The sequence below is a fragment of the Juglans microcarpa x Juglans regia genome, chromosome 8S (assembly GCF_004785595.1).
Source record: "Juglans microcarpa x Juglans regia isolate MS1-56 chromosome 8S, Jm3101_v1.0, whole genome shotgun sequence".
Taxonomy (NCBI): domain Eukaryota; kingdom Viridiplantae; phylum Streptophyta; class Magnoliopsida; order Fagales; family Juglandaceae; genus Juglans; species Juglans microcarpa x Juglans regia.
This window is the reverse complement of record NC_054609.1, coordinates 18,007,428-18,151,606: the sequence shown is the minus strand read 5'-3', so window position 1 is coordinate 18,151,606 and position 144,179 is coordinate 18,007,428. Positions and strand designations below refer to the sequence as shown.

At 35.2% G+C, this 144,179-nt stretch overlaps 6 protein-coding genes, 1 long non-coding RNA gene and 1 pseudogene across 9 annotated transcripts; 4 read left to right on the top strand and 4 right to left on the bottom strand.

Moving 5' to 3' along the window:
- Positions 1-9,580: 9,580 nt before the first annotated feature.
- Positions 9,581-25,421, bottom strand: LOC121244290 (annotated as a pseudogene).
- Positions 25,422-44,529: 19,108 nt separating this feature from the next.
- LOC121244967 (beta-amyrin 28-monooxygenase-like) lies at positions 44,530-47,814 on the bottom strand. Its single transcript, XM_041143225.1, has 4 exons — positions 47,211-47,814; positions 46,614-47,032; positions 45,451-45,638; positions 44,530-45,171 (listed from the first exon to the last, which is right to left on the bottom strand). Exons 1-4 carry the CDS (start codon positions 47,744-47,746, stop codon positions 44,872-44,874), a joined length of 1,443 nt encoding a protein of 480 aa, XP_040999159.1. The 5' UTR covers positions 47,747-47,814; the 3' UTR covers positions 44,530-44,871.
- A 20,477-nt stretch (positions 47,815-68,291) lies between these two features.
- LOC121244845 (lupeol synthase-like) lies at positions 68,292-78,429 on the top strand. The gene is given in 20 exon segments (XM_041143066.1): positions 68,292-68,455; positions 71,359-71,578; positions 73,633-73,818; positions 74,283-74,372; positions 74,481-74,661; positions 74,664-74,677; positions 75,087-75,171; positions 75,272-75,438; positions 75,658-75,846; positions 75,944-76,057; positions 76,218-76,337; positions 76,420-76,542; positions 76,651-76,749; positions 76,851-76,907; positions 77,040-77,086; positions 77,184-77,327; positions 77,443-77,620; positions 77,714-77,794; positions 77,890-77,973; positions 78,207-78,429. Coding segments are annotated over 19 exon segments (2,265 nt in total). The 5' UTR covers positions 68,292-68,455; positions 71,359-71,383; the 3' UTR covers positions 78,318-78,429.
- Positions 78,430-91,534: 13,105 nt separating this feature from the next.
- LOC121244847 lies at positions 91,535-92,803 on the top strand. Its single transcript, XR_005936498.1, has 2 exons — positions 91,535-91,603; positions 92,502-92,803. It is a non-coding gene; the product is annotated as an uncharacterized LOC121244847 (long non-coding RNA).
- A 4,025-nt stretch (positions 92,804-96,828) lies between these two features.
- Positions 96,829-106,466, top strand: LOC121244846 (lupeol synthase-like). Of its 3 annotated transcripts, none has more exons than XM_041143069.1 (19): positions 96,829-97,030; positions 98,022-98,217; positions 99,844-100,029; positions 100,128-100,217; positions 100,539-100,736; positions 101,788-101,872; positions 102,000-102,166; positions 102,647-102,835; positions 102,954-103,067; positions 103,260-103,379; positions 103,651-103,773; positions 103,881-103,979; positions 104,257-104,313; positions 104,417-104,463; positions 104,574-104,717; positions 105,169-105,346; positions 105,479-105,559; positions 105,826-105,909; positions 106,066-106,466. In XM_041143069.1, exons 2-19 carry the CDS (start codon positions 98,023-98,025, stop codon positions 106,174-106,176), a joined length of 2,268 nt encoding a protein of 755 aa, XP_040999003.1. In that variant the 5' UTR covers positions 96,829-97,030; position 98,022; the 3' UTR covers positions 106,177-106,466. The 3 variants fall into 3 exon arrangements, with proteins under 3 accessions (XP_040999003.1, XP_040999002.1, XP_040999001.1); XM_041143068.1 differs by having other exon boundaries at positions 98,009-98,217; XM_041143067.1 differs by having other exon boundaries at positions 97,990-98,217.
- A 1,358-nt stretch (positions 106,467-107,824) lies between these two features.
- LOC121244359 (prefoldin subunit 1) lies at positions 107,825-113,082 on the bottom strand. The gene is made up of 6 exons (XM_041142404.1): positions 112,927-113,082; positions 112,748-112,801; positions 110,069-110,174; positions 109,779-109,785; positions 108,700-108,784; positions 107,825-108,151 (listed from the first exon to the last, which is right to left on the bottom strand). The coding sequence occupies exons 1-6, from the start codon at positions 112,948-112,950 to the stop codon at positions 108,038-108,040; spliced, it is 390 nt and encodes a 129-aa protein (XP_040998338.1). The 5' UTR covers positions 112,951-113,082; the 3' UTR covers positions 107,825-108,037.
- A 1,108-nt stretch (positions 113,083-114,190) lies between these two features.
- Positions 114,191-121,073, top strand: LOC121244358 (probable serine/threonine-protein kinase PBL17). The gene is made up of 6 exons (XM_041142403.1): positions 114,191-114,715; positions 115,670-115,980; positions 118,953-119,088; positions 119,168-119,304; positions 119,814-119,937; positions 120,134-121,073. The coding sequence occupies exons 1-6, from the start codon at positions 114,622-114,624 to the stop codon at positions 120,658-120,660; spliced, it is 1,329 nt and encodes a 442-aa protein (XP_040998337.1). The 5' UTR covers positions 114,191-114,621; the 3' UTR covers positions 120,661-121,073.
- Positions 121,074-128,231: 7,158 nt separating this feature from the next.
- LOC121244685 (26S proteasome regulatory subunit RPN13-like) lies at positions 128,232-140,876 on the bottom strand. Its single transcript, XM_041142858.1, has 13 exons — positions 140,822-140,876; positions 140,573-140,665; positions 140,330-140,389; positions 139,029-139,067; positions 138,862-138,936; positions 138,692-138,758; positions 131,559-131,643; positions 130,581-130,699; positions 130,462-130,485; positions 129,320-129,414; positions 129,165-129,242; positions 129,012-129,066; positions 128,232-128,474 (listed from the first exon to the last, which is right to left on the bottom strand). Exons 1-13 carry the CDS (start codon positions 140,858-140,860, stop codon positions 128,332-128,334), a joined length of 972 nt encoding a protein of 323 aa, XP_040998792.1. The 5' UTR covers positions 140,861-140,876; the 3' UTR covers positions 128,232-128,331.
- Positions 140,877-144,179: the final 3,303 nt, after the last annotated feature.

The following is a 144,179-nucleotide window of genomic DNA, read 5'->3' as shown; positions in this document are numbered from 1 at the left end:
TACTCATGTATTGAATATTAATACAGCCGGATTCATTTAATTTCTGAAAGTATCATTTCAAATTAATTATAAGACATATTTTGAATTAAAAATTGCAAAAAATGACAAAGAAATTAACTCTTTGTTTAATCTCCATCCCGCTTTAATAAGGGTAAGAAGTTTTATAAAGTGAGAACTGATATTTTTAAATTTATCTATTTTTTATAAAAGAAGTACGTGGAAATTGTACATTCCAAGATTGTATATCGTATTACGTGGCTAAATTTAATTTTCATCAAGTTTGGCACCTAAGATGTTCCAAATATTTTTTAACATTTCTCAACTTTTTTTTGAAACTTCATTCCCAATAACATTACTCATCAAATACAAAAAAGTTTTCTATTCCGGATTTTTAGCTTTTCATTTAATCATTATCTAATTATTACTAAAATATAAAAATCGATATAAATTTTACAAGTTTCAAAAGAAAAATAATGTTAAAAAATTATATTCAAATAATTTTTTAAAATTTAGCTATCAACTTTCACAAATCCAAAACAACACTTATTCTAGAAAATACTTTTATTTAAACTTTTCTCTCTCATTTTCTAAAACTTAATTTCAAACAAATTCTCATATATTTCCAAAAACTTTAATTTTGGATTCAAACATATATGTTTGAATGTTTAGCTAGGTATGACCATTTTTTTGCCTTTGCCATTATTCTGTTCACGAGTCAATGAATATTTATGCCAATGAATTAATGAATGAAACTTAGTCAAAATTAGCTGGCTATTTCTGATTTTTTAGTCAAACTTTGAAAATGTATTTTTTAGTCAAAATAGCATATATACGTACGGCTATTTTGAAAAATAAATTTAAGTTTGTTAAAGTACTTTGTCAAATTTGAGAAGCCTGCTCTAGCAAAGTTAAACTTACCCTAGCTATTATTTTTTTGTTGCTGCCAAAAGAATTAAAAAAAAAAAAGAATTTCACTTATTTTCATACCTTAAAGAAAAATAAACTTACCCTAAAAATAAACTTACCCTTAAACTTGCATGTTTGGCAGCTAATTAAGGTGTTTCAAAACATGATACCAAAATGACATATTACTTGTTTTTCTTTGCTTCTTTTAATCTTTTGGTTTTTCTTGATGATCTACAAATTCAAATCACAAGTTAGTAATATGAATCAATGATTGATTATAATAAGATATTTTAAAGTTTTTTTTTCTATTTTTATTTACCATTTTTTTTAATTATCGGTACATTTTATGACCATTTGAATGGATTTTATTATTCTTTTTAGGAACAGACAAATTTCTCAAATATACCTATGGTACTAAATAACAGGTACGAAAAGATGAGTTTTAAAAAAATTACCATTTTAAACAAAAACTAAGTATTTTAAAATATGACGTTGGTAATAAATGAACTTTTAAGAGTCGGACGGTTGAGAAAACAAATATCTGTTTGGATTCAGAAAGTGTTTTATCTCATCTTATCATTATAACTTTATTAAATTTTTACACAAAATATATAAACAATTCAACTTTTTCAAATCCTAATTCAATTTTTTCAAATCCCAAAACAATAATAACATTAAAAAATAATATTCTAACAATAATTTTTTCAACTTTTATTTTTCATCTAAAACCATTTCCTTTCATCTCTAAATCCAAACCAACCGTATTAAAATATATATATATATATATATTATATATATTATATATTATATATTGCTAGAAGAAAGGAAAAAAATGGTACTGTATATATATGGTGTTTTAAAAACGTGGAAGTTAAAATTGAAAAATGATGGCCTGTTTTTGCTAAATACGCAAAATCCAAATAAATACGCATAGAAAAATGTTTAATTTGCATAAAAATTTTATACAAGAAAACTTACATGACTCTAACATAGTTATAAAATTATTCTCCTCACTTCTTTATATTTCTCACAATCATATTATTTTTTAAAGACATGGAAAGTACGTAACAACTAATATTTGAACTGTATAAAACAATAGATAAACTGATGTAGAGTTTATCTCATTAACTTTTTCCCTCTCATTTAATGTTTTTGAAATAATTAATGATTTTACAGTTATGAATTATGGGGTTTGACATTTTGAATTAAAAATTGCAAAAAATGCAAAGAAATTAACTCTTTGTTTAATCTTCATCCCACCTTAATAAGGGTATGAAGTTTTAAATTTATCCATTTTTTTTAAAGGAAATATGAGGGAACTGTATATTCCAAGATTGTATATCGCATTACTTGGCTAATTTTGATTTCGTTCATGTTTGGCACCTACGATGTTCCAAATTTTTTTTAACATTTCTCAACTTTTTTTTTGAAACTTCATTCCCAAAAACATTACTCATCAAATACAAAAAAGTTTTCTATTTCGGATTTTTAGCTTTTTATATAATCATTACCTAATTATTACTCAAATACAAAAGTCAATACAAATTTTACAAGTTGAAAAAAAAATAATGTTAAAACAAAGCTTCGTGTTCGGACGCTCATCTTATATGCATGTAACGTTTGAATGTTTTAACATGTACATTCAAACGTTATTTAATTCCCACAACATTCGAACATTGGTTGCATGTACGTTTAAACGTATACGAAATGAATTTTATATATATATATTATATTTATATGTAAATATTATATATTGTATATTTTCTTAAATATAGTAATATAGTAAATTAATATATATTATATATTATTTTAATAATCTATAATATATAATATATATACCATGGCAACTATTTTATATTATAATCTATAATTAATATATATATATATATATATATATACATATGTACACACACTATAGCACGACTAACAAAGTATAGATTATAGTTCGTCCTTCCTTGAGACGTGAGGTTTTTCTCTCTTCATAGAGGAGAGTCTCTTAGGCTGGGGATCCTCGTCTGAAGAGGTGAAGATGGCTGAAGAATTAACAAAGCGTTGGGAAGGCTTCAGACTTCCAGAGAAGGAGAGTGCAGAATTCAAGGTGGAGTCATCCACCTTCAACAAGGCTAAGGAAAGAGGACGATCATGCTTATTTGCCATGATCATTGCAGACAAACTTGTTAACCGAGAAGCATTCAAGATGACTATGTCAAAGATCTGGAACACATTAGGATGGATAGACTTCTCTGATATGGGGGAGAACAAGTTTTTGATAGAGTTTCAAAAGGAAGAGGATAGACAGAAGATCATCCAAGGGAGGCCTTGGTCATTCGATAGATGGTTGGTGTGCCTCCAGGAGTTTGAGGGTGATGTATCTCTGGATGACACTCCTTTCAACAAGGAAGTTTTCTGGTTGCAAGTTCATAACATGCCTCTAGCATGCATGACAAAAGAAGTTGGATTGTAGGTTGGGAAATGTGCAGGGAAAGTTTTAGATATCATTACTGATCAATTGGGGATTGGATGGGGGAAGTTCATGAGAATTAAAATAGAAGTGGATCTCACAAATGCCTTAGCTAGAGGTACTTTTTTAAATTTTGCTGGTAAACAAGTTTGGTTGCAGTTTAAGTATGAGAGGTTACCAACTTTCTGCTTTAAGTGTGGTGTTATTAAACATGTTAAAAAGCTTTGCCAGATTTTGACTGCTGCCAATAGTGATGAAATAGATGCACAACAGTATGGGCCATGGCTGCGTGCTGCTACAGTTTCTCATAATAAAAACAGTCAAAAGAGGTATGGTGGTGGAGGAGATGGAGCAGAGAAGTTCCCTGGAAATTCATGGCAGAAAGGGCAGTGGGGAGCTGAAGATGCCCCAAAAGGAAAGGCCTCTATGCAAGAGCACTTTCATGAAGTTAATAAGGAGAGTAGTACTCTTATGGCAAGTGATGTTATTTTGTCAGAGGAGCATAATGTGGAGGAGGGGGAGGAAATTAAGAGAGGACACGAGGCAGAAATGGGAGGGCTGGGAAAGGAAACTACTTCCAAGATTGAGGAGTTACCTATTAATAGCGAGGTCAATCTTGCCAAATCAGAAGCAGCTACTGAAAAGGAAAGTGTCAAAATCTTGGCAACAGCTTCTCTTCGAGATCAGCAGAAGATTAAAGATGGTGCCACATCAGCTGTTTCCACATTGGCATCACAAATTAATGATCTAGATCAGTTTCTGACAGATCAGGCCCTCATTTTGGAACAATAAAAAAAAACGAGTTACTTGGAAAAAAAGATCTAAAGACAGATTCTTTTATGAGCATGCTTTTGGGAATAAGAATCAAATGGGTAAAGGTGATGAAAGAAAAAGGAAAATTGGAGATGCAAAAGATGAGATCTTTGATCTTAATGGTCTCAAGAAACAAAAGTCAGAAGAATTGGAGGATATGGAAACTAATGTTATTGATTTGGTGGAGGCTGTTGTTCAGCCCCACCAACAACAATGAGTTGCTTAAGTTGGAACTGCCGGGGGCTTGGGAACCCCCAGACAGTTAGAGAACTTCATCTTTTGGTGAAGACTAAGGTCCCAAATTTTGTTTTCTTGATGGAGACAAAATGTAGAAGAAACAAGATTGAGAGAATTAAGAAGTTACTTAACATGGAAAACATTTTTATAGTAGACTGTAGAGGTTTGAGTGGAGGTTTGGCATTCTTATGGAAGGAAGAAATGGATGCAGTCTTGGAATCCTATACTCAGCATCACATCTCTTTAAAAGTTAAGAATTCATTGGATGGGAAGACATGGATTTTAACTGGGTTCTATGGTGATCCCATTAATGCCAAGAGGCAGGGCAGCTGGCAGCTGGTCAGAAGGTTGAAGCCAGCTAATGACTTGGGGTGGCTCTGTGTTGGGGACTTTAATAAGATTGTCACTACTAATGAGAAATTTGGAGGAATGTTAAGACCATATAGACAGAAGGAAAGTTTCAGAAAGGCTTTGGAGGAATGTGAACTAAGTGACATGGGCTTTGTGGGGAACAAGTATAACTGGTCTAACAATCGATATAGAGATAAGTTCACTAAAGAGAGGCTAGACAGAGGCTTATGCAATGCAATTTGGGTTGGTTGGAATCCTAGAGCAATGGTCCTTTCTCTAACTGCTCTTACTTTTGACCATTGTCCAATTCTTATCTCTAAGGATAAATCCCAGTAGGATGTCAGTAATCATACCAAGCCTTTCAGGTATGAGGTGAGTTGGGCCCAAAGAGAAGCTTGTAACAAGTTGATCGCTGAAGAATGGTCAAGGCCAAGACTAGCTTCTAATAAGTTAAATTCTGTTACTGAAGGACTGAAGAGATGTCAGGTTAAGCTGCAACAGTGGAGCAAACAAGCAATGAGTGGCATTAAGAAGGAAGTAAAGCACAAACTGACTCAAATCAATGTTCTACAGAAATGCAATCAGGGACATATGAATGACAAAATAGAAGTTCTGAAGAGAGAAGTTGATAGACTGTTGGAAGAGGAGAACCTTAAATGGAAGCAGAGGGCAAAGCAGAAATGGCTTAAAGAGGGTGATAGGAATACCAAGTACTTTCACCAATGTGCTTCTCAGAGGAGGAAAGTTAATAGAGTCAGCAAATGTCTTGATGACACTAGTCAGGAAATAACCAATGAAGCTGCAATTTGCCAGCAGTTTCAAGATTTCTTCCCTGATCTTTTCAATACATCTTGTCCTCAGAACATTGATGGATGCTTGGCTACTACTAGACCCAAGGTAACGGAGGAGATGAATCAAGAATTGAAGAGGCCATACAATGCCCAAGAGATTGAGGAAGCTTTGTTCCAAATGGATGGCTTGAGCTCACCTGGACCTTATGGCTATCCAGCAGCATTCTTTCAGCAACAGTGGAGTATATTGGGGAGGCAGGTCAGTGAATCAGTCCTTTTTGTGCTTAATTCAAAAGGCAGCATGGATGATATTAATTACACTTTTATTGCCCTCATTCCTAAAAAGAAGAATAGTTCTAAAGTTGCTGATTTCAGGCCAATATCTCTTTGTAATGTCTTATATAAGCTTATCTCCAAAGTCATAGCTAACAGATTGAAAAAGATTTTACCTAGCATTGTTTTTCAGTACCAATCAGCTTTTATCCCTAGAAGGCTTATCTCGGATAATGTAATTGTTGCTTTTGAGGCTTTGCATATTATGAACTGTAAAATGTCAGGAAGAGAAGGATATATGGCTCTAAAGCTTGATATGAGCAAAGCCTATGATAGAGTTGAATGACCCTTTCTCAGATCTGCCCTTTGTAAAATGGGATTTGACTCTTCATAGTTTGAATTGGTGATAAGGTGTGTTGAATCAATGTCATATTCTATTTTAGTTAATGGAGTCCCTCAAAGTAGTTTCAGACCTTTAAGAGGCATAAGGCAAGGTGATCCACTATCACTTTACCTTTTCATATTGTGTGCTGAAATTTTAAGTTCTATGATCAGTAGAGGGGAAGAGGCAGCAATCATCATAGGTGTGCCTTTTGCTAGGGGCAGAATCAGGCTTTCTCACTTATTTTTTGCAGATGATAGCTTGTTATTTTGCAAGGCTAATGCAATAGAATGGGGCAATCTTTATAACATCCTGAATATTTATGAGGAAGCCTTGGGTCAAAGGTTGAATCTAGACAAAACCTTTATCTAGTTCAGCAGGAAAACTGCAAAGGAAACACAAGAATTTATCCTTAACATTGCAGGTGTGAGGTCCACTTTGGCTTATGAAAAGTATCTTGGTTTACCAACTGTAGTTGGGAAAGCAAGAGAAAAATCTTTTAGGGGCATTCTTGATAAAGTCAGAATGAGGGTCAGCAATCAAAAGGTCAAATCTTTGTCTCAGGCGGGAAAGGAAATTTTCATCAAGGCTGTTGTGCAATCTCTTCCCACATATAGCATGTCTATATTTAAGCTTCCTGCAAAGCTCCTTCGAAATATCAATAGTATAATGCACAACTTCTGGTGGGGATAGAAAGAGGTAGAAAGGAAGATACATTGGATAGCATGGAGCAAGATGGGAAGATCTAAGGAAGAAGGAGGAATGGGCTTTCGAGACTTGGAAGGATTTAATCTTGCATTGCTTGCAAAACAAGGATGGTGGTTGATTCAATACCCTTCCTCCTTGGTTTCGCAAGTTTTACAGGCCAAGTATTTTCAGGCATCTTCTTTCTTGAGAGCTAGACTAGGATAGAAACCTTCATATATATGGAGAAGTATTTTACAAGCAAGACCATTGCTTGGATAAATGGCTTCCAAAAGCAATTCCATCAGCAATTCACAGCCCAGTTACTCAATTTGATGCTAATGCCAAAGTTCAGGAACTTATAAAGCCAGATGAGAAGAGATGGGACATGGAGCTTGTTGAGCAACTTTTTGACAAAGATGAAGCAGACATCTTTGCCCAAATACCTATAAGCTCATCTTCTAGCTCTGTTAAGATGATATGGAAAGGAACTTCTTTAGGCATATTCACAGTCAGAAGTGTATATAATATGCATCAAGAGATGAGTCAAGCTATCAAAGGACAAGCCTCGAGTAGTCATGATTTCAAGAAGACTTGGAAAATGCTTTGGCATCTACAAGTCACTCCAGGCGACAAAGTATTTATATAGAGGGCTTGTTTAAATGCACTGCCAACTCAATCTAATCTTTTTAAGAGAAAGATTTTGGATCATCCAAAGTACACCATCTGTAATCTTGAAGAAGAGACAGCAACACATGTTTTATGGGAATGTGAATCAGCAAGGGATGTTTGGAGTCAATGCTCAAAGAGTTTACAAAAAAGCTATTTCTCACAGATGAATATGCTAGAGATTTTCGAGGCTATTGCAGGAACTATGGACACAGATTGTCTTCAGGAATTTGCCATGGTAGCAAAGCAGATTTGGTGGAGGAGGAATGATTTTATTTTTAACCAAGTGTTCAGACATCCAAATGCAGTTGTCAGTGCAACCTATCAGAATTTGGAAATGTTGAAAGATCTAGAGATGCAGAGAAGTGCTTCTCCAAGACCTAGTAACAACAACATTACTGAATGGTAGGCTCCTCCCATGCACTTTCACAAGTTGAATTGGGATGCAGCAGTGGACAGAACAAGAGCTAGAATGGGGATTGGCATAGTAGTCAGAAACTGTGAAGGGAAAATAGTTGTTGCAATGAGAAGGAGCCAATGCATGTTTCCTTTTTCTTCTCTAGCTGAAGCATATGGGGCACTGCAAGCAGTTTGTTTTGCACTGGATTTGGGCATTACCAAGGTTATTGTTGAAGGGGACTCTTTACAAACAGTCGAAGCTTTGAAAAAAGAAGAGGATCAACTGACCTATTTTGGCATGTTTGTTTCTGAAGCCAAGATGAAACTTAGGAGTTTTGTTAATTGGAATGTTACTCATGTTAAAAGGAGTGGCAATGTGGTAGCTCATGTTTTGGCAAAAGATGCCTTAGTCAATTCTGATGTAATGATTACTATGGAGGAAATTCCTTCATGTATTTCAGATTTGATATAATGGTATAAGTTTTAAAGCTTTCTTTCAAAAAAAAAAAAAAAAAAGTATAGATTACAGTTTACTTATATGCTATATACTATACTAACTTTATCGATCACTAGCTATATAAATAGATTACTATACTAATTATATATAGATTATTATACTAAAAGTATAGATTACTATATAGACCACTATAGTGTGTGTGTATATATATATATTACTAAGTATACGCTTACAAAGATGTATGCAATACTTCTTTCTTTCTTCTCATGTACAGTTGCCTTAATTAGCATGATTTAGGTTATGAGCATCGCATTAAAAGTTTGCATTGAGAAATAGGGCAATTGCAAATTAGTGCATCGACAATTAACCCATTGTATTGTACAATCTAGCTAGCTTCTTTGTTGACAAGACCAGAGAGAAGTTCTCTCTCTCTAAAAAGAAAAATTCTACTTATTATCTCTTACATCGTATACTAACATGTGATTTATCATTTTATTTAAAAACACATATAATGATGTATAAATTATATATATTTAAATAGAAAGATAAAAATGATAAATTATATAATGGTGTGTCGTGTATATATAGATGGTAAATAACATTTCTCCTCTGAAAAATCACCACTATATACCGACAAGCCACCTTAGGGAGAAACGGAGGTTGCAGCTTCCTCAAGCAACGAAGATAGTTTGTAGGGGTCGTGGCGGGTGCACTGCTTCTCATTTAAAGATATAAATATAACATTTGAATCTCATTGCATTAGATATTAGGTTGACAATATTCACGAACAATATTAATTAATGTAGTGAAATATAATCATTAAATATATCTTTCTTGCAGAAAGTATTAAGTAATTAAGAAAACCTTCACCCAAATCGATATATATAGCGCCTAAAGGCCGCACATAGTACTGCAGGTACTAATATTTAAAATTTTAAATATTTATTTATTTTAAATATTTTCTCTAAAAATAGTTTTCTCTAGTAATTTTCTCTAGTAATTTACAATGTTCTCATATCTTTTAATATTTACAATATCTCTCCATCTTCAATATCATCATCATCCGAAAAGTGATATAATATATCAAACAAATATCATCAATAGTGATGGAATCTGAAAATAGTTTTAATAAAAAGAACACCGTGTCAAAGTCGCATTTAATATTTTAGATTACTACATCCACTCAACTTTCTTCGGCAATTATGCCGGTAATAGAACTCGGTTTGGGTATCCCCAAGAGCCCATAAGGGAAAAATGTCTCTAAATGCTGCGTAATTTAGTCCACCATACCTATAAAACACTCCTATAATTTCCTGCACGTTGGCGTATTAAATATAACATCCATTAGGAAAGATAAAACAAAGTAAATATAAGTGCTGAATGTCAAATAAAACATGAAATTAGTGTTAGTACCTGTAGAGGAAAGTCACCATCTTTAGTTTGGGAATCGATCAATACCCTTACTCCACGATGAATTGGAGTTGGATCTGTCTCGGCCTGAATTTAAATAATTAAAAAATATTCACAATCTATGTGAAGTTGTACAGAATTGTACAAAAAAGTAAAAAGAAAACAAATCAATGAAGAGATGTATTCTGGATTGAAAAAATTCTTTTTCATTTCGATACTTATCTCTGTACAAAATGACTCTATTTATACACTTGAAATTGATCAATAATACTTATCAACTATTGACATCTGGCTTAACTAATTTAATTGTCAAGCCTTCTGTTTGGCTATTTGAGACTTTAACTCTAATTCATCTATTAGATTCTGGATATTCTAACACCCCCCTCAAGATGAGAATGAATATTTATCATTTCCATCTTGCTAATAAGATGATGAAAGTTGAGACACCCGAAAGGTTTGGTTAGTATATCTGTCAATTGATACTTGGAAGGAATGTGGATGATTTTTATCAAACCCTCTTGCAATTTCTCTCTAACTAGATGACAATCTAGCTGTATATGTTTTGTTCTTTCATGATGTACTAGGTTGGAAGCAATTTCTGAAGCAGGTTTGCTATCTGTGCATAGTAATGCAGCTTGAGAATGCTTTACCTTCAAATCAGCCAACAAATAAAACAACCATTGAAGCTCACAGGTTGTAGTGGCTAAAGCTCTATATTCAGCTTCTGCCAAGGACCTACTTACAGTAGGTTGCTTCTTTGATTTCCAAGATACAAGAGAATTTCTAATAAAAACTGTAAAACCAGTAACACGTCTTCTAGTGTCAATACATCCACCCCAATCACTATCGGAATATGCCTTTAAATGCAAATCAAATGAAGCCTTTAGGAATAAGCCTTGACCTGGTGTTGCCTTAATGTATCAAAGGACTCTCTCTGCAGCTTGTAAGTGCATAGTGTGAGGATTAGACATAAACTGACTGAGAGCTTGTACTGCATATGCTAAGTCTGGTCTTGTGATTGTTAGATAAAGAAGTCTGCCAATGAGTCTCCTATAGGATGCAGGATCAGATAATAAAGGACTTGGATCATTAGTAGTGAGTTTCAGATTTGATTCCATAGGGAAGCCAACTAGTTTAGAGCCAGAGAAACCACTGTCTTCCAACACATGTAGAGCATACTTCCGTTGGCATAAAGCAATACCTTTGGCTGATCTTGCTACTTCAATGCCTAAAAATATTTTAGCTCACCCAAATCTTTTATAGTAAAAGATTCATGAAGAAACCTTTTCACAGTAGTTATTTCTTCAAGATTATTGGAAGCTATTATAACATCATCAACATATATTAATAAAGCCATAAAACTTGTTGATGTTTGTCTGATAAAAAGGCTTGAATATGACTTTGCTTGGCTGAAACCAAAAATTTAGTAAAGATGAAGACAGCTTTGAGAACCACTGCCTTGAAGCTTGTTTCAGACCATATAAACTCTTTTTGAGTTTACAAACCCGAGGGTCATTTGGAGTTGAAAATCCTGGTGGCAATTGCATATAAACCTCCTCATTTAAGTCTCCATGCAAGAAGACATTATTTACATCAAGCTGATGTAAATGCCATTGTTTAACTGCTGCAATAGCAAGAAGAACTCTAACTGTTGTCATCTTTGCAACAGGAGAATATGTGTCAAAAAAATCAAGCCCCTCTTGTTGACTATAGCCCTTGGCTACTAGTCTAGCTTTGTACCATTCAACACTTCCATCTGCCTTAAATTTCACTCTATATACCCACTTACAACCTATAGCAGTTTTTTTTGGAGGCAAAATTGCAAGATCCCAAGTTTTATTATGTTCAAGAGCTTTAATTTCATCAGTCATGACAGTTTGCCAATGAGGAATTGAGCTGGCTTGTTTGTAAGTTTTGGGTTCAAAAGTGGATGAAATAGCAGTAATGAAAGCTTTGTATTTAGATGACAATTTGGAATCAGATAAGAAGGAGAATATAGAATGAGGCTTACCAAATAAAGAATAGTTTGAAGGTGCTTGAGTTGCTAAAGAAATCTTAGTCATATTACCACAATAGTAATTCTGCAAGTATTTAAGTAAATGCTTAGTTCTTTCAAACCTTCTAAGACTATTAGTATTATTGTTTACAGCAATTGGATTTTCAGGAATTGAAGATTCCTGAACAGAAGTTGTAAAATGTGAATTTGTAGAAACAGAAGTTATAGAAACTGTCTTGTCTGGAATGCAGAAGATTGGTTCATATATTTGGGGAAAATCTAGAAAAACAAAAGGTGTATGAGTTTTATCTGGAATAGAGGGAAATGTAGATTCATGAAAAACTACATTTCGAGATACAAAAGTTTTGAGAGTGGCTAAGTCAAGTACTTTGTACACTTTTATGTTTGGTGGATAACCAAGAAAAAGACATTTTGTGGCTCTTGGTTGAAATTTGCCTCGGTTGCTTGTGATTGTACTAGCAAAACATAAACAAGCAAAGACTTTGAAGTAGTTGTAGTTTGGTGGCTTTTGAAATAAAAGATGGTATGGTGTTTGATTATTTAGAATGGATGATGGAGTACGACTTATCAGATGTGTGGCTGCTAATACACAATCTGTCCAATATGATAAAGGTAGTTTTGACTGAAACATGAGAGATCTAGCTACATTCAATAGGTGTTGCTGTTTTCTTTCAACCCTTCCATTTTGTTCAGGTGTTTCAACACATGATAATTGATGAATAATGCCATGCTCTTGATAGAAAGCAGGCATATTAAAATTTTGGCCATTATCTGATCTAAGAGTTTGAATATTAGTGTTGAAATGAGTATGAACATAAGCTAGAAAGTTGGTAAGAATTGCTCGAGTTTCTATTTTGGTTTTCATTAAAAATAACCAAGTGAATCTTGTGTAATCATCAACAATAGTAAGAAAGAATCTATAACTAGAATATGAAGGAATAGAAAAGGGTCCCCAAATATCGATGTGAACCAATTGAAAGGCTTTATTTGATTGATTGTTTGATACAGGAAAGGGTAGCTTTTTCTGTTTAGCTAATGGGTAAATCTCACAGACATTATTGTGAGTAGCCTTTACAGAAGAATCAGAACTATTTATGAGTTGTATTTTTGTATTTGGAATATGGCCTAAACGAAAATGCCATAGATCAGAATTAACAGTACAAGATTCAACTAAAGAACTAGAAGGTAAACCAATTGAACTTGAAAGCATTTCATTATTTGCTTGAGCAGATGGTTTTTGAAGATGGTATAGACCAGATTGAACTTCAGCAAGCCCAATCATCCTCCATTTGCTGAGGTCCTGCAGGATACATTTGGATTGAAGAAAAAATAATCCAATTGAATTGTCATTAGTTAATCTCGATGCAGAAACAAGATTGATGTTGAAGGATGGAACATAAAGAGCATTGTGTAAAATGATATCAAGAGAAAATTTGACAAATCCAGTGAAGATAATTGGAACTGTTTGGACATTTGGTAAATGAACCTTGGAAGGTGTTTTAGGCAAAACAATTGAATCGAATAGAAGAGGAGAACAGATCATATGATCTGTTGCTCCTGTATCAAGAATCCAAGTGAATTGATTCTTTGATAAAGAAACTGTATTACAAGAAAAGGAAATACCTGAAGTAGATGCAACATTAGCAGTTGCATTAGAATTTATGTTTGAGTTGGAAAGGTTATTTGCAAGAGTGCGCAGATTTTGTATTTGCTCTTCAAAGAAAATTATGTTGGGATTGCTTGAATTTTGTTCCAAAATAGTAGTATTATTTGCAGTGGGCAATTTTTGAAAATTCGTGGCTGCAATTGGTGTAGAATTGAATCTTTTTCCTCTTGGGCCCTTCCATCTAGGAGGATATCCAATTAACTGAAAACATTTATCAACAAGGTGACCCGAATAACCACAATGAGAGCAAATTGCATCAGACTTTCCTTTCTGCTTTGTGAATCAAGTGCTATTTGTTGAAACTGCTCTTGATGATTGTTCAACAACCATTGCTTGTGAATCAATGGAAATACCAATAGCATTAGTCAAAGACCTTTGGCTCTCTTCTTGTAAAAGTAAAGAAAACACTCTGCTCATTGATGGTAAAGGAGATTGAAGCAATAGTTAACTTCTGACTGCAGAATAAGAGTCATGAAGACCCACAAGAAACTCCATTACATAATCTGATTGTTGTCAATCTGTCAGATTCTTCAAAATATTACATGAACAATGATCAAGATTCCCACATCTGCAACTGGGAATTGGTCTGTAGCTGATGTATTCATCCCATAAAGCCTTGAATTCACTGAAATATTCAGTGACAGATTTCAAGTTTTGAGAGATAGAGCTTAAAGATTTCTCCAAAGAGAAAACCCTTGGTCCATCACTTCGAAGATATCTAACTCTTAGTTCTTCCCAGATATCAAAGGCATTTGTAAAATAAAGAAGACTACCACGGATTTCTTTGGCAATTGAATTCATGAGCCAAGATAGAACAAGATTGTTGGCTCTTTGCCAAGCAACACGAAGATTAAGGATCATTAGTTATAGGTTGAACCAAAGATCCATCAACAAAGGCAATTTTATTTTTCACTGTTAGAGCAATTGACATAGATTGACTCCATGCAATGTAATTCTCACCAGTGAATATCTCGGAAACCAGAAGTACACCAAGATTATCAGACGGATGCAAGTAGTAGCAGCTGGATGAATCATCAGAAAGATTCTGTACAGAGGCATTTGATGAAGGAGTGTGTGCCATAGAAGAGTTTTCCTCAAGATTATCAGACATTGTAAAGCAAGAAAGATCAAGAAAGCAGCGGAAAAGTGTTTATTCTCAATGATACCATGTGAAGTTGTATAGAAAAGTAAAAAGAAAACAGATCAATGACGAGATGTATTCTGGATTGAAAAAATTATCTTTCATTTCAATATTTATCTCTGTACAAAATGACTCTATTTATACACTTTAAATTGATCAATAATACTAATCAACTATTGACATCTGGCATAACTAATTTAACTATCAAGCCTTCTGTTTGGCTACTTGAGACTTTAACTCTAATTCATCTATTAGATTTTGGATATTCCAACAATCTACAAGACAAAGGGGTGTAATTAATATTGGTTTTTCCAAGAGCATGCGTAGTTGCCATAAAATATCAGTACCTCTCAAACTTCGAGTGATTCAATGTATACTTACATACTTCAAACTATGCTCACTGACATTTTTTTAAAAGAAAGAAATTCAAAATCTGAAAACTTTTTGTGCTGATTGTTAACGCCTAAAATCGGCACAACAGACATGAGGGAGAGAGAAATCTATTCCCGGCCCGCTAAGGTGGTTTGAGCCTCAATCAGTGTGGTGTGGAGCCCCCAATGGTGGTACAGTACGACTCTATGGTGTCTGTGCATACATTCTTGACAGTGAACAGTAAATAAATATTGAGAAAATAAAGAGAGATAGACATGGTACTAGGCCTACGTTCACAGGGGTTTGGGGAGGTTGGGAGGGTCCACTATAATAAGCTTGTTTTACAAATTTTCATGGTCTCTCATCCTCACTGTACAATAGATATCAGATGATTATCTTCTTATGGAGATCTTGTTGTGAGAGCTCCTATCGTGAGGTTGAATAAGCCTTCCAAGAGAAGTCTGGCCAAAAGTTCTTGAAGTCGTATCGTCCCCCCCTCTTACTTTATGTCCCATCCCCTTTCGTTTATGTCACTTCCCTCATTTTCCTCCTAACACCCTTCTCGCTTAGCCATTTTTCTCTTTCTTTCCTTTCTCTTTCTTCACTCTTGATGAGTCTTTCCCTTGGGTTGGGCCAAGAAAACACTATAGGCCTGGTATATTTTGTCACTTACACTGATAATATAATATATATATATATATATATATATATATATATACACACACAAACACACACACGAATAGCTAGGTCTTTATGGTGTGATATTTCCTGATCTTTCCACAAAGAATTTTACTTTTTTATGTAAATCTGGTCATCAATGAGAAAATTATAGCCTTAGTTATAACCTGTCTTGCGTCAATGAGTGTTAACACAGCCCATGCAGTTTGGACAACATTTTCTCACGGGTTGCCTAGCTTCTATATTCATCCATACCTGTTTCACATTAAATAAACTCAATTTCATGACCCTTTTTCGGGTATGGCTTGATCTGAAACAAATTGTTCATACCTTGTTGTGGCTTGATAGGAAACTCTCTCCCCATAGGCCAACATTTGGTAACTGCTTTGATATAAAAAACTCACAAGCTTTTCGTAATGCTGCACAGTTTTTGTAGTTTCTTCCGCAAGCAATCAATCCTGCTATAGCAAACCATGTACCATAGAGAAATATGATTTGGGAAAAACGTATGATTAATTACCATGAGGCCATCAGTTTCTTGCACATCTTGAATGTATTGAGCCGCCTTCGAAATGCTACTGTCTATCTCCATCCTTCGGTTCTTGGGATAGAGTTTCCTTAAGAGTGCAAGTTCTTGAAATGTTGACGATCGAAGTGCACTCTACATACCTATATATAAGGGCGAAAACTCTGATGTTAGGATGAAAATACGACAAATACTAAGGAAACATATAATTACTTTTTCTTCTTGTAGTGCAATTGTATAGATAAGTGATAGGTTTTTAATCTTAGGTTTAACATCTTTTGTAGGCCCAAGGCCTTGTTTGGCAACAGAGATGTTCTTATCTAATCTCAAAACTTCTCACATTTTTTTCCCAAACATCACTAAAACATAAACTACTTTTCAGTTCTAAATTTTCAAATTTTTAATCTAATCATTAGTACCTAATCAATCTCCAAACAAAAAAAATCTATAGAAATTTCCCAAACTTCAAAACAAAACACAAAAAATCATACAACTTTTTCAAATTTGAAACAAAAATAACATTAAAAAAATATAACCAAACAATTTTTTAACCTTATAATATTTTTACTCAAAATGTTCTCTCCCATTTCTCAAAATTAAAGCATCTTAACTCAAGCAATTTCATTACTATTTACAAAACTCTCACAATTTCTTATCTCATCTCACTACTCTTAAAAATAAAATTAGGCACCGTTCATTTTTTTTAAAAGAATTAAGGATAACTTTGAAAAATATTTCAACCTATGAAGCCTTTATAAAATCGTGCGCTTTACACAATTCTTGCCTATACTCCTCATTTAGATCACGAGTTAGAATAGCTTGAATAGCAAAAACAGCAACCCAAGTCTAACAACCCAAGCTTTGCATCACACAAGTCAGGCATCATTCCTTACATTTCGTGTAGAAGATAAAATCTTCAAATGTTGGGTTCAGGGTTGAGTACTATTGAGTAATGATTTAAGTATACAGTAATTGTAAAGGACTTGTTTTTCACTACCAACCACTCGAACGACCTGCAAAGTTAGAGAACTAATGTCAATATATAATATCTCAATAATATTTAAGAGAATTTTTGTTACCTTTGTGTACCATTTATAGAGATGCACAGGGAGTCTTTGGGAAGTCAATAACCATATGTTCCCTGCATTTATCTCTAATTATCCCTTAACAAAGGAGGAGGAGATAACTGCTCTAATGTATAGGAGTTATCCATCTTAGGATAACTGCCTTCATCTTTGCATAATCACTTTGCGAATGATGTTGCCCCTTGTTGATATCATGCTCCCGTGGGCCCTTGGGTTGTAGGCCTTGTAGGTCAAAATGGCAATATGGGTCTGCTTATAGGTCTGGTAGCAAGAAGACCCAAATATCCCCTCCAGTTATCTTGCTAATTTTCTTTGTGTCAACACATAGGAAATTCAATAGTTTCGCTCCTTATACGCCCATGTGATATTCCTACCCCACCGGCTTGCAATAGGTAATCAGTTAGCCAGATTTCGACCTTTCCTACCCCGTCTGAGGGTCCATGCGTGATAATGTATGGGCTTAAGTTCAAACCTATTCTTGAAAACGTAACCCATGTTAACCATAGACGTTCACGCTAATTTAACATCCTTTATTTGGAAGAAATGGAAATTGTCACCAACCTTTCGGATTTCCAAGAACCCTCATGATTACCCTTCCTAATCTTTCTTGATTCACTTACTATTGTCCGTACTCCTTCTTTTTGCACTTATTCTTCCTTCTATCTTTTCTTCTCCCTACTCGAGCCCTCTACTAGTGTCAACTTCAAGAACTTATTTTTCTCACAATGGCTAGCCATGGTTCTTCCCATACTCCTATCCATTCTTTCAACCCAACTCCGGCGAGGGGCTCTCCTTCCCATATCATTGAATCTTCCTTTAGTCGAATCACTGCCTCTTTTGAGGGTTTTTCTTGGCATTCCACCCTATCTGAGCGGGATTTGGTGAAGCTTAGGTCCACTTATCGAATCTCAGATTCGATGAAACTTTCCTTTCCTAGGGCGAGATGTACTGACGAAGAAGGGTTCACAGGCGATGTGGCCCTTACAATGAGTGCCTTGACGCATGGGTTGCAATTCCCTTTCTATCCATGACGTTTTGGATTTCTTGTGGTTAGCCCCCGCCCAGCTTCATGCGCACGCCTGTGTTCTTTTGTGTTTGTACGTAGGTTTTTGCATGGTTTTGGAGCCCTTGGGGGATACTTACCTAGATTTGACAGTGAAAGAATTTCTAGCATTCTACAGGGTGAAGCCATTGTCGGGCAACATTTGTAGTTTTCAATGCCAAGCAGTGGCAAAACAAATTATTTTTTGTTTCCGGTAGTAACTGGGAGTATCCCGTCAATGAGATGAATCTTCGAGACTACCCAGTCTGTGCTAATTGGGGAAGGGTTAAGCTTCTCTAGTAAGGGAAGACCTCCATGCCCGTTTGTTTGCACCGCGGGTTAGACTCGACACTGGTGGCTAACTGTTAGGGGTGGTGGGGTCATTTGACCTCCACGCCCATTTGTTTGTACTGTGAGTTAAATTCGACACTAGTGGCTAACTGTTGGGGGGTCGTGGGGTCTTTTGACTTCTACACCCGTTTGTTTGCACCGCGAGTTAGACTTGACACTGGCAGCTAACTGTTGGGGGTCGTGAAGTCTTTTGACCTACATGTCCATTTTTTTGCACTGCGAGTTAAACTCGACACTGGTGGCTAATTGCTAAGGGTTGAGGGGTCTTTTGATCTCCACGCTTGTTTGTTTGCACCTTGAGTTAGACTCGACACTGGCGGCTAACTGTTGGGGAGTCGTGAGGTCTTTTGACCTACATGTCCGTTTGTTTGCACTACGAGTTAGACTCGACACTGGTGGCTAATTGCTGGGGGTTGAGGGGCCTTTCAACCTCCACGCTCGTTTGTTTGCACCTTGAGTTAGACTCGATACTGGTGGCTAACTGCTAGGGGTTGTGGGATCTTTTGACCTCCACACTCATTTGTTTTGCATCGGGTGTTAAACTCGACACTGGTGGCTAAAAGCTCGGGGGTCGTGGGGTCTTTTGACCTCTACGTCCATTTGTTTGCACCGCTAGTTTGACTCGACACTGGTTGCTAACTGTTGGGCGTCTGAGGTCTTTTGACCTCCATGCCCATTTGTTTGCACCATGAGTTGGACTCGGCATTGGTGGCTAACTGTTGCGGGGTTGTGGGGTCTTTTGACCTCCACGCTCACTTGTTTGTGCTGCGAATTAGACTCGACACTGGTGGCCAATTGTTGGGGGGTCATAGGGTCTTTTCACCTCCACGCTCATTTGTTTTCACCACGAGTTAGACTCGATACTGGTGGCTAACTTGAATCTCCATCTGCTTTATTGATTTGTATTTTGTTAAAAACATACATTCTTGAAAAGTGAAAAATAAATTCTTTAAAATAACTTCCTAGGGATAAAACATTTTCAAGTATTCTACGTTCCATGGGTGTTGCAACTCATTTCCTTGACTGTCATTGAGGCGGTAGGAGCCTGGCTTGTTGCACGCTATGACTATGTAGGGGCCTTCCCATCGTGGGCCAAGCTTTCACTCGCCCTGGATTGTCATGCATCTCCCTAAGCACTAGGTCGCCAACTCTGAAAGATCTGGGCTTGACCCATTGGTTGAAGTAGTGCTCAGCCTTCCTTTTGTTGAGGATATTTTGGACTTCCGCCTCCTCTCTCACTTCCTCTAATAGATCGAGATGCTCTTCAAGCATTTCTTGTTGTCTACTGGGTTGAAGTGACTGGTTTGGGGTGTTCGCAAGCCAACTTCTACAGGGGCGACCGCTTCACTCCCGAAGGCCAAAGTGAAAGGCGTTTCCTTATTGGGGTTCTTCCACCCATTCTCCTTTCTTATCACTGAGTTTCTTTTTTAATATTCCCAGCAAGGATTTGTTCGCTGATTCTGCTTGTCTGTTTGCCTGTGGGTGCCTAGACAACGAGTATTTTACTTGGATGCCCAACTCTCGGGACTATTCTTTATAATAATATGAGTCGAATTGCTTCCTATTGTAGGAGATTATGTTGTTGGGGATGCCAAACCTACACACGATATTCTTCCACAGCAACTTAGTCACGACCTTCGCTGTGATAGTCGCGAGGGGCTGCTTTTACCCATTTCATGAAATAGTCTACTGCCATGATTATATGCTTTATCCCTCCTTCCCCTATGGGGAAGGGCCGACCAAGTCAACTTCCTATTGGGCAAAGGGCCACAAGGCAGTGATAGAGAGTAGTTTTTTCTGTGAATAGTGCGGGACTAGGGCGTTGATTTGGCATTGTGTATATTTCTTTGAGAAAGTCTTCGCATCTCTTAAGGCGTTGGGCCAATAGTATCCTGCCCTAAGAGCTTTCCTTGCCAAGGCCTTTTGCCCAAGTGGTTGCCACAGATGCCTTCGTGCATCTCCGCCAAGATATATCGTGCTTCCTTAGGTGAGATGCACCTTAGTAAGGGAGCCAAAAAACCCTTCTTATATAGGACTCCATCAATTTTGATGAACCGCACTGTTTTCCTTCTGATTTTCCTTGTTGCCTCCTTCCCTTGCAAAAGCTTGTCGGCTTCTAAGTATTCCATATCACTTTGGCCCACTCTAGCCCTGAGGGCCTACCTGATTCACATGGTTTCCAATTGCTGAAACTTCAATCACCTTCTTCTGTACTTCCCATGACATCTCTACATCCTCCTATACAGAGGCGGCCTTGGCCAGCCTATCGGTTATTGTGTTATTCGCCCTCGGGACCTATTCTAATTTGAAGTAAGCACACTGGTCGTGGATCACTAATACCTGGTTTAAGTACTTTTTAAAAATTTTCCCCTTTCATGGCATAGGCTCCAGTCACTTAGTTCACAAGTATCTAGGAGCCAGCTTTTGCTTCGACCTCATTGGCACTAAGAGTCTTGGCGATTGAAAGTTCTGTTATTAAGGCCTTGTACTCTGCTTTGTTGTTAGTAGTCTTGAAAGCGAGTGTGGTCATATAATAGTCTTCATGTCCTGTCTCCCCAATGATATAAATCCCGATACTTCCTCCCTTTTGGCAGGCTGACCCGTCGACAAATACCATCCAGGGTCGGGCAGTAGGTGCTACTTCAACATTTGCTGGAACATTGGTGAACTCAATGACAAAGTCTGCTAATGCTTGCCTTTTAACTGCACTTCTGAGCATGCAGTCAAGGTCGAATTCACTTAGCTCTATCGACCACGCGACTTGTCTTCTTAAGCTGTCCAGCTTCTACAGTATCTTCCCAAGGGGTGTTTCGTCAGTACCTTAATGGGGTTGGTTTGGAAGTACAGCTGCAACCTCCTGGCGACTGTTACTAGTGCAAATGCTAGCATTTCCATTCCCGGATACCTAGCCTCGTCGCCTTTCATCGCACGACTCGTGCAGCAGATTGGAGCCTATGTTATGCCTTCATCTTTGCAAAATACTGCTGAAACGGCGTGATGGAATACTGTGAAGTACACGTGCAGGATGTCCACCAGGTAGAGCTGTTTTAGTAGGGGAGGATTGGCCAGGTACTGCTTCAATTCCTCGAAGACTCGGTCGCAATCCTCATTCCATGGATGTGTCTTCCTCAAGACCCTAAAGAAACGTAAGCACTTGTCCGTGGACCTTGATACAAACCTATTTAAGGGGCTATCCTTCCCGCCAGTCGCTGGGCATCATTGATCCTCTGTGGCAGCGCCATGTTCAAGATGGCGTTAATCTTCTCAGTGTTCGCCTCAGTGCCTCGCTCTAACACTATAAATCCCAAAAACTTGCTCAAGTTGACCCTAAAAGGGCACTTAGTAGGGTTCAACTTCATTTTGTACTTGCATAGCACTGCAGAAGATTCTCTAAGGTCCACTAAGAGCTGCACCGGTTCCTCGCTCTTCACCAGCAAGTCGTCAACGTATACCTACATGGTCTTGCCAATCTGGCCCTTGAACATTTGATTTACTAACCTCTAATATGTGGCCCGAGCATTTTTCAACCCAAAGGGCATTACTCGGTAACGGTAAAGGCCTCTATCGGTGATGAATGTCGTCTCCTCCTCATTCGTCTTGTTCATTCGAATCTGACTGTACCCTAAATATGCATCCATGAAACTTAGAACTTTGTGCCCCGTGGTAGCATCTACAATGACATCAGTCCATGGAAGCGGAAACTGTCCTTTGGGTAGGCTTTATTTAAGTCGAGGAAGTCCACACATATTCTCCACTTCCCATTTGTTTTTTACCAGTACCATGTTGGAGAGTCATTTTGGATAGTAAGTCTCTTATAAACCCCGCTGCTAACAGACGGTCTATTTCTTTAGTTATGGTAGTGCAGTTCTCTGTACTAAAAGACTTTCTTTTTTGGCATACCTTTTTTGCCTCTAGGTTGACACATAAGTTGTGTTCTATGATTGCATTGTCGATTACCGTCATCCATTCCCTGCATTTATCTCTAATTATCCCTTAACAAAGGACAATGAGATAACTGCTCTAATTTATAGGGGTTATCCATCTCATGATAATTGCCTTCATCTTGGGGCGTTATCACCTTGCCAATGATGTTGCTCCCCTTGTTGATATCATGCTCCCCTGGGTCCTTGGGCTGTGGGCCTTGTAGGTCAAAATGGCGAACTAGACTTGCTTATGGGCCTGGTAGGAAGAGGACCCAAATATCCCTCTAGTAATGATTTAAGCCATCTTGATCTGCAACCCAATAGTAGTCTAGAAGTTTGGCTAAATGGAGCTTGTATGCCTCCGAATTTGGATCTTCAACCCAGCGGGCCATCATACACAACACCTTTTAAAAGAAAACAATTAACTTTAGAAAATTTATATAGTTCTTTCTTAACACATGCAACAAATATTTTGCTCTAGAAAATGTGTTTTCATATTGATTGAATTGAAATATATGTACGAATTAATATTTACCTTTTCAACGCATCCAATGCATAGATATCTGTTCATCTCTGTTCATCTCGTGCCTTCTCTCTCAACATTGAAAAGGGCCAATGCTTCAGAAGAGATTCGGTTAAATGGAGAAGAAAACCCCAAACCAAATCTTGTATCAGAGGATGTGAATAATACTGATCCTCCTATATTAGTTATCAATAGCACTTTGAATGAGTTTTTATAGTTGTTTATCGATGGATAACCTCGGTTATGGCGGAGGATTATCTTGTTACAGATGAAATAGAGACCTTTGAAAGTCTATGATCTAGCTAGGCAGATTTGACGCAAAAAGAAAAGGAAAGACAAAAAAGATTAAGATTATTGTCTATCGTACAAACCTTTGCAATTGTATTCCTGGCTTTATTCCAGTTAACTAGATTGTATGGCTCGTTGTATAACTCTTTTCTTAGTGAATGAACCAACTCAGTAGTGATTGGACCCACGAACCTCTTTCCATATAATAAGACATTGGCATGTAAACTAAGCGAGCTTGGCATGACATTTTGCCTGCATTTTTTGTACAATTAAGGTGCAATTTTTTTTAAAAAAAAAAAAAAAGAAAAGAAAAACGAAGAAAGAGACATTTAGTCACAAAAGTTAACCGAACTCTGTGGATAATGGATTACATCCCAACCATTCATACGTTCCTAGTACCTATATACACATGATGAGATCAGGTGGCATTATTTGAGTTTTCACTTGACCAAAAAAAAAAAAAAAAAAGACAATTAATAAACTTCCTGTAGATCATTACAAATGTAATTTTGGAAATACAAATGAAATCAAGATATTAGCATAATCATTTAAAGTACAACATGGAGATTAACTTTTTTCAATTACATGCTATTTATTATACTTTTAACCATCATCGATCCTCTCAATATTCTTGGATGTGACATTAAGAGTACGTTTAGTTACTAAATTCATCTCAATTCATCACTATAATTTTTTCAAATTCTAATACAAAATATAATAAATAATTTAACTTTTTCAAATCTTAAAATAATAATAATATTAAAAAATAATATTCTAATAATATTTTATTATCTCAACTCAGTTCAATATTCAAATGCAACACCTAAATTATTACCAGACAAGTGAAGCATTAAAAACAGTTTTTCAATCATTTAACATCTTATTACGGGATGGTAAGAGGACGATGAATAAAATGATTAACATTACTCTTTTTTATAACTCAAACTAGTTAGATGTGATACTTCTATATGGAGTACTCCATATATTTTTCGCTAATTTTTGTTTTCACTCTAATAATTTCTTTCCTTTCCACAAGTGCTTTAATTTCATGTGTCAGCGAGCTGATAGGACCATCATTCATGAAAAACTAATAATGATTTTCTAGTTACTAACGTATCTGATTTAGTAAATAGAGTTATATAGTTGGAACTTCAAACAAATGTTCATACCGAGACCCATGCAAAACTTTCCCCATGATGGCAACCCCACTAAACCACCATGATCAAGGATCCATTTTCGAGCTCTAGCCATGGCCCTATCTTCACCATCTTCAGGCCCCTCTCCAAGTATCATCAAGGCAATATAGTTCAAACTTGAGCTAAACATTGTGCTGTGACCAACTATATGGAAACTCCGTCCTCTATTTTCGTTCTGTCCAACAAACACAAACAAATATGGATATTTTCTTTCTCAGAATAAACTTCCTATCCATTTTTGTTGGCAAAAAACAAGTAAAGTTGAACGTGAGATCAAACCAGAAGATTATACAAGTATCGGATAATTTCGATCCTGTGATTTAATGATAAAATACGACTTAGATCCCCAGTAATGTTCACACAACGGCGACATTACCTGCACGCATGTGGTAATAACATCGATATCAAATTAAATTAAGAAAATATCTTAGTTAAGATATTATATATGTTTATGGAAATTATATATTTAATTATACTTGGTGAAAGTTGGGAAAAAGGAAAAAAAATAAAACAAAGATTAAATTAACCAACCTTGTATTAAAAATTTAAAATTAAGGGTTTGATCAGAACGTACGTACGTACCAAGGGTGGAATGTAAAACAAGGAGCCAGCGAATTCAGCAGGCCAGTGGCCATCATGTGCCTAAAGGGATGAAAGGGAGCTTAGTGCACTTCTGAGTGTAGATGTCACTGTCTCATCTGTTATTTCCTCAGTTTCTTGCAAGTTCACTGGTGGTAGAATTGGCCCACTTTGATTTTTCTTCCTAACTTGTGAGTTCATGTAAAAGTTAACTCATCACAATTGGACTTTTCAAAATTCCATCCAGAGCGCACAAATTTCGTATGATTCCAACATTTTTTTGAAGTAAAAAAAATAAGTAATGACATTTGGGTTTGACATCAAGATAAAGGTCCCCTCAAGTTCAAATATGAATTTGAAGAATTCAAGTAGAAGATAGATAGACATGTAAAGTAAATCTTACATACAATACTATTTAATATTGTCCATATAGAGATTTGATCATTACGAAATGAGCAATAAATGTTGTAGGACGACTTACTTTATATATTTATGTCTATCTCTGTTACACTCGAGATTATTAAAGAGTAAAACAAGAATTTGGAGGATTTCTTTTTTCTTTTAACAACCCAACTCTGAAAATTACCTCTCTTCCATGCCCATATCAACTCTTTTTTTTTTCATAGCTGTATCAAACTCTTCACTTTCAACCAAATCAACCGTGTTTCTACAAGGCAATATAATTCCTTTTTTTCCCCGTACTTGTATCAAATTCTTCTCTTTCGATCAAATCAAACCTGTTTCTACATAATCTGTTTTCAGCCAGAATACTCATCAAAACCTTTAACAATCACAAAGTCCTGGCTTGCAACTGGAGGTGGAAAGATCAGGCTTTTGCTAAAATGAAATCAATTGAGTTTATGACGCATATTGTGTAGAAGGCTAAAGGTATCTAATGGACCAGGTACTTGGATTGTCATATTCTGGGAGATAGCAGAAATGTAAAAGCAAGCTTCATCTCTAAGCTAGCCAGTCTAGCTCGACTCTCCCTCTGCAGGTTGCTGGTTGACTCAATATTCCATAGATATGATCACATGTCCAATACTATATATATGGTATTCTAGAGACTACATGACAGTGATTAAGGTTACGTTTGGATGTTGAGTTGAGTTCATTTCTTTGTGAATAGTAGTAAGTTGAGTTAGACCAATATATAACCATCACTTATATAACCATCACTTAAATTGTCCTCTTGGTACACGTAAACATTGCTAGAATCAGATGCATCTTCTTCTAGCAATGGGTCCGTTGGAACATCATATACATTTCTATTTATCACTTTTTGCACTGCATACCAACTACCACCCAAGCCTGTGTTTTGTAGGTAAAACACCTGTGAAGCTTGGCACACCAAAACAAAGGCTTGTCCTTATACCATGTTCTGCTCATGTTGACACTCAATAGATGCTCGCCCACACATATCCCTCGTACGTGATCGGAATTGTCAAACCACGAGCACTTGAATAAGTAGACATGATGATATCCCATGTAATGTAATGCGAATATGTCAGTTACAACGCCATAAAACTTGACACTTTCTCCTTGATGTTCGCCATTAACCAAAACACCTAAATTTTGAGTGCGACGATGTTGTTCATGGTGCCTTGTGTGAAACCGTATGCCATTCATGATACAACCCAAGGTTCAGGACCACATGATAGTGCATATAAATCTTTGGACACTTCATTAGGATTGTCCTTGTGAAGATTTTGGATCTTCTCAAGTGGAAAAAGGGAGAAGCTTAACCGTATGCAAAAAACCCAATAAATGTATAACTCAAAATGGGGACAAGTGTATGTACATACCACTTGAACCAAGTCGGGAATTCATATGCATGGCGATGATCAACATTATTTGTGTGGACTTCCTACACCTTGTTGTAGTGCTCATTGTATAGATACCAAAATGTGAGTACAGTTAGGAAAGTAATCAAACTAATAAGCAATACTAGAAGAGCCGGAGTTAGAACATAATAAGCACGATGATCATACTTACTTGACGTATTCTTCAATCTCTAGGTTGTTATTAAGCACATACCACTTAGCTGTCTTGAACAGATTATCATCTAGTCGATGATGTGTTGCCATACCCATGGGACGCACCTTTTGTTGGAACACATATAGTCCATCTTGTACATTAGCTTCTCCTCCATCATAGTTTCTTTCAAGTGGATTGAATCTAGTCTCAACTTCATTGAGGTACATGGAGCAAAAATTCAAGCATTCAACATGGATACTTGCTTCTGCTATTGAACCTTCTGGGCATACCTTATTCTTATCATACCTCTAGAATTTATCAAGATACCTCTCAAAAGGATACATCCACCTATATTGTACCGACCCAGCAAGCATGGCCTCACGGAGCAAATGGAAGGCTAAGTGAACGATTACATCGAAAAAACTGGGTGGGAACACCATCTCTAGTTTGCACAGAATAAGGGTGATATTAGCTTGTAGTCGCTCTAAGACATCAAGCTTGCATGTTCTAGTGCACAATTCCTTAAAGAATGTGCTTAGCTTAGTAAGTGACAATCGTACATCGTGTCGTAAGTGTCCTGCAATAGTCGCAGGAAGTAGTCTTTGCATGAAGATATGACAATCATGAGATTTCATTCCCGAGATCTTGCAATCAGTAAGACTAACACATTGAGATATATTCGAAGCAAAGCCGTCGGGAAATTTCACAGCATTCAACCATTTAAAGAAGCTTAACCTCTCTACTCCATGCAATGTAAAACAAGTAGGTTGCATGGTAATCCTATCTCCATCATATCTAAGTTGTAACTCCTTCCTAATCCCCAGATTTGAGAGGTCACGACGTGCATTAGGATGGTCCTTGGTTTTTCTTTGAATGTTCATCAAAGTTCCTAAGATATTATCGCATATGTTCTTCTCTATGTGCATCACATCCAGATTATGTCTAATGTTTAGACTGTCCCAATATGGCAATTGAAAAAAAATACTTCTTTTCGTCCAATTTAACTCATCAGTGGTTCGCTTTCTTTTCTTAAACGCTTTGCCAAGCGTTATATTTGAAATATTCTACAATTGATAGAGTATATCTTTTCCAGACAATGGTATAGGTATGGGCCGAAGATCATTATTGCCATTAAAAAGACTCTTTTTCTTTCTCCAAATCTGGTCAGGTGGCAAAAATCGACGATGACCCATATAACAATGCTTTCGACTATATGTCAACCACAAGCTATCCGTTTGTTGATTGCATGATGGACATGCCATTTTTCTTTTAGTGCTCCATCCAGAGAGGTTTCCATATGTAGAAAAGTCATTGATTATCCACAATAACGCAACATGCAATTGAAATGTATCGCCTACCATTGCATCATATGTATCTATACCATTTCCCATTAGATCCATGAGATCATCAATTAGCGATTGTAGATACACATCGATTTCATTTCCAGTTGATCTTGGTCCAGGAATAAGAAGTGACATGATGAAGAACAGATCTTTCATACAACACCACGGGGGCAAGTTGTAAGGAACAGGTATCACTGGCCAGATGCTATAAGGTTTAGCCAAATTGTTAAAGGAGTTGAAACCGTCGCTAGCAAGCCCAAGCCTGACATTTCTAGCATCTTCCCCAAACCAAGAATTTTGTTGATCAAATGTCTTCCACTCCTCAGAATCGGCTGGATGCCATAGGATACCGTCTTCATTGATGTGTTGTTTTCTATGCCATCTCATATCAGATGATGTTTTTTGTGACATAAACAACCGTTGTAACCTTGGTTTCAACGGGAAATATCACAGAACCTTTTGAGGAATAAGTCTTTTCTTGCTTCGGTCGTCTATGCAACGTGATTCGCCACATTTAGGGCATTCATTTTTACCTTTATTTTCCTTCCAGAATAACATGCAATCATTCCGACAAGCATGTATTTTGGTGTAATTGAAGCCCAGGCCTCGCTCCAAGTTTCGCGACTCCTGGTAGGAGTTGGGCAAGAGTGCATCAGGAAAAGTTGACTTAAGCAATGGAAGAACCATAACGAATGATTTCACACTCCAACCTCCTATTGTTTTTATGTGCAGCAACTTGACAGTAAAAGAAGTTTTGAATATTTCTTGCATCCTTCATAAAGAGGACGACGAGCATCTTCCAACAGCTGCTCAAATGACAAGGTTGAATGAGGGTCGTTTGAGATTGAGTGAGGGTCGTTCGAGGTGGAGGCACTAGCATCGAATGTGTCATTTGAATGGTGCATAAAATTTGAACTAGCCCGGATGTTGGCTAACATGACATCAATGTCATCAATAAATTCATCACCATCTTCTACATCATGCCTATCATCATCGTCACTGGAGATTAAAAAATTTCCTCTTCGCCATGAAATATCCAAGTCGTGTAGCTTGGATCAATGCCTGTAATGAACAGATGCCTCTCCACCTCAGTTATGGGTAGGAAAAAATTATTTGATCAGCCTTTACATAGACACCGTAATTGATAGAGCCCTACTACATGGTCTCGCGCCAACAAGATGAATTCTGAAACTCCTTTTGCATATTCCTTTAATTTAAATCTATCGGTGATATTCATTCAACTTTTGTCTATCTACGAAATAAATGAGACCATTCGATCACCATATAAAAAGATTAAAGTAGTGCATTCATCTTATTAGACCTAAATTATAATAGTAGATCAGTCAATTTTTATTGATGTTGTATCATTGATAAAAGTGTATGAATGTACATTGTGGTGAGATAAGGGATATTGCCGTAGAAAGTGCTATTACCTTCCATGACCCGTGGGTGGCTGATTTAGCATTGCCCACGGAAAATGTTACAATGTGGGTATCAAAACAGAAGATATATACAGTAGCCGTCATTTTAGACACGACATACAATACTTATCCACGGCCACAATTTCAAAATAACAATTATAAACCCAAGGAACCAAGTGAGTTGCTTTGGTTGGCTATGTAGTACCCAGAAATAATTTAAGTACCCATCGAGATAGGCCACTGCAGATATTTTGCTCAAAATAATAAAATCTCAAGACTAACATCAATACAGCAGTTGCAGTCAACAAATTGTATAAAGAAAGAACAATTGGAATTACCATTGTACCAACACTGCAAAATACAAAAAGTATTTATGAATTTACTAGCTTATATTGCAGGAAGAATTACTAATAAGAGTGTAACAGATTTTAGGGCAATTCTTACACCCATACTGTCAGCGAGAAACTATGCAATCAAGGACATAGTTAGATGTCATTCGCAATGCATACTATATTTTTAGCAAGTGACTAAACCAAAATGGATAGCTTATAGCATATGTCCAGTCAGAAATCAAATAGCAACATGGATTGACAAAACAATGAATACTTTGTACAGAAAATCCAAAAATCACCATACGGGTAATTATGGCATCATAGAATTCACTTTTGACTATGTAAGTAAAATATTTAAATAGAGTGGGAAGACAAATTAGAAAAAGAAATCAGATCCACATCACTGGTAATATAAGTTGATGGGTCACAAAATTCATAGTTTTACTAGCTAGTTCTGCTAATATGTATTCCTGCAATGGCTATATGACATGACTATAATTTTTCTTCACCAAATGGCAGAATGTTATGTATTGCAATATATGTTTCTAAATTTCTAATGTAAGCTACACTAGAAATCAAAGTATCTGTGTGCATGAAAGTGTTATTTATTTTGCACTTCCATGTGCAACTAACAAAAAAGAAGAGACGATATCTCTTTATTGTGTGTGGACAGGACATGCAAGAAAATACTTAACCCCTTGTTGAGAATAAATGATCTCGATCGTGTGGACAATAACACAACAAAGTACACAATAAAAGAATTGTAGGCGTCAATCAAATACTTATCCATGTCCACAATTTATATCTACCTATATATATATATATATATATATGATGTTGATTTGCATGCAGAAAGAGGGGAGACTAATTAGGAACAACACAGGAACTAGCCTAAAGGGATTGAAAAGGAAACCTATTGAAAGACCCCAATAATATTGCTATAGAAATTAGGAGACAGAAATCGCTATCCCAAAAATTTTGCAAAATGATGACCATGAAACATCATGATCTACCTTGTTGATTATATAAATTAATACACTTTATACCATATATATCAACAAGCAAATTATTGATAAGAAGGAAATAAAAATGATTGAAGCAGAGATCTTCCTACCTCGTAAAATAGAGATCGAGTAACAGAGGTGTCGCGCGTTCACTGGCAGAAATCTTTAGTAGGGACAAGGTGGAGCAGCCTAACGATGGAGGAGAGACCTGACCGTGATAGTAAGATAAAGACCCCACAAATCGATAAAAAGAAATCCAAAGACGGGGGAGATAGAAACTTACCGTGTCCGGCAGAGACCACTGGCGCCGCAGCAAGTGGATCAGCTTTTTTTCATCTGCGATATGAAATATTTTAGAGAGGAGAGAGAGAGAGAGAGAGAGTATTATGGTAGATTAGGGATGAAATGAAACGTGGATGGCCTTTCTCAGTGAATTCGTGTCCCATAATTTTTTTTGCCGCAATATTTTCTCGCCCCAATAGGTCATCTCAACAATAACATCACTTCTGTGCTGTGACTTTTTGTTACGGCGATCACATTGTAGATGCATATATTTTTGTTGCCGTGAATTACGGTCGCCACAATAACTCAAAATTAAATATAATGACTATTTTGCCGACAGCTTTTTTGCGTCGATAAATTTCAAAGTTGTAAAATCTTTTCGTTGCAACGTTTGGTCACCACAATAACTCAAAGTGTTATACTTGCCGTAAGTACTTTTTGTGGCGACAATATTTAGGCGCAAAAATTTCTTTTCCCTGCTAATTTCAACTTCGTCGAAGCCAATACACCCCAATGGTAAAACCCAACCATTTGCATTTGAAACCATGCTGCCGGAAATCTAAATAGCTGCAAAAAGTTAGATTTCTTGTAGTGACTTCTATATTATACTTGGTCTTGTATATTATACTTGGTATTGTATGTTAGGTTCACAAATCAATCTTCAAGAATAAAGCTGTTGGTTTTGTAAATTAGGTTGAGGAAAAAAATTAGTTGGAAAATAATAATTTAAGTAACTAAATTATTAATTAACATATGGTTAGTATAGTTGCAAAATATGAAAAACAAAATTATAAGTATCATTATTAAAAAAATAATAGTATATTATTATTTTTACTAATCCAATGAGGGGTTATGGCTTGGACAGTTTTGAGTTTATGGAAAACATGTACTTTAAAATAAATTTTGGAGATGACTTTTGTGGCGCCCCTGACCCCCACATACTGAAACTCAGGAATCGAGACGCTCAGATGATGACAACACGGTCACGCATCCCAACGATAAGTACCAAATGTGTGTACATGCAACAGTGAACAATGAACAAAGTAGCGGATAATTTAAGTAAGTCAACTAAGTACCAGAATTGTTTAATACAAATTTACATATGTAAAACGTTTAAAAAGAGTCATACAGTTACCCCGAAAAATATAATACAAAGTCCAAATACATAAATGAGTGATTCCATATCACTCCTCTGGCGAATCGAATCCTCAGGCTCAACCTCAGCATCACCTGCATCAAAATCTACGATAGCATAAAACGGTACCGCAAGTAAGTAATAATCCAAACAACTCACGAGAATAAAAATGCATTAATGCAACCAACAATTATGCATGCATATGATGAAATATACATTAGACCCAAAACAATATTTTTCCTGAAAATGAATATTTTCCAACACACGCCAAAATCCCATTTTTTACTCGAAATATTTCCATGAAAACATTTTTCCACCATTTTCTCAGAAAATGGCCAAAATCAATAATCCATCATTTTTCCAGAAAATGGCCCAATATTCATTTTAATCGTATACACCATGATCTCCCCTAGGGGTCATCCGCACACCCTGGCTCCTTTCCTCACACCACAAGTAATGACCGTGCGAGTGACTTCGTAATGAGCGATGTCTAATTTCGCGCCCAGCACGTTCGTGGCCAAGCATCCTCTAATTCACACCAACTGAGGGGTCACGGAGTCAGCACAAGAGCGTTACTATCCCGTTTGATCCCGTTGTCACCCAGCAACAACCTAGGGAACGTCACTCAGTATATTCCGCTCCTGAGTGACTAGAGAAGCTCCACCAAGATATTACCCCATCTCGGCTTGGGTCGTGATACACACGCACCCAAAAATCATATCTTACATGAAAAACCAGTTTTCTAATATACACATGAACATATATGCAATTATGCCAAAGTTTTCATTTACAAACATGAACAAGCGTGCAATTATGCAATGTACATCATACGACACAATATCTAACAACCAAAAAATCCCAACATAATCCAGTCACACAAACAATTCTATCCTCTAATCCAACTGACCCCCTTACTCCTCGGACTCAATCCGGCACAACCAAATAGTTCACAGAAAATATGAGTTAATGCAAAAATACATTATCAAAAGTTATTTGGAAAAATACTTACAATGCTATAATATAATTTTTGAAGGATCATGAAGGAGCTAGAAGTGGCGACACAACAATGTAACAGTGAAAAATGGACAAAGGTCGTGGGTCTCAAAAACTGAACTTTTGAACGGGGACAAACAAAAACTTGAGATTACTAGGAAATGACTTAAAGATGTTGGTGAAGCTAATGATGGTGGTGATTGGCCGTAGGTAGCAGCGTAGGCGGCGGTTGAAGTCCAAAAAGTTTAAATCGGATATGAAGATGGATAGACTTCACTGGTGGCGGATCGGGGCTGAGGATTGGTGGGTTAGGTAGTTTAGGGGTCACCGGTGATGTGGTGAAGAGGTAGTGGCCAATGGTGGTACGATCACGGCGCGAGAGGGGCTGAAAACAAAGGGGTGAGGTCGCCAGCCGATGAGGAGAAGAATGGGAGGGGCGGTGACAGTAATGCGTGGCGCTAGGGCGGACGAAACAAACGGACGGGAGAGAGGGAGGGTGTTGCGCGCGAGAAGAGTGAGAGAAATGAGGAAAAGAAATGATGGAAAAAGAAAAAGAAGAAAAAGAGAAAGGAAAAAAAAAAGAGGAAAAGAGATGAGGTCCAATTCTCACAACTTGAGTCATAAAATTGATCCAACGAAAAGAATTTCAAAACTGTAACTTGGATAAAATAATTTTAACGCAGTGACTAGTTAAAATAAAATAATAAAAACCCAACAATACAATAATTTTAAAGCCCACGACAAACTAATTTAAAATTAAAGAGCAATTTAAATGCAAAACGATAATTAATGTTAAGAAAGCATATCAAAATAATTTTTCACAAATTAAAAACCATAAAAAAATAAACCAATAAGAGATCCGATAAATTTAAAATAAGAGAACCAATTTTTTTAAAATTAATTAAAATAACCCTTCAACTGAAATACAGGGTGTCACATCCTCCCCCCTTAAATAAAATTTGGTCCTCGAAATTGGCAAGGTCAAACATTCAAGCCAGGACAGGAATAAGATTCGACTAAGAGTAGACTTAAGAAACATACCGCCAGGGTCAATCAAACAGATACGGATATTGCTCCCTCATGTCGACCTCTCTCTCCCAAGAGAAATCTTGAGCCAACGGATCACCCCATGACACTATCACCAAATATATCGTCTTGGACCTTAACCTTTGCTCTTTCCAATCCACAATCTGCATCGGGGCAACTTCATAAGTAAGGTCAGGCTTAAGTTGAATGCGTTCTAGGTTGACAAAACGTGGTTCTTGTTGTCCAAAACTCTTCTTCAATGACAACACATGGAATACTTAGTGAACTTCCCCAAAATAGTCCGGCAATGTAACTCTATAAGCATCAAGCCCAACCTTCTATGCAATCTAAAAAGGGTCAACGTACCTCGAACTAAGGTTTCCCTTACCAAAGCGCTTAACGTCTTTCATAGGAGAGACTTTGAGGTAAACCCAATCCCCTACCTCAAAGGATAAATCTCTTCTCCTCATATCTGCATAACTCTTCTGACGACTTTGTGCTTCCGCCATTTTAGTTCTTATAACCCGAACTTGATCTTTCATTTCTTGAATTATCTCAGGCCCAATTAATTTACTCTCGTCAATTTCATCCCAACACAAAGGTGATCTACATTTCCTTTCATAGAAAGTTTCATACGGGGCCATCTGACTAGAGGCATGAAAACTGTTATTATAAGCAAACTCTATTAGCGGCAAATGATTTTTCCAACTCCCCTGAAATTTCATGACACAAGCCCGCAACATATCCTCAAGAGTTTGAATAGTACACCTCGATTGACCGTCAGTATAAGGGTGATATGCAGTAATAAACTCCAATTTAGTGCCTAAAGCTGCCTGCAAACTCTTCCAAAAATGGGATGTGAACTATGGGTCTCGATCTGACACAATACTCTTGGGTACTCTATGCAAACACACTATCTCTTTGACATACAACCGAGTCAACTTTCCCAAAGAGTCAGTATTATTGATAGGCAAGAAATGGGCACTCTTGGTCAACCGATCGACAATCACCCAAACCGAGTTCTTTCCACTAGGGGTCATCGGCAAACCCACTACAAAATCCATAGAAATATCATCTCACTTCCACTCAGGAATAGGAAAAGGTTGAAGTTTACCAGCTGGTCTTTGATGCTCAGCATTAACTTGACGACACGTGTCACATTTCTCAATAAACATAGCGATATCTATCTTCATCCCTTCCCACTAGAAATTTCTCTTTAAATCATGGTACATCTTTGTGCTTTCAGGATGAATTGAATAAGGAGCCACATAAGCTTCTGTCAAAATTCACTCTTTAAATTCTGAATCTCGGGGAATCACTTTATGATCCCGAAACCGAAGATACCATCTTTATCCAAACTATAATGCAAGGGTCCTCTAGACTTCTTGACTCTCTTCCTGATGTCCAACAACTTTGGATCCCTTCCTTGGAGAGTCTTCAATTCTTCAAAATCAACTACTCGGACATCCAAAACTGAAGATAACAATTCTTTTTACTGCGAACTCTCAATAAGAAGTCTTCTTATCCCACAAAGGAGAGAGTCCAAACCTGATGACTCTGCCTCATCCACCAGTTGAGACTTCCTACTCAAAGCATCGACGACTAGATTTGCCTTTCCTAGATGATACTTGATCTCACATCAGTAGTCGCTAATCAACTCTAACCATCGCCTCTCTCTCATATTGAGATTTTTTTGAGAAAACAGATGCTTCAAGCTCTTATGGTCAGTGTAAACTTCACAGACTTCTCCATACAAATAATGTCGCCAAATCTTAAGTGCAAAAACTACAGCCACCAATTCCAAATCACGTGTGGGATAATTCCTCTTATGAATTTTCAACTGATGAGATACATAAGCAATAACTCATCCCTCCTGCATAAGAACGCATCCTAACCCCAACTTGGATGCTTTGCTAAAAACCACAAACGGCTTGTGTGGCTCCGAGAGTGCCGAAACAGGTGCTATTGTCAATCTCTTTTTCAACTCTTGGAAACTTCTCTCGCATCTATCTGACCAAACAAAGTCAATATTCTTCCTAGTCAAAGCAGTGAGAGGTTTGGATAATCGAGAAAATCCTTCCACAAATCTCCGATAATATCTGGCAAGTCCTAAGAAACTCCGAATCTCACGCATTGTTGAAGGGCGAGAACAGCTTCCACCTTGCTAGGAGCTACGACCACTCCCTCTCGGGAAATCACGTGTCCAAGAAACTTGACTTCTTCCAACTAAAATTCACATTTACTTAGCTTTGCATACAACTAATGTTCTCTTAACTTCCCAAGTGCCAGACGAAGGTGATAAGCATGCTCTTCCAAATCCAAAGAATAAATCAAAATGTCATTGATGAACAACACCACAAATGAATCCAAATAAGGTCGAAATACCCAATTCATCAAATCCATAAAGGCAGCAGGGGCATTAGCTAACCCAAAAGACATCACTTTCAACTCATAATGCCCATACCTCGTCCTAAAAGCAGTCTTGGACACATCCTTATCTCTTATCCTCAACTGGCAGTACCCCGATCTCAAGTCAATCTTCGAGAAAACAACTGCTCCTTGAAGCTGGTCAAACAAATCATTGATCCGTGGAAGAGAGTACTTATTCTTAATAGTCACCTTATTAAGTTCTCGATAGTCTATACACATCCTGAGAGTGCCGTCCTTCTTCTTAACAAATAAAACAGACGCTCCCCAAGGCAAAGTACTAGGTTAAATAAATCTCTTATCAACCAGTTCTTACAACTAAGTTATCAACTCTTTTAATTCAGCTGGTGCCATACGGTAGGGAGCCTTGTGCACAGGAGCCGCTCTAGGTTCCAAATCAATAACAAATTCCAACTCGCAAACTCGAGGCAACCTGGACAACTCATCCACGAACACGTCAAGAAATTCTTCCACAACTGAAATATTTACTAAAGACTTCTTCTCAGATGGCGTAGACATCACTTGAACCAAAAAGGAATATGCTCCACGAGCTATATCTCTCTTCGTTTGAATTGTAGATATAACTGCTGGTCTCGCTTTCAACTTGCTTCCCACAAATTCTAAGTAGTCTCCTTCCGAAAGTTGAAAACCAATTACCCGACTTCTACAATTAATGTTTGTAGAATACCGATGCAACCAATCTATTCCAAGGATAATGTCAAACCCAAACAACTTGAACATAATTAAATCTGCCTCAAGTGTCCTCCCACCAAAATCCAAAGGATAGCCTAAAGCAACTTTAGAGCACCACACAATCTTACCATTAGGGAGAGTCACTACTAAAGATTGTGATAAAGGCTTCGTGACTAGATTGCACATCCGTACAAAAGTGGCAGACATAAAAGACTGAGACGCCCCAAAGTCAAATAAAGTACAGGCATAAAAATCAAACAGACGAACTCTACCTGAGGCAAACACATACACCAATGAATTTCAAAAAATCAACCTACACCAAACATCAAATCCAAAGATTAAACTAAATGCATACTTGTAATCACCTCGGCATCCTTAGTCTCTAGAGCCTCGTAATCAACATTTTTGGGAGTCACAACATAAACCCGAGCTTGCACCAGCTGCCTCTGGTTATTTCTACCACCACATCGACCTCCTCGACCTCCCTGAGCTTGGTTAGGACACTCACGAGCAGAGTGCCCCGGCTGGCCACATTTGAAACACTGGATCCCCTCTGACCACAGTCGCCCTCGTGGGCTCTGTTACACCTATTACAGATTGGAGTTCGGCCTCCCACACGAACACCAGAGACTGCCTGCAATCGGGCCCCAGTCCTCTACACAAACTTGTGTGGCGACCCGGAACTACTTTCTTCACCAGCAAAACTCAGCCTCTTATGACCGGTAGGGAGCCTACTGCAAAACTATTTTCACACTCCGCAATAGTGGCCATATCAACCAACCTCTGAACATTTGAAATCTAGTGAAAAGCTACTTGTCTGTATATCTCATGTTGTAGACCCTCCTGAAAACGCTTGGCTCGCAACTCTTCAGTGGCAATGAGGTGGGTAGCAAACCGCCCGAGCTCCATAAAAATTCGAGCATATTGCTCAACAGTCATATCTCATTTGACCAAGTTATTGAATTCTCATGCCTTCTGTCGTCTCACAAAAACAGGGAAGAAACGGTTGTCAAACTCTTTCTTGAAGCGCTGCCAAGACACAGCTGCAAAAGATCCCAACTCCATCTCTAGGAGTTGCCGCTTAGTCTTCCACCAATTTGTCGCTTCGCCTTGCAACAGGTAGCTCCCATACAACACCATCTAGGCCTCCATGCAACCACAGACTTTGAATGTCCTTTTGAGGTCTTCAATCCAACTTCCAGCCCGAAGTGGATCCTCTTCACTACTAAAGGCAGGGGTCCTATGGGCTAGGAAGCGCTTGTAGGTGCACTCGGCTTGAACTGCACTATTCGGATCTCCTTGCGGTGGTCGAAAATTCTGTTGGAAGAACTTCGTCATCCGATTTAACGCCCTTGCCATGGCGTAATTCCCATCGCCTCTCGATAATTCATCCTCGGGTTCATTGGTTGGCCTTCTTGGTCTTACCATCTTCTTGTCATAGAGTAACCTTTAACCCCACTTAAAACTCCAGACAAAATCAAACACAACCAAAAGCAACACTAAAAATAAAATAAGGTAAAATAAAATAAAACAACATAAAATGAAATAGAAATAAATCCATAATATATCATACTTTAAATAATTTCAATTTACAACTTTAAAAATTACTGGTACCTCACCTAAGAGACATGTGGTTTTACCTAGAGTCGAGCTGCTCAGATACCACCTGTGGCGCCCCCGACACCCATGTACGGAAACTCAGGAATCGAGAGCTCGAATGATGACCGATCACGCATCCCAATGATAAGTGCCAAATGTGTATACATGCAACAGTGAATAATGAACAAAGCAGTGGATAATTTAAGTAAGTCAACTAAGTACCATAATTATTTAATACAAATTTACATAAGTAAAACATTTAAAAATAGTTACACAGTTATCCCGAAAAGTACAATACAAAGTCCAAATACATAAACGAGTAATCCCATATCACTACTCTGGCGGAGCCAAATCCTCAGGCTCAACCTTAGTATCATCTGCATCAAAATCTGCGATACTATAAAACAGTACCGCATGTAAGTAATAATCCAAACAACCCACAAGAATAAATATGCATTAATGCAACCAACACAATTATGCATGCATATGATGAAATATGCATTAGACCCAACATAACATTTTCCTTGAAAATGAATATTTTTCAAAGCAAGCCAAAATTCCATTTTTGGCCTGAAATATTTCCCTAAAAACATTTTCCCGCTATTTTCCTAAAAAATGGCCCAAATCAATAATCCACCGTTTTTCCAGAAAATGGCCCAATATCCATTTTAACCGTATGCACCATGATCTCCCCTAGAGATCATCCGCACACCCTGGCTCCCTTCGTCACACCACGAGTAATGACCGTGCGAGTGACTTCGTAACAAGCGATGCCCAGTTTCGCGCCCAGTGCGTTCGTAACCAAGCATCCTCTAACCCCCCCAGTTGAGGGGCCACGGAATTGGCACGAGAGCGTTACCATCCCGTTGTCCCCACGTGACAACCCAGGGGACGTCACTCAGTATATTCCACTCCCGAGTGACCAGAGGAGCTCCACTGAGATAATGTTCCATCTCGGCTTGGGGTTGTGATACACACGCACCCAAATACCATATCTCACATGAAAACTCAGTTTTCAAATATACACATGAACATGCATGTAATTATGCGAAAGTTTTCATTTACAAACATGAACATGCGTGCAATTATGTAATGTACCTAATACGACACAATATCCAACAACCAACAAATCCAAGCATAGTCCAGTCACACAAAAAACTCCATCCTCCATCCTCCAACCCAACCGAACTCCTTACTCCTCGGACTAAGTCCGGCACAACCAACCAATTTACAGAAAATATGAGTTAGTGCAAAAATACATTTAAATCTCAAAAGTTCTTTGGAAAAATACTTACAATGCTATAATATAATTTTCGAAGGATTACAAAGGTGCTAGAAGTGGCAACATAACAATGTAACAGTGAAAAATGAACAAAGGTCGTGGGTCTCAAAAACTCAACTTTTGAACGGGGACAAACGAAAACTTGAGATTACTAGGAAAGGGCTTAGGGATGTTAGTGAAATTAATAGTGGTGGTGGTGGTTGGTCATGGTAGCGGCATAGGTGGCTGTTGACGTCCAAAAAGCTCAAATCGAAAATGAAGATGGATGGGCTTCACCGGTGGCGGATCAGGGCTGAGGATGGGTGGGTTAGATATCTAAGGGGTCGCCGGTGATATGGTGAAGAGGTGGTGGCCAATGGTGGTGTGACGGCGGCGCGCGAGCTCAATGGGCGCCTCGGCTTAGAGCTGCGCGTAGGGGCTAACGGCGGCACGAGAGGGGCTGAAAACGAAAGGGTGAGGTCGCCGTCCGGTGGGGAGAAGCATGGGAGGGGCGGTGATAGTAATGGGCGGCGCACGGCGGCGCTAGGGCGGATGAAACAAACGGACGGGAGAGAGGGAGGGTATCGCGCACGAGAAGAGTGAGATAAATGAGGAAAAGAAATGAAGGAAAAAGAAAAAGAAGATAAGAAGAAAAAGAAAAAGAAAAAGGAAAAAAATGAGATTCAATTTTCACAACTTGGGTCACAAAATTGATCTAACGAAAAGAATTTCAAAACAGTAAGTTGGATAAAATAATTTTAACGCAGTGACTAGTTAAAATAAAATAATAAAAGCCCAACAATACAATAATTTTAAAGCCCACAACAAACTAATTTAAAATTAAAGAGCAATTTAAATGCAAAACAATAATTAATATTAAGAAAGCATATCAAAATAATTTTCATAAATTAAAAATCATAAAAAAATAAACCAACAAAAGATCCGATAAATTTAAAATAAGAGAACCAATTTTTTTAAATTAATTAAAATAACTCTTCAACTAAAATACATTAAAATACCGAGTATCACAACTTTTGATAAAGCCAATGCTAATGCTCTTAGGAGAGGCAAAACTTCTCGTTTTCATTCACTAACGGAGAGGGGGAGAGAGAGAGAGAGAGAGAGAGAGGAATCCATGGCACTCAAGCAAGAAACCTTCTCCAAATCAGTCTTTGAGTTTTAGGTTCTTGACCATCCCCATGTCGTGCTTAGCCCTCTTTCCAACCTGATCTGAGGTATTGTTATTTTTTCTTATAATTTTTTTTGTCCCGATTGGTTAGAAGTGTAAAGTGGTCAACATTTAACAAAATTATTGTAATTTGTTCCATGAAAGGACATGAAGGACCTCTTTGACCAGTGCGGAACTGTGAAGGACATTGAGGTTCTTATTCTTTCTTTCATTTTCATGCAAATTTGAATATTGCATTTTGATAATTCTGTAACTTTGAGTAATGGGTTTGAATCTTTTTTTAGTATGGATTGAAGATTTTGATTACTATAAAAATTTGAGTACTGGGTTTCGGTTACATGTATTGAAAATGCAGATAATAAAGTAAAAAATGGATAAAGCAGAACCAAGGGATTCTAGAAACCATTTTCGGTTGCCAATTTTAAGATTGAGTAATGGGTTTCGGTTACATGTATTGAAAATGCAGATAATAAAGCAAAACATGGATAAAGCAGAACCAAGGGATTCTAGAAACCATTTTCGGTTGCCAATTTTAAGATATTGAAGTTGCTAGTGAAAAACCAAGGGATCAAGAAATCGATAGAAATAAAGTCTATCTTTACATGTAATAATATTATATATAGTAGTTGTTCTTAAATCACTGTCATGTGATTTGAATTGTAATTTTTTATCTATTATATCAATAATGACCAATTATATTATATTTATTATTAATTTGTGTATTATATAGATTGTTTTTTTGTGGTGTATCTTATTACCGGCAGGTTTTTAAACATGATCGATATAAAATAAATTGCTATGGATTTTTATCTAAATAATGAGACGTTTCAAAAATGCAAATAACGTAAATATCGTGACGTTCATTTAAAGTTCAATATGTGCTTGCAAACGTCAGTGATTATTATTTGGTGGAGCTTACAAAAGGCCGAAAAAAATACCTAATTGCATTTATATAATGCGCCAGTAAGCTACTAAAGGTGGCATTTAGATAAATGCCATTAATTTATCCAGTGCGCCGGCAATGTATTAGTGCCGGCATTTAGATCAACCTCGTTGAGTACGACAACATCGTACTAGTGGTGGCATTTAAAAAAAAATCGAAAAAATAACTTTACACTGTATACAGAGAAATAAGATATGAGATTGGTTTCCAATATCACTGCCACGCATTTGGCTCCTTGAATGACTGATGAGGATGTTCATATAGAGCGCCACACGTATCATGTAAGATAATTTTTAAATATAGATAATATTTTCCATTCATTAATCCTCCGGCCATTTCCTTTTGCAGAATGGATAAATTAAGTTAAAACCTCAGTGTTCTAAAAGGTCTAAATTAAGAAATATGAAATCACTTATAGAGTATATATTAATATGTTCAGACATTTCTCAAGTGAAAATCCAATTAAGTAATTAAAATCTCAATTATATAGTATTGATTTAATTGGGATGCAGCCTTGAGTGAAGTCAAAGGCAGAGTAGGTTTTGGTCTAGTAGCCCGTAATCATGAGGATAGGGTGATTGGATTTCGAAAGCAAGCTTGATTGATCCTTTAGTAGCTGAAGTTCAAGGAGCCTTTAATGCTGCAGAGTTGGCTGCTGATATGGGACGTGGATCAGTAATCTTGGAGGGTGATTCAAGCCAAGTTGTTAAAGGCTTGGAGCAGCAACTGGACAGATGGGATAGAGTGGGCATGATCCTTAGTGACACTAAACTGAGACTATCATCTTTGTCTAGTTGGAGTGTTCGATCTGTTTGTTAAAAGAGATGGTAATGCGTTTGCTCATAATCTTGCAAAAGCTAACATCTCTAGAGTTAGAAAAGGATGTTTCTGCACTGGCTGTAAGTCCAGATTGTATGCAATTTGCAACTCTTTCTTGAGCTTTTAATAAAGAGTATTATTCCTTTCAAAAACAAAAAAAAAAAAAAAAAAAAAGTTTCACGCACAATCTCTTTGTAGAAAGGTAGATTACATCTTCAAAAAATAAATAAATAAATAACTTATTCTTCTTATAATAGGATCCACCTTTGTACAAAGATACTACGCATATATACCTTATGATCTATTTGGATCAACTTATACCTAACATTACTCATAATTAAAATCCCTGTATCACTAGGAACGGCCGGTAGCTAGCCCATATTGCACCCTGTAATAAAAATTACCCCAAATTATTCTAGAAAACTTCAAATCCCACACTGTTTAATGCATTATATGCCTGGCGTACGTGCTGCCCGCTGACAAGTTTCGAATCTTCTCAGAATTAATTAATTTATACTTTTTTTACTTTTATCAAATTAATTAGATTATCACATACTTTTAGTCAAGTAACTGGTTAAGACTTCTTCACACTGATCTATCCCAAATATTACTAATTGCTATTTGAAAAGAGAATGCGATCGAGATAGACATCATGTATGTGGACTATATATATATATATATATAACATTGAATGTTATTTGTAGAAAATGTGGAGCTCAATATCGAATATCGTGAATCCCCGAATTCATCATGTATTTATTTCTCTTGACTTTAAGAAATATTTTATCAAAGGTGATATGATGATCTTCTTGTACAGATTAAAGATATCAATACATGCAAAGTGGTACTCTTGGAAACATAAATAATATTTATTCTTTGATCTCTAGTGTACATTTTGTTATATATTGGAATAAGCTGTTACATATGCATTAAACACAACATGACATGAGGAACCCTCGACACAAGAAAGTAAAAAAAAAAAAAAAAAAAAAAGATGGACCTTGATATATAGAAACTTAAGAGATCAAGGAAAAGGTTTGGTGATGTATAGCTACATATATATATCGCTAGCAAGCTTCTCACACGTCATCATGATGATGAGGAGTTTAGGAAGAAAACAACCTAATAAATTAACAAAGATTTTGATCATGATCATCGAGTTCTTGATCACCCGACTCATGACTGACAGACAGACAGACTTGACTACTCAAGCTTTGTGAGGGAAAAGGCGAACGGGCAGACCCTTTGCAGGCATGGGCATGGGGTCAACTATAATTTTCTCGTCAGGAATCATTTTCTCCCACTTGAACCTTTTCACTAAGTGGTGCATGAAAACAAGTATTTCCAAACGGGCATATTCTTTTCCAGGGCACATTCTCGGTCCTCCACCAAATGGAACAAATGTGTAAGGAGCAGGTCCTTTTCCTTCAAATCTACTCGGGTCAAATTTCTGAGGTTCAGGGAAGTATTCAGCACTTTTATGCGTTGAGTTTGCACTCCAGTACAGCTGCGCGCACATCATGCACAATTAATATATATTAATGTATTATAAGATCAAAATCATTAACCAATTATTATAAGATAAATGATATTTGCAGTCGTGGAGTGCGCATATACTACGCAATTTTTTTGAAAAAATGAGTAAATAAGGACTTAAATGAAATAGTATATATATATTTTTTAAAAGCGATTGCACGGCACTTTCGCACTCTACCACTGTATATAGTATACTCTTATTATAAATATATATATATATATATATATTTTACATATTTTTAATTAATACCTTCCAGCCCTTTGGAATGGAGAAACCATTGAAGACGAAGTCAGTAAGGGCTTCCCGGAAAGCTCCTTGTAGGGGTGGAGCAAGTCTCAACACTTCACAAGCCACGTTCCATGAATATTTCATCTTTTGAAGATCATCCCAGTTCAATAACTCCCCTGGCGCCTTTGACTTGGCTATTTCCATTTGCTCTAAACAATTGAAACCGAAATCATTAATAATTAATATATATAAAGCTCCATAAATATATATATATATATATATATAATTGCAGTAAATTTTATATTTTGGCCGGCATAATGAAAAAAAAAAAAAAAAAAATCGTATTATTTAGGTGGCCCATCAAAATCATGTCCTTATTAGTATATATACATCCATGTCGTCCATGTGCTAAAGACATACAAATTATGCATGTGAACATGCATGATATTGCTTAAATTCAAAGAAAGCAGAAAGATTGTGTATAGCTCCAAAACTGGAGAGTTTGACTTTGGAGCAGGCCCGCGGTTGATCCAGTCAAGATATATATGCAAGTTAATTTAAATATTCTCATTTACAAAAAAATAATAAATTTTTTTCATTACCCAGTTAATAATTCCATATAATATAATAAATGATACTTGCAATTCTAGGTTGTGGAAGCACCGCGCGCCATATTTAAAAAGTGGGCAAATCTAAATCACCAACATAAAAAATTATTTTTTAATGTAAATCCCATTTTTTTTAAAATGAGTATGCGAGATTTGCATACTTTAGGACTGTATCTAACAATACACTTTTTTATTTTTTATTTTGTAGATTATGAGTCTACTATGTGAGTTTTGCGGCCAAGAAACTAATTAAATTCCCTATATTTATAATCAATCCATCTGAGTGAGATTGTTTGTTTTTTCCTTTTATGAAGATCATCACCAATCGAAAATTATAGAAAAGCAATTATAAAAGAGGAAAAAAAACGATCCCATAATTTATAATATGATGTAGACGTACCTACAATTTTTATAGGCATTAAACATGCAAAATTGAAGTTATGCAAATTGAGAAGACAATTAACAAACCGGAGTTTCCTCCGCGAGAGGTTCTATATATAATTATCCGGAGGTTCCGCCCTCCTTTATTAAAAATAATAATAATAATAACAAACCAGAAATGGAAAATATATTTACCGTTGTAAACTCCCTCATAAATATCAGGAAGCTCCGAAAGATACTTGACAATGAAAGTGCAGGCAGCACTGGCTGTGTCGTGTCCACCGATGAGCAAACCGAGAATTTTGTCGGCAATGTCGAGTTCACCCATATACTGTCCATTCTCGTCGCAGGTCAAAAGCATGTGAGACAATATGTCTTGTGTTGGAGTTGCTTTCCCCTCGGCCAAATCAACCTTTCTCTGCTTAATGATCTTATGGAGCTCCTTCCTAATGAAGTCTGAGGCTTTGATTGCGCGGTTGAATGGTGTCCCTGGCAAGTCAATGGGAACTGATATGAGCCCCGAAGCCAACACCTGGAATGGTTCGGAAAATTTTGCTATATGGTTGGGATCTTCAACACTGATGAACAAGCGGGAAGCCAACCAGAATGTATAGCTGTTGATGACAGGGATAACCAATACATCTATAAATACATATATCTGAGATAAAAGATCATTATCTTAATTTTACGAGATTTTTACGTCTAATATTGCAGTGTGAATGGTGTAAACTTACGAATGAATGCATGCAAAGATCACTAATTTTTTAAGAAATGGTAGTACGTAATTGGTACCTTTTTGCGAGAGGGAATACAACAACTTCCTTCTTGTTTTCCCAACCATCAGCAAAGTGTCTTGCAGCAATTGTGTCCATGATACCGACGTACCTTTGTAAAGCTTCGGGCTTGAGGAAACCGGGAAGCAGCTTTCTCATCTTCTTCGCCTCTTCTTTGGAGCTGGTTTGTGTAGAACTAGGGAACACTTTGTTGACTGAGTCAGGCCACCAAGAAATGACAAGCTTGTTCTCGTTGGAGAACAAGAACTTGTTACATGCTGCACCGGCGAAGACTGCAGCCGGCTGCCCAAGAAGGGAGGTTTTGAAAACTTCGGAGGAGAACTTGGTCATCCTATCAAAGATGAACTTCTCCGGGTGTCCTTTCCATCCAGTGGACAAGAACTCGAGGCTCTCACCGATCACCGGATAGCCAGTCTTGCCCGGGGGAAGGTTCGGCCCGGTGAATTGGGATCTGTGTTTGTAGAAGAGGACGAAGAGGGAGAGGGAGACTAGGGAAACGAAGAGGAGGAGAAGGGAGAGATAGAAATACTCCATGTTGTTTGTTGACAGTGTTGCTGTGTGTTGGGTGTGAAGAGGCTAGTGTTTGAGGGATTTGTGACAATGTTTATTGGCATTTTATAGCCAAATTGCTTTTGGTAATTGCAGAGAAATAGGATCTTTGAGTGGGTGAGAGTGACAATATCAAAGTCAAACAAAGATGGCCGATTACTCAATTGAATACTAGCTAGGTTGGCAAGATGCATGAGATGAAGTTTATGGGGATTAATATTTTATGGGTTAATTACACTTTGCTCTCCCGAATTTTTACTCAATTATTAGTTTCGAGAGTATATTATGAATTGAATAAAAGTTTGAGGGGTACATTTTATATACGGTTATTCATGTATGATTTATTGTTAACTAATAGCATATATTATTTTATATTTTATATAATTAATGATAATAAATTAGATAAAAATTACATTTTTATAGTAAATGTTATGCACGTAAGCAGCACGTGGAGGCATTTCCGTTACATTTGACACTGCTGGTAGACAGAAGGGAGGTATTGGTAAGTTTTGATAGTAAACAAGTCCACTTTGATGCAATTATTAATTTATTGTACATATTGTGAATAATTAAGTGAAAGTTCGAAAGAACAAAGTGTAATTAACCCACAAGGCAAGAACCCCATCATAATAGCAATTGTTTCCAATCTTTTAGCATGTTTGTTTCATTTCGTATATTTTGCATTTGGTTTAATTTTCAAATTAAGGATTGAGAGTAATATCAAAAGATGACACTTCCTTGCATACTTGCGATGATCTGCTTTCTCGAAATAAGATAGCACTATCAACGTAGAATCTGCCAATCCATAAATATATCATCCGACTCAAATTCCCTACATTTGAATGAAAGGTAATATCAACTAACTATCACGAGCTATTTCTCTCCCCAAAAATCTATCAATCAAAAACTATAAAACTAATGAGTTTTGTACTGTTTAAAGTTGACCTGATTTTGTAACACGGCAATGGTGCTTATATTTTTCCATGCATGTATGCAGCACTAGTTTTTTAGATATTTTTATATCATGGGGCGGGATATTTTTAATTAAGCAGCATCAGAGAAACTACTTGGAAATCATGACTAGAGATGGAGCTTGTGCATGGTCAAATAACGCAGCATTTTGTAAGCCGACCATTGGACAATAGTACTTACTCCATCTCATGTACACACCATGCACTTGGACTACTGTACACCCCAAAAGTTGACCATAATGCTAAAGGTTTGTAGCCTGATGGGCATAAATTCCCGGCCTCCAAAATAGAGGTCTTACGTTCGAATCCCCCTTCCCAAATATATATATCAACAAAAAAAAAAAAAAGATGACCATGATTAATAAGCTCAATTAAATTAAATTACTGAATTATCAGTACTAGCTTATAATTATCCTATTAATAACATAAAATACAACTAATTAATTTCAAAATTTGTCCTAATAGTTCGTGTACATCATGGTCAACCTTAAATTTTATATGTAATTAGTTAGATAAAACCAATTAAATACTTGCAATAATAATATATTCATTATATTGTTGCCTTCATTGTCAGTGGTTGGTAAAAGATTAAGAACTCTTTCTGGGACGTTTTAATTAAATTAATCACTTTTAGATCTAAAATTCCTTTTATATTCCAAAACCTGTCTCTTTAGAACTGATATGTACAGAATTGACAAATTTGAATCACTTCTGATATTTATATTCCGACTCTTGGCCTGGTTATAGACAACAACAGCATCCACCACCTAGCTACTTGGGAAGGAAATTGGTTAATTTACATCAATATCGATGTTTTTTTTTCTTTTAAGAAGAGATGACGGTATCTAAATTTTATTGATTGACCTTATTTGTGACAGAGGAAAATTACAGTTACAACAAGACATCTAGGAGATACAAATATCGATGGGTTTGAGTAGCAGTTATTGAAAGGAGAAATCATGAAAATAGAGAAGATAAAGACCCTTGTTTGGTGGGAAAACGCCATGAATCTTTTGGCCGGGCTAACTGCCCCAGTGGAATACGACTACTGATCAAGATGATAATGCCCCCAATGGAATGGGTCAGAGCTAGAACCCTAGCTTCACTCAATCCTTTTCAGACTAATTAAAATCAAATGATTTATCAATTAACCGTAATTATATATTGACAATGTCGATCAAGTGTTAATATCAAATAAATTATAGAGTAATGCTAGAGACCATCCTAGCTAGGTTGTGCAAGTGATCCTCCACGCACTTTCTTTAAAAGAAAATAAGGTCAATTATTAAAAATATTATTTTTTCATATGAATCTCAGATTTACTCACTTTTTTAAAAAACTAGTGAGCATAACTTACATATATATCTTGAGACTGTAAATATCATTTCTCTAAACCGAATGATTTATTCAATGCAATATTTGAGATAAACATGGAATTAAATATTGTTGATGTAAGGTTTATCCTGTCTGAAAGTCTTAACATAAGCATCAAATACTATAAGACTCATAAAATTAATCATGAGTCTATGATCTCCATTTAGAATTCAACCATTCAAATATATATATGTATATATATATATGTATATATATATGTATATATATATATTAATTGTTCCTAGAAAATAACTCTACCAGATATTAATTGATCCTAGAAAATTAGACGTTGGTGAAGAAACTATGAATCTTCGGCCAGCAAATGATGATGGTGAAATTAATTAGCTACATATATATAAAGTCAAAAGGCCCTAGTGTGCGAACAAGCTGATCAACTCGGCACGTACGTCCCTTTCTACTTTCAATATATATGAGATCTAGAATCCTGCATGTATGAACATTATCACTTTTTTCAATGATCTATAATTTCCAACTCACGTTGTACATGCACGGCGAAGATTTTCATGAGGTCTAAACTCTTAAAAATCAGTCCCATGCATGAAGAATTAAGTACGCGGCTTTATCGTCGCTTCTTGGGAATAATTTTAGTATGACTTTTTAAGGCCTCGATTGTTTGTTTCTAAGAAATTTCTCAACTCATTTCATCTCATTTAATCATTACAAATTTTTTAAATTTTCATACAAAATAAAATAAATAATTTAACTTTTTGATCAAATCTTAAAACAAAAATAATATTAAAAAAATATATTCGAATAATATTTTATTTAATTTTTAACTTTAATTTCAACAGTACATATCATCTCATCTGCAAAAACAAACGAGACTAAGAATAACGTGTCCAGAACGTATCTAAACTAGCTAGATAGACTTTATCAGTTACAACTAATCCAATGTAGTGTGCCGGCCTTGACAAGTAAGAAATCCCATACTGGAAACAAAATGTCAAGAAATATTCAAGTAATCCAATATAGTGTGCTAAATGAGGGTATATTTTCCATGACAAGCAATCGAACCTCCAAATAGACTAATTTATATCTATTGATTCTTGAGCTTCGATCGGACCAATTAAGCAAGCAAGCGCTTGTAATCAAAACCAGTTAATAATATAATAAGATCAGTGAGCTAGATTACTTATTATCTTAAGTTTTTCAGCTAGATCTCGTCGCAGTTGCCGACGTGATATTATATACAATTCATCTCGATCGACACGTGTGATCGAGATTAATACATGAATATAAGATGAAGATCAGCAATACCTATCTCTTGTATATAGTTATTATAATTAGTATATATGCATGTGATGATCATTAGTTTGGGTAAACCAAGAAAATAAATCCCGATTTCACACGCCATGCATGCACTGATATATAGTAAAACTTGATTTTTGCATGCACTTCTACAAGTAAGTTGTATTACTCTTGTATGATTCAGCTCCGACCATCTAAACAAATCTTGAGCAATCAACGGTATTGCCCAAAAGAGATCAAGATCGTGATAATTTGTGAGCATCACTATATATATATTGAAAACTTGATCTCAAAGATATATGGACAATGATATTCGGACCGAGGTTTTTAATCAAGAAAGTCGACTAACAAGTGCAAATGCACTTTTTTATTTATTATTTTTTTTTATTTCAACCACTTTTTATATATTTTTAAATATTTTTTTTAAAAAAATTCAATTCACTAATAATCATTTCCTTAACTATTAAATTAAAAAATAAATAAAAATCACAATCGATCAATTTCATCGGTCACCCAATTATAATTTGACATGATCACAAATCAAACTTACAGGCCGTGAATAGAATGTGGTGTACAATATTGTCGGTCAATTATTCTTTTACCATTCAACTTAATTATATGGTGTAAAAGAACAATTTAATTAGGTCTATACTAGCTAGGTTCTTTAATTGACTTCTATCAACTAGTACTTATTAATAATATCTGTGACAGTCATAGTACTCATGACAATTTCGTAATCTATTTACTATTTGAACTAAGAAGATCTTGTAGCTATCTATTTACTTTTGGATAGCGGGCCACATCAACATGATCAATAATATTTTATATACAACTTACCGAACTTATATATTGATTGATAATTATCTTGTACAAATTGCATGCATTACAATCAGTAAATTAACTACAATATAAGTAATTGAAAAGTAGAAGATCTCGTTATCATTGATCCCACAATCTAAATCATGTGATCATATATATATATATATATATATATATATATATATATATATATATATATATATATATATACACACACACAGAATAATAGATCGATGTGTTTCACATGCATGGGGTTCGTATCATACACAAAAGATATGAATAAGATAAACGAGCTAGCGGTTGAAACAGTGAATAAAAGCCTTCTTGTCAAATACAATAAATTTAGATTGGGAAATGATTTATATATTCAGTCATATAAGGGTATAAGAGTTTCACGCGCATTTCTTTTGAAAAATTAGGACAAATTATATCAGATTCACATAAAAAAAAAAAATCTATTTTTTAATTAGTAATGAACTCCACTATTTTTAAAAGGGCGTGCGCAAGATCACTTTTACACCCTAAAACTATATGTAACATTATTCATATTTTTCTTTAGACAAAAGCTTGGGAAATTAGTTGTAATTAATTAGAAGTATACTATAGGGAAGTCTTTATGCAAATTTAACCATTATTATAGTTGTATTAGCCAGGTTCATTACCTAGCAGAAATAAGAATTTTTTGCTTTACCAGTCAAACAGGATATATATATATATATATATATATATATATATATATATATGCCTTTGTTCACACGGATCAGAGTCTTGAAACCAAAGTAATTTGTTTACTTTTGAGAACAATTATTATTTCTAAAAACAATATGGTGACTTTTCCGCAGTTAGTGGTGCCGTGGAACTTTAATTCAAGTAGTAGGTGTAAACAATGACATGAGTTTAGGTTGGTTTAATATTAATTTATAATATTTTGATTTAAGCGTGCAAGTATTCACAAGATTTAAATGGACATCCAAAACGCATGCAATTCTCTACACTATATATACATATATATAATATAATATATATATACGTACATATTAGCTAAAATTTTACATAAAAATAGAAGTTGACGATCGATCATGAGGGAATATATATACAAGTATATATATATATATATATATATATATATATATATACATATAATTACCCAAATTAGCAAAATAAAATAGGGAACAAAAAATGGTTACAAAACGAGATCAATTCTTATCCATTTAGAACTTTTCAAACCTATAGTAATTACAAGACTTGCTCTCGTGGTGTTAAGAATATAAAATAAATATTTAAATCTATCTCTTTCTACCAGCTTAAGCCTTCAGGACAAGTAGTGATTTCTCATGATATCAGAGTAAAAATATTCTCTGACTCTACACTCTACCACATTTAATTAAATACAATATAGTCTATATATGTGTTGCATCCGTTTAAATTTTTAAGACAAGTAGTGATTTCACACATAAAATCTTGATCATCTTCATCTATACCCATCAAGAGTAGTTAAAATAATATATGTGTTTTGTAATTAGAGACTAAATTGCATATTATATGTCTAACCTTATAATTAGCTAATTAATTAAGAGATGCTAACACCTATATTTTTGCCACCTAGCTAAGTGTTACATACAATACAAAAACACTCTAAAACATTTTTTTTAGATGCATGTTACCACCGATTGATGCTCTCGAAACAGCCTCCTTTGATTTTGCAGATAAAATAAGATGAGATGAGTTAAAATAAAAGTTAAAAATTGAATAAAATATTAATTGTTAGAATATTTTTTTAATATTATTATGTTTTGGGACCTGAAAAAAGTTGAATTATTTATTTTATTTTGTATGAAAATTTGAAAAAGTTGTAATGATGAGATGAAATGAAATGTGGTGTGAAAACTCATCTTGAAATTCACAATTATCATATGCATTTAGCTTTTTTTAAGATAAATTAATAATGTTGTCCTAAAAAGTCTTAAGCAAATAATATATGACTTGGTCGATCAGGGTTTGGTGACATGTTCAATCAGTAATGCCATTGATGTTTATTAGATGATCAAAAGATGTCAGAAATATTGTGATATTAATATATAGTTGCTCTGACAATTTACATAAAATGCTTTGTTAATCCCAACATGGTCGACGTCTATATAGACGTAAACTTAATGAAATGCTGCTTTAATTGCCATGGTTGCAACTCATGTAGAGTAGCGCCATTTTTTTACTCGCATTAATTATGAATATTGAGAAAACGAATTCAGATTTTGCAGGTTTTTGGACCTGTTAAACTTCTATATAATATTACCTCCAAAAAAAAAAAAAAAAAAAACCATATATTCCGTGTGAAGACTTTGTACCAAAACCAGAAAAGCCTTAAGCATTTTCTTTTTGGGAGATATGCAGGGTTATAATAAGCTAACTTGTGTAAGTTATTTATATGTACAAGTTTATATTTTTCTTCCAATATTTTTTTATAAGGGGTAGGGGATATATATACAGAGAGAGAGAGAGAGAGAGATCAGAGAGAGAGAGAGAGAGAGAGAGAGAGAGAGAGAGAGGGGCTTAATCGTCAACTATCTTTTAAAAAGGAGGAGAAAATGCCATGATCAGATCAGATTAATGCAAGTCAAATACCCGACATTTTCTTTACAAGTTGATCAGTCCGTAACGGAGCTAGATGACCTGAAAAATCCGTAATCTCAAGGCCAGAAAATTGATCGAGATGTGAATTTCTAGGTAAATTGTAGGTTGGAAGAAATCATGTGTTGCATGCATACAAAATCATGATTAGATACATTGAGAATATTTGAAAGTTTGAAAAGAAAATTGTGTACCCACTTGTCTATATATATATATAATATATATATATATATATGTGTATATATATATTTATAGAAAAAATGATATTTATAATTTTGGGATGTACAAGTCTTGTGCACTCTTTTTAAAAAATGAGTAAATACGAGATCCACATAAAAAAATATAATTTTTTAATAATAGACCTTACTTTTTAAAAAAAATATATACAGTATTTACACATTCTAAAATTATATTTAACATTACTCATATTTATACAATGGCACCCAAGTACATACTATAGCTAATAGTTATAATTGATACAAACGTTTGAAATAGAGGTGCTATCTGCATGATGCGGGGCAGGGGGAAGGGTCCCCCCACCCTGCCCCCGCACCACACGGGGGAGGGGTTTTCAACCCCACCCGGTGCCGGGGGACGAGATCAAAAATGCCATCCGCCCCGTCCCAGTCTAAGCCAACCCATTAGATTTAAAAAATTATTTTTGAGTCTAAAAATATTTTTGGACTAAAATTATAATATAATTAAAATTTATAAATACAAAAAAAAATTAAACTCATTAGAAATATATTTTAGATTATCTTAATCTCCTAATCTAATATTTATATAAAAATTTAAGATAATATAATAATTATACTTAAATAATGTAAAATTTAATAAGCCTACCTGTGGAGAAATCACGCCCCCCACCGCCTCTGTTTCTTCTCCCTGCAGAGCGGTACGGACGGGAGAGCGGTAGTGGGGTACGGCCCACCCCTAGTTTGAAAGGACAAATTAAATGACTCTCGATAATTATTGGGAATTCCAACTTCTACGCACCCGAACCCCAGCTTCTAACTGTAATTGCACTCTTCTTTGATTAATTTTTTATTTTCAAGTCCTTTTTCACAAAAAGATTATACTCCTTGCTTAAGCAAAAAAAACTCTTCAAAATGTCAATCACTACAAATATAAATCAATCCTACTATAAAGACTATTATTTATAACGAGTTATTTGCAAGAATAATTAACTCATTTTAAAAGAAAATTATCATTTTCATAATAAATAATTGAACACATACAAATATTTTTCTTGTGAATTTCCAAAAACTTGATATATATATATATATATATATTAATTAATGCAACATATATTATATGATCCTCTCATTATCATGATACTTAATTATATTCAAAATAGATCTAATTAATTAATACTACTTCTATGAAAGATACCAATCATGACTAGGAAAATCTAAAAGCATACCCACTTTTTTTGCTTTTGTCAGTACTGTATAATTAAATTTAGGTGCCGTCCTAAGAACATAACAGGAATGGTTGGCAATTGACTAAATAAGCAGTACTTTGTGTCAGTATTGTTGGTATGAAACCGTGTGCCGCCACTACTACTCCATCCGGAGTAACGATAGTCTTACAATTTAACTACATTTTATTTACAACTTATCAATAAAATAACATTTTTAAAAATTTCAAACGCATCAAATCAAAATCTAAACTAAAATAAATATTTTAAAAATTATTATTTTATTAAAAAGTTGTAAAAAAATAATAAAAAAGTTGTTGTTTTATCATTTCTTCTCGATCAGACATACATAAGTAGTGAGACATTAATTGCTGCATGCATGGCAATATATCTAGTCATGATGTCCTGTTATCAAATGTATATGAAACAGTATCTTTTTTTAAAAGTATATATATATATATATATGTATTTTTAAAAATATATATTATAAAAAAAAAAACTCAAATATTTAAAAAAATACATAAAATATATGTATGCTGATCATGACCGCGTTGTAGTCCACATCTACATGCATAGTTTTTTTCTTAAAAACGATAAGAAGTAAGAGAGAATTTAAAAAGTCTACATGCATTAATTATATACGACAAGATTTACAAGTTTGAAAAATATGTTCCTGCAAGTACGTACGTACGTACGTAACATGATCTTCATGTTCATTGAAAAATGACCATTACGTCGATCGTCGTCTAGTTCCATGCATTAATTTGCTGAAAATGATGATGACATAAAAATTAAAGTTCTTAAAAAATTATTTAATTAAACACAAAATTAAAAAAGAAAACAATATTCAACTTTGTACTGCGCGCCGAATCACAATTTTATTATGTTTTAATTATATTTAATTTATATTTTGTTTTACTCCTTTGTTTGGTGAAGAACAAGTCGTTGAAAGCTAGTTTTTTGTTTTTTTTGTTTTTTGTTTTTATGAAAAAAAGGAGCAAATAATTGAAAAAAGAATTAATATTATTGACCAGTGATGGAACCTCGGCGCCATGGCCAAGTAAACGCCTGCAGTATTCCGCTGGCTATATATTCATAATAATTTCTATATATATACACTAATAATTTTTCATGGAATATTTCAAGCTGCATGGAAGTCGTTGTCTTCATGACTTGTCGACCTTGCGCAGTTGCAGTAATAATGGTTAGCTGGTCCATGTGGACTGCTTTAAACATTAATGGAAGCGGTGAATGCAGCACTCATAAATTAGTCAAAATCGTCCAGCACCGAAATCGTATACTTCCACATTAATATTGAAAACTTTGAGTGCAGACGTTCATTATTTCCAATTGCCAATTGTCATGGCTGGACCACATGATCGACTTAAAACAAAAAAACTGAATTTCATTGCACAAGTTGCAGTCCATCAATAAACAAATTTATTATTTTTTAATGAATTTCACATTTATACAAAGAGCGGTGCTACCGTCACCAAACTAGTGTCTCAAATAGAGTCACCGAATACTATATTTCAATTTTTCATTTTTTTTTTCTTTTTTTCATGTATTTTTTTAATCATCATAAACATTTTTTAAAAAAATAAAAATTCACAACATCATTAAAAAATACTTTCTTAATCATTAAAAAAAAAACTCATTAAGGACCCTATTTGTGTCCCAAATTCGGGACTCAAAGTATTTTTGTTATATATACAAAAGATTAGTACAAGATTTATCTATTTAAAATTTATATTTAGTATTACTATTTTGTGTATATTATATATATATATATATATATATATGTATGTATGAATAATCATGTTATGTATGATAAAGAATATCATCTAATGGTGATAAATTAATGTGCATGATATATATGATGACATCATGATAATTATGTGTGTATAAAATTTTCCTAGCTATATGTATATATGTCTGATCATTAATTTTCAGACAGTCCAGATCGCAAAAGAAAATTAATGAAGAAAGTTGTGAGAATTGCTTGTTTGTTTTCATATTTGACTCTCCGGTTTCATTGGCCAATTATGAATTGATAGGCAACGCCAGAAATATTTCTTTGTTCAGTAGTCATAAGTTTGTAGAACTAAAAATTTAGGTTTGGTCCTTAAAAATTATGTCGTCAACGTACATGATGTAATTATTTCTAGTAGCTATGACCCAAGTTTATAACCTTTTAAGATTTAATCGATGACTATATATATATATATATAGGAGTCTTATGTATATATTTTTTTATTTTAAAAATCTAACGCCACATTAATTTGTAAAAATTTATTCTTATATGATTTCTCTATTAACTAATTAATTAATTAGCATTTCAACTATATTTCAACTATGAAACTCACATATATAGGCCTATCCACAGACAAGGGATAATTAAGGTTATTGCCAAACAACCAACGAATAATGAATTATATCCTAATATGAGACCACTCACTTTCTTTCTCAAATTAAAGTAAGCATTTCTTTTTTAGAAAAATGCTTCTCAGCGCACACCAATTGACTAGAAAATTGATAGGAAAAAATATTGTTAATGTCTTAATTTGCACAACAGACCGGAAGGAAGGAAATAATTATCCCCAACCACGATGGTGATTCGGGCCTCAATAGGATGCTCTTCACGTTCATCCATAAAATAATAATAAATAAGCAAATAAAAGCCTATATCAATGAGTTATTTGGGGGCAAAATTCACTATGATTGATGATTTTACAATCTTTCTTGGTCTCACATATCACTCAACATAATAGAGAAATTTCGTCTAGGCGTAGAGAAGTCATTCCCAGCCTGTGGAGAGTCCGTCATTCATTTGTAAAGATCTCCTCCTTTTATAGAGACTTGTTTTCTTCCTTGGGGTATTAGAGTCCTCCAACTTTCTTGCCTTATCTCTTCCTTGCCATATTTCTTCCCTACCTTATCTCTTGGCTTTATATTTTCCCTTATTAATAGTACTGATAGCTTTTCAAAGGATTGGGCCCAATCAATTTAGTCCCTAACAGATGTCCGTGATTCTTAAGGTCGACTTATTTATCAAGACAATCGTGATGAAGGTAACCTATAACAAATACAGAAAAAGCAATTACGCGAACTAGTCCATAGTTTATCACTATTATGCAATGCAATGGTAATCTCCATGAGCAGTCTTCAAGAAGAATTTGTAAAATTCTTAGTCATGGCCTTTGAAGATGGGCTTCTATGAAGTTTCTTTGTGAGAACATTTACGTGATAACTAATTGTACTAATGATTGTATGTGACGATTAGTGAAGTGCGCATATTTCCATGCTCGGTGATTGGTTTTGATTTTTGGTGGCTTTAGTGGATTTTGCCCGTGCTGCGATTTTTTATTGGTGTTTAATGTTTCTATTTTGATATAGATGTAAGAGTTTGTTTGTAGGAACCCACGCTTAAGTGTTCAGGGAGCCCGTCAACTCCCTAGATCCACCTTAGGTAATTGTTGAGTCCGTCGACTCGTTCTCGAAGGATACCCATGTCAGGCGGCTGTAGAGCTCAGAAGCTCATTCCTAAAAGTAACCTGCGGGCGGCGGTTGTGACAAGTGGAGACAATTGGCTTGCGTTTGGTAGGAGGGTGCCTCAACCGAGTAACACTTGCAATAAGAGTGTAGCAGAAGGACGCCTCGACTATGGTTGTGGAGGTTCTGGGTAGAAGATGCCACAGTTGCACATCGTCACGAATTGTTCCAACTTGCATGGCTCATTGAACAACGATGGTGGCAAGGAATGACGTCCTAGTCGGCAACCATCACTCCGATGACGGAAGAAGTCGGCGAGTTAGATAACGACTCACGTTACCCTATCGGCTCACTGGAGCTCGTACAAAACCGTGCTTGGCAATGAGGAAACGACGAGGAACACTATGACACTGGGTGATAAGGGGACGACGAGGAACACTATGACAGCTACAGAAAAGGCTAGAGGTGCATAGCCGTGGGTGGCTCCACGAGCTCACAGTTGGGCTGGGCTGGTGAGCACGTTGTAGTATTAGCATCGGACAGCTCCTACAGCAAGCTTCTATGGTGGTGAGGGGTGTCATTGTGGTCAGGAACCACCATGCCGATGATAGAAGAAGCGAGTGGGGTGGGTGGTTGTTTCCCTCGAGGTGCTCGGCAACGTGCTCCCAGTACTCGGATGGTGCACAGTGTGCTATTGTGGTGAAGATCAGTGGCGAGGAACTCCGTTTTGGTTGGGGACCACTCTGCCACCAGTAGAACATATCGGTGGGCTAGGTGGTGGCCAGTGGCATCCTCTGCCTGCAGCACTATGCAAGGTTGTACTCTACCCATGCACATCATTTGCCTGCAATGTCGTGCTTAATACAATTGACTTCAAGCTTCGAGGAACCACCCAACTGGCGACAGAAATTGTTGGCAGTGTGGGTAGTGATTGGTGGTGGGCTTGTGAGATCATGGACGCCTGTGTTGGGGCCTCCAACCACTCGTCGATCTTTGCCTGCACTATGCTAGGCGTGCACAACGCACTGCTGTGGTGAGAGGTCGGTGGAAGGCTTTTCTGTCATGGTATCTCCACAATGCGGGATTGCCAATTGATTAGAAAATTGATAGGAAAAATATTGTTAATGTCTTAATTTGCACAACAAACCGGAAGTGAGGAAAGAATTATCTTCAACCACGATGGTGATTCGGGCTTCGATAGGGTGTTCTTCGCTTTTATTCATAAAATAATAATATATAAGCAAATAGAAATAAATGAAGAAAGACAGGGGGACTTACGTGGTTTGGCATAAAAGCCTACGTCCACGGATTGTTTGGGGGCAAAATCCACTATGATTGATATTTTACAATCTCTCAAAGCCTCATATATCGCTCAATACAATAGAGAAATTTCGTCTAAACATAGAGAAGTAATCCCCAGCCTATGGAGGGTCCGTCCTTCATTTATAGATATCTCCTCCTTTTATAGAGATCTGTTTTCTTCCTTGAAGTGATAGAGTCTAACTTCCTTGCCTAATCTCTTCCTTGTTTTATCTCTTGGTTTTATCTCTTCCCTTATTATTAGTGATTGGTTTTCAAATAGCTGGACCCAGTCAATTTAATCCCTAACAAATATCATCGTAAAAAAAAATATTAATTTTGTAAAAGCATCTTAATTATTAAACATTCTAACATTTTTTCAATGACAGAAAATTACTCACTAGTACTAACATAATGCCATATTGGATCCATTAATGGCTGTATCAAAAGGAGTGGCTCATGTTAGTGGATATGCATGTAACTTGCTCGGCCGGGTACTGTGAGTACGATGAATCTTTTGTGGAAAATGGACTGATGATTTTGTAAAGTGGTGCAGTAAAAGGTTTAATGGCCCATCTATATATGTGGTTGCAATATGATCTTATGCATTTATATGAAAATAACACGTGGCATTGGCCCATACAGGTTCATTACTTCAATTTTCTTCTTATTCCAATGAATTATTGGCTATCACAACCGAAAGATATAAGAGATCATGAAATCGATTTAGATCAAATATGAATTTTAAATAAATCAAAACATCATGTCTTTTTATTTACGATTATCAAATCAAGATTGACTGTCATCTTCGTCTTGTCTGATTATCTTTTCTCATCATATGCACACGAAGTATCAGAAAAAGAGAACTTTTACATAGAAGCCTTACATCAGTACTCTTCCACTTAATCAACACATGTGATTTGTTATTTTTGCTGGTATTCTGTCTTAATGTTTAAATATGTGTATATTTAAATAAAATTACAAATATGACAAATCACGTATTGATTATAGGCAAATGTGTGTGGTATAAAGTTTCCTTGTAGTATTTTTTTCATCAGGAAATTATTTATGTACTACTTCATTACTTGTGATCTTTTGTTTGACTTGAAGTATTTTTTTTTTTTTTAACATGCCATACGTGATCTAATTAATACGATACGTACTAACAAATTAATCCAATTTTTTGGCATGTTTCGAAGGAAGATCTAGAATATATAGATATAATCATGCATATAGAGATTTTCGACAAGTCTAGAAATTCAATGTGAAGAAAATGTCGATCTTAACGGCTTCTTGCAGCATGCATCATCCATTGATATAGAGAGAAGGTAGGCACCTGATCTTGGCCTATAAGATACCTAGCTAATTTTAGCGAAAATGCACCTCTACATATACTAAGAGGTGCATTATATACGCACAACTTTACACATAACATTATATATATTGAGTATCTGTCTTATTTTATTAGGTTTGTTTTTTTTAATTTGAGTTTCGAATTTCAAAATCTTCATTATTTTAATAGTTGACATGTCAGCATGTATAATTATGTACGTAAAGTTTTTAAGTATAACCATTTTCCATAGTAAAAATGCAAAAATGCTTTATTAATGAAAATCAATCAGATATATAGAAAAATGTTTGTTTAATTTGTGTCAATATATATTTCCTAAAAAATGTAATTAAGAAATATTAAATAAAATATACTGGCCGTGTGGATCAATTTAAGCTTATTTTCTACTAGTTATATTGGAGCAACGAATAATATTTAAGCTTACGAGAAATGCTACTATGACGTCTCAGTTAGACCGCTTAGTTTGTCTTACTAGCGTGGGCCACGTGGTTTATTAAATACACAAATATAAAAGATGTAGAGAGAATCTAGTTTCAATCTTTTTCTTCTTATATTTTGGACCCCATTTGTTTTAAATGCATTTTTTATTAATTTTTTATTATTTTAATAAGATCGTGCTACGTCAATGAAAAAAAATGAACGGTGTAATTAGGGTGGTATAATTGCAATGAATAATGCTATTGAGCCATCAAAAATTTACTATTTAGATAGCTCTCTTGGTGTGACATCATCACGTAATGTCACATGATTTATTAAAAAAATACAAATATATATATATATTTATATATTCGAATCAAAAACATCGATTTTCTCTACCTTTTGTGTTTGAGATTTTTTTTTTTTTTTTATATACCACATGTGTACATTGAGCACACCATCCATAAAAAAATGTTATTTTATAAAAGACAAAAAAAAGGTTGTTCTTGTAGTGTGATCATGAGGGAATCCTTACCAGTCGATGGAGTGAACATATTGAATGAGCCTTTGAATTAAACACTCCAACCCAATCTCAATATTCATTTATATTAAAAACAATATTACTTGAGACTATTAATTGCCACCAACGTTAATCAACATTATCAGACAAACAACATTAACGTACGTAATGGGAAATTGACCTGATCGACCTATACGTCGCTGACTTTTACGTCCTTTGCGAGGTCGACTGAGATTTTGTTTTTGGCTTTTTTCCTTTCTTTCAAATGGGAAGTACTTGAGTTGCCCAACAAAATTAACCACAGAGGTACTAAATGAGTTGATAGTGAGTTGAGATGAGACGAGATAATTGAATAAAATATTATTAAAATATTATTTTGATATTATTATTATTTTAAGAATTAAAAAAGTTGAATTATTTATTATAATTTTATATGAAAATTTAAAAAAATTATAATAATAAAATGAGATAAGATGAAATACTTTCATTCTCGGTTAGTCCTCTAATAGCATTCACATTGGATTTTCTTACTCATCTTAAAAAAAATCAAACATTCAATTCTATATCATTTCCCTATTTTATTAAAATAATATTTCTTTATTATCTCTTTATTACTTTTTACTCTCGCTTTCATTTACAAACTTAACAACTACTAACTTTTTCTTTTTCCTTATGTTTTCAACCCTAACAGCCTTCTACCTAATTCTACCTAATTTTATAAATACAAATCCGATTTTTTTTTCAGAGTACAATAATAATTTGTTATTATTACGGTATTAAAATTAATTTTTTTAAAAAAATATACATTTTTCAACACGATGATATTTATAACGGATAAATAAATAAAAAAATTATAGTTTTGTCCAAGATGTAATTATAATATTTTTTGTTTTTTTATCTTCCAGTAACATGTTGATTCACATATAATGGTAATATTTTTTATCTTTTAACCAACGATAACACATCTTCTCTAAGTTGCCACGGTAATATTTTTTGTCCGCTTCCATATTATATACGCACGTACTTGTTACATAAATATATATATATATATATATATATATATATATATATATAGGTTCTTTGAAATATTGCGAGTTTCGCTGGGAGTGCATAACGTGCAGTGCAGCTAGCCACATTTGACTTCCTCTGATATTGTGTACGTTAATTATATGATTATTCAGTTGCCGCGACTCATGAACTAATAGTACCTGTTATTTCTATGCATTTTGTTTTCCTTGACTTGCAAATATATATTATATATTTCATCTTTTCTTTTTTAGAATATATTATATTTCATCTTGGGATCAGTCGTTGGTTTCCATTCAAAGACGTTGTCTTCTATATAATTAATTAAATACTTGCAATTTAACAATATCTTTGATGCCATGGATCGAACTCATGACTTTTACTTATCAAGTAAATAGATAAGGATCACGAGAAAATTAATATTAATTCCTAACCATGATCAGTTCACTGTAATTAATACTTTCAATTTAAATTGAAATTCCAATCAAGTTTCCTCGCTAGTCTATTCCCAGTAGCTAGAATTGAAAGGCTTTTTAACCAAATTTGAATAGCATATAAGAAAAAAATATATTCATCATCCTCTCATCATCCCATGATGTTACATTAGATGATAAGTTTACAAGTAAAATATAATAAATAATCTTCAATCATCTAATGTTACATTATGGGATGATGAGAAGATGACAAATATATTTTTTTTCTTATATACTATTCAAATTTGGTTAAAAAAACCTTTCAATTCTAGCTACTTGGAATAGACTAATGAGGAAACTTGATTGGAATTTCAATTTAAATTGAAAGTATTAATTACAGTGAACTGATCATGGTTAGGAATTAATATTAATTTTCTCGTGATCCTTATCTATTTACTTAATAAGTAAAACTCATGAGTTCGATCCATGGCATCAAAGATATTGTTCAATTGCTAATGTTATATGATGGGATGATGAGAGAATGATGAGTAGCATTAATACTTAATATATAATTCTCTCGATCATTTCTTACTAATGTGGCATTTATATATATATATATATATATCCATTGGTTATTGATATTTTTTTTTTTTTTGAAAAAAAAAAAAAGGAAGTTCTGATTAAAGAATAATAAGTGCTACAGCTACAAAGAGATCTCACAAAAGTAAATTCATAAACTGACATAGTTTTATATAATACGTTAAATCTATTTAACAGTAAAAGTCATGACTTATAATTTAACATATCACATCAAGGCGCTACTACGTCAATTTATTTATTTATTTTTATGAAATCTATTTATAACTAAAGTATTTCTTTTCAAGAATTATGAATGATGCCAGTATATATACATCAACACATTAATATAATAGGAGTAATAATACATCAGCCAGTATTTATTGTTTTCTTCCATGGATCAGCATTCTTACAGGCCAAAAAGTTGAAAGTATTGTGAACACTCTGACCATCATGTTAATTTATTTGCAATCTTGTCTGTCAGTCAAAACGTTGGAATCGTTCTCCGCATGCATGCAGATGATCATGCATGATGAGGGAATAGCTAGCAATATTTGTTCAAGAATGCCCCGACCTTTAATTAATAGCCGTCAGCCGGCCACCATTTTTAGTTTTAATTTTTCAACACAAATAACCAGGAGTAGATTTATGTCGCAATCGATACTTCGCCGATTCACGGAATTATATATTCACTGGCCTGAAGTTTTCAACATTGTATCGTTTTTTGAAATTGACGTAATTAACTCATGCAGAATGGGTAAACTAATGGTTTATATATGGTTTCCTTTTGAGAATGTAACTCAAACATGGTAATATATACGAGAATAATTTTAACAAATAACATGAAATCACGTCAGTTTATTAATTTTTTAATATAAAAAAATTAAAAAATATGTTAGAAGATCACAATTTGTCCAATCCAACTATATATCTCGAGCAATTGGCATTAATCTTGATTTGCGTTGACTCCCATATATGTTAACATAACGTGAAAGTCTTCCTAAAATATATATCACTTAAATGCTCATCGAGACATTCATCGCATGCTGAGCCAACATGTTCAGATTTTACATATTAGCAGGCTAGGCAACGTGGCAGCGCGCGCACCAATTAGCAAGGAATGCATGCAATGTTGCATGACTAGGATATTAAAATGTGGTGGAGATCTTGTCCTTCTTTTACATCACAAGTTGTCTGACTTGATCGAAACAATATCGTGTAAGAACTTTTTTATTATTAGAATGATTGATTCATTGGTTATCTAAACCAAAAAAAAAACTCATCTACCGGCCTGATCTATTGCCAACTGTATTATTATAAAGTACATACAGTACTTATAGCTTATAAGTCCGAGCGCGCGTATGAGTATTTATTTATGTTTTAATAATTGCAGGTAAGAATTAGTGCCGGAAAGAATAAAAAAATTATGCAAAGTGGTGGCAGGTGCATGTGGAAGAAATTAATATGAATGCTTACTTATAAGTACTAGGTTTCCCATCCGAACACGATAAATTGTCGACCACTCAAACATGCATGCACTTTCGTGTAAGGTTAAATTTCAAACATATATATATATATATATATTAGTTTGTAGATTTATTTTTATAGGATTATTTTGTGTTTAAAATAAATCTTTTTTTATAAATTGATGTAACTTGATATTATATGTCGTTAGATTGTAAAACTACTTTTATTGTTAAAGCAGATCTAACGTATTATATGAAATCATCTTATTTTTTTGTTTATTTTTGTAGAATTTCTTTATATCTGTAGGATTTTTTTTTATAGATTTATTTTTGTGAGATCATTTTGTATGTAAAACATTTCTGTAAAGATATATTGGTTTGATAGAAAATGAAAGTTCACTGCAGGATAAGCAAGCTGAGAAGAAAGAAAATTGAAGAGAGAAAAGGGAAATATATAATCCGGACATTGCAAATTGATCACGATGGTTTTCCCAGGTTTAAGATCAGGTACATATATAGGATACTTTCATGATCCTAAAAATAACCAAATATATATACGTAAAAGTTTCATGATCCAATAAAAAGCTTTTTAATGGTCAAAGGCTCAAAATAAAAGACTTTAGGAATGAACAATATCAGAATATTTCTCAAATCGTTGGTTGAAGTCAGGACTTCTTTTCGAATAATATGTAAAATCATCACATATCTTAAAAATTAGTACAGTTGCGCCGATGAGATCAAGAAATAAATATAATTATTTATATTATATTCTTAATATATATTTTTACAAAATCTTTCATTCTAAATGAAAATATCATTTTCAATGGGAAAAACTAGCATTTATTAGTCGGTTGAGGATGGTCAAAAGTCGATGGAAGTGAAAGAGAAGAGATTCATACATGCATGAGCTAGCTAGCTAGCTAGTTAGGTTGGACGGCACGTCGTGTTCTCACTTGCCTTGCGAAAATGCATGGTAGCAAAGAAGGTGGCCGGGAAATTTGGTGGATCGATGATCAGATCATGAAGAAGGGTAGAATCTGTCTTTGAATATATGGTACTATTTTTTTAGAATAATATTACATATAGTCGTAAACTGTATAAGTACGATATTTGTATATTCACGACGAAAATTATAATTTTTTATTATTTTATTATTAAAGTTAAAGAGGGAAAAAAAATATAAAAAACTTATTTTTTATTAAAAAAATTTAAAAAAAAAAAACAAGGGAAAATGAAGGATAGGTGGTGAAAATTGTAAAAAAGAGATGGACCTCTTCATAATCCAAAACAGCTGATCTACTGATAGATCTGCCCTCTAAATTTGACTGTCAGATTTTTGAGAACTCAGTCAAGTCCTACGTACACACTTAAAATGGAGATATTTTACGTTGAAACCCCGCACCAAAAGACAGCCACTAGGGCCCCCTTTGCTGATTCTGTCATTAAAAAATCATGGGAAAAAAAAAAATAAAGCTAATTTTATTTAAATAAAAAAATGCACGCAGCTGGCTGGCCTTGATCACCAATGAATCAGCAGTACAGTAATTCTCACTTGTATAAATACAAGGAGCCCGCGGGATCGAAGCTTAACCCTCGACCACAATAACCAACGAATTCTCAGAGGGAAACAACCTCTGATTTAGACCTTTTAAGGTACTCTCTCTCTCTCTCTCTCTCTTCTCTGTATTCATTTCTTATTCCCCGAACTTTCTCCAGAATTCAACTTTATTTTAGCATGTTATCATGAATTTATATATAGTTCTGAAAATTTTATGCGATGTTCGTTGATCGTCGTCATCAGCGCCACTGCTGGCCGTTTTCATCAAATTTTTTAAGTATGCACGGTAGTACTTATCAGTACTGCATCCCTTGCGTTGATGATCTCTTTGTGACTGCAAAACGACCTGATCTTATCTTTGACCTTATATTGAGAAGTTTTAGCACAAATATCATGAAGCATGCATGGTTTTAAATAAATAAAACTAATATATATATATATATATTTATATATATATATAATTGATCTAGAAATTAAACTGAAGGCATGGTGCAAATAAAAATATTTCAAATATATATTTTATTTTTGTTGAAGAAATTAATACCATCGAGTTAATAAATTAATAAAGATATGTACCATTTGAAGTACTTTTCCACCATTGAAATAGGCCAGCCGTACGTCTCTGCAAGCAGAAGCTAGCACAGTATTTATTATTATTATAAATGTTTTCCACTTCCAAATAGTTTTTCTTATTGCGAACATGCATTATATGTAATAGAGTAATTCTATATATAATTATGAAGTATGTAATTATTGTATAATTATTTTGAAAAAAAATAAGGTCTAGTATTAAAATATTAATTTTTTTCATGCAGATCTCATATTTTATTCATTTTTTTAAAATAATTACGCAGCTGTTGTACAATTTATAATTATAAATATCTTTTTTCATATATATATATTGTGCGTGATTATTGCGGCCGTGAATATCGTCATTATTTACTTATGTTTTCACGAGTCAAGAGCGCCCATGCAGGCCACTTTCGCTGGCTCCAAGCTGCTAGGTCTAAAGTTTTTTTTTTCTTTTTTTTTTTTTCCAGAAAATGAGTGGATAGTTTAATTGCCAAGTAGGACAAACTGAGGAATCCAAGTAGGAATAATATTCTCTCCTTTGTGGCCAAACGACACTAAAATCATCAGTACTTAAACAAAAGCCCCCAAATTTCTTGTAAAAAAGAAAGCATAGACTAGACGAATTATCGAATCGAATAAAAATTTAATTATATAGTTTTAGAAAATAAAAAATATCCAAAACCACCCAATAATTGTTTCATGATGGGTCTAGTTTTTGAGGTTTTAAATGATTTTTCATTACTTGTGACACCTAACCAATGCATTTAATTATTAGTATATGAATTTATTTTGTAGTGTAAATTGTTGCACGTCGATTATATATTTGTTGTGTGGTAAAGAAGTCACCTTGATGAAAACTGTGATTTGGATCTCATGCATCCAACTACCTGATCACTTGGCCCCACGTCATGATCTAATCCATTTCACACACAAAGACACAAATATATCTATATGTGTGTGTGTGTCATGGCGAGTGATCATGCGTGTATAGATCTAAATTATAGTCCATCTATCCACCGTCCACGTCCACGCCGAGACGACCCTATATATGCAAAGCTCTTAAAATCAAAATTTTAAATTTCGTACCGTACCGACTGGTACGGCCGAAATTTTTCGTTTCGGCCGTCTGACCGGTACAGGTTCTATACCTGTTCTGTACCGGTCAAAATACCGACCGTACCGGCAGGTACCGGTCATACCGGCCTCAATTTCGGCCTGTACCGGCCTATATTTTGGCCGGTATCGACCGATATTTCGGCCTGTGTTTTTTTTTTTCGTTTTTTCAAACTACAAACTTATTTTTTAACCCTCAATTCAGATTAGACTATTTATAATTTATATATATATGTATTTGTATATAATTTATTTATATATAGACTATTATTTTAGAATATAATTTTTATATATATTTATATATATAATTTATTTATAGATCGACTATCCCGAAACGTTATCCCGAAACGCTATCCCGAAACGGTATCGGTACCGAAATATTTCGTTTCAGTGCCTTGACCGGTACGCTGTCCAGTACGGTATTCAAAACATTACTTAAAACAACAGAAGCTTTTACACGTTATATAATTCTTAATTTGATGTCAAATAGTTTGGAGAAGCTTTTTTTTTTTTTTTTTTTTGGTAAAAAGTTCATTTTTTTATTGGAAAATTGTTGAATTATTTTTTAGAAAATTTTTGAAAAGTAATTTTTATTGGTTTTTGTATAAGTTTTGAGATTTTTTTGAATAAAAAATTATTAGAACATAGTTTAAAAAGTGATCAGTAGTAGATATAATATTTGAAGATTTGTTTGAATACAATTTTTTAATAATTATTTTTCCCTTTTTAGTATTTTGTACGTAGAATTAGTACGTAGTTGATAATTAGGTTTATGTGTTTTTCATCTTTTTACTTAAATCTAGGCAAATCATGATTAGATGTAAAGCTTTAATTTGATGAAAAAAAAATAAGATTTTTTTTAGATTTAAAAATGTTTGGATTGAATTTGAAGATTTCGTTAAAAAAATGTTTAAATTTTTTTAATTTAACTTTTTCAATTCCTAATTAAATATTCTACCGCTTTAAGGAAGTAGATTAATTTTGTCTAGGCCGAGATCATCAGCAAGTTTGTCTAAGAGATAGATACCATCCGAATTTCTAATCGTGCATGCATGAATATTAAATATTCTAAATACTTTATGCGTAAGTACGTACCTACAATCAGTTTTCTTGTAGCGGATCTGTCTTTAATGCAAGGCTTAACTTCAAGCTATAGGCCGAATTATCTCCTCGAATTATGTCTTTAATTAATACTTGATTTGACCTTATTTTGTCATGTTCATATACGTACATAGCTATATATATAGTTGTTTAGGGTAAAATATTAATTTGATAATAATAAGATATTGATCATCTTGTATGATTAATATAGGTTAATATCTGTGACGACATAAAGAATGTGGAAGTTAAAGATATCTGAAGGAGGGCCCAATTTGGTGAGTGTAAACAATTTCATCGGGCGAGAACATTGGGAATTCGACCCTGATGCAGGTACTCCCGAAGAACATGCTGAAGTTGAAAGGGCTCGCGAGGAGTATAAGAAAAATCGATATAAGAAGAAACAAAGTTCTGATCTTTTGATGAGGATGCAGGTAATTTCTCTCTCCCTCAATCTCTCTAGCTTGTATTTTCTCTTATATGGTTTATTTAGTGAGTCATTAATTATAGTTAATTAAGTAGTACTTAGTGAGTAAATTATGTAGGATCAAAGGAGTTAATACACATAAAGTGAATGAGACTAGAGGATATTTAATTAGAATTAGAATAATGCTACATATAATCGTGGAATATGTAAGCGTCATATAATCGTTTTGGAAAAAAGTAAAATTTACTATTAAAAAATTAATTTCTTTTTTCATATGGGACGTCCTGTATTTCTCTCTAATAAAACAACAACAACAACTGCATAGAAATTAGTAAATTCATAAAGAGATTTTATAAAAGTAAACACACAAACTGGTACTAGTTTGTTTTATAATATAATATACTACATTAAACCATATCAGTTTGAGTTTACATTTCGTTGTAATTAAATCATTTCCCCCTTTTTTTTTTTTTTGTACAAGAATATTCTCATGCCCACCAGCTAGCCTTTTAATGGATTCAAGTTTATTCTCGAGAAAATTTAGATCACGGTTCACATAACCAATTAATAGGCGATCGATTTCGTTCTCATGCCAAACAATTAATGTAGTCAACTTCAAGCCACATTATTCCTTGAAAAATGTCTGTGGAAGATGTAAATGCATGCATGAGTACATGGCACCACTAATTTGCATTTTTCCATATGACAATTAATTATCTTCAATGTCACTTTCCCACGTCAAGTGTTTAGACTTTTGAGGTTTAACAATATTAATATTGTCGTTTTCATAGGAAAAATTAAATTAGTTCTCGTGGGGAGAATTTCTTTAAATCTTATCTGCTCTTAGATGACTTTTTGCATCTTTGGAAAGCCATATCATGTAGCCATCATCAGGAATTTTGCATTTTTTTTTTTTTTGTGACATCAAAAAATATTTATTATTTTTTTGTAATTTTCTATCTTTCCTGCCTTTGTTCAAAGTTACATCATTTCCACGTGGAAAAAGTTTTATTGTGCTAGAGTAAATGCAGTCCCACTAAAGCCACTTGCTTCAATATAAAGATTAATGCTAGTTAATTCCTCATTTGAAAGAGATTTGACAGAAGACATGAGACACATACACATGACAATTTTTTTTTTTTTAATCAATTTTGCAAACCCTTTTTCTTAATTGGAGAAATTTTGAGTCATTTAATTCCATTCCTAGTATGAATTTTAATAGAGAGATTTATCATATAGTATTTATTGAAATTTATATAAATATTTCGTGCATTATTAAATGAATAATAAATACTGTAAGACCTATATTATAGGTCTCTTTTTCTCTCATGTAATATCTCTTTTTCGCTAACACAACCATACTGCTTCTCCACCACAATAATCACGTTTTCTGGCCATCATCTCTCCACCAACAGCTTGCTCTGTTTCCCTCATATAGTCATAGTCTGTCGTGTACGGGAAGTTTCTCTTGTTGGAACTACCAAGATTACTCTGATTTTACTCACGATTCTTTAATATATTTTTTTAAGAGAAGCGTTATATTTAAAAATAAAAATTATAAATTAATGTAGTTTTATGTGATTTATTAAATGTATATTATAATAAAAATAAGCTTAGAATCTGACTAGTTTGTCTGTGAGTTTATTTTTATAAAATTATTATTATTATTATTATTATTATTATTATTATTATTATTATTATTATTATTATTACGCCATACCAAGTACCTTGTGTGTCTCATGTGTTATGGGTCAAACACGTGCATTTAGGTTTTTTTATGTCCAATTAGCTGCCTTCGACGAAGTCAGCCAACCGCCGACCGAAATTGAAGAGTTGGGTCTATAAAGATTTGAACGTACTAAACCAAACAAAAATAGTATGGTTTGTCTTTACATACTAATTACTATACCCTGTAAAAAGAAACAGTATTAACTTGGAAAGAAGACCATGACAGCTTGATAAACTAATTTCTTTACTCAAATTTAAGGATTGTCCTGTGTGTTGGGATTTTGGAAAAATTCTAACTCTGATGTCTTTGATTTTTCCACTTGAAACTCACAGCTTAGAAAGGAGAATCCGCGTGGGCCAATGCCACCACCAGTAACAGTGAAAGAAACAGAGGAAATAACAGAGGAAGCAGTGACAATTACAGTGAGAAGAGCACTAAACAACCTTTCAACCCTTCAGTCTCATGATGGCCACTGGCCTGCTGAATTTGGTGGACCCTTGTTTTTCCTTCCACCCTTGGTACGTATGTTCTCAAATCATTGTTGAAATGCATTTTTTTTTTTTAGTCTAAAAACTTGCACAAAGATTAATTTGTTGAGGAATAATCTAACATTACTTGTGGAGAAGGTCTTAGATATGCTTATAAGTAATAAGTAATCATCTCTTATATAACCAATTTTATAAGATGAGTTATGTCCATAAATTTCTTTATAATATCAAAGCTTACCACAGGACGGATGAGAGCCCACACTACTGACCTTGTGACAAGGACCAGAAAAAAATACTGGCCTGCACGTGAGGGAGAGTGTTAAGGAATAATCTTACATTGCCTGTGGACAAGATCTTCAACATGTTTATAAGTAATGAACAATCATCTCTTGTAAAACCGATTTTATGAGATGAGTTAGGCCCATGAATTTCTTCTTAATTATCTTAAGTAGTTTGTTTCTAAGTAACTTAGTTGAAGTTATTACCAAATGCAGGTAATGGCATTGTACATTACTGGGGATCTCAGTACCGTTCTTTCATCACATCACCGGAAGGAAATTACTCGATACTTGTATAATACTCAGGTTTGTGTTCAATTTACATCCTATTTGGCCAACCAAAAAAGGCTTAGGAAACTGAATTGTAGCTATATATATTAAACTTACATAGTTGTTTGTGTGTTTGTTGGATAGAATGAAGATGGAGGATGGAGTTTCCATATAGTGGGACACAGCACAATGTTTGGCTCAGCTTTGAGCTATATTGCCTTAAGGTTACTTGGAGAGGGACCTGAAGATGGTGAAGATGGGGCCATGGCTAGAGGCCGGAAATGGATGCTCGACCATGGCGGCATTGTGGCGATGCCATCATGGGGAAGTTTTGGGTCTCGGTATGAACAATTGTTAGGAGTTCCTATAACTCTATTCACTAAATTGGATATGTTAGTAACTTAGAACTTGCTTCAATGATGTTAGGAAACTAGACAGATTATTTTTTTTATTAGGGAATCAGAATTAGTTTTCATGATTTTAGGAAACAAAAATCAGATTTTTTATTTCTTTAAAAATAAACCATTAATAGTTTCAATCATTTTAGTAACTAAAACTATTAATCGACCTCGTTTGTTTTCACAACCATTATTATCTAATCATTACAACTTTCTCAAATTCAAATTCTCAAACAAAATAAAATAAACAATTCAATTTTGAATTCTACAAAATATATTTACCTTATGATGGTACAGGAGTCTCAGTTGTTTTATCTGTCAAGTGAAAACTCAGAACTTCTCTCATATATAGGTACTAGGAGCGTATGAATGGTCTGGATGTAATCCATTACCCCCAGAGTTCTGGCTTCTTCCTAATTCCATCCCCCTTAGTCCAGGTTAGTTATTGTGACTCATCCTTTAATCACAAGAACAAATGTCACAGCAAGTCTAGCTATTCTAACTAATCCTCTTGGCCTTTAATTATGTGAAATGCAGGCAAAATGTTATGCTATTGTCGCTTAGTTTACATGCCAATGTCTTATCTATATGGGAAGAAGTATGTCGGTCCGATCACTGAGTTGGTTAAATCAATACGGCGAGAGCTATACAATGAGCCTTATGAACTAATTAACTGGAACAAAGCCAGGAATACAGTTGCAAAGGTTAGTAGAATAGTTCTCTTTTATGTCTTTCTTTTCCAGTCTCTAATCTGCTTATGATGAGCAATTTTCAAAATGTTTCAGAAAAGAATATGTTCGACTCAGATAATATTATTATTGTGGGCATAGATCTTTTAATTGCATAAGTAATTATCAAAAGTCTTCTGGTGAAATTCATACATACATACCCAGAACTCATTTGAAGTGCTGCTAATAAAATAGGAGGATCTCTACTATCCACATCCTCTGTTACAAGATTTGGCATGGGAATTTCTTCAACATGTAGCCGAACCTCTTCTCAAGCGTTGGCCCTTTTCATGGTTTAGACAGAGGGCAATAAAAGCAGCCATTGGTCATGTTCGTTATGAGGACGAGATCAGTAGATATCTATGCATTGGATGCGTTGAAAAGGTCAATAACTAGCTAGTACTTCAATTCTACCAGAATCAAAGACATTTTATGTGTACTCAATGTACTAAATTTGTAAAGGTAACTTGTTTTTTGAAAGGTTTTATGTTTGATGGCCCGTTGGGTTGATGATCCAAATTCAGAGGCATACAAGCTTCACTTAGCCAGACTTCCAGACTACTATTGGATTGCAGAAGATGGATTAAAAGTTCAGGTAAAATGATCATCCATAAATGAGTAGGAATGCTCATGCAATCACATATACTTAAATTATTGCTGAATAGTCAAGCTTAAAGAACCCAACATCTTGATCCATTTGAAGACTTATCTTCTCCTAAAAATATACTGAATGATGCCTGATTTGGGTGATGCAGAGTTTGGGCTGCCAGACATGGCTTGCAGTTTTTGCTATTCAAGCTATTTTGTCTTGTAATCTAAGTGAAGAGTATGGGCCAACACTACGTAAAGCTCACGAATTTATAAAGGCTTCACAGGTCAGAATATTTTTCAAATATCCATTAATTTCATTGTTTTATGGAATATAATGTTATGAACTGAATCATGGTTATTTTCCAGGTCCAAGATGACCCTCCCGGGGACTTCAAAGCTATGCACAGACACATGACTAAAGGAAGTTGGACACTCTCAATGCAGGACTATGGCTGGCAAGTCTCTGATGTCACAGGAGAAGGGTTGAAGGTAATGTCTCAATGCTATTGAAATACATTTATACAAAAATTACACATTCTGATTAAGGTTTGTATGGAAGGAAGAATTTGAGTTTTTGCAAAACCTTCTCTTCTGCAGGTTACACTCATGTTCTCCCAAATGTCCACTGACTTAGTTGGGGAAAAAATGGAGACTCAGCGGTATTATGATGCTGTGAATGTCATTCTTTCCCTACAAGTAAGAATTCAACCCACCTATATATTCTGTATTTTACTCATTTTCATCTTTAAAATGCTTTACCTGATGAGTAATCGACTTTCTTTCAATTGCCACTACAGAGTGAAAATGGTGGTTACCCAGCATGGGAGCCTCGTAGAGCATCCCCATGGATGCAGGTAAGCTTTATGATAAGGCTGGCTTCCAATATCTCAAATTTCATAAAACACAAATCTGTTCATAATTATGATAAGAAATCATTGTGCTAACTCTGCACTTACTAACATAGATTTTGTTTATATTTTTCGCAGAAGTTCAACCCCACCGAAGTCTTTGAGGATCCTCTCTTTGAGCGAGAGTAAGATGATATAACTTTATCAGGACAACAATTGCCACAGTATTGGTCATATTTTCTTCCTAACATGAGAATTGTCACCTTATATATATATATATAGGTATGTAGAATGCACTTCATCAGCACTTCAAGGTCTTGCAATCTTTAGGAAATTCTATCCCAAACACCGAAGGACGGAGATAGACAGTAGCATTTCCAGGGCCCTTCAATACATCCAAGACGTACAAGAACCTGATGGATCATGGTAACTCTATGTTTCTCAAGTATTGTATTCTTGAAAAATGAAATGCTATTATGCATAGCTGCAGAATTGATTTTTCTACCTGAAGTACTGACTCCTTTAGTTATATATTAAACAGGTTTGGAAATTGGGCAATTTGCTACACCTATGGTACATGGTTTGCTGTATCAGGATTGGCATCTTGTGGAAGAAATTACCAAAATTGTCCAGCAATACGCAAAGCTTGTGAGTTTTTGATATCAAAGCAGCTACCAAATGGTGGATGGGGAGAGAGTTACCTATCAAGCCACAACAAGGTATGAACAACTTGTTTCAGATCAAACCATATCCAAAAAAAGGGATGGAAAATCATGAAGCGAGTCATGAAATCAAGTTTCTTTTTGAAACAGGTGTGGACAAATGTAGAAGGTGACCGAGAAAATGTTGTCCAAACTGCATGGGCTTTGTTAGCACTCATTGAAGGAGGACAGGTATAGGTCTTTACTTTTCTCCATCAAAGTTTTCTTCCATCTTACCTCTTACATATGTATATTAATTATGAATGCTTTTAACTATTCAAATTCAGGCTGAGATAGATCCAACACCAATTCATCGTGGAATAAGGGTATTGATCAACTCACAAATGGAAGATGGTGACTTCCCTCAACAGGTATTAATTATTTCATGTTTATCTAAAATAATGTTAGAAACAGTTCTAGGATATGCAAGTTCAGTGCACTATCTTTGAAAAAAAGTAGGGCTCACCGTTAAAGATTTGCTTAACTTAGTGCAGGGATTGCGCAACCTATGACTAAACAAATCATGTCTCTTTATAAAAACAATTTTCTAATGTCCCAAATATAAGCATTAACGAAGGTTATTATTGGGAATGCACTACTGCAGGAAATCACAGGGGTGTATTTTAGGTATTGTGGATTAAACTATGCAGCATATAGAGACATATTCCCCTTATGGGCTCTTGGGGAATACCGCAGACGAGTTCTGCTTGCATAATAAATAAATTGCATCAATGCGGATGCATGCAAGAAGATCATCGATCAGTTTTGAACAGATAAATGCCCTGATCTCATGGCTCTAGCGTCTCCAATATTATTATAAATACACATACAAAATCGTGTCCTGTAAGAAAGAAACGTAGATCGATATATATGACTTCCCGAAACAAAACAAAAATATATACAGTTTCTACTGCTACTTGATCGAAGGTGCAAAATATGTCATAAATGCTGCTTCTTTTGTAAGCATCTCTTGAAACGTTTCGGCGCTTCTCAATAATGCGATGTAATAATACTTCTTGTGGATCTACTCCAAATAAAAGAGTCTTCAATGTACGTATGTCTTACCCTTAGTTTATGAAATGATCTCTCTCTCTCTCTCTCTCTCGCTCTCATGTGGGTCCTGATTTTCTCTTTTTATGTAGAAATTATCGTTTTTAATATCATCCTCTCGACATTTCTTGACGTGATATTAAATAATATGTACCCCACAAATGAAATATAATATATAGTCTTTTAATTATTAAATATTACATCATAAAATGGTGAAAAAATGCAACTAAAAGAGATTATATATGGATAATATTAATCAAGAATAATAAATATGTCTTGACTTGGTGGTGGTGGCTACATGCATGTTACAGCTACATAGAAATTTACAACTAGGCATGATGTCCAGAGCCTAGAACAAAAAATTAGATCTGTTCTGGGTTAAGCAGTCCAATCAAGCCCAGCCAAAAAGTCTAAAGGCTTGGGCCAAACCTAAGCAGCCCAATCAAGCCCAGCACAACTCTAGCTACTCTCGTCATAACTACACTCCAAAATTATTTAACTTAAATTCAAATATGAAATATGATCACACACCGTTGATTGACAGATCTGAATCGATTTGTCACATTTTAAAGTTAATGGTGCTGGAATATCTTGACAAAAAACCATCGCAATGATGATAAAATTAGATGACTATGATGTAAATGGGACAATATCGCACGTAAACATGTAGTAATATATATTGAAATCGCCCATAAAAACCAACTTCAAAAAGCTCTTTCACGCATTTTTTTTCAGGTTTAATTTGATCTATTGTCTTCAATTCATAAGTTCCTCATGTTAAATTTAGCACGAGTACTTACATCTAAATAATTTTCTTGGTCTAAGGTCAAAATAATCAGTTACGAATTATGATGGGAAGACATTAATATTAATGGTAAATTAACATATATACTTTTGAAGCTCTACATATTAATGCCGGCTAATCAATTTAGTAGGGTTAGTGCACCCTTGTTTTTGGTAGCTAGCTCTCATGTTAGTTACTAGGTCATCATGTTAATATATATATATATATATATATATATATATATATATATATATATTCGTCTAATATTCTAGTATATTTGAGCTAGGCAAAGTTTGCGATTGTTTAGCATATGTTAATTTATTGATAAGTGCTCTAACCATGATCAGGTTTTATAAAAGTAAACTCACAAATTGATATAGTTTCATATGATACGTTAGATCTATTTTATAATAAAAGTAACTTTATAATCTGACATACCACGTCAAACCAAGTCAATTTATTAATATACTTTTGTAAAATTATTTTGTGACTAAAGCATTTCTCTAATTTAGATGAGCACTCAAACGGTTATATTTCGAAAAAACAAAAACAGAAAACATAATTTTGATTAAAATCCCAAATGATATCTAACCATAGAAAAAGGAATAATTTGTTGATGTGCATCGGTATGTGCATCACAACTAGAGAACCTATCGGCTCAGGGCCGGCTCAATGGTAAGGTCATTTAGGTCATTATCTATATAAGGCCCTCAAAAATAAAAACCATTTCATTAAATAAAATTTTAAATAAATTTCACAGTTTCAATGTGTGCAAGGCCCTATAATACTAAATTTAATATTTAATACAATGAATTTTTTTTATAGGTAGTATAATGAATTACTTATATTTTAAATAATTTTTTTAAGATCTTGCTAAATTACTAGCAAAAAATCTGCATTGAGACTTCATTTTAAGTTGTTGCTGTAAATATAAATTCACAAAAATTGTATTTAAAAATTTTAAATAAAATCTCATTTTATTGAAACATTTGAAAATATTTCATATAATAATTTATATTTTATTGTATTATAATTACAAATAAATCACTTAAATTTCACCTTATGTCTCAATTTGTATTGAGCTGCCCCTACAGCCAGATCGCAATAGTGAAATAAAAGGTGAGCTATTCTAGTCATTTTAATAGTCAACATAACATAAAATGTCTAAAATATCTCATATTTTAGAATAAATGAATACTACTAATTTCAAATAAAATAAAAATAATGAGTTTCAGGTGAGTCTAAAGAGTAAATATTGTCTCATTAACGATCCTTTCGCAAGTGAAGTGGGAAAGTTACATTGGCTTTAAAAAGACAGAAGGCTCAGGAGCTTCAGGATTACTTTGAGCAGAATAAGCTTGAAGATGCAAATCAAGGTCCGTTCTTTGGGCTCAACGCTTAGAAACAAGTTCTAGCCTCTCGCCAGTCACCGTAGTCACGCTGATAGAGGTAAGGACATCAAGTACGTGCTAAATCTCTACTTTCTCTCAGACTGCCCTTTTTTCTGTTCTCTTTTGTCATTTCCATCACTCCCTCCAGTGGTTGTTACCGCTAACAAATTCGTCGTAGCCACCCCCACAGCTGGCACCGCCTCCCATGCCAGAGAAAAATGCATTTTTCCCTCTGATGCACTACTTTTCCCACCACTTTTCTCTTTTTGGAAAGGCTGGAAAGCAACAACACCACCATTGTTCCTCTTCAAATCCGTTGTCTTTCTCGGTACATCCTGCAAAAAACCCATAAAAAGCTTCAATCTTTCCCATCCTTTCCCTCGAGTTTACTCAACAACCAAATAACACTTAAACAAAAAGGATTCTTTTTAATCGCTCTACTAGGGTTTTGGTTAGTCGTTGCTGCGTTTACGTTTGGCAGCCTCTGCATGGCAGCCATTGATGCCTTGCCAGACTCGGCAAGCCATCATTGGTCATTCTCTAAACTAGTCTCTGCGGTTTCGCAACTGTTTCTTGAGATGGATGTTTCTTTTCGTCCACCAAAGCTGATCGAATGGGAGCTCTGCTTCCTTTTTCTGTGGAAGAGTTGGATCGCACTGTCTAGCCTTTTAGATTCTCATTAGTCTTGAAATTCTTGTAGCAGAGGCCTTCTCTAGATGCCATTCGTGGCTTCCTTCGAAGTCAGTGGGGATTGGCTAGTGCTCCTGTGGTGTCATCGATGCAAAAGCCAAGAAACGTGTTTGTCCGAATGTCCAATGAAGCAGACTTCCATAAAGCTCTCTCCAGAGAGTCATGCGACGCTAATGGTGTTCCTAATCGGCAGTTTGCATGGACGCCGGATTTTGATGAAGAAAGTGAACCACCATGCGTTCTGGTATGGGTCTTTTTGCCTGGTCTTCCTCCTAATTTTTTTCATACGTCGATGTTGAAAACGCTTACGGCACCAATTGGACGGTTTATCCGACGTAATAATCCAACTCTTTGTGCAATAAGAGTGGACGGGGAAAGAGTTTGTCTTGAGATAGATGCATCAAAAGAGCCCATCTCTTATTTTTGGATTGGTATACCTGGAATGCCATGGAGTATAAGACAAGAGATTATTTACGAGACACTTTCGGCTTATTGTCGGACTTGTAGATCACAGGAACATAATGAAAGGACCTGCAGAATGGGTAGAGATACCAAGAAGAATCAATCCAAGGGAGGGCAGGTCTGGGTAAAAAAATTTGAGAAGCCGATAGTGGAAATTGAGGTCGAAAGGGGCACTCTGATTGTGGAGCATGGTGAGCAGCCGATGTTGGGTCTTGAGGGTCAAGGTGTTTTGTAGGAAGATGATGGCATTATAGGAGAGGATGACACTGTTGAACGTAATAAGGTGGTAGGGACGGGTGGCTTGGAGGCTTTGAAGGAAGGTATTGATGTCCCTGTGCAACATGTTATGCCGGCGTTGGAGGATGTCCTTGTGCAACCTGTTAAATTGGTTCCATGCAACGTGCTTAATATGGAACCTTCAACGTCCAAAACAGATGGTGGTGGTGGAGGTTCATCAGCTTGTGTTGTGGGGTATGATATGGATGTAGCACCGGGTGTTACGTACTTTGGAGGATACCATACAGCTAGTATCAGCTGAACAAAGTTCTGAGTATGTAGACATGGTACCAATTGGTCAATCTTTTGGCTGAGGGTTTTGTTGCTCAAAGCGAGAAGGAATTGACCAGGTACACTATGGAAGAAACTTAGTCTAACAATGAAATTGATAGGGACACGATGCGGGCTGATATGCAAAACTATTACTGCACAGATGCAGAAGCCCCAAAAGATTTTACTGGTAAGGTAAAGACAAAAAGCTCTACCATGTTGGTAATATGCCCCTCCAAACTTAATTTATAATTAGTCCTATTATTTTTTAGAGTATAAGGTGAATTGGTACGTCCCAGTTGCATTTAAAAAATTTTATTAATACTTATAGACTTAATATCATTGCTCTTGCTAAACCTTTTTTCTTGAGAATATAATTTCTAGTCTTTTTAGTAGGTTTAATTGCGATTCTTATTTTACTAATGAAGTGTATGAAGGCAAAATCTGTCTGTTGTAGAACTCGGCAGTTTCAATGCAATGGTTGGCAAGTTCTAGTTAGTTTGTGACTGTGAAGATTGAGGAGCATGTTCATGCCTTCATCCTTACTGTTGTGTATGCCAATTATAATCGGGTTGAGAGGAAAGTTCTTTGGAAGGATTTGGAGGCTATTGGTAGTGGTAATTTCCAGTGGATTCTTTGTGATGATTTTAATAATATTAAAGATGATTCGGAAAGAAGAGGTGGACATCGTCGCTAGTTTTCTGTGATGGAGGAGTTTAACCTCTGCTTACAAAGTTATGGTTTGTTGGATATGTATTTTAAAGGCCCGAGGATGACTTGGTGCAATGGCCAAGGTGGGTTGGCTCGGAGTTGGGCTAGGTTAGATATATGCTTTATTCACTCTAATTTTCTAAATGGTTTTTGGAATGTCTATTATCATGTCTTATCATTCTCCTATGGTGATTCAAATGGGAGAGGACTCTTTTAAATATGGCGCTAGTCCCTTTCACTTTTAGCATATGTGGATTGATCATACGGATTTTCTCAGCTTTGTGGAAGGGGTTTGGAAACAGGAAGGGATTGGTTTTGGGCTTCATAAATTATCCTCTAAATTGAAAAGGGTTAAGATGGCCTTAAGGGAGTGGATTCAGCATGTGTTTGGTAAAACTAATGTTATTATCAAAGATCTTGAACATTGCAATGAGAGTTTAGATAATAGTCTCCAAGTTTGTTTTAATGCTGAGGTCGACTATGATCTCATGGTGTCTAAATTGGAATTATCTACATGGAAGAATAGAGAGGAGATGAGACTTTTTCATATGGCTAAGAAACATTGGCTGAAAGATGAGGATCAAAATTCTAAATTTTTCCATACTATTCTAAATTCTAGAAAGCATAAAATGGTCAATGACATGTGTCTTGCTGATGGAACTATGTTACATTCTCCGCTTAAAATCCATCAGGTTTTTGTTGAGTACTTTCAACAATGTTTGGGCCAAAGTCGTAGAGAACATCTGCCAAATTTGAGTGACTTAATTTCTCCTATGATCACTAAAGAAGAGAACCTCTCTCTGTAAAGATCCTTCGATGGTTGAACTAAAAGATGCTCTCTTTAGTATCCTTATTGACAGCAGTCCTTTCCCTGATGGTTTTGGTTCTGGCTTCTTTAAAGTGTGTTGGGATTTTCTTAAGGTTGATTTATTGGAAGTCATTTCTGATTTTTTCCATACAAAGTCTTTTCCCAAGTTCTATACAGCTTATTACATTGTTTTGATTCCTAAGGTGAAAAAGCTTACTGGTTTTGATAAATTCAGGCCTATTGGCCTTTGCTCGATTATTTATAAAATCCGCTTTAAGATTATTGTGGCCTGCTTGACGAATTTACTTTCAAAAATGATCTCTCAGGAGCAATGGGTGTTTATCCATTGTCGTAATATTTTTAAAAATATTAGTTTAACTCAGAAGATGGTCCATTCTCTCCACAAAAAATCCAATTGGGGTAATGTGTTGATTAAACTTGATATGTCCAATACGTATGACAGGGTTAATTGGTGTTTCTTACTTCATGTCTTGGATGCTTTTGGGTTTTCTCCTCAAGTCTATGATCTGATTAAGGCGTGTATTTCCTTACCTTGGTATTCCATTATGATGAATGGCACTCCTATGGGATTCTTCAAAGGTGAACATGGTATGCGGCAAGGTGATCCTCTTTCGCTATATTTGTTTATCATTATGCAAGAGGTGCTTTCTTGTCTGCTCAATCATTACTTTGATCAAGACAAAATTGGTCAATTCTCTCAAGCTAGAGGTACTCTACTTGTTATCCATCTCATATATGCTGATGATATTGTTATCTTTGCTAATGGTGATAAAAGATCTATGCGAGGTTTGAATCATGTTTTGAAGATTTATGAGGACTGATCGGGTCAAGTCATTAATAAAAATAAAAGTGTTATTTATTGTTCTAAACTTATTCTGGCTTCCAGAAAGAGTTTGCTCCTTCACATTACTAGCTTTTATGAAGGGTCTTTTCCTTTCAAATATTTGGATGTTCCTCTTGTGACTGGTAGATTGAAAGCCTTTGATTTAGGAGAGTTACTTGGGAAAGTTAAAAAGAAAATTGCAGGCTAGAAGATGAAATTACTTTCTGCAGGTGGTAGAATTATTCTTTTGAGGCATGTTTTGTCAAGCATGGCCACTCATCTTCTTGATGTTTTACATGTCCCAAAAGTGGTTCCCACGGCGTTGAATAGGCTTTTGAGCTCTTTCTTTTGGGGTGATTTAGAGGGTAAAGATAAGAGAAAATAGATGGTTTGGGAAAATATTTGTACACTCATTGAAGAATGTGGGGTGGGTATTCAAGATTTTGGGAATATCCAAAGGGCTCTTAATATGAAGCTTGCTTAGAGATTGATTTCGGGGCATTCATTGTGGGCGGATTTCTTTAGAGGCTAGTATGTTAGAGGTGATCATTTACTCTTAGTGGATCTGTCTAAGGGTACTCAATTTTGGAAGGCTATTGTTAATAGTATGACGGACGTCTTAAATAATTCTAAGTGGTTAGTGAGAGATGGAAAGATCTCTTTCTGGTATGATAACTGGGATGAAGATGATCATCTTCATGACCAGTACTCGGTGATTGAGAAGCCTTTATTGAAGATAAAAGAGTGTCGTATTGAAAATGGGTGGGATACTCTACTCTTGGAAAGGTTTGTGGGTTTCCAAAAAGCTAATTATTTGGTTCATTTCTTGGCTAGGCGCAAAGAGGGGCATGATGTTCTTATTTGGAAGAGTTAAAATGGTGGTAATTTTAATACTAAAAGTGCTTGGTACTATATTAGAGTTTAGGTGCCTTCTTTACCTTGGGCTCAATGGATTTGCATACTAACCTCCTTAAGAAAACTGACATTATGATGTGGAAAGCTATTAATAACTGTTTAAGTGTGGATGAGAATATTAAAATAGCTGGCATTCCTATGGTCTTTAAATGTAATTTTGCTTTGTGGGTCATCTTGAGGATCTCAATCACATTCTTTGTACAGGTGATTTTGCTAGACAAATATGGAATTTGGCAGCGGTTCGATTAGGTGTGCATATGGGTCTTTTCCGCACTTGGCAGGAGCAAGTTAATTTCTAGTTTCGTCGTGCTGGGCATTCCTCTTCACATTCGGACTATCTTTGGTCTCCTCCAGTCCATTGTTTCTTGGAAGTTATGGGATAAACGTTGCAAAGTCCGGTATGAGGGTAAGGTTGATGCGGTTAAGTCAGTTTGGCATGTTATTAAATTCTGAATCCATCGTGTTATGCAAGTGTTTATGAAATCTTTGACGCTCCCGAAGTATGATGTTATTTTAAAGAGGTTGAATGTTCCGATTTTAACTCCTAAAGCTAAGAAGGTTACTCTAGTGAAATGGATTCGGCCTCAGCAAGATTAGGTGAAGCTTAATACTAATAACAGTAGTTTGGATAATCCAGGTCTGGCTGGTGCCGGGGGTGTTATTCGGGATGCTAGTGGTAAGTTGTGTGTGGCTTACTCTGTGTTCTTAGGTCAGGGCTCTAATAATTTTGCATAAATGAGAAGTTTACTGGAATGAGTTAGGAGGTGTTGTCAACTTGGCTTTTATCGGGTTCATATTGAGACAGACTCTCAACTTCTAGTCAACTAGGTTACTAGGGGTATTTGTAATATTTGGTATCTTGGAGATTTTTGGGATGGGATCCAAACTTGCATTCTTTGCATGGACTATAAAATTGCTCATATCTATGGCGAAAGTAATGTTATGGCTGATTTTCTTGCTAAGCATGGTGCTGGGAATTTAAATACGGACTGGATTGATGATAGGGATATTTTATCTAGTCAGTTAAGAGGCCTTCTTCACATGGACAGAATTGTTTTTCCTTATTTGAGGTTATCAAAGTGGAAGTACTTGGTTTTTGCTTCTCGATTCTTCTTACAGGTTGGTTTCTTAGGGTTGTTCTTTCTATTTGGTTTATAATTTTTTGGCTTTCTTAATTTGTGGTTGGATCTTTTGGTTTTTGATACCTGGGTTTGTCTTTATACTTATTTGTAACCCTTAGGTGTTTGGTTGTAACCACGATTTTTCTCTCCCAAAAGTGAGGGCTATCAATAAAATTGGGGTACCATCCTCTTCTTAAAAAAAAAAAAAATATTGATAGATAAAATTAATGTCTAAGTCATGCTGAAAAATGAAGATCCTATTAAAAGTGAGATATGAATGTAACTTAGTACGACTGGTTGGTAAATAGTAGCGTCAAGCTGCCGACTTTAGTGGTAAGTACTTAGAGCATTAATAGTATACTCAACAAAATTTAACCAAAATTTGGCTAGAGAATTCACTTTTATAAATTTAGCTAGAAACTTTTCAACAAAACCAAATAACAAACTCTCCAAATCTATCACTATTCTATTAAAATATTGATTTTGATCTCTTCATTTATTTTAATTCTAATTGTAATTTGAATATTTATTCATTATTAAAAAGTACACATTAATTTTCTGGCATTCATATTATTCCTAACGGATATAATCTTCTAACGGTTTTTTTTTACAATGGTCATATTCTTTTAATTGATATATTTTTTCAACTGTCATATTTTTTCCGATATATTTTTTTAACGGCTATATTTTTTCAACGGTCATATCTTGGCATGAAGCACATCAACTGAAGCTTGTTGTTCCTCCATCTTTCTCTTCTTGCGTGGGAGTAAGATAAATTTTTCTTTATCTTTTCTTCTTGTGCGGGAGGAATAGCAGGCAGCAGGAAGAGAATTATTTATGGTGAAAATTATATTTAGCTAGCCTCTTGTGAATAAATCTTGGGCTAAAATTAATGTTCATTTATTGAGTCCATTATAGTGGATTTTTATAAAACCTAGCTAAACTAAGTTGAGTCTACTACTAGTTCTCTTATTGTGAATGGTGACCCTATAAAAACTTCTTATAAGGTGGTAAGCTTATATCTGTTAAAACCCTGATTTTTATTATTATTTGCAAAACTGGCTATCAAGTTTATGTTCTGATCAACAGGTTCGGTATATAAACGATGTTTAGGGGTACTGTTTAAATAATAATTTATTAATTTGTAAAAACGTTATTCTATTCTTAAGTGGATGTACTGTAAAGCACAGTACCATCCGCATTCACATGCATTTGATAAAAGTTCACATAAATATAAAAAATTAGTAATGTTTACAGAATTATGAGAAATTGTTAATTTTAATACTTAACCAATTAATTGTTTTTCATTTTTAAGAAATAATTGTTTAAGCGGAAGAAAAGTAATTATACAACCATAATGTTCTTACAACAATTTCTACGTACAACTTTATTTTAAAGAAGATTGAAGTGTATTTTTTATAAAATAAGCTGTAAAATAATAATAATAGTATCATCATTTTTTTTTAAAATACGTTTTATTGAAAATAGAATTATATAAAGATATTTTATAGAGATAATTTAGTCTTTCCAAAATTACTTTTGCATGGCATTAATGAACAGATGGCCGTATTAAGCTATGGCAAAGATGGCCGGACCCATCCTCTGTATTCTAGGGTTGGTCAATTCATTAATTTCCGTCGCATACAGCCTCTTTGTCATTAATTAATTAACACTAATTTAAAAAGGTTAACATCTCTCAAAATCTTTATCCAGATTTTATAGTTCGTCTACATCATTTATAATTATTTGGGTTTTTTTAAATAATATTAAATATTTAATAAATATTATAAGAGAAACTTTGTATATAAATGCCTCTCTTACTTTAAACTCCAAAAAGATACAAAAGGAAATTTAAAAAAAAAAAAAAAAAAAAAAAAAAAAAAAAAAAGGGGATGATTTGGGGAGCTTCGGCAAAAATCATATATCATAGTAACTTTTCTAAATTCTTTGGGATTTGAGACTTGTGGATATTGATCGCATAGTATTTATAATAATTTAAGTATTATTTTTAAATAAACTTTAATAGATAATTGGTAAATAATAAAATATATAACCCAAAAATGGTAACACCGCATAATTAATATAAAATAAATTTACAAATTTATTATAATAAATTATTCTTTGCATTTTTCGTATTGTAAAGCCTTATGTAATTTGATACGTATTTTTCTTTGCATTCAAAAATTATTCTTTACATTAATAAATTATTCTTTGTATTAATAAATTATTGTTTACATTAAATTTTATCCATCCAATGAAGCCGTAATTATAAAATATCGAAAATGTCTATTATAAGAAATAGACATAATAATTATGTATTATAATTTAAACAACTTTGTTCGTTATTGGCTTTCCAATCCCATTAAAATAAATATGTCAATATTAACAATTATGCATTGCTTAGGAAAAATTGGACCGTTTGATCTTCGCATTACAGCAACGAAAATGTACTTTCCAAATTGTTATAATTTAATTTTATAAAGAACACCCTTACACTGAGAATAAAAATATATAAATGCCATAGAATGGAAATAATATTCAATAACCACCTCTAGCTGCCCACATAGCAATGGCAATCTCATCCCCGACTGCAACCATAACTTGGGCTGATTCAATGTTCATGTCAGGATGAAGCGGTTTTGCTGCGTCAGTAACCGCACCACGACCATTTGGATCAAGCCTTTTGGCTCTCCATTCCTCGAATAACCAGTCATCTGGATTCACCGTCGAATAAAATTATGTAATGTACAACAGGGTTTTACCAAGTTCCCCTGCCACCCAACTGAATATGCAGGAATGTATCTTAACATTTTAACAAAATCTCACTGAAAATGGTGATATAATATTCCATCTTCAAGGAATTCAGAGTGTCAGATCGCAAGCATGTTATTGTATTTTGGCTTTAAAAAAGGGTTATCTGACTCACCTATCTCATTAAACTCCAAAAGCACGATTAAAGGCAAGCAAAGCAACCACTTTTCATCCCCAAAACAGAGGCTAATCTTATATTTCAGCTTAATCTAAAGAGGTAAAGCCTAAGAAGTTAAAAGCACAAGGAAATCTACATCCGACCAAGCAAGAGTTTGAAGGTCTGGAATCTTATATATTACAGTTAATTTCATTTCTCTCTTCGGGGTAAAGTTTTTAATTATGTCACCTTATCAATTGCCAATCTCATCCATGATAAAATAACTTTAAGAAAAACCTTAAAAAACAGATTCTACAAAACCACTTTCATAAATACCATTGAAGATACATTTTAAAAACTTTGTAAATTCAAACATACTATCCACAGGGACCTATCTGTCTACCATACACAGAGTTGTGGCTCACGTCAAAGCATATCCAACATCAAAGCATATCAACATTAAAGCATCAATACATTTACATCCAACATAGCAATGCAACTCGCACGGAAATAAATTCACATACTTGGAAGGAGCGCGTCCTTGGAGCCGTCGTGGTGATAGAATGAGACCAACGGAGTTTACCACTAGACCTGCGAAGTGGGTGCAGTGTTTGCGAGGAGCTGGAGTGATGGGTTTGTTGGGTCTCGGCATGGTGTATTTGTAATAGGTACATGGCATAACTTTAGGGCAGGCCAGGGGCAGGGGAATCTAACGTTAGGTTCAAAATGAAAGTGATTCAGAAGGACAATGGGGGCAGCATGAGCAGAGCTGGGACGAAGGGACTTACCAAGCACGCGTGATCAGAACTGGTTGCGGAGCAGGGGTGTCAATGCGCTTGCAGGAGATGAGTCCTTCCCAACCACCATGTTGAATGGTCTGTGCAGTCTCGGGGAGGATCTGCAAAAATGGTCTTCGAAACCTTCGTTGCACTGTGAGGCACAGTGGTTTTGGGTACGGCTGCGACCTGGCTTGGATGGCAGAGATGAGTCGGCACGGTTTGGGTACAAGCTAGGGTCTGGAGACGAAAGCCTTGGATGCACTGTGAGGCACAGGGGGTGGGTGGGTTCAAAGTTACTCAGCCAACTGTAAAAGCTTATTTCGTCTGAAAAGGAAAAGCAAGAAAGACGTTAATTTTTCGTTAGTAAAAATAGGTGAAACGCTCTCACGTAGCGTTTGGTTACGAAGATCATCTTGCCGTACAAATAGAGTTGAGATTTAAAATAACTCTATCCATTATGCAATCTTAAGAGAATTAGTATTGTTATATCTATAAAAGAATTATAAAAAATAATCTCACAAATTGATATAATTTTATCTAATTTGTTTGAGTTACTTTACAATCTAACCATCGAGCTACATCTATTTGTATAATTTTTTTTTTTATAATTTTTTTTACAATTAAAACATTTTTCTAAAATAATACAATCATAAAAAGATCTCACAAAATTGTTAAGTTTATCCCACAAAATTATTGAGAGAGATCCATAACCATGTAACTAACACGAGTTAAGCTACTCAACCGCCTACTGTTCATGCAACCTCCGCACACCTTTTTTTTTTTTTTTAAATGAAAACGATTCGTTTCTTACATTTGAAATGCTTTCCCAGAACCACCCCCCAAAATCCAAATTCAATTTCCCACCCACCCTCCCCTCCCCTCCCCTCCCCTCGTTCCCCTCGCATTCTTCCCCACCCACCTTCCCCTCCACCATCACCTCTTCGCCACATTCTTGTTGCCGACATCATCACCGGCTGTCTCCGCCGACAAGGGTAAGAGAAGCCCAAAGAATGGTTTTTTTTTTCTCTCTTTTCGTTTCCCACTAACTCTCCATTTCTATCATTACTCATTTGTGTGTTTTTGTGTTAAATGGATCTGCGATTTTGTGTTTGTTGGATCTGTGTTTTGTGGGTTTTTGGTTGCTGATTTTTTGGACATTTTCTCATACGAGAATGGTATCAACTGTCCACAGCACACATAAATTTTGTATACCATGCCACAGACGCATCTACTATGTTTTTTGTTGGATAATTTTGTATAAGATTCACTGGTTTTTGGGTTGCTGATGTATACCAAGCTTCTCAACTTCTTTTACTTTAAAGACTATCCGTCTTTGAAAAAATTGATATTAATTGGCTACGAAAGTGTTTAAATAAATAATTAAGCAGAAATAAATTAAAACATTGATTGAGAATGGGAAAAAATTATCAATTTGCTTTTTACAAAAGGTGTGTAGTCTAAGATCATGAAGCAAGTGGACAATTTATGATTGTAAGATGCGCCATCAGTTTTGCCAAAAAGTATATAGTTTGTGTAAGTTTTGAAGCTTTGTAAGCTTGTATATTTGGGGAAGTCAAACCTATGCTGCCAGAAATGGTATGGTTCCAACCTTTGGTCTGATGGTTCTACTCATGAGAATGGATGTTTTTTATGTTCTGTAACCAGAGTTCCCAGATGTGTTGATACAGAAAACTCTTTAATACATTGTCTTCTTCACCTGCCAATTATGTAATGTAAAAGTTGTTGTGAGAGTGGAGATTACTTAGGCTTAGAAGTCTAAACTCATTAGTTATGTATTAGTGTCAGAGTTTTTTTTTTTTTTTCCTTTGTTGGTACAGTTATATACATAGTAGTTCGGTGTTATGACTTTTTTTTCCTTTCTTGGTACAGGTATATACAATGAAGGTTGAATATGCAAAGGACACTAGAAGTTCAAAGGCCTGCCTTCCAATGAGAGATTAATATTGATCTGATAATGCATCTTTTATGCAACTATGTCACTGCTGCTAAGAAATTTGAAGTTGATAATGCATCTTTGGCATTGGGTTATAGTGTAATCTGTTTCTATGAAACATGGGGTATTTTGTATCTAAACTTGGTATTTTGCTGTTTGTAGTGCTTTGAAATATTGGGTTACAGATTAAGATAATATTTTGCTTTTAAGAATAGAGGGGTGTGAATGCCTTGGAGAATTATGGCTTACAGATGAGTTCCACGATAAGATGAAGGAATTGTAGATTGTTCAAATGTAAATAGGCATGTGCAGATTTAGTGGATGGAGGTGGTCTTGTCATTTGCAGCTTCCATCAAGGCGTTTAGTGATGTGCCAAGTGGTTTACAGATGTCTTTTGTCTTTGGCAGATTTTCTGGATGAAGGTGGTATGGACTTGTATTTTGCAAATTTTGTTGTAAATGATTGTAGAAGCAATAAAGAAAATGGTACAAAATGGGTAAGGCATGTTCTTAATTTATTGAAGTGCTTGATAACGCCTACAATATATATATATATATATATATATATATATATATATATTATATGTTCATATATTCAAGAGGTTTGCGAATAGCATTGTCCAAATCATGTCCTGAGTTAAAAATTACAAGTGATCAACTTGAGAAAAAAAGACAGATCTTTTACAGTCCATAAAATCTGAAATTTAGGACACGGTTACTCAAAACAAGGACTGTTGGGACCAGAGGATAGGATAGACAAATTAACACCAACTCACGTGCTATAAATCCTAGCTACATTGTAACAACATTTTAACAAAAGATTATATTACATTTAGGCTACTGGCTTCAACATTTTAACTTGTTTCTCTAGATCTAAACCGCTTCATTGCTTCTTCCTTCTAGTCACTCTTCATTTTTCCATGTAAGGGTTGGGGCAGTTGTAACTTCAAGATCTACAGAAGCAGCATGAAACTGGAGCAGCTGTTTAGACTGTTCAATCACCAGATACACAAGATACACTTTGCCCCCTACTTCTAACTCATCCAGCATCATCTGTAAAAGCAAAAGTAATCGACAGAAACATAACATTTACGAGGAAACAAAAAGATAAACTACAAATTGAAAGAACATGAGGGATCCAAATATTTGATCATGAAGTCAATTTTGTGTGTATGTAATATGCATCTAAAGAATAGCACATAACTTTCTAATCTACAAAACCACATCTTGATAACATCCAAATATTATTGATCTACAAGGCAGGTATCCCTCTTCCACTAAATACCCCACTGAAACCCTCTATCTTGATAACATCCATACCCAGATGAAATTTCATCAACTTGGGCCACTTTCTACTAGAACCACAAACTCAATTCCTACCAAAATATGATGTTAATATTTAGCTGAGGCAAATATCTCATTCAAAGCTTTTCTTTTTCCTCTTGATTAAGAAAAATGTAGACGTACATAACCTAACCCAATATAAGAAAAGTCCCAAATTGACAGAAACAAACATAAATCTGACATTAAAGAACAATAAAAAAACCAAATGGAGGTATAAATAGGAAAATTAAATTTTTAAAAATGACTAATGGAAACTGAGAATGGGAGGTTACCAATAGGAATAAGAGGGTTCCTGACGTGCTTCTTCTCCTCAAAAAACTTTTCCAAGTTGGGCTTCGCAGTGCCCATCTTCTACGCAATATATTTAATATCTATCAAATTATTTTACAAGCAAGTATTAGACCCAGAAAAACAAGCAAAGAGATCATCAAAGAGCAGGGAAGCAAAATGCTCAATTGTTATATAGGTTATATAAATTACGAAAAACAACCTCCAAACAGTGTTCAAATCGACGCTATTTCTGGACGCAAGGGGATTTGAAATCAAATGAAGCATGGGGGTCGAGTTTGCCGTCGATTCGAGCTTGCCGCTTGCCCTAGATTCACTGCTATGGGTCAAGTTTGCCCTAGATTCAAGCGCCAAGCGACGGGTTAAAAACGTGCTCGGCTTGCAGCTTCGTTTGAGTAAGGGAGAAGGGTTGCAGAGAGGGAGAGTGAGGGGCTTCGCAGCGATAGGCAGACTGAAAGGTGGGGGGGCTGCGTAGAGAAGGGAGAGTGAAGGTGGATGGCTTCGGATTTGTTCACAGAGAGGAGAGGGAGAGGGAGAGTGAGGGGTCGGGCTTCGTCTAGGTGAGGGAGAAGGGATTGTGAGCAGAGAGGGAGAGTGAAGGTTGGGGTGCGTCGTGAGGAGAATGAGGGATTGTGAGCTTTACTCAGGGTTGGGGTGCGTCATGAGAGAGAGAGGGATTGTGAGCAGAGAGGGAGAGTGAAGGTTGGGGTGTGTAGTGAGGAGAAGGAGGGATAGTGAGCTTTACTCTGGGTTGGGGTGCATCGTGAGAGAGAGAGGGATTGTGAGCAGAGAGGGAGAGTGAGGGTAGGTGTGGGTGACGAACCGGGGCGACGAACCGGGGTGACGAACTAGGGTGGCCACGTCAAAAGTGTGTCGTGCGATAGACAGACCGGAGGTTGTGTAGACTTTTTCAACTAACACTGATATCAGAATCTAGATTTACCAACAGGCTACGTTAGATCTATTAAAGCACAATGACGTCATTGATACGCACGCTTGAGTCGAAAAAGGGAAGGCGAGATCAGTTCGTCTCTCCGACGACCTGCGTATGCGTTTTTAGTAATGCTAGTTAGAATTTTAAACAACTCATTTCAATTTATATTATTTAATTATTATAATTTTTTTAAATTTTTATATAAAATAAAATAAACAATTCAATTTTTTTAATTCTTAAAATAAAAATAATATTAAAAAAATATATTCTAATAATATTTTATTTAACTTTTAATTTTAATTTCAATTCATCTCATCTCATCTCATTTCATTCCATTTGCGAAAATAAACGATATCAAATCTCGCACACTCATTTTAAAAAAAAATAAATAAAGTACACAATTAAAAATAATTTTTTGCATATCCTAAAGTTCACTTTTATCAAAAAAAATATATAAAACTTATACATCTTAAGACTATAAATATAATTTTTTTTTTCTTTTCTCCTCTTTCGTTGCAAAGAAAGATCATTAGGTTCATATAAAACTAGAAAACTCCGGTGAAATCTTCTCAATATCAATACGCAAAGCTGCGAATACTGATAACCACAGATCGAGCAGCTTCCAGCTGCTTGCTTTGATCATTAATTTGATCTGCAAAGTCAACTCGATAATTTAATTAATTGAGTTATGGATGAAGATTGTGATCAGTAGTACTACTTGTCCACTGCGTAGGCGGTGGTAGGACATTTCATATTGCGTGCTATATATTTATTAATCATTCCTACGTACGTACCAGCAAATTTCCCCACTTCTCTTAATTAATTACTTTCTTTTTTGGGGCCTTGCGTGCCGAGAGAGAGAGAGAGAGAGAGAACTAGATCATAAGTACTATAGCACACAAATATATTTAATTTTATTAAACGCCTCCAGCTTTAAATATCATGAGCTTCGATATTCTGCAAAGCCCACTTGATAATTAAGTCGTTTACATGATATAACTATATATATATATATATATATATATGTACGGGTTTGGTGGCTAACTCAGCCTTCTTTGTTTGACTGTAAAACTTATTGCAAAGTTAATTAGTAGGTACTAATTAAAGGCAGCACGCGAAAGTTTTTACCAGAAAAATGATAAATACGCATCACTTTTCACAACATTTTATATAACATATTTTAAAAAAAATGTTATTTTTGTAAACTAATTTGTAAAAGTAACATCATTTTATCAAATACCTTTATTTTACGATATGTGTTATAAAATATATTGTGAAATATGTTATGTGAGTATCAGTACTTTTTTTATAATCTCAGAACACATTTTAATGCAGCACTTTGATTAGTATGACTATGAATAATAAAATTCAAGAGGAAAAACAGCATTTCTTCACAGAAAAATATGCATGCACCGCTGGTTCGATCCCTATTATAAATTGAGTAATGCTACATGTACTTACAGTTTTACTTATATTTTTATTTACAAGACTTATTTTATTAGTTTTCTTTTAAAATTCAAATTTTGAATTTCAAATTTTATGATTTTTAACATATCAATCAATAACTGACATGTAGAGAAATAATTTTTTTATAAGTTTTTATTAAGTACATTTAGCATTTTTCTTATAAATTATAGGGATGGATATCTATAATGTAAATGCACTTGCCGATGTTCATAAAAAAGAGAAGAATGAAAAGAATATATAAATGGATGGATCGGGACTTGCAGACTGACACTTCTCCTATTTAAATAAAGGGGAGAAGCCTCTCTACCAAAGGCCAAGTGCTAGTACTACTTGTGCTAATATTATTGCATGCATCCCAAAGTAGCTAGCAGCGAATGTGTTCTTCCTCGATCGTCCTCTTATAAATTTGCTCATCACTAAGCCTAATTTAAAGGTATTCAAGAAATATCTCTCTGCTTCTTTCCATTCATTTCTCGCTCGATCTCAACTTTTAATGGCAACAAATTAATTTTATTGTTCTTTATCTTTCTTAATTATATATAATTTGCATTATATATATATATATATGTATATAAAAATCTTTGCTGATGATACTTTCGACTGAAGAGTGTGATGCTGATGAGGGATCAAAATATGCAAATGATGATCATTTCCATCCAATCCATCTCATATGCATGCATGAATAGTTCATTCATTCCAGCCAACAAGCCATGCTCCTTGCACTCAATTTTTTTTCTAGTCTTTTAATTTGTTCCCTTTTGTCGCAAAAAAACACTAATATTATAACCCCCTTAACAACCCTAATTAAGTCTATAATAATCATATTCTGTAGAAGAAATCATATATATATATATATATATATATATTGATCAAGTTCCTATTAAAATTGCAATCTGACCCTAAATTTTTTTTAAATCTATTTTTTTAAATTAGTTTTGCCGTATAAATTTCTAAAATTCAAATATAATATTTATATATATATATAATTAATTCATCGTGTACGTAGCTAGCTAGTGATTATGAGCTTAATTACACATGGCAGCTTGCAATGGAGAAGTTTTAATTTCTTATAATAATTTAAGTAACTTAATTTAATTATGATTAATCCTTTTGAAATATAACTATCTTAAACCTTTCTTGAGAAGAAGTCATGTAAAAAAGACTAAATTTGAAGTTTCATAAATTCATCGTATCGAAACTGTAAAAATATAGCTGATTATATATGCTTTTACAGTTGAACTTCGCATTGATTCCTAGCTATATATTCCCCAGTATTTGTTTTCTTCTTCTTGCCTTTTGCCAATATTCCCTCATCTTTTTTATGAAATGCTAATTCCTAGTTGTTTAGGGTTATATAATATTAATTTCAGTGATGATCTTGTCTGAATATAGGGACGTTATCTGTACTTATATATATAGATCAGGATGTGGAAGTTGAAAGTATCCCAAGGAGGGCCCAATTTGGTGACCGTAAACAATTTCATCGGGCGAGAACACTGGGAATTCGACCCTAATGCCGGCACACCGGAAGAACATGCTGAAGTTGAAAGGGTCCGTGAGGAATACAAGAAAAATAGGTTTAAGATGAAACAAAGTTGTGATCTTTTGATGAGAATGCAGGTTTTTCTCTTGATCTTTTTTTCCCTCAAATTCCTTTTTCTGATCTGATAGTCTCTTATAGTAGTTTCTTGAATACCATGCATGATGTAAGAGTACTAGAGATACTATATATTTGAAGTAGTGCACTTGCATTTACTGCACCAAATGTATTTCGGTGTGCATGTAGATTAAATTGGACAAGTGATTGCATTCGATCAACCCTTGCACATATATTAAAGGAAAAAGAGAAGCCAAAGTATATACCCTCGAGAGAAACCTTATAGCCTTCGATGCAATATTGGTATTATAGCCAAAATGTGATCGACTCCGTTTGACTTAAGGACGAGACATACATATCATGAGACCATCATGATATATATATAGTACGATAAAAAGTTTCTGAGTAAAAAATTCAAACCTCTGTATGGTTGCAAGATTTGCTCATATATAGTTACGAGAAGAGTATGCATACAGTGCTACGTGCACCGACGAAGTGACTTCTGTGTTTTTTATTTTTTTATAAATATTTTTAAAAAAGAGTAATGTTACATGCAGTCGTGAATTGCATAAACGCTGCGCAATCGTTTTGAAAAAGAGTGGAGTACTCCGTTATTAAAAAATTAATTTTTTTATGTGGATCTTATATTTACTTATTTTTTTCAAAGAGTTTACGCGCGTTCAAGCACTTCACTACTGTAATTATCATATCTCTTTAAAAAACACACACATGTAGAAGCACTTCATTGGCTCCCAGCATTTTCCTTGCGAAAATATCATGACTAACCCCATTTAGTCCGGGTGCGATACAATGAGAGCAAGAAACTTTGTTCTTTGAAAGATGAGTAATTATCTAAACACAAGTACCGTTTGAGGAAAATCCTCATTTCTTTCACCATATCATCTCCCTCGATCGTCCCCATGCAGACACAAGTCCGCAAACTACGATAGAGATGAAAAGGTGATCTGGATGAGTATTTCTGGCTTGAAACAGAGTATAGAATTAGCATGCAAGAACGTCAGACTTCCAACTCACTCATACTCAAGGTTGGATCACATGCACACCCACGTTTTCCCACAACCACATTTTCTCATGCCCTAACGACCTCACATGCAAAGATCATCTCCTCCCACCCCTCCCTTCTTTTCTGGCAATTTATATTTCCTAGGATAATCATCTTTATTCCCCTCCAAGGAATCAAATAAGTGAAAAAAAAATTGAAAATAATAATAAAAAATACTTAAAAGAGAAAGAGTTTAGCTACAAAAAGATTACATAAAAATAAAACTAAAAACTGATGTGGCTTGATGCAAAACGTCAGATTGTAAATTTATTTTTCTTATAAAGTATATCTAACAAATCACATAAAATTACGTCAGTCTATGGATTTGATAATTTTGTATAATCTCTTTGTGTCTGTAGCACCTATCTTTTGTATATGTTAATGACCAAATCTCAATGAATAGGTAAATTTTAAAATTGAGGTAGAATATTGAAAATTTTAGTGATTTTAAAAATAATAATTATCCCTTTATTCATATATATACTCATATATAGATGGTTTTCTAACCCCTAATGATATTGCATGATTAGAATAATTTTTATCAGTTGTGAAATTCCAATTATATTGTTGGCTTTTGAACTTGCAGATTAGAAAGGAGAATCAACGTGGGCCAATTCCACCACCAGTGAAAGTCCAAGAAACAGAGGAAATAACAGAGGAAGCAGTGACAACTACACTGAGAAGAGCACTAAGCTCCATTTCCTCCCTTCAGGCCCATGATGGCCACTGGCCTGCTGAATTTGGTGGACCCTTGGTTTTTGTTGGGCCCTTGGTAATCCCATCATTTTAATTTTTTTTAATTCAAATAAAATAAAATAGTTGTAAGAGTATTATTTTATAATCATTTGATCAAGTTATTACCATTTGCAGGTGATGGCATTGTCTATTACTGGAGATCTCGATCGCATGTTCTCATCACATCATCGAAAGGAAATCATTCGATACCTATATAATACTCAGGTTTGGATTCAATAGAAGGCCTAGGAAGCTGAGATATTTTTTGGATGGATATTAAGAGTAAATTTTACGTATAATTGTGAAGTGCATAAACGTCGCGTAATCGTTTTGAAAAAAAATAGGGTCCATTATTAAAAAATTAATTTTTTTCATGTGGGTTCTATATTTTATTTATTTTTTTCAAAGCGATTACGCGGTGATTGCACAATTCACAGTTATAAATATATTTTCTCAGATATTAAATATATATAATATTAAATATATATATATATATATATATATATACACACACACGCGTATTTGTCTCATGTGTTTGTTGGACAGAATGCAGATGGAGGCTGGAGTTTCCATATAGTGGGAGACAGCACAATGTTTGGCTCAGCTTTGAGCTATATTGCCTTGAGAATACTTGGAGAGGGGCCCGAAGATGGTGAAGATAGGGCTATGGCTAGAGGCAGAAAATGGATCCTCGACCATGGTGGTTTGGTGGCGGTGCCATCATGGGGAAAGTTTTGGGTCTCGGTATGAACAATTATTAAGAGTTCCTATTATAATTTTATGAATTAGATTTTAAAGGAGTTCCATAAATCAGGTTCTTAGGTTTTTTGTGGAGATCAGAACTTGTTTACATGCATATAGGAAACAAAAGTCAGATTATAAAAATAGAATTTTCTTTATTCATTTTAGTAGTTTATAATTTGAACCCATTAGCCTACAAAAATATATCATTCGGCGTCTTTTTAACTATAATCTTTTCATCATTTTTTATGTAGTATCAAATGATAAAAAAAAATAAGTAAAAAATAATAATAATAAAATTCAATAATCTAACGCTACAATATCGACAACAAATGCTCAGATTATAATGGCTAAAGAGACGATGAATAGCATTATTCTTAACTTCTATTAGTTTTCTCGCGTGGACACATTAAATTATAAGTTCGGGTTCATCGCGCCCATTATAGAGATTAAAGCAAGCAATTAAGCATGTCATTTTAGTTGCCAAGACTTCTTGATAACATTATTATCTATAATACAAGGAAATATATTGAAGTATCAAAACTTTGGGTTGTGAAAAATATGAAGCCAAGCAATTATATATGTTACATTATCTTAGCTTTTTTATGAGAATTGTGAAAACCCTGTTTGAATAAAGAGATAGAAAGCCATATATACAATTAAAAGAGTTCCAAAATAACCTAGGTCATCAAGAGTCAATCATAACAGATAAACTCTTTATAAACTTCTTTTAAAATCAATATTACTATTTATTAATATATTGGTTACAAATTAAACTAAAAATGTAAGTTCAAAAAATAAAATTAAAGACAAGCCTTAAAAAAGCTTGAATTCTATAGAATTTTTTTTCACCATATTGAGTTTTTTTATTTGCTTTTATTACTTTCATGTGATCCGTTAGATCTACTTTATAATAAAAATAACTTTACAATCTAACAAATTATATGAAATCATGCGGTCAGTTTATGGGATTACTTTTCTGTAATTCATTTGTGGCTAAAGTATTTCTCAATCTGAAATAATACCTCTTCTAATCACATATATATATATATAGGTACTAGGAGCATATGAGTGGTCGGGATGTAATCCATTACCCCCAGAGTTCTGGCTTCTTCCTAATTTCATCCCCCTTAATCCAGGTTGATTTTCTCACTACTTGTATATATATCTTTCTTTTTCTTTTCTTTTTTTCTCTTAAAAATTACATTAAGATATTGAACACTAAATATTACATGAACTTAATTATATGAATTAATATTATTGCAGGAAAAATGTTATGCTATGCTCGCTTAGTTTACATGCCAATGTCTTATTTATATGGGAAGAAATTTGTTGGTCCAATCACTGACTTAGTTAAATCGCTAAGACAAGAGTTGTACAACGAGCCTTATGAACTAGTTAACTGGAACAAAGCCAGGAATACAATTGCAAAGGTTAGTACTATATATAAAACTGTTTATCATGATTATATTTCACAAAATTTTGGCAAAAATATGTACAACACTACAACATATATAAATTTTTTTTTTTTTCTTTTGGACTAGAATTTTTACCCCAAAAGTATCATTTTCGTCAAGAAGTTTTTGCGATAAAAAATTTCATTCAAAAAATGCATTTCTCTTATATATAGCATGTTCAACTGAGATAGAGTAATTATACTCATTATTCTAATTCTCATCATCCTCTCATCATCTCATAGTATGACATTAGATGATTGGAAACTATTTATTATATTCACTTATGAACCTATCATCTAATGTCACATCATAAGACGATGAGAGGTTAATAAGAAAATAGATGAATAGATTTTTTCGCTGATCAGATAATATATTTTTTGATTACATAAGAACTAATCGAAAGTGCTAATTAATATATATATATAAATATATATATATATATTTATTGATTTATAGGAGGATCTCTACTTTCCACATCCTCTGGTACAAGATTTAGCATGGGATTTTCTTCAATACATAGTGGAGCCTTTCCTGTCACTTTGGCCCTTTTCAATGGTGAGAGAGAAGGCGGTGAAAATTGCCATTGATCATATACGTTATGAGGACGAGGCCAGCAGATATTTATGCATTGGAGGCGTTGAAAAGGTCCATATATATATATATATATATAGTGCTAGCTAGCTGCTGCAATTCAATGATCTCAATGAAGAAGATCCAGCATACTAAGAACTTAACTCTTATTTATAATTTATTTTTATGAAAGGTGTTATGCTTGATGGCCCAGTGGGTTGAAGATCCAGATTCAGAGGCATACAAGTGTCATTTAGCCAGACTTCCTGATTACTATTGGGTTGCAGAAGATGGCTTAAAACTTCAGGTGATATTATCTTCCCTAGCTAGCCTGATCTTTTGTGGAACAATAACAAAAGCATGCATGCATAATTACATACATCTATGAATAAGTGAGCCATCCTGCTCATGCAATCACGAATACATGAAGAATTACTCACTAGTCATCATGAAGACTAAATAACTCAGAATTTGATCCAATATTATTCATGTGGTGCAGAGTTTGGGCTGTCAAACGTGGTCTGCAGTTTTCGCCATTCAAGCAATCCTACATTGTAATCTAAACGAAGAGTGCGCAACAACTCTTCGAAAAGCATATGATTTCATGAAGGCTTCACAGGTGACGATCAGATTATCTCCTGCTTTTTTTTTTTTTTTTTTTTAAGAGGACAGTACTCCAAAATTTATTGACTGCCCTTACTTGAAAATCATGATTACAACATGATACCCATCTCCTGTTGTGATTTAGCAAGCTCAAGATAATTAATGATTTAGCGAGCTCAAACTTTGACTCTATATTTCATCTTATTTTATTAAATATTGTTTTACGAGTTGGTTTTAATAAGAATAATGTATCTATAATATTCTTATATATATATATATATATGTAGGTGCAAGAAAACCCTCCTGGGGACTTCAAGGCTATGTACCGACACATAACTAAAGGATCATGGACACTAGCAACACAGGACTATGGCTGGCAAGTCTCTGATGTCACTGCAGAAGGGTTGAAGGTATATATAATGCCTGAATTCTGATCTCAAAATACGTACATATATACAAAATTCCACGCACATTATCGGAAGAATTTGATGTTTTTCAAAACCTTTCTCTTCTGCAGGCTACACTCATGTTATCACAATTGCCCACCGATCTAGTTGGGGAAAAAATGGAGACTGAACGGTTTTATGATGCAGTGAATGTCGTTCTTTCTCTACAAGTAGGACTTCAACTGATCACATACTTTGTTTTTCACTCCATTAACATATAGGAAAATTACAAACTGGTGTGAAGAACGCACCTTCTACGCTATAACATGATAAAAAAAAAATCAAATCATATCGTATGATCAGTGGCGTAAAGAATACGTTCTTCGCGTCAGCTTGCAAATGTACATAATTCTCCACGTATGGGCTTAACTTCATTATGTTCATTTTTCTTATGCATGCATTGCCTGATCTGATCGGTAACTCACGTTCTTTCAACTTCCACTACAGAATAGTAATGGTGGTTTCTCAGCATGGGAGCCTGTGAAAGCATCCCCCTGGATGCAGGTAGCTGATGATCTGTTCATTCTTAATGAGAATAAACCATGCATGCATTTTTATTCTAACTCAGCAGTACTCCTTGACATAAATTCTGTATATCTTTCTGCAGAAGTTCAACCCAACTGAGGTCTACGAGGATTGTCTCTTTGAAAAAGAGTAAGATGAGATCATGTCTCATGTACAGCAGCATGCAATTCCCTCGTACATTTTTGGTCATATATAATTTGCTTAATTCCTAACATGATGAAAACATTAATTGTATATAGGTACGTAGAGTGCACTGCGTCAGCAGTTGAAGGTCTCGTACTCTTTAGGAAATTGTATCCCAAGCACCGTCGGATGGAGATAGACAATTCCATTTCCAAGGCCATTCAATTCATTCAAGACATACAAGAACCTGATGGATCATGGTAATACATGCAAGATCTTTCTATCTTAACTAACTTGCTAGCTATAGACCTTGAAAATTATAAAAGAAACATTATCTGTTATAACTTATAAATACGTTTTTAATTTACTATGAGATAATCTTATCTCTTCCAGTTATTTAAAAAGAAACAAAGGCGAATTAATCACCAATACTTTTGAGTACTTTTATTCGCAAGCTGGTGTGGATAGCATTATAGTCTCTACGTTACTAATAATGAGAGATTTTGATTTGTAAGAGATTTAACCTCGTTTGGTTATACAGTTCAGATGAGATGGTTGAAAATTTATCTTGCAAATCAAGTTTTATCATGTCATTAGTCTGGAGATCGATAGCGTGTTTTTCATATCGATATTTATAACTTTCTTCTCATGTTAGTATCCTTGCAACAACGAAACAATATCAATTTTTATGCAAGATTAGCACTTACACAGGTATGGTAATTGGGGGATTTGCTACACCTATGGCACATGGTTTGCTGTAGGGGCACTCTCAGCTTCTGGAAAAAACTACCAAAATTGTGCTGCAATTCGCAAAGCTTGTGAATTTTTGCTGTCAAAGCAGTTGCCAAATGGCGGATGGGGAGAGAGTTACCTCTCATGCCACAACAAGGTATATATTATATTTTATATATATATATATATTAGACAACATATTCCATTTTTTAATGTGTAAACCACAAGGAAAAACAAAACAAAAATAAGGAAAATGAAAATAGAGAAATGAAGTTTGATTGTTGAACAGGTGTGGTCAAATATAGAAGGCAATCGAGAAAATGTTGTCCAAACTGCTTGGGCAGTGTTAACACTCATTAACGCAGGACAGGTACTCAGTCTATGGTCATTTTCTAATAAGCTGTAATGTTACTCGTCATCGTTTCTATTTATCATTCTGATCTCATCATCCGATAACATCGATCGCTTTAAATGATTGAAAAAGTATTTGTTATATTTCACCCCATGTCTACCAATCATTTGATGCCACGTCAAAAAAATATTGAAAGAATGATGGTTAAAATGATGATAAACAACATTTTTCTCTTTAAGAGATTTAAAAATCATAGTTTTTTTTTTTTTTTTTCTCAAAATCAGGCTGAGAGAGATCCAACACCAATTCATCGTGGAGTAAGGGTACTGATCAACTCACAATTGGAAGATGGTGAATTCCCTCAACAGGTAATTCATGCAATTTATACAAAATCAAGCACATTTATTTAATAGTTCATTCAAGTGTTTGTCGTGAGTAGTGTTTTTTTTTTTTTCCCTTTTTCCTTTTCCTTCAATAAAAACAATTTTCTAAAGTCCCAATGTTTGTTTATTGCTAACGTGCAGGAAATCACTGGGATATTTTTTACGTTTTGTGGATTAAACTACGCAGCATTTAGAGACATTTTCCCCTTATGGGCTCTTGGGGAATATCGAAGGCGAGTTCTACTTGCATAATAGTGCCTAAAAAGCAAAACAAAAGTTCTGCATATTGAAGTAATTCGACAGATAGCAGCACTGCTCTCTCCAGTAAATATATATATATATATATATATATATATATATTACTTGAAAGGTGTACGTTGGAATATATTTTTAATAATGCAGTCTGTTGCATAATTAAGCATCTCTTAAAACATTTCTCATACTGAATAATGTAAGAGAATATTGGAGGATTCAACTTCCAACAAGGATACTGCAGTGCAGTGTAGTTAACCTTAATTTTTTGGAGAGAGATCTTTGTTTTTTCCGTAGGGTTTGGGATGTTGGTCGATCATGAGGAGGTCATGATGTCTACTCCAAGACCCACCCTGCGTGTTATTTGGGGTGGGCCAACGGTGCCAGCAGAGCTCCAATCAACCACCACCTCTCTCTTCCCTCTCCCTTATAATCACTCTTCCTTCCTCTTTTTTACTTCTTTCCATCCAATGTTTTTCTTCCAATTCCTCTTCCTCCCTCCAGTTGATGCCACAGATCACGAGCCCCAGGTCGCAATCCCAACCTTTTGCTATGTTGGATGAGTCTTTTGGTGTGCCTCATTGCTGGTGCACAAGTCCCAACTATTTCCAGCGAAAATGATTATTTTCTGTCAAAACAAATTTGTTTTGTCGCAAATAGTCATTATCATCACAAATAATCCGTCACAAATACTTGTTTTTCTTGTAGTCGATCAATTGCCGCCTCTTGATCCGATTTCCCTGAGTTTTCAGTAACTTTCTTCTTCCTGGCGACGAGCTCTAGCTAGTATCAACATGAGAACTGCCTCTATATATCTAATAATTGTGTTACAATCATATTTACTTTTTTTTCTTTTGCGTTTAAGATAGTAATTAAGAATATCTCAATTGGCAAGCAAGTGAAGCCTTGTGAAAGATTAACACAAAAAGGGTGTTTTATCTTCCTCCGCTTCGTTTACTCTCACCAAACTTTCCTTTCCCAAATTTTTCCATGGGCGGAAGAAAAGCCCTTCCATTTCCCTTCTTTTCCTTCCTCCTCCCTCCCCCCACATGGCCACCATGCCATTTCATCAAAGGCTTTTACTAGTTTCTTTCGTTTGTTTGTGAATGATACCCCGTTTGGATTAAAAAAAGTGTTTCATCTCATCTTATCTCATCATTACAATTTTTTCAAATTCACACACAAAATATAATAAACAAATTAATTTTTTCAATCCCAATATAACTTTTTCAAATATCAAAATAATAATAATATTCTAACAATATTTTATTCAACTTTCATCTTTTATCTAAAATCATCTTATCTCATCTCTGAATCCAAACCAGCACTCTCCTTTTATTGATATCAAAGGAGTGAATCACCTTATGCAACTGCTAAGAGCCAAGTCTCTAGCCTATCATCAATGAGGTCTAAAGATTCCCATGCCATTCCCCCCGTTAGGATGAGTAATTATTATGTAGTCTCAGGATACGAACACGCGATACTCATTCTATCCTATAATGCTATGCCAATTAAAATTAATTTTAATTACATAGCATGCTATTATAGGATGAGAATTGCATGTCCTCCATACTCCTAGCTGATAATTTTCTCTCCGGGGTAAGCTAAAAGAGTACCATTTTATCAAGAAGTTGTCACATTGTAAAGATTACTGTAACTATTGAATATAGATTTATGGGAAGATTCTCAGATAGGAATAATGAACAAGGTCTTGTAAGAGTAGCATATCTGGCTTCATTCATCAGAACGTCTCACCAGATATGGAAAACCAGACTTCTCTGAACAAACATTACAATCTACCAATATCACATTTTTCTTTTTGTAAGAAACCACAAGGCAGAAATTCTCAGAAATGTCAGATTCACATTACAGTCATAGACATTATCTGACGAGCAAGGCCTGGATCTTGCTGCAACAGTTCCCTAAAGTTGTTCTCCACCTCTGCCCTCTGCTTCTCTAAATATTCCTTTGATGTCTGTCCAGAGCCCAACAAAAAAATATTTTCACCATTAGCCAGTTTGGACTAGTAGGGGAAAGTTTTGCTTTTTTTTTTTATTAAAAAAACAAAAAACAAAAAAAACATTGTTCCGTAATAGTCATAATCCGGAGAACGCACTATCCACATCTACGCTATATTCCAAAGGAATAATTTGAAGTTCCATATGATCACTTATAAAGCTCAGTTCCACCCCATAGACAACTAATGTGGCACTCAGCACCAACACAATGTCTTTACAATCCACCCATCCAGCCATGACCTGGGGTATTACTATAAATTCTTCTACTTGTTTTCTCATCTATAAACTTGGTAAGTTTTTCTTACAGAACCCCTAGAGTGACAATTCAATACCTATTTCACCATACTGTTACAAGATTCCTGATGATGAATAATGCAAGATTACTCAAGTACATTAGGTGACAATGTTAGTGCAATTTCTACAACCCACTTTTTAATTATATTCATAGATATTCTTTTGGCATAAATAAAATTTATGATTTTCTTTTCTGAGAGAGAGAATTCACCTGTAATGAGGCAATTGCAGTTTCACTATCCTTCAGCTTTTGTTCCTGCTCATTCATTAAAACTGACTTGGGCTCTAAAAAAAACCTAGCCACCATATCAAAGAGAAATTTATTAGACTATGTCACAATGTTTTAAACCAGATCGTTCAATGAACCAGAAAACTGAAAATGGAAAAGGGACCGCTGGGCCAACCACCGCTGAACCATGAAGTCATAAGCTTTTTTTATTTTAACATTAAAAGATAAATCATACAGTAAAATTAATCTAAAATGAATAATGTAATGACTAAGTATAGACATTCAAAGAAATCTATAAATTAAATGCTTGACATATTCTGAATTCAGCTTCATAAAATATACACACATTTTTACTCTGTATGGTGTATAGATTCAGGAGCAATTGATTTATTGCTCAAACTTTATTATCAAGAAGTGACCTTAAGCCATGGATGAGCAAAATTACAACCAATTTTGTGTGAAACCCTATCAATCTTCTTTTTTTTTTATCAGTTGTGAAACCCTATCATCTTCATGGTATACCACATCTTGGTTTATCCCATATTAATTCCATCTCAAATTTTGTTTAACAAAATAAATAAAATGTGTGCAAAATATGTCTCATTAATTACTTCTGATTTGAAGCCAAAAGGATTCCAAACATAATGAATATCAGGTGATAATAACTTGCACCACAACAAACAAAAACTACTTGGTGGTTTGTTGGTAAGCACACCAATACTACAAGTGAGTGAGCATGGAATTGATTACCACACCCTAATGCTCATTCATTTGTAGGTCAGTGAGTTTTATGGTTTGAAATGAACATAACTATGTTAGGTCAGTGAGAAACAGGTCAATGGCTGGACTGAGATTGACAACAGCCCAACCCAGTTCTTTGACCAAATGAATTGAGGGGGATGACTAGACGTTTGAGGCCAGCGGTGGTTCAACCAGTCTGTCCAGCAGGTCCAACATGTGTTTAAAACCCTGCTATGTCATTTATAATCTTGCAGCCCAGAAATAAGAATGATGTGAACTGTGAACTTTTCACGAGCTCAAATAGATGATGCAAAACTCACGTTCTCCCTGCAAAACAAAAAACAAAAGTATATCATAATCAGATTTTGGGATGGGTCAACCAAAATAGCAAAGTCATAGAAATAATAGCAAGATATGAATGATGTGCATGATTCAAAAAAAATCCATACAACCTCCTAAGAGGGCCCGATAATGATAGCGATTGATTTTCTAAAACAAACTGAAGAAGGCATTAATATTTTTGGGGATTAAGCCACTTTACCAACAATATGCTCAGACAACTAGCATGGGCATTATATGGCAATATGAGATTATTGTTCTCTGTAAATACCTATAGATTTGTAGGTATTTGCATCATCAGACAATTGTCGCAGCTCCTCCAAGGTTAGGAAAGCTCGCTTCTTTTCACCCTCTTTGTTTCGCAGCTGGATCTGCACCTGAAAAAATGTGATAGCCAACTTCATTTCAAAGTATTTTCAGGATAAGTAACAGATTTCATCAAGAGAAAAGTTTAGAGGGGCGCAACACTAGAAAATTAAGTATGCAAGAGGAACACACATAAAAAAACCAAAGAGAAGAGCCTATAAGGGTATAAAGATCCTAAAACTCCTCGTAAGAAATTAAAGAGAAATGACGAATTGTCTTCATCCAATCAAGGAACAATCTTGAAAACAATAACTTCAACTTAGGCTCCGTTTGGATTCAGAAAGTATTTCATCTCATCTCATCTCATTATTACAACTTTCTCAAATTCTCACATAAAATATAATATACAATTCAACTTTTTCAAATCTCAATTCAATTTTTTCAAATCCCAAAACGATAATAATATTAAAAAATAATATTCTAACAATATTTTATTCAGCTTTCATCTTTCATTTAAAATCATCTCAGCTCATCTCTCAATCCAAACCAACCCTTAATCATTGAAATCTTCTTACTATCAAACGTTCCATCATTTCTCTCCCACCAAATCCACAACCAGCCTCTACACAAAGGTTACCACAATAGGAAATATATATTATGATGAGCCAGGGTCCCATGCCTGCTTTGCACAAACAGTAAGTTAACTATTAGCTTCTTTCACGCTTTTTTTTTTTATAAGTAAGAAGTTTTATTAGAAATGAATGTATAGGCGAAACCCATGTACACAAGAAGTATAAAAAAAAAAAAACACCTAAGTACATTCTAGGAAACAGAAAGCGACATCAGAAAATCATGAACGGAAGATCCGTTAGTCACTAAAGCAGAAAACCAAAACAGCAAAGAGTGAACAAAGAAATTCCAAAGTATGCTCCTTGTCATTAAAACACCGCTCATTCCATTCCATCCAAATGCACTACATGAGACACAAAGGGACCATCTTCCAAGCCGCATCCACTTGAGTGCAACCATGAAGCCCTTTCCAGCATGCTAGAAGATCTACCACTCTCAAAGGCATCACCCAAGCCAAGCCGGTTCTACAAAAAATGCCATCCCATAAAGCCCCTGCCACCTCACAATGCAAGAGTAGATGATCCATGGTTTCCCCATTCTTTTTACACATGTACCACCAATCCATAACAATAACACCCCCGCTTCCTTAAATTATCCAATGTCGAGATTTTTCCAAGAGAGGCAGTCCAAGTGAAGAAAGCAACTTTGGAAGGCACATGAGACCTCCAAATGCACTTCCAAGGAAAAGAAGGACTAGTCTGAGAAGTCGACAGCTTATAGCACAAACGAACAGAGAACTTTTTACCCCCCTTAGACTTCCAACTCATCATTACCTCCAAGCCTCAAAGAGTATAAAAAACTGTAAAAGGCTGAAACTTTGCCAATCTCCCAATCATGTACAGCTCTAGTTAAACAAATATCACACTGGATTGAGCCATTAGAACGACAAAGCAAATCTGAAACTGCAGCATACTGATCAGATGCCAATCAAAAGATAATTGGAAACATGCTAATGAGATGTTTCCCCATTTTTTCATGCTCTTACACTATCTACTGTGATGATTGTAAGCCATTCTCATAAAACTGATTTTTTTTTTTTTTTTTTTTAAATGTGATAACATTTTTCTGCCAAAGTTCTCTCTAATGAAAACTCGAACTTCTTTTTTTATTAGATATTATCTAAAAATGCAAAAAGACAACCATAGTACATAAAGTTGAAACATCAAAAAGGAAATAAAAAAGTTTAAGATCCTCAACAGTGTGAGCCTCTCTCTCTCTCTCCATAAGCTCCCCATGAGGAACAGTGGTACCATCCACCAGAAAATACTACCCCTGTTCCAACAAGCTATAATTTCAACCAACATATATATTGCAAACCTAATGAGGAAGAAACTGTTCCTACTATCCAGCAAAGGAAGAATTAGAATTTAGACCCCTACAAACATTCAAGAGTTAAGTTGCTTATAGACCTAATTTCAAGATATATGGATGGAGAACATATATATATATCAAATCAAATTATGAAAAATATATAGTGTCCTCACAATGGTCCTTTCGGAAAAGTTTGTGCTAACTTCTCCCAGTTGGCATCAATGACCAATTATTTATACAGCATCTCAATTTACTACAAGAACAAGATGGGGGATGACTCATTGTGTTAAGCCCCATCAGTTGCATGCATACTTTTTTTTTTATATACTAAAAGATAATAAAAAGCGGAATTGCAGAAGTTTTTACTACCTCGAATTGCTATTTTCTCGTTTCTTGCTTTATTGAAGGCAAAGCATGACTAGGTTTGCAACTTATTCTTGTTTACCGATCAAAAATAGGTTCGAAACTAACTCCACAAATACCAAAATTTAAACAAAAGAAAAGGAAACATAGCATCAGTAAATGGCATTACAACGAACATCAGAAGTTTAACTAAACCATGATAGACCCATTAAACAACGAGCATCACCTTCATTATACGATGATTTAACTGGAAAAAACCGAGCTATACGTTGCAGTTAAAAGCCAAAACATACCCAAAAAATATACAGGAATTACAATTCAAAAACTTAAGCAGACTGACCTGTTTCAGTTTTCCAGTGATCTCAATCATGCGACCTTGAATCTCTATAAAAGCCTATGATTTCCACGAGAACCGTCAGAAGTTCGTCCACTAAATAGCTTTGAGGACCCATTTGGTTGCTGGGGGAAAAAAACGAACAAAAAGAACGAAAATGAAAGAAGAAAAGTCCCAAAACTTACAGCTCTGTTCGCTTCGTCGGCCATCGCAGAAGAGTGAAAACACGGATTCGGAGTGTCCGAGTAGGTAAATAAGTTGTCTCGGCGTACTGAGGTCCAGATTTAGGGATTTGATAGCGGATATGGGTTTTATTCGGATCCGACTGGCCCGAGTAGGTTTAGTTTGGATCAAATAATATATTGTCTCATTCATCTCATCATTATAATTTTAATTAAACAAAATATAAAAATAATTTAATTTTTTAAATCTCAAAATAAAAATTATATTTTAATAATATTTTATTTAATTTTTAATTTTCATCTCATTTTATTCCACATATATAACCAAACGAAGCTATATATATTTTTAAATGAGTTGAAAATAACAGGTACAACTTTCCTTTTTTCCTTAAAAAATATTATGAAGGATAAAGAATAGTTATCCACGAGAAAAATATTTTAGTTATAAAATAATTTTATAAAAGTAAATTTATAAATTGTCATGTTGGTATATTATATTATAAAATTATTTTTATTATAAAGCAAATCTAAAAAATCACATGAATTCACGTCAATCAATTTATAAATTTTTTTTTATGAAATTTTGTAAGATTTTTTTATAAATCAAACATCTCTCGCTACAAGAGAAATAAATTGAGGCACTAAATGTAACTTGTCAAAAAATCTGTGATCCGTTTTCTAATTATTCTAACCTTTTTTTGTCAATAAATGTATATGCAACTCCAATATTATCTAGTGTTATGGTCATGAAATAAATTTATAAATTAAAATAATTTCATATAATATGTTAAATTTATTTTACAAGTAAAAATATATTTATAATCTAATGTATAACATCAAACTACATCAATTTATAAATTTATATTTATAAAATATTCTTCGAAAATATTTCTCAAAATCTTTTAGTTTGATAAATACATTAACACTCATTGTTGCAATATAAGATTCTTTTCTAAGAAAAAATACATCATCATTAAAAGGAAAAAGGTGTCCAAGAGTATGGCAAAAAAAAACATTGTTTTCTCTTTATCTAAAATTTTTATTTTAAATAACTTTTATAAACAAAAATTTATTAAAAAAAATACATAAAATGTCTCATATTAACTATTGACTGAAGAAAAAAAAAATCAAATTACGGATCAAAGCTCGAAGTCTCAAACCCAGTTTAGAGCATGGAAAGGCCCAAAAGACCAACCCAATTCAACAAGCCGACAACGTTGGCTTGGGGATTGGAGTGATTTGGTTGACGCTTTCGGCGCCTGTTGATCCAAACCAACGGAACCAAACCATCTCATTTTGTCAGTCATCTCCCTCTCTCTCTCTCTCTCTCTCTCTCTCTTCCTGACGCGCACAGACAGTCGCACACGCTTTCTCTCTCTTCTTGTCGGTTTTTCTTTGAAATATCCGTCTTTTTTCTTTTGAGACGGTGTTGTTTACCCACATACTTGATTCTGAATCAGTGAAAGCCACAGAAATCCCGGGTGCCCATTTCGGATTTGGTCCTACCCAGATCGAGTCCGGACCCGTCGGTGAGGGAAACATTTAGGTCCACATTGAGGTTTCCAATGCTTGTAAGATAAAACACAGAAGAAGTTTGAGTTTTTACTTTGATTACCTTGATGATAAAAAAATAAATGGATGTCGTAGATTTGTAATGTGAAGATGGAAATGTAAAGGTTGTGGCTTAGCTCGGGATTCATGGGGATTTGTTTTAGTATTGAAGAACAACAATCACAACAACTGCAACTGCAAAAGCAAGAACAGAGCCCGCAGTGTGTTAAGAGAAATCAAGGTATTCCTTTTTGGTTTATTTTTTTATGAGTAAAAGATTATCTAATAAGAACGGCATGGCCCCAAGTAAAGAAAATCATGAAAATCTAGACCTTTGAAATTAATAGATTTAGCCCATAGGAATAAAGTATTAACAAAGAACAGTCTATTCTTTTTTGGTTTATTAAATCAGCAATAATTTGTTTTGACATTTAATTAAATCCTTTTATCATTGATGTACTTTTCTATTAATTATTTTTTATCCTCCTTTTCTTGCTTATCAAAAAAAAATATTAATTATATTTGCTGTTGAACTATTTATTTCCATTTAAAGCCAATTTGGTTTTATCTGGGATCCATAAATGATCAAAACTTGGTGGTTTTAATATATTTAGCAACTAAATAAGAGATACGATAGTTTCTAATATGGTGTGTGTGTGTGTGTGTGTGTGTGAGTGAGAGAGAGAGAGAGAGAGAGAGAGAGGGAGAGATAATCAAAATGGTATGCATTTTGGTATGCATTGCTTTGAGAATAGTAGTGTGTTGCATCCGTTGGTTCCTCCACACTTAGTTAAATTATGAGACTTCGTAGTTATTGTATTAATTCTTGAACAAATTTTATATTTTATAATACTTGGGGAAGCAAATTTAAAAGTTTATGAAATTAAAATGAGTAATGCTATATGTAGTCGTAGAATGCGCAAGCGACGTGCAGTCGCTTTGAAAAAGAGTGGGATCCACTATGAAAAAATTAATTTTTTTTTTCACGTGGATCCCATATTTATTCACTTTTTTCAAAGTGATTGCACGACGCTTGCGCACTCATGACTGCAACTATCAATTCTCAATTAAAATTGCATGTTGGGGCTGTTGTCCTTCAAAAAAATGGTGTTGATATAAGCAGCTAAATGTTAGTGAGTTGATATCATTTTCGATGTTTAGCTCAAAAATATTTCTTTCTCATGTGACATTTCAGTTAAAGTAGGGCATGAAACAGCCACATCTCCAAATACACCAGAAAAAGGAGTGCGTAGCACTCCCCCAACTCCCAGGAATGTCAAAGATCTCCGCAAAAGTCCTGGGTACAGTAATGTTGATATCTTCACATATGAGGAAATGAGGTTGGCCACAAAACATTTCCGGCCAGATTTAATTCTTGGCGAGGGTGGATTTGGAATTGTATATAAAGGACTAATTGATGAGAACGTGAGATTGGGATACAAGAATACCGAAGTAGCCATTAAGGAGCTTAATCGAGAAGGGTTCCAAGGTGACAGGGAATGGCTGGTATTTGACTTACCTTGTTCACTTAGTTTATTTATTTTCTTCCAATATTAGGTTTTGCATGTTTTCCATAGCTAAAATGATTTTCATTTTAGTTATGGAAAAAATGATTACATTGAACACAACTTAAGTAGCTAGAGAAACTATTGATGAATGTGAAAGAAAAAAAAAAATCATTTTGACATCAATAATGTTTTGCAACTGCAGTCGAATTTATTTTTAACTTAAGGAAGCTTGATTGGATTATGATTAGAATTACTCAGCTTAGTTATAAATGTTAGTCTTTTCACTTATAAACATAGGACAGCCACCTTACAACAAGAATTGATCTCCATAGAATGCATTTAGGCACCACATTATATTTTATGTTGTTGTATACAGCTCACCCTATTATCCATCTTCTAATCTATTGAAAATGTCATACGTTGCGCAAATGTCATACGTTTGGAGATAAAGAACGCTCTATAGAGGAACTTAGATCACTTTTTGTTAGAACTTTATTTTTATGGGCCATAGCTGTAGATTTTAATGGCCTGGGCATTCATGACTTTCTTGTTTCTTTTTCTTCTTCCTAGATAGGCGTTAACTCGTGTATACCCTCTTGTGTACTTGGGCTAAGCCTTTTGTTATTAATACAATCATTTACTTTAAAAAAAAAAAAATCTATTGAAAATGAGCTTGTTCTCTTAGTTTATTTATTTTCTTCCAATATTAGGTTTTGCATGTTTTCAATAGCTAAAATGATTTTCATTTTAGTTACGGAAAAAATGATTACATTGAACACAACTTAAGTAGGTAGAGAAACTATTGATGAATGTGAAAGAAAAAGAAATCATTTTGAAATCAATAATGTTTTGTGACTGCAGTCGAATTTATTTTTAACTTAAGGAAGCTTGATTGGATTGGAATTACTCAGCTTATTTATAAATGTTAGTCTTTTCACTTATAAACATAGGACAGCCACCTTACAACAAGAATTGATCTCCATAGAATGCGTTTAAGAACCACATTATATTTTATGTTGTTGTATACAGCTCACCCTATTATCCATCTTCTAATCTATTGAAAATGTCATACTTTGCGCAAATGTCATACGTTCGGAGATAAAGAACGCTCTATAGAGGAACTTAGAGCACTTTTTGTTAGAACTTTATTTTTATGGGCCATAGCTGTAGATTTTAACGGCCTGGGCATTCATGACTTTCTTGCTTCTTTTTCTTCTTCCTAGATAGGCGTTAACTCGTGTATACCCTCTTGTGTACTTGGGCTAAGCCTTTTGTTATTAATACAATCATTTACTTATAAAATAAAAAATAAAAATAAAAAATCTATTGAAAATGAGCTTGTTCTCAGTTTATTTATTTTCTTCCAATATTAGGTTTTGCATGTTTTCCATAGCTAAAATCATTTTCATTTTAGTTATGGAAAAAATGAATACATTGAACACAACTTAAGTAGGTAGAGAAACTATTGATGAATGTGAAAGAAAAAGAAATCATTTTGAAATCAATAATGTTTTGTGCCTGCAGTCGAATTTATTTTTAACTTAAGGACGCTTGATTGGATTGGAATTACTCAGCTTATTTATAAATGTTAGTCTTTTCACTTATAAACATAGGATAGCCATCTTACAACAAAAATTGATCTCCATAGAATGCATTTAAGCACCACATTATATTTTATGTTGTTGTATACAGCTCACCCTATTATCCATCTTCTAATCTATTGAAAATGAGCCATATAAGATTTTTCCTCAGACAAGTTTCTAATGAATTAGAAGACATTGTATGTCTTAGAGGATTAAGTATCTATTCAATAAGAGAAATCAATGGCCCACCATCGTTAACCAGCTTGAGAAGTCAACTTAGTTAAGAAATCAGCCATCTTAGGTATAACCTTTAGCACAAAATTAATGGCTTAGCTCTTGACACTTATGCCAGGGACTTTTTATTTTCAAAGATGATTCTTTTGGAAGGAGGGGATACTTGAGTCATGGAAAAGGAGATTTTTTTTTTTTTTTTCTTATAGCTAGTAGGGAGGTAACCTTTTTTTGCATTGAGGATAACCTTGCAAGATTGGGGAAAAAAGAAAAGAAAAATGTTAGGAAGATATCTTTTTTCTCATTTTGCTTGCATTGTATACCTCTATAAACTGTCCTAGATTTATCGTAGAAGGAAATATGGTAAGCATGTCAAATGTCGGCATTTGACAAATGTTCTCATTTTGAGAAGATTGCTTGCTTTTTATTTTGGTCAACTAGATGCCAGTGGGCCTATAGCAAAATGTGTGATACCCAGAATCGTTAAATGCCTTGGTGTCATTTTTGGTGAAGGTATAAGTTTAACATATTAGGTGGAACTCGGGTTTAGAAGTTGTATTACGAAACCTAGTTGTAACTTCAATGAATCCATTTTTATTATAGCAAGTAGTGATTTCCCTAGACCATGACAAATGGTATCAAAAGTAACTTGGTAAGTGGTATTGCAACATCATGCAATGCAAGTCTTGATGAGGATGTCAGGGATTTGAGGGGATTTTTTGATATTCTGAAATGTGAAGTGGGTTAAATTCCATGTTGGATGAAGTGTTTTAAGTCCAGCATTGGGTGGGTGGATTGTGAAGTCATTGCATGGGTGCCAAGTCCCATATGAATTGTTGGCAGTTGGTATTTATTTTATAAGTGATCTAGGTAACTTTAATTGTAAGTCTAACTAATCCTTTTGGGGTATAGTGGAAATTGATTTACGTTCTCACTAGGTCATAGCAAAATTCCCTTTCCTTAAACTGCCATTCCCGTGATATGATCCCATATCTTTTATACAACTACAAGAGACTGTACCCGCTGAATGGGTTGGCACCCGCCATCACTTGTTTTTTATAGTGGCCAGAAACTAAGCTTGTAATCACTGGTGACCATTTCATGTACAGAGGGGTTCTAATTTGCTCATACTCACCATATCTTTGTTTGTTTGCAGGCAGAAGTTAACTATTTAGGGCAGCTCCGTCACTCTAATCTTGTGAAACTCATTGGGTATTGCTGTGAGGATGAGCACAGGCTGTTAGTTTATGAGTATATGGCAAGCGGGAACCTAGAAACACATCTGTTTCGCAGTAAGTATCTTATATAAAATGAATCCTTTATGATTTGTTACGTATTGTGTCTTCTTATCTTATTTATTTATTATGGTAGGAGTGGGCTCTACCCTAAATTGGTCAAGAAGAATGAAGATTGCATTAGATGCTGCAAAAGGACTTGCTTTTCTTCATGGTGCAGAAAGACCTGTCATATACCGTGACTTCAAGACGTCGAACATCTTGCTGGATGCGGTTAGTTGTCTTCTCCTTGATATATGGATATTGTTTTAAAGAAAACAATGCGTAGGGCCCTTGGGACTCATCCCTAGGGAGTAAACTCCGGATATAATACTCCACCCCTCCAAAGAACCATGTATCAGGCAATCCAGGGGAACTCCTACTGCAGAACCAAACCCAGGATATGTGAGTCTACGGCTCATCCCAAGTCTATCCTTTGACTACTAGACTGCTCTTTGACCCAACCCAGGACCATCTTGTTTTAGTTAAAATCTAAAAAAAATTAGGAAAACTAGCTTCCTGAGCATAAGCCTGGTGAAAATTCAATTTGCTTCTACCAGCGAAGTTCCAAGCCAGAACTCATTGCAAATAGACTAGTAAAGACAGAAAAAGAAAGGGCCACATGCTGAACACATTCTCTTTTGTCAAGAAAGGGCCACATGATAAAAGCTAGTATCTATTATATGAAACAAAGATAAGACATGCATGTGCATGTTTTAAGGAATGATTTTTTAAAACTGCAGGATTTTAATGCAAAGCTTTCAGATTTTGGCCTTGCAAAGGACGGGCCAATGGGAGATCAAACGCATGTTTCAACACGAGTGATGGGTACTTATGGATATGCTGCTCCCGAGTATGTAATGACTGGTGAGTCTTTTTCTGAAAAACAAAATAGCAAAGTGCGCTGAATTCTTTTATCACATGGTGGTTCTTTTCCACCTTTTGATAACCTTTGCCAAACCAAGCATTATTGATAGCAAATAGAAACCACTTTCTTTTAGTAAGTGATTGCTAATAGAAACTACTTTGGTCCATGGCTTAAATTTTAATTGATCCTGACCAGGGCATTTAACATCTCGAAGCGATGTTTATGGCTTTGGAGTAGTGCTGCTTGAGTTGCTCATCGGAAGGAGAGCATTGGACAAGAGCAGGCCCAGCCGAGAGCACAACTTGGTTGAGTGGGCCCGCCCACTGTTGAACCACAATAAGAAGCTCCTGAGGATCTTAGACCCTAGACTGGAGGGGCAGTACTCAGTTAAAGCAGTAATGAAGGTGGCCCATTTGGCATACCAATGCCTTAGCCAAAACCCAAAAGGACGACCTCTCATGAGCCACGTTGTTGGCATCCTCGAAAATTTTCAGTCGAACATAGAAAATCAGGAGGAGGCACTGCTTCAAAGTGGAGGAGGCAGTGGTCTAACCCTTTATGAGGTTCCAAAGGATACCCCTGCCTGTGAGTCAGAGAAGAGACTCCCATCCAGAAGTGAGAGGGAAACCAAGGTGCAGCGGAGCAAATCCGGAAAAGGGAGGAGCAAAAGTGAGCCTCCCAATGATTGTGACCTTTATCCTTCTCCAGACTTGCTACCCTGACAAGAAGTCAACTTCCAGTGTTTGAACCTGTACTCTTTCAGAAGTTGAACCTTCACCAAATATGGATTGAAGTTGAACTTGTATAAGATTTAGTAACTTGTGTATCCATTTGGTGTTTGGAGATCACTATTATTGTCCTATTAATGAAATTGTAGATTTCATTCCCTTTTTGTTGTGTTCTGTTTCATGTCCTTACCAGGGAAAAGTCGAAGACTTTTGAAATTATAACCGGTGTATCCATTTGCTGTTTCGGGGTAGTTTTTCTTCTCCATGTAATAGATTTCAATGGGTTGAACATTCACAACTTCCTCGTAACAGTTAATCATGTTTAGGTGTTGTTCTTGTATATATGTGTCCTGTGTGGTTAGACTGTCTTATCTTTTTCATCAATAAAATTATTGTTTAACGATCAAGAAGAGGTAATTATTCTCCTCAACTGGCAAAATTTGAGAATTCTAGCCTTTCTCTTCATGAAAAAGATATGGATTTTGTCTTAATTTCATGATTATATCTTCATTGCATGGGGGAAAAAACATGAAGGAAATGTAGAACTGCTAGGCAGCACATCCACTTTATGATGGTAATCATATCACTAGCCATTACGTTGTGGTAGAGCATTTGATGGAAACCATCAACCTCAATAGTTTGAACTCAATATTGACACATCGCATTCAATAAACGTATTCTGCCATTTCAACTGATTGGAGTTATTTGCTGAAAGAAACTCAACAAATAATGAAGCACAAAATCTCATCACAAATAAACAAACTGCGCAAATGATTTGGTTTTACTGAATGTACGCCTTTCATTGGAAAGTCTTTTTTACATACCCAAGTCATTATAAAAATCATGAAAATCTACAATTTTACATGAAGAATTATGCATTCAAATATTTTGTGAAAAGTCATGATTTATGTGAAGATTATGCATTAAAATATTTTTGAAAATTTATGATTTTATGAAATGAGTTATGCATCGAAAGATTTATGAAAAAACATGATTTTATTTGAAAAAAACATATATCACAACATTTTATGACAAAATGTGATTTCACTTGAAATCTAGATATGACAAGTATGCAAGTATGATTACGATGAAGTATGAATGATAAAATACATAACAACCTATGTTATGATATGAAGACGGCACCTTATGTTATGGGCATATTGCATTGCCAGGTTGTACATGCTGGTAGTGCACCCACTGTGTCTTTCTTATGTATGGATTCCACAACCCACAGTCATGGACGGAATCAGAATTTATTTAGATTCGCTAACCCTAACTCACGGAGGTCAACAGTGGATATCAGCCTATGACACATGAAAGATAAGTTCATGTTCATATTATTTACGTATGTATTTATGAGTATGTATATTTTCAAGAAAACCCTATGTTTATTATGTTTACTATATGATGTGTTGCTTATTGAGTATTCAACTCATTTTTGCATGTTTTTATGTTTTAACCACCCCAGGTGATGATCTTTATAAGGATGGGTCTACAGGATAGGACTTGGCCCAGGGAGGCTAGGCAGAGGCCTAGACAGTTTATGTTATGCTTAGTTTTCTAATTTTAGTTTAATAAGTTATTTTGATAAGCATAGAAGACTTTATTGATTTTAAATAAGTGTTTCTGCATACTCTCTTTTGAATTTTAAGTACTTAATAAAGATTGAATTTATTTATTTATGGGATCTTTCGTATCTGGCACTTCATTAGTAAGAAAAGTTTCTAAGTCAAGTTTAATAGCATACCGGTTTTTCAAAAATTCTAAAAATCACCTTATTGAGAGCTAGGTGTTACCAAATGTCAGCACAGGGAGAAGCCTTTGAAAGACCCCATTAACACGGGCTAGTTGAAAAAATTGAAGTTGACAGATGATAATGCTATGGTGGAGATTCCAGTTTTATCGACAGAGGTTGAGGCTCAACCCCGTCGGGCGCAATGAAGATCATGAGCTGGAACTCTCGAGGGCTTAGGAACTCTTGAGAAGTTTGTGTCCTCCAAGATTTGCTTCAGAGGGAAGATCTCGACGTGGTCTTCATCATGGAGACACACTTTGATGTTCGCCGTATGGAATGGCTCAAGTTTCAGTTGAGTTTTCCTTGCTTTCTTGCGGTGGCAAGTAATGGCCAAAGTGGAGGACTCTGCCTTTTTTGGCGAAGCGAGGTAAATATGTCTTTACATTCTTACTCGAAGTTTCATTCTAATGTGTGAGTCCCGGATTCTGCAAATTTTACCAATTGGAGATTATCTGCTATATATGGACATCATGTAACTCATCTTAGACATAAAACCTAGGATTTACTTCGTCATTTTAAAAACCAATTGGATGAGTTGTGGCTGTGCTTTGGTGACTTTAATGAGATTGTACATCATTCTAAGAAATCGGATAGTAGGGTAAGGCCATTTAAGCAGATGTTTGATTTTGGCTCTGCATTAAATTATTGTCAATTAAGGAGTATTGATGTTGTTGGGCCTTTATTTTCATGAAGTAATTTAAGAGAAGGGGGAGACCTAATACAGGAGAGATTAGATTGGTTTACAAGTAATATTGATTGGCTAGAGCAATATCCCTAATGTAAAATCTGAAACATTGCTACTTCTATTTCATATCACAGTTGTTTGGTGTTGAATACAATAGATGCGGGCAATTATGCAGATAACCCTATTCATTTATTTAGATTTGAGACAATGTGGGTAGGTACAAGAGGATGTGAGGAAACAATTGAAACTACTTGGGATTTGTATAAAATAGAGTCTCTAGCTGAAAAACTCAAACAGTGTGGGTCTAATCTAAATGCTTGGAGTCGATCCCATTTTGGACATGTTCAAAAACATTTGGCTATTAAGCGAAAGAAATTAGAGCTATTACAGGCTACACCAACATAGTTAATTTCTTCTCAAGCTATCTGTAATGTCAAGAATAATATTAATTTTTTGTTGGAAAAGGATGAGTTGATGTGGAGACAGGGATCTAGAGTAAATTGGTTGGGAGCTAGGGACCAAAACATGAAATATTTTCATTTTAAGGCTTCTTATAGGCGTCGTCGAAACTTGATCACCTGTCTCAAAGATGATGATGGGTATCATATGAAGGATCTGATTTGCTTACTCTGACTGCAGATTATTTTGCTACACTATTTAATTCCACTAACCCCACTGATGTTGATGTTGCCTTAAACTCTATACAGCATTATCTCTTAAATTCAATGAATGGAGATCTAACATAGCCTTTTAGTGAAGTTGAGGTCAAGGATGCATTATTCTAGATGCAACCACAAAAAGCACCAAGCCCGAATGGTATGCCTCCATTATTTTTCCAGAAATATTGGTATGTGGTGTGAGAAACTGTTATTGTTGCTGTGTTACAGGACATTCAGGTGTTATGCCTACTAAATTTTTAATCTCATATATCTTGTGTTGATTATGAAGAAACGACAGTTGAAGTACATCAAGGATTATGGACCCATTAGTTTATGTAGTGTAGTCTATAAAATCATTGCCAAGGTCTTAGCCAGTTGGTTGAAGTTGATTTTACCAAGGATTATCTCACCATCACAATGTGTTTTTGTCCCCGGTCGGCTTATTACGGATATTGCTATGGTGGCCTATGAGAGGGTGGATGTGATTCGACGGAGGAAAAGACGTAAAAAAGAATGTAGGTCAATTAAGTTAGATATGAGCAAAACTTATGATCAGGTTGAGTGGATTTTCTTGGATTTTGTTAAAAATGGGCTTTGCTACTGAATTTATTCGGCTGGTTATGATGTGTATCACCACTGCTTCTTATAAATTTCTCATAAATGGAGTTCCTTTGGATTCGATTCAACCCACATGTGGACTTCAACAAGGATGTCCTCTCTCCCCTTATTTATTTGTTATATGTGCTGAGGCTTTGTCTTCAATGCTGCAAAAGACTCAATCACAAAATCTGGTGAAGGGAGTTAGTGTTTGCAATAAAACTCCATGGGTTAGTCACTTATTTTTTGCTAATGATAGCATTATCTTTTGTCGAGCTTCTGTTTTAGAGAATGTGCATATTCAAAATATTTTGGCTACTTATAGGGCTACCTCATGCCAACAATTGAATAGGGAGAAAACTGAATTATTATTTAGTTGGAATGCAAATGTGGAAGTAATGAATGAGATAAAGGAATTATGGGGTGTTCATTCTATCCATCATCATGATAGATATCTTGGATTACCTCCTTTTGTTGGTAAATCGGAAATTCACACTTTTTGGGATATTAAAGACAGTTTGGGCAAAATTACAACGATAGAAGGAGAAGTTATTATCGCAGGCTAGTCATGAGGTATTGATTAAGGCTATGGTTCAGGCCATCCCCACCTATGAAATGAGTTGTTTTAAACTACCAAAAGGGTTGTGCCGGGAATTAGAAAGGTTGATTGCACGATTTTGGTAGGGGCAAAGAGATCATGAAAGTAGGGTTCACTGAGTGAGTTGGAAGCATATGTGTCATTCAAAATTTTCTAGTGGGTTGGGATTTTGGTACTTGGAGGCATTTAACTTGGCACTTCTAGCCAAGCAAGGATGGCGGCTGCAACAACACCAAAATTCTCTTTTTTATATTGTTTTCAAGGCGAAATATTTCTCGAATTGTGATTTTTTAGCATCTATTATGGGCTCTAGCCCTTGTTATGTGTGGCGCAGTATATGTGAATCTAAATATGTTGTTCAATCTAGCTGTTTGTGGTGTATTGCACGAGGGGACCATGTGCATATTTGGTTAGATAATTGGCTGCCTACCTCACCAAATAGGAAAGTAATTACTAGATGCAATATTCTTAATGTTGATGCATATGTTCACGAATTAATGGATACGTCATAGCCAGGTAGATAGAATTCAGATTTGGTAAATCAAGTATTCATTCCTTTTGAGGCCTCAGATATACTTAATATTCCCTGGAATGTTGATAAGCTAGTATGGAGTGGTACACGTAATGGCCTATTCAGTGTAAAGTCAGCTTATCACTTAGTGCTCCATTTAAGATATGTGAATGAAGCTGGAACTAGTTTACATGATGATTTACATAGATTATTTTGCCAAAATATTTGCCATCTGCAATTACCAAATAAAGGTAAAAGTTTTCTATGGAGGGCTTGTAATGATGGTTTACCCACAAAGTGCCAACTTTCTCATCGCAGGATACTTTCTTCTGATATATGCGATTTCTATCATGCAGCTAATGAACATATTTTCCATGCATTATGTAAATGTCCTTGCATTTCTCAAATATGGGCGAAATACTTTGAAAGGGATATGAATATGTTGGAATTGCATTCTCGGTTTGATAATGTGGTTTGGGCAGTGATGGGACTTCATGATCCCCATATTTTTTCACGGTTTGTGATCATTGCTTGGGATGTTTGGAAGTTTAGAAATTTAAGAATTTGCCAGAATAGTGAAGCTTCTGTTTTTTATGTTGTGGGAAACTATTTATCCTATGTCGAAATTCATGTTGGTTTGGCAATGTCAGCAAGTCAATCAACGATTATCTACATTGTGTTGAAAGCCTCCGCCCTGTGGGTAGTGGAAATTGAACTTCGATGGGGCTATCTTTAGTCAACTGCATTAGTCTAGGGTGGGTACAATATTGCGAGATGAAAATGGTAGCATTTATTTGGTGGAGTATATGAAAATGGCAGCATGTCAAGGAAGGAAGAAGGCATTTATTTGGTAGAGTATATTGAGGCGCTTGTGGCCTTGAGGGCTTTTCAGATTATTCACCATATGGGGATCTCTCACTTGATACTTGAGGGGGATTCTCTTGTTGTTGAAGTTATTCGATCAATCCAAGAACAAGAGTTTAGCTATAACCCTATGATTCGGGAGATTCAACTCTTATTATCTTATTTCCAGTCTTTTGATGTGCTTCATGTTGGCCTCAAGGAAATGAGGTAGCACATACCTTGGCCTAAAATGCACGTTTTGTGGGTGATACTCTTCAATGCTGGTCCACTCCACCTGACTTTATTCTAACTTGTTTAGCAATGGATGCAGAGGGATGTTCTGTTGTGTAATTGTATGGCGTGTCAGTGTTTGTAAGGATATGGCTTTCATTGTATCTGTTTCTTACTATTGAATAAAGCAATATTTGATTCTAAATAAAAAATTGCACTTAAAAGTTCTTGGGAAAGACTTTGTATCCCAATTAATTCAAAAAATCAAGGAAATAATTTTATCAAGACTTTTTTAATGCTCTTGTTAAATTTACATTTGGAACCCATATGAATTATTAGAAAGGGTAAGAATTTATTTATTTCTCTTTATCCTATTTACTACTCTGATATACTCATTCCCATGTATTATGATCTCCCCTTAAATCTCGGAAACCCTAATCAAGCAATTCCATTATAGGTAACAAGTTTGTCTCTCATTTTTAGTTAAGATTGTTTCTAATATCTTTTATATTGAACCAAGTCACATATGGATCCATACTCCGAAAAAAACTAATCAAGATTATAATAAGAACACCTTAAAAGTATTAGAAAAATCTCATACAATATAAGAAATGCAGGATCTCAATCACCACTTTCCAATACTAATCATGAAAGTGGCCATTAATGGCTTCTCTGCTTTGTTGGACCAGGGCATAAAGTAGAAGAAAAGAAAAGAAGTTTGTGTTCCTTATAGAAATTTGCTTGGTCAATTGAAAGCTAGATGTGATGTTCTGTGTTGCGTGAACAGAGGACCTCTTTTTTTGCCAAAATATTATGCCACAACCTAACAAATCAATTCATAGATCTCACCCATTTTGACTCTCCATTCAAACAAAACTGGAATTGGTTCCTTCTTTGATATCCACGAAAACAATAACATTATTTTTGCCTTGCTCATCACAAATTACAAATCACCTAGATGGATGATTACATATATATATATATAAGTAATATTACATACAGTCGTAGAGTACGCAAGCGACACGTAATCGTTTTGAAAAAGAGTGAAGTATACTATTAAAAAAATTAATTTTCTTGTGAATCACATGTTTACTCACTTTTTTTAAAGGAATTGCGACACTTGCGCACTTCACGAATTGCAAATATTATATCTATAGATATTTCAGGAAAATTCCTTACACATGTCCTCCACGCTAGCATCCTAAAAGGGTTTATTTGATAGCCTAATTGATCTTTACTAGCATGTTGCTGCCACCTTTTCCTATCAAATTAGGGTGGCAAGAAAGTGTCCAAAATATATCATAAAATGGTGACACTTGTCCAAAATATATCCTAGAGCATTGTGTCTCGGTCCTATGTGATGGCACCATTATGATGGCTTTGCACCTTCAAAAGGTCAAATGCCAGCCACAAACAAAATGAACATAACCTATTCAGTTTCTAAAACATTAAAGAACACATCAGCAGCCCAACCGCCGGTTCCAAAACAAACTTTGCTGGTGAGTCAAATCCAGTTCTCAGTATAATGACGTCAATGCAACATATGATATTTTCAGATCTGTGTACAGGAGTCATGTATCCAATTTAAAATCCAGACCTTTCATTGCTTCTTCCCCAGCCCTTAAACCCTCTTTTTTTCACCTTAAGAAAAATGTATGTGAGAAATACAGAGTGAGCATGTAAGTCCAATTTGCCTATAACAATTAAGGAAAAAGGAAACGAACAGAGATGAATAAAAGTCCTGTACTACTGGGACTCATCCATGTGGTCAGTCCGACTACAAGATTGAGGTCTTAAATCCTTGTCATCTTGCCTTGACTCCTCAGATTCAGATGTTCCAGAAACAGAAGCCTCAAGTGCCTCAAGAAAAGATAAAACAGTGAACTTGTCTGCAAGAGAAGAGGAAAGACAAAAAAATCATCGGACCATGACGTAATGAGTGGATAAATCAAATGATGATTAAGCAATCTCCCTCATTAATGAGGTCATTTTAAAACCATCTTTTTATTCTTATTTTCTTTCCCATTTACTTTTTATATTTTTCCAGCAATGGGTTCTGAAGGCAGAAAATGAAAAGCTTGAGCTCTTTACATGTTTCAATTCACAGATGGTCTTTTAACAAACATGGAGTGTCACGTGGTTTCAAAGACTGTTCTCAACATCCAAGTCCTAAAACATGTATATAACCCAAACCTACAGACTTTATGTTACCCTCAGAATTCTCCATCTAGAAACTTCACGGAGCTCCCTAAGGTTCAATGTGGAAAATAGAAGAAACTAAAGCCCATGATAAAAATGAAGGATTTGCCTTGTATACTAAAGTTCTACAAGTAACCAGCCTGATAAGCGTGACGGACACAAGATCTTGTAGAGTCAACATGGGAATAAAAAGCAAAGCTAAGAGATTTTGGAACCTAACAACTTACATTTACTTGGGTCAATACCAAACTGAGACAAATCTATCTGTCCAGTTCGAAGTACCTACAAAAAAATTGTTGGATGAAATAAAGGTTATCTAAGAGAACTCAACGCAACTTGCAAACATAGAAAACTAACTAGGTGGGGCTAAAGATCCTCACATAAGTAAATGAATCCACTTGTTGGCAGAAAGATGGACTCTGCAGCAACTCCAATATATCTTCTGGAGTCCGATGACCCTGCAATCATATAAACAGTAAAATTCATAAAATGGACCAACACTGGAATAAAGGATTAACTCCGGACAACTATACACCTCAGGCAAGTATGATGCTAAACACTGATCCAATGGCAATGTCTCGATCAATGGCATGATCAAATCAGGCTTCAATATCTCTCTCAATCCAAAGCCTAGTCACAAAAGAAAAGAGAAAATTAAACACGGATGTTGATGGAAGTAAAAATCTATGCGTTATGAGAACAACCCAATGAACCATGTGCCTTTCATAAAATTAACACGTTCATGACTCATTCATAGATCCTACTCGTAGGGTTTTCAAGTTAAATTTTAACCTAAACCTAATTACATTACCGGGAGAGTTAACAAAAAGCCAGCAAATAGAGAAGATCTGGCCAATAAGACATATCCTGGACAACCAACATCATGCAACCTGCCTCTTAAGAATCTACTGCAACCAGGTCTTCCAGTATAAATCACCCTTAAGAATCCCACAAGCAGAAGCATCTGTCATAGATAACAGGGAAGAAAGGAAGAAATGCATATGGTAATATGATGATAAGGCCTGCTTTTCTTTTTCTATCGGCAAGCTATACAAAGACTCGTGAATCTTTCATAGGCTTAGTGAAATATACAATAGCTGTCAAGTCTTTTTATTTCCATGTGATAGTGTATGCTTTGTAATTGTGGCATGCAACATAGACACTTCTCGGCAGCATTTTAATATAGTCTCAATATCTGAGGGTTTCATCACATCTTTAAATTCCAATATATGCATCACCGGTAGTTTTCCCTCAATAAAGGTTTCTCACACACGTCTACAAAGAAGGGGAATCTGGTAGAGCTAGGACAAGGATTAACATAGACGTAAAGAGCGCAGAAGAAGCACATCATAAAGGACGACATAAAGCATTTTCAGGATAGGGAAGTGGCCAAAGAAGTGGCTTAACCCAGTAACCCTTCACAGAAATTATGAAGAAAAAAAAGTTCTGGTGGAAGCATCATGCTACAAATTTTTATCCAACCTAAGTCTTTCTCGTCTGACTCAGACTAACCAACACTCTATTAATTTTTCTTCCTCTTCTCTATTTTTTGTTCTTTTTTTCTCGACAATAATGTACAGATTCAAAAGTTTGCATATAATAGCATTATTGACAGGCTTCTTTACAGTCTAGCTGATACCAGAGATTGCTACATAAAACAGAAAATCAAATTATCACCTCCATCACGATCCCCAGCATTATCTGCAACATATACAATTAAATAACAAAAGAGTGAGACTTTACAGCATTAATGGCAAAGAAAATATAAAGCATTCTTTAAGGAGACAGCTTCATACCTGCAGGACCAATGCTACTTAAGATTTGTTGCAGGTATTCCAGTTTCACGGGTCCAGATGAAGAGGTGACCTCACTAGGTACATTCGCAGCCAAGTTTGTGCTGACCAAGTTTCCAGCTCTGTAAACCAGAATATGGAGATTGATTTAAAGCAATGTCCAGCAAATTGAAAGAAATTAGGAAACTTAGTTATGTTAGCGTCGCAATACATCATCTATCTCAGTCCAGATTGCTTCAGAGGAATCAACTAATAGATGACTATCAAAATAGAACAAAATAGCATACAAAACAACATGACCAAAATGATGCATGTCCCAAAGGACTTGGGAAACAATGATCACTCAAAGAGCATAGGGCAACAAATCAAATATAAATCTTATAAAATATAAGAAAATCATCAGAAAGATACATTAGAGAGAAAAAATAGTTTCTACGCTGCAAACTCTAATCCCAAACCCTCCTGTCAAAAGCAACCTTAACCCACCACTGTGCTCAACAGGATGCATTTTCATATGTCATACGATTTAGTAGACGGTAGCTGCCTAGCTGGCATCGTGAATGCCTTGCTCTCTCCTTAGAAAGAATTAGCACCATTAATAGTGTTTTCAAGAATCTCAGTTTTTATATATTCAGATAAATATGATCCTTGAATGAATCCATTAATGTGCTGGATTTCATGAGGTGTGTGTGTGTGTGTGTGTGTGTTTATGTATACCACAGAGTTGTTCAGATTTTCAAAATATCTTACAAAGAAGTGAAATGATTAAAAGAACTTGTCTGGCTTGAGATATTACAACTCCAACATGGTATGTGCTTTCTAATTGATATTTTCAATAGTGCAGAATTCATTACTCTCAACTTGACCATCCAATTGAACCCATTACCAGACCAAATTAACAAGCAATCATGTTGACTGGTCTTTTATTATTATCATTAGTATTTTTCAATAATTAACGTCAATTTGCTATAAGAACTGTACCTTGATGAGATATCATCTTCAATCATATCTTCAGAAACTTGTAGAGGAACAGAAGGATCAGGATCTTCATCACCAGGGAACTCCTCTGCTAAAAACAGCAAAATAAGAGCACATACTCGCGGAAATCATAAACAAAATAAGAGCAGCATGTCTACCAATTTCAACATAACGGATATTATTAGAAACGAATGTATAGGTGAAGCCCATGTACACAGGAAGTATACAAAAGAAAACGCCTAGATACATTCAGAAAATAATGAACGGAGGATCCGTTATTCCCTAAAGCTGAAATCCCAGACAGCAAGGATTGTACAAAAAAGTTCCAGATTTGTTCTAGAGAATGCTCTTTATCATTAAAACACCGCTCATTCCTTTCTATCCAAATACACCACATAAGACACAAAGAGTCATCTTCCTAGCCATGCCCACTTCAGAACAACCATGAATCCCGTTCCAACACTCAAGGAGGTCAACCACTCTCAACAGCATCACCCTAGCAAACCAATTCTACAAAAAAAGCCATTGCACAAAGCCCTTGTCATCTCACAATGCAAAAGAAGATGATCCACAGTTTCCCCATTCTTTTTGCACATGAAGCACCACTCCATAACAATAATACCACGCTTCCTTAAATTATCCAGCATCAAGATTTTCCCAAGGGATGCAGTCCAAGTGAAAAAAGCACCTTGGAAGGTGCATGTGACCTCCAAATATGCTTCCAAGGAAAAGGAGGATTATCCTGAAAAGACAATAGCTTATAGTACAAACGGAAAGAGAATTTTTTACACCCCTTCGATGTCCACAACATCCTATCCACAACATTACCACCAAGCCTCAAAGAGTATAAAAAGCTAAAAAAAGTTGAAACTTCATCAATCTCCCAATCCTGAACAGCCCGAGTTAAAACAAATATCCCACTGAATCACACCATTAGAACTACAAATCAAATCTGAAACGGCAGCAAACTGATCTGAAGCCAATCAAAAAATAGCTGGAAACACACTATTGGGGGCCACACCAAATGTCCAACCAGAAACGGATCCTAGATCCCTCACCAACAGCAAAGTTTACATGACTAACAAAGCTCTCCCAGCACTTTCTAATAAACTTCCAAAGCCCCACACCATAAGCCCCCCGAACGGCGTTAGAAAACCAAACCTCCTAAGCACTAACATATTTCCAATCAATGACCTCCCTCCAAAGCAACTCCCTACCAATTGATATCTCCATAGCCACTTTCCCAATAACCCTAAAATTATGAACTCCCAGCCCTCCAACCGAAATGAGAGAACAAACTTTATTCCAACTAACAAGGTGGAACTTAGTATCCTCGCCCATACCACCCCATAGAAAAGCACGAAACAACTTCTCAATGTGGTTTGCTACTATTGCAGGCAATGGGAACAGCGATTGAAAATAAGTAGGGAGATTAGAAAGAGTACTCTTTTTCTTTTTCTTTTTTTTCTTTTTTTTTTTCTTTTTATTTAAAGTAGAAAGAGTACTCTTAAATAAGAGTAAGTCTACCCCCTTTAGATAAATATAGTCGCTTTCAACTAGCTAGTCTTCTCTCAACTTTCTCAACAACCCCATCCCAAATAGCACGAGCCTTGAAAGGTGCCCCCAATAGGAGACCCAAATATTTCATAGGGAGAGAGGCAATTTTACAGCCCAACAAGCTTGCCAAACTATTAATGTTATGCACCTCCCCCATTGGAACCAACTCTGACTTTCTAAGATTCACCTTTAGGCCCAAAACAGCTTCAAAGCATAATAATGCAGCCCTTAAGGCTTGAATATGGCCACAATCCACATCACAAAAAATGAGGGTATCATCTACAAAAAAGAAGATGTGAAAGGGTAATAGACTTGTTAATGGCATTACCAACTGAAAAACCAGAAAGGAACCCCCCCCCCCCCAAAAAAAAAAAAAAAAAAAAAGCTACCACCACCATTTGGCCCAATGCCTCCATAATAATGACAAAAAGGAAGGGAGATAAAGGGTCCCCCTGTCTCAATCCACGCGAGCTATGGAAAAAACCAGCAAGGTTACCATTAACCAATACCGAAAATCGGGCAGTAGAAACACAGTGCCTAATCCATGAACACCACCTTGCCCCAAAACCACATCTCCCAAGCATATAGAAAAGGAAGTCTCAATTCACATGATCAAAAGTCTTTTCCATATCAAGCTTAGAAAGAACACCAGGAGCGCCCTCCCTCAAACGACTGTCTAGGCATTCATTAGCAATAAGCACCGAATCAAGGATTTGTTTGCCCCGAACAAATGCATTTTGAGGCTTAGAGATGATTTGACCCATCACCTTGCTCATACGATTAGCAAGAACCTTCGAAAATATCTTGTAGACCCCCCTCACAAGGCTAATAGGTCAAAAATATTTGAGCACAGAGGCCCCACGTTTCTTGGGGATTAGGGCAATGACAGTGGCATTAAGAGATTTTCCAAACTTTTGAAAGGAGAAAAACTCCTAAAAGACCCGCATCATATCTTCTTTCACAATCTCCCAACAAACTTGAAAGAAGGCAATTGAAAAACCATCCGGTTCAGGAGCTTTGCCTTTGACCATCCCACTAACCACCTTAAAAACCTCAATCTTCATCAAACACTCTCTCCAACCAACTCACACTAAGGGGATCAAGAGAGTCAAAAACCAACCCATCAAGTCTAGGCCTCCAAGAAGCAAATTCAAAGAGAAGATCTTCATAATAATGCACTATAAGATCTTGAATCTCAGGAGGAGATGAGATCACACAACTATCAGAGTGGAGCATCTCAATAGCATTGTTCCTACAGTGCGAGCTAGCCATTTTATGAAAAGATTTAGTACATTTATGCCCTTCTCTCAAACCAAAAGGCCTTTGATTTTTGCTGCCAAGAGATTTCCTCCATCAATAACACCCTCTCAAGGTCAGCCACCACAGATTTTTTTTCTCTAAAAAATGCCTCCTTAGAAGGGACACCATCCTCATCCCCAGACTCCAAAACCTGCAACTCCTATAAGAGAGTTTTTCTGGCCATTGATATTCCCAAAAATTTCTGCATTCCACTTCTTTAAATCAAGTTTCAAAGCATTGAGCTTACCAGCAAGAATGAAACTTGGAGCACCTATGAACTAATAAGATGATCACCAACTTCTAACCTTATCAACAAAGCCATTAGCTCCCAACCACATATTTTCAAACTTAAAATACCTCCAGCCCCCATGCATGTCGCCGCCGCCGTCCAGCAAGGTAAGGAAATGGTCCAAACAGACCCAGGGCAATCTCTTTAGACACAACTACGGGTAATGTGCCTCCCCATGAAGGAGAAACAAGAAAACAATCCAATCTCGACCAGCCACGACTGTTAGACCAAGTAGATACACCCCCCACAAGAGGAAGGTCCAAGAGATCCAATCCAAAATAAACTCAGAAAAATCCTCCATTGCTTGTGAAGAACTAGAATATCCTAAATGTTCACTCGAAAATTGATTAACGTTGAAGTCCCCCCACTCATACACAATGGAATGTCCCAAAGAGAGTACAAACCCGCCAATTCCGCCCACAAAAGACTCCTTTCCCTATCTAAATTTGGACCATAAACCAAGGTTTTAAAATTCATTCCATTTTGTTCCGTTCCGGCTAGAACAGCCTAAATTTTCCGTGCTGAAACAGTAACTGGCACGATGTAGGTTACTATTACGTTCCGGGTCAAATTCCAACCATTCCGGCCGGAATGGTAATTTCAGTCCAAAAAGTAACTGAATGGTACTTTTGTAAATCACCTAAAAGCGCCGATCGATTTTTCTCCCCCCTTCCCTTGCAAAATTAGAACTCAAAGTCTCAAATCTCCTTCCCTTGGAAAATTAGAACTCAAAGTCTCAAATCTCCTTCCCTTGCAAAATTAGAACTCAAAGTCTCATATCCCAAATCAAAACTTAGATCCCATTTTCTCCACACTCCAACAATCGGTGCACACCACAATCAACGTCATTGCAGGCTCGTAGCTCTGTCCCATGTTGCTCTGTCGAAGCTCCAGTCGACTCACAACTCTTGTTGGTTGTTGCTCCCTACATCATAGCTTGTGTTCCTCTGCCACACGTCGACGTACACTCCACACTCCACCTCGTCCAACTCAGTAAAAGGTTTGTCCCCTCTATCACGTGTGTTGCTAGCAAACAAAAGTAACTCAATAAAACAACCAAACAACAAAACAGTGCTCATTTGGTTGCAGAGAAAATGCGGGAAAATAAAAGGAGAGAGAGAAAACCCAGCATTCTAAAGCTTTTAATTTTCATCAAGCTCAGCATATTAGAGCAGACCCAATTGGCTTTAATTACAAGTATTGATTCTTTCGAATAAAAGCAATGGGAAATTAGACCGGTAAAATATTTCGTTCTGATCTATTTTTTAACTGGACAAACAATGGATATGCAAAGAAAGAAAATTGGAGAAAAATAATAGACATCACCTAAAATTGGAGAACCAATAGCTCAGAAAGAAAGAAGCCCAAGAATGAGAAAGCAAATGATGACAAAGGGAGCGGTTGGGTTGATAATTCTTGGTGTTGAAAAATACCCACAATCTTCATGAAAAGAAGAGATTCTTCAATTAGATAGAGATTCCAAGGTATATACTTTTGAGTGTCAAACATATGTTTATAATTATATATATATATATATATATATATTGTTGTACACACGCAGGTGACATATTGAATTAATTCAGAGTTAGTTTTTGCCTTGCAGGTACTTTTAAGACTAGTATTAAAAAGCTTTTTTGAGTTTTTTTATGTATTTATATTTTTAAAACTTGTCTTGATATTATTTTAGAATATATTTTTTCTATATATCTATAATTATTTATATATTTATATATATAATTTATCCATATAATGACAATCCCAGTAGACTGAAATGTATTGGTACCAAAATATTATGTTCCAGTACCACCGGAATAGAATTCAAAACTTTGCCATAAACATCCACGAAGGCCCACTCCTATCCATCCTCTACATTTTTAAAGAAGCACGCTACAAAGAAACTCCCTATACATTCCTCCATAGACCCTACCACCCTTGTGTCCCACATCTAAAGAACACCTCCTGAACCTCCTATAGACGCCACATAAGCCCAACTCACATAGGAACACCCCCACAAGCTATGAATTAAACATCTATCGATAAAGCATAACTTCATTTCTTGTAAACAAACAATGTCAACTTTCAAATTACGTAACAAAGACTTGATACGAAGGTGTTTATTAGGGTCATTAAGCCCCCTAACATTCAAAGAAAGAATCTTAGGCTTCATAAAAAAGATGAGACCCCCTCCCTTTCAATCTGTCCCTTCCTCCACTCCCCTCCTTAATATCATAGTTCATAGAGCATTCTAATCTTCTTAACTCCCCTTTTTTTTAGAGGCTGATTTCAAAGCCGAGGAGCGTCCAGATTCAATGGCTATGAGAAGAGCCTTAAATTGTTCTTCAAAATCATCACAAGAGATCCCAACACAAGCATGTATTTCCTCTACCTTTTTTAAAACCCAATCTGACACAGCACATGAAGGAGTGTGACAAGGGGAAAGAGCACATAAAGGAATTGGGTCATCTTCTTTGCCAACAGCACCATCCCCTTCACACAAAACCAATTGTAGGTTCAAAGCATCAGGAACCTCCCCAACATCCTGCTGCACCATACCAGAGTTAAGCAACACTTGTGAAAAAAACCTATTGTCCATCCCCATTCGCAATAAAGCCTCCACAGGAAACAAAGGTTGAACAACCAACAGAACAGAGCCCACTAAGTGCGAACCCATTACATACAGAATCAGAGGATCAATGGGACAGCTATTTGCTCCACCACTATCCGTGACTCAAGATTCGGCATAAATTCCCCCATCTTCCATTTCCGGCATTTCCGGCACAGATGCACTATCCGATGGAACTACGGGATCCAACGGATAGGTCTGTGCCAACCAAGACAACGGTGAACCAACGGCGGCACTGCAGATGAGGGTGAAGGTTCCACACCCGATAACCTCGAAACAGGCCTAATACGGGGCTTTTCTCTCCAAATACGAAGTGAGCCTTTAGCCAATACCAACTTTTTGTTTGCCTTTCTTATCCTCGCCCAATTTTGGGCCCATAAAGACCGACCCAACTATATCGTCAAACACCTGCTTATCCACTTCTCCAAACTTGCAGCCCACTCCATCCTTCAACAAGCCTAAGCCCGTTTTCACCCAACGTAACATGAAATCTATTTTATCCCTCATATCCAATAAGGGGTGCTCTATATGGACAACAAACACATGCCCTCTTCAACCCTTGACACACCACCCTTGGAAATCCAAGCATCATATTTGAGAAAATTGAATTCCGGCTGCACCACCTCCCCACCGTCCACCCCACTAACATCCCGCTTGCTCCTCGAGCAACCATGAGTCTCCGAAGAAGATGGCAGCTTCTTCAGTACCTCCACAAAAGACCCCTTCAAACCAAACACCGCTTGAGCACGAGAAGATGGAGAAACCCTCTTGAGGAGCTGCTCTGTTTTTTCACACCCGAAACAGAGGACATGGAAACTACCTCTTTCAACATTGCAACAAATCACCTCCACCCCTCACCCTTCAATCCTTTCTGGACCACAATTAAACCACACCTCACCTCTTTCCCATATTCAGACAATGCTAAGAAGCGACCATATTTGTTATGGCAACGTTGGGCAAGCAACACCTGATTCCCATTACGTCTAGACTCATAAAAATCTGACGGACCAATCGACACACCACAAGCAATCACCACAGTGGCTAACCAATCCACGGCATAAACATCCATAGTAATGAACTTTGTAACCAAACGACTTTTCTCCATGATCCGCCACCACTTTTCGTTCTCACGATGGAAATAAAAAATCTTAAGAGTCAACGAGCAACTTCCTACTAACACCCATCACGAGATAAGGAAGAAAAAAGGGAAAAAAAATTAAAGAGTAGAGAAGAGGCTGAAAGAAGGAAAAGGAAAGGCTAATTCCGGCAAGGAGCACCAGAAAAAGGAAAACAGAGACTCATGAGAGAGAGAGAGAGAGACTTATTATAGATGTGACAATTAAATCACTTAAATCAGAAATTATATACCTATTGGTCGATTGAGGTGGTAATTGACTGCACTACATAGCTGTGAGTCACCATCAGCATTGGGCTCCTGAAAACAATTTGAGGCATAACATGTCAAAATCATAAGAATAGTCTCACAACTAATTCTTACAAAAGGAGGAGAGAAAAAAAATAGGACCAATGAACCTGACCTGCATCCAGAAAAAGAACTTCCTGTCGTCACTATCGAACTTCAGGATGTATACTCTGTCCGATGATTGATTAACCTAAGTACAAGAATGGCATCACTGATGATCATTAATGTACTCAAACATACAATGATTACACTGGGCAAACAATTGAATACAAAATGATATACCTTCTCAAAAAATGCCTCATCAGGAAATACAATTTGATCCTACAATAACTTGTGTCAAGGAAAGCCAGGAAACTTATGAACAATAGCCACATAAGAAACGGTAATAGAAAGAGCAAAGACTAAGGATCAGAGAACATTAGTACAAAAGGTAAAAGGGGAAAGGAGGATACATACAGCAGACTTGCAAAGGGAAGGGCAAGGACAAAGCTATAATGTAATACCAGTATACCACCATGAAAACAATGAGAATGTTTTTTTTTTTTTTTTTTTTATAAGTGAAAACAATGAGAATGTAAGCTGCTAATAGTGAGAGCATCAAATCTCATCGTCTTAGTTTTTTTTAATAAGTCAAATCTCATCGTCTTAGTTTCAACTTCCATAGAAGAAATGAAGAAAAGACACAATGAGTTCAATACTCATTTTATAATATAATATACAGCTAACAAGGATGACAACCTTCTGACCCGATAATGTCCCTAACCGCAATAAAAAGCCCACCCATATGTAGCCATTTTGTAATTTCAAATTATTTTTCCCTTTTAGAAAAGAACAAACCATGTCCAAACCAGATTTGAATCTGGTAGATATCAAACACCGAATGCTTTAAGGATTGTTTGATAGCACAAAACAAATTATCCAAATCTGTTTTTTTTCTTTTTTTCTTTTTTTTTTTTTTTTTCTTTTTTTTTTTTTTTTTTTTTTTTTTTTAATGTCGGGAAACCTCTCCAAGGCAGAGAGCCCTTCGGACCCACCCCTGCAAAGTAAACCTCGGTCCCATGCACCGCACCCTCGGAAGTTTCCCTACACAGAACTGGTTAAATCGCTGGCTTTTCACCAGGGGTGTAGCCCCAAAGGATTGTTTGCACCCATGAGGTGTTGAACCTCGGACCTTGAAGGGAATGATACCCCAAGACCAAGGCCTTCCCCACTTTGGCCAACCCCTTGGGTTTAATTATCCAAATCTGTTGATAATGATAATTAGTAGAAATTAGTATAATAGTGATATAACGGTACAAGAAAAGGTTTACGAGGGATGCCTATGCACTTTCTCGGATGATAACATGTAAAAGAAAAAAAAAAAAAAGGAACAAATAAAATGGGTTCTTCAATAAAGATACTAAACCTTAGCAGTTCTAAGACATGGGAGTTGAGACCAAATGCCAAACAAACTGAATGACTACACATATAAATGTTTCATATGCATGTAGACCACAAAATACTTTCACGGAAAAGCAACAATTCAAGTGAATGAAAGTTAAGTTAAAGCAGCCAATAAAAAGAAAAAGTAATAGTAAGGATACATCTTCGACAGCATTCTTTGTCCGATCAATCCACTGAAAATGGACCAAGCCTTCCTCCCCCTGACAAAAGATACAAGATAGATTTTACCCTCAAAAGTTGTGCCAAGACATAGGTTCAAAAGATGAACTAAAACTAAGAGACATGGATATTCAAATTTTAACAAAAATGGATCTTTAGACAAATGGAATGCTAAAGGAAAAAAACAAAAAAAAAAACATAATTTTTTTTCTTACTCAGCATACCCTTGCTATACGAACAAGCCCTTTGCGAGTATCAGGGACAACCCTTTTCCCGTCAAAATACATTTTACCAGCCCGAAACTCCAGCATGATTTCCTATCAATTGAAGCTTATGTGATGAATTGATGCAACAAATACCATGGGACCACAAGAATCTTAACAAACACAACCTAAAACGAACACGTACGTACGTATTTTATGCGCGCACGCGCACAAACAAGTTTCTTAATAAAGCCACGAAAAATTACGTACCTGCATTTGTGGAAAAACTTCGGTTGAAGACGAACCCATAACTCCGCTAATCTCCTTATTTTTATTTCCAATTGTAACTAAAAAAGAAAGAATAGAGAGATGAATTACGGTAAATTCACTGCTTATTTAACTCGTATCTTTGTTTTTTTTTTTTCTTTTCTTCACATAAATCCCTAGGCAGATTGAAAACCAAAACCCTAACAGAGGGAGAGGAATTTTTATCCGATTAATGATGATAAAAGTTTTCGGACCTTTTACAAATACACAAAGTATCTAGGTAAGATCCGTCACGAGCTTGAACATACTCGGGGTGTATATTCAAGTGGGGGTTTATAGAGTCACCCCCGTCTATCGCCTCACCAAGAGCCTGAAAATTATCAAGTAATGTTGACACCGCGTGTCTAAGGAACACTTCAAAAAAAAAAAAAAAATAGCACTAAGGTTTGAATAGTTGAATATAAAAATTAAATAAAATATTATTAAAATATTATTTTTTTTTAATATTATAATTATTTAAAAATTTAAAAAAAATTAAATTATTTATTATATTTTGTATTAAAATTTGATAAAATTGTAATGATTAGATAAGATGAGTTGGAGGCCGGCCTAAATAGTCAACTAAGACAACACAAATGAATTAACTTCATTGAAAATTTTTCTTTTTTTAAGAGAGAAACTCTCTCTTCTTTCTAAAAAAGTTTGTTATCTTTTCTAATCAATGTTTCCACCGGAGAGGAGGATAGAGTATGTCCTCTCTGTTCCTTTTCCAGTACTTTTTTGTGTATAAATTGGCCCTTATCCTCCTCTTTGTTCATTTTTCAGTACCTATTTGTATATAAGTTTCTTTGCTAGTGTTTTTAATCCCTTCTTTCTATCGACTCCATTTTGGTCATTAGATTAGTAATGAATTGGAGGCACTTTTAAGCCGTAGCGCTATCGGAACTATCTATTACTAGACTTATAGGGTGAAGTACTAGGTTTCTCAAACAATCATAGGCCTTGCTCCCTTAATTCTAGGGGGAACATCCACCTTCTTCTCTGCGACACCCTCATTCATCTATTGCACTTCGGCAACCCATTGCATGTACGCACCCCACCACCCCACCCCCAACTACAGATCTACTAGGATGAAGCAAAACTACGGCAAAAATCTCACTGCGTGATACTCACACGCAGTTTGTTCCGCGTGTGGCCGTCACACACTGTCGCACCAAAATGCGTCCAACATGACTAGACGCATTGTATCAACAGATTCGCCACCTCAAGATCTTCGTAATTCGACTCACCTCATCCCACAATCACTTGCACATGGTGACCACGCATCGCCCCAGGCGAACGTGAAGAAACTTGGTCAACCACAGTCCAAGCCATTCAATGTCGGTCTTCCTACTATGTTTTCACTTTTCCTAACCAATGTCTTGAGGAATGAAATACAGGTCTCTTCGGGAAACATCTCAGGTCTCAACAAATTGATGTTCACTTTCAGCATCCACCGTCTCCAACGGTGGAATCATAGTAAAAAATCTTCATTTAAGATGATACCTTCTTGGCATGGTATGGGTGGGGATTAAGATTTTGGTCCTAAAACCCAATATTTCTTTGCTTTGTTGCGTTGTGGTTGTTGTAATGTGGTGTTCGTTAGGAACTTCACCCCTCCTCATATATCTTCTTTGCATATCTTAATGATATACATGTATATATATATATATATATTTGCTTAGGATAAAAAAGAATTAAAAGTAGTAGAAAAAATTACAAAAAGATGTTTAAAAAACAAAATATAATATAGTTCAAATAAAGAAGAAAATATCTATCAATAGAGCGAGTTGATGAATTAGGGAATAGGAACTCATGTGATGACTTTGACCCAAATGCTTCTCTATATATACGTATTGGATTAAATATTCCTATTATAAATACTAATATGACTAGAGTACCCTTTTTTATAATTTTTGGGTTAAAGCTAAAATGTCTCTACCACATATCCGAAGGAATAAAATGTCTCTATAACAAATCAAATTAGATAAAAACATCCATATCCAAACCAATCAACCTATTGACAATCAGAAATATCCATAACTATCGACAACTAGAAATCTCTATCTTAGATCTCAATCAATCATGGAACAGATACAAACAAGCGATGGTGTCATAGATATGAGAACTATCAAGACCAAACCCACGGTGGTGTCATCAGTATGAGAACCATTGACTTGTGGCAGTGTCAGCACAATCAAAACTAGACCAATGACAGGGCAGGGGTCTTTGAAGCGCAAGCACAAGGCAACACGTCGTGGATCTCTAGTGCTGAGGCCCACGACAACACAACACTGTATATCAATATCGATCCATGGATAGATCCTCAACACCTCCACGGGTCCAAATCTATCCAACGATGGACCACGGTATCAACATGTGTTCAGGCTAACTAAGGAATGGACTAGGCATCGTCATGCATCCAAATTGACTCGTGGATTGACCTTTTCTTCGAGACGAGCACCTTGCCACCTTGTGCTTGGCTTCACACTCTCTGCTCGCCCCTAGGGACTAGCACTTTTACTCATTCTCTAGGATTTGAATGTGTTTGTTCGCCCTTAGGAGAAACTTCGTGCTCCTTCACAGTGCCCCAAATTCTCTCTCTCTCTCTCTCTCTCTCTCTCTCTCTCCTCAAGCAACTCTCACTTTCTCTCACCTCTCAGTCGCTCACACTCTCTTTCCCTTCAAGCCATTGCACTCAATTTTCTCTCTTAAGCCCAAAAATCTCTTTCTCACCCCTAGATCAATCTCCATCAACCAACCGCATGCTCTATAAGTAAGCTTAATATTTGTTGCATCTGGTGTAGTTTAGGGGTTGATGCTTTAGGCCATTAGTGAATCTAGTGTATTTTAGGCCGATTGTGAATCTAGTGTATTTAGGGGTTGATGTTGTATATATGGTATATTTTAGGTTGCTCTATAAGTAGTTGATTAGGTGTTGGTTTATCATTTCTCTTTTCTTTTTTTCCTGCATTGACAAAGACAAACCATGATATTCTCAGATTGAATCATCTAAGAGCACGATTACTGACACACAACTCATTCATGGTAGCATTATGTAGTAAAATTATTTTCTATTGGGTCTCTACTTTTTTTTATGTCAAAAACGGTAGAAAATTAGTTTTTGTATTGTTTTGTTTTGCTCAGTTCTTTTATGTATTGGAAAAGTTGATAAGTCAAACCATGTCTAAATCTTGGCAGTTTCTTTTAACATTATGGAATCATGAGTTTTCTCCATGTGCAAGTTCAAGATGATCTTTTACATTGTATTTCAAATTGTATATTGTCTTAAGTTGATTTGTTCGTGGCTATCAAGTATCCA

What these genes read in the sequence shown, in the direction of transcription:
- LOC121244967 (XM_041143225.1), bottom strand. Translation starts at nt 47,746, where the DNA reads ATGGAGTATTTCTATCTCTCCCTTCTCCTCCTCTTCGTTTCCCTAGTC. An exon ending in TTATGAGGGAGTTTACAACG is followed by an intron (nt 45,639 to 46,613) that starts GTAAATATATTT and finishes TCAATTGTTTAG; the next exon opens with AGCAAATGGAAATAGCCAAG. An exon ending in CCATTCCAAAGGGCTGGAAG is followed by an intron (nt 45,172 to 45,450) that starts GTATTAATTAAA and finishes ATGTGCGCGCAG; the next exon opens with CTGTACTGGAGTGCAAACTC.
- LOC121244846 (XM_041143069.1), top strand. Translation starts at nt 98,023, where the DNA reads ATGTGGAAGTTGAAAGTATCCCAAGGAGGGCCCAATTTGGTGACCGTA. An exon ending in AAGATGGCTTAAAACTTCAG is followed by an intron (nt 103,068 to 103,259) that starts GTGATATTATCT and finishes CATGTGGTGCAG; the next exon opens with AGTTTGGGCTGTCAAACGTG. An exon ending in CACTCATTAACGCAGGACAG is followed by an intron (nt 105,560 to 105,825) that starts GTACTCAGTCTA and finishes TCTCAAAATCAG; the next exon opens with GCTGAGAGAGATCCAACACC.
- LOC121244359 (XM_041142404.1), bottom strand. Translation starts at nt 112,950, where the DNA reads ATGGCCGACGAAGCGAACAGAGCT. An exon ending in CCGACGAAGCGAACAGAGCT is followed by an intron (nt 112,802 to 112,926) that starts GTAAGTTTTGGG and finishes TGGAAATCATAG; the next exon opens with GCTTTTATAGAGATTCAAGG. An exon ending in CTGCAATTGCCTCATTACAG is followed by an intron (nt 108,152 to 108,699) that starts GTGAATTCTCTC and finishes GGCTCTGGACAG; the next exon opens with ACATCAAAGGAATATTTAGA.
- LOC121244358 (XM_041142403.1), top strand. Translation starts at nt 114,622, where the DNA reads ATGGGGATTTGTTTTAGTATTGAAGAACAACAATCACAACAACTGCAA. An exon ending in GTGTGTTAAGAGAAATCAAG is followed by an intron (nt 114,716 to 115,669) that starts GTATTCCTTTTT and finishes GTGACATTTCAG; the next exon opens with TTAAAGTAGGGCATGAAACA. An exon ending in CGAACATCTTGCTGGATGCG is followed by an intron (nt 119,305 to 119,813) that starts GTTAGTTGTCTT and finishes TTAAAACTGCAG; the next exon opens with GATTTTAATGCAAAGCTTTC.
- LOC121244685 (XM_041142858.1), bottom strand. Translation starts at nt 140,860, where the DNA reads ATGGGTTCGTCTTCAACCGAAGTTTTTCCACAAATGCAG. An exon ending in CAAAGAATGCTGTCGAAGAT is followed by an intron (nt 139,068 to 140,329) that starts GTATCCTTACTA and finishes AAGTTATTGTAG; the next exon opens with GATCAAATTGTATTTCCTGA. An exon ending in TGCTGGGGATCGTGATGGAG is followed by an intron (nt 129,415 to 130,461) that starts GTGATAATTTGA and finishes TTTTGTGACTAG; the next exon opens with GCTTTGGATTGAGAGAGATA.